This window comes from Lemur catta, chromosome 3, assembly GCF_020740605.2.
Source record: "Lemur catta isolate mLemCat1 chromosome 3, mLemCat1.pri, whole genome shotgun sequence".
Classification (NCBI taxonomy): Eukaryota; Metazoa; Chordata; class Mammalia; order Primates; family Lemuridae; genus Lemur; species Lemur catta.
This window is the reverse complement of record NC_059130.1, coordinates 33951396-34087069: the sequence shown is the minus strand read 5'-3', so window position 1 is coordinate 34087069 and position 135674 is coordinate 33951396. Positions and strand designations below refer to the sequence as shown.

At 46.6% G+C, this 135674-nt stretch overlaps 9 protein-coding genes and 1 long non-coding RNA gene across 29 annotated transcripts; 7 read left to right on the top strand and 3 right to left on the bottom strand.

The window, feature by feature from the left end:
- Positions 1 to 12214: 12214 nt before the first annotated feature.
- On the top strand, positions 12215 to 22996 carry DEDD (death effector domain containing). Of its 5 annotated transcripts, XM_045547145.1 has the most exons (6): positions 12526 to 12627; positions 14212 to 14244; positions 20074 to 20462; positions 20668 to 20775; positions 21094 to 21240; positions 21796 to 22996. In XM_045547145.1, the coding sequence occupies exons 3-6, from the start codon at positions 20138 to 20140 to the stop codon at positions 22170 to 22172; spliced, it is 957 nt and encodes a 318-aa protein (XP_045403101.1). In that variant the 5' UTR covers positions 12526 to 12627; positions 14212 to 14244; positions 20074 to 20137; the 3' UTR covers positions 22173 to 22996. The 5 variants fall into 5 exon arrangements, with proteins under 5 accessions (XP_045403102.1, XP_045403101.1, XP_045403103.1 ...); XM_045547146.1 differs by lacking the exons at positions 12526 to 12627; positions 14212 to 14244 and adding an exon at positions 12215 to 12467; XM_045547147.1 differs by lacking the exon at positions 14212 to 14244 and having other exon boundaries at positions 12550 to 12627.
- Positions 22997 to 23270: 274 nt separating this feature from the next.
- On the bottom strand, positions 23271 to 26684 carry NIT1 (nitrilase 1). 7 transcript variants are annotated; one of them, XM_045547133.1, is made up of 7 exons: positions 26406 to 26684; positions 25455 to 25553; positions 24934 to 25221; positions 24720 to 24823; positions 24364 to 24497; positions 24073 to 24198; positions 23271 to 23814 (listed from the first exon to the last, which is right to left on the bottom strand). In XM_045547133.1, exons 1-7 carry the CDS (start codon positions 26477 to 26479, stop codon positions 23548 to 23550), a joined length of 1092 nt encoding a protein of 363 aa, XP_045403089.1. In that variant the 5' UTR covers positions 26480 to 26684; the 3' UTR covers positions 23271 to 23547. The 7 variants fall into 7 exon arrangements, with proteins under 7 accessions (XP_045403089.1, XP_045403091.1, XP_045403094.1 ...); XM_045547135.1 differs by having other exon boundaries at positions 24934 to 25188; positions 26406 to 26683; XM_045547138.1 differs by lacking the exon at positions 26406 to 26684 and adding an exon at positions 26151 to 26256 and having other exon boundaries at positions 24934 to 25188.
- PFDN2 (prefoldin subunit 2) lies at positions 26225 to 38310 on the top strand. The gene is made up of 4 exons (XM_045547150.1): positions 26225 to 26375; positions 36735 to 36823; positions 36936 to 37059; positions 38006 to 38310. The coding sequence occupies exons 1-4, from the start codon at positions 26301 to 26303 to the stop codon at positions 38180 to 38182; spliced, it is 465 nt and encodes a 154-aa protein (XP_045403106.1). The 5' UTR covers positions 26225 to 26300; the 3' UTR covers positions 38183 to 38310.
- A 203-nt stretch (positions 38311 to 38513) lies between these two features.
- Positions 38514 to 40802, bottom strand: KLHDC9 (kelch domain containing 9). 3 transcript variants are annotated; one of them, XM_045547141.1, is made up of 4 exons: positions 40085 to 40802; positions 39334 to 39493; positions 39044 to 39266; positions 38514 to 38797 (listed from the first exon to the last, which is right to left on the bottom strand). In XM_045547141.1, exons 1-4 carry the CDS (start codon positions 40609 to 40611, stop codon positions 38631 to 38633), a joined length of 1077 nt encoding a protein of 358 aa, XP_045403097.1. In that variant the 5' UTR covers positions 40612 to 40802; the 3' UTR covers positions 38514 to 38630. The 3 variants fall into 3 exon arrangements, with proteins under 3 accessions (XP_045403097.1, XP_045403099.1, XP_045403098.1); XM_045547143.1 differs by having other exon boundaries at positions 38514 to 38758; XM_045547142.1 differs by having other exon boundaries at positions 39044 to 39242.
- Positions 40803 to 51874: 11072 nt separating this feature from the next.
- NECTIN4 (nectin cell adhesion molecule 4) lies at positions 51875 to 69665 on the top strand. Of its 4 annotated transcripts, none has more exons than XM_045547130.1 (9): positions 51875 to 52451; positions 61416 to 61775; positions 63371 to 63661; positions 64698 to 64818; positions 66109 to 66257; positions 66505 to 66661; positions 67092 to 67167; positions 67567 to 67641; positions 67981 to 69665. In XM_045547130.1, the coding sequence occupies exons 1-9, from the start codon at positions 52373 to 52375 to the stop codon at positions 68203 to 68205; spliced, it is 1533 nt and encodes a 510-aa protein (XP_045403086.1). In that variant the 5' UTR covers positions 51875 to 52372; the 3' UTR covers positions 68206 to 69665. The 4 variants fall into 4 exon arrangements, with proteins under 4 accessions (XP_045403086.1, XP_045403085.1, XP_045403088.1 ...); XM_045547129.1 differs by having other exon boundaries at positions 66502 to 66661; XM_045547132.1 differs by lacking the exon at positions 67567 to 67641.
- Positions 69666 to 70350: 685 nt separating this feature from the next.
- On the top strand, positions 70351 to 85444 carry ARHGAP30 (Rho GTPase activating protein 30). 3 transcript variants are annotated; one of them, XM_045547126.1, is made up of 12 exons: positions 70351 to 70798; positions 75434 to 75536; positions 77673 to 77817; positions 78728 to 78810; positions 78967 to 79074; positions 79674 to 79801; positions 80296 to 80467; positions 80548 to 80651; positions 80728 to 80805; positions 81314 to 81709; positions 82689 to 82954; positions 83047 to 85444. In XM_045547126.1, the coding sequence occupies exons 1-12, from the start codon at positions 70702 to 70704 to the stop codon at positions 84673 to 84675; spliced, it is 3309 nt and encodes a 1102-aa protein (XP_045403082.1). In that variant the 5' UTR covers positions 70351 to 70701; the 3' UTR covers positions 84676 to 85444. The 3 variants fall into 3 exon arrangements, with proteins under 3 accessions (XP_045403082.1, XP_045403083.1, XP_045403084.1); XM_045547127.1 differs by having other exon boundaries at positions 70365 to 70798; positions 82689 to 82783; positions 83047 to 85309; XM_045547128.1 differs by lacking the exon at positions 70351 to 70798 and having other exon boundaries at positions 75487 to 75536; positions 77677 to 77817.
- Positions 85445 to 86737: 1293 nt separating this feature from the next.
- On the top strand, positions 86738 to 93091 carry USF1 (upstream transcription factor 1). 2 transcript variants are annotated; one of them, XM_045547123.1, is made up of 11 exons: positions 86738 to 86866; positions 88756 to 88848; positions 89601 to 89650; positions 89808 to 89923; positions 90267 to 90368; positions 90605 to 90800; positions 91241 to 91328; positions 91461 to 91519; positions 91669 to 91763; positions 92010 to 92138; positions 92331 to 93091. In XM_045547123.1, the coding sequence occupies exons 2-11, from the start codon at positions 88841 to 88843 to the stop codon at positions 92418 to 92420; spliced, it is 933 nt and encodes a 310-aa protein (XP_045403079.1). In that variant the 5' UTR covers positions 86738 to 86866; positions 88756 to 88840; the 3' UTR covers positions 92421 to 93091. The 2 variants fall into 2 exon arrangements, with proteins under 2 accessions (XP_045403079.1, XP_045403080.1); XM_045547124.1 differs by lacking the exons at positions 86738 to 86866; positions 88756 to 88848; positions 89601 to 89650 and having other exon boundaries at positions 89806 to 89892.
- Positions 93092 to 93256: 165 nt separating this feature from the next.
- Positions 93257 to 94758, top strand: TSTD1 (thiosulfate sulfurtransferase like domain containing 1). The gene is made up of 4 exons (XM_045546532.1): positions 93257 to 93367; positions 93492 to 93762; positions 94319 to 94481; positions 94570 to 94758. The coding sequence occupies exons 1-4, from the start codon at positions 93257 to 93259 to the stop codon at positions 94619 to 94621; spliced, it is 597 nt and encodes a 198-aa protein (XP_045402488.1). The 3' UTR covers positions 94622 to 94758.
- A 10541-nt stretch (positions 94759 to 105299) lies between these two features.
- Positions 105300 to 107187, bottom strand: LOC123635204. Of its 2 annotated transcripts, none has more exons than XR_006734077.1 (2): positions 106978 to 107187; positions 105300 to 106430 (listed from the first exon to the last, which is right to left on the bottom strand). It is a non-coding gene; the product is annotated as an uncharacterized LOC123635204 (long non-coding RNA). The 2 variants fall into 2 exon arrangements; XR_006734076.1 differs by having other exon boundaries at positions 106905 to 106992.
- F11R (F11 receptor) lies at positions 106285 to 125994 on the top strand. Its single transcript, XM_045547122.1, has 10 exons — positions 106285 to 106472; positions 121475 to 121537; positions 121706 to 121813; positions 121992 to 122138; positions 122411 to 122613; positions 122782 to 122884; positions 122987 to 123094; positions 123307 to 123319; positions 123623 to 123671; positions 123806 to 125994. The coding sequence occupies exons 1-10, from the start codon at positions 106412 to 106414 to the stop codon at positions 123839 to 123841; spliced, it is 891 nt and encodes a 296-aa protein (XP_045403078.1). The 5' UTR covers positions 106285 to 106411; the 3' UTR covers positions 123842 to 125994.
- The last annotated feature ends 9680 nt before the right edge of the window (positions 125995 to 135674 follow it).

Genomic DNA, 135674 nt, shown 5'->3' with positions numbered 1-135674 from the left:
GGGTTAGTTTGGTTTTATACATTTCAGGGAGACAGGAATTACAGTAAAGTCATAAATCAATACATGGAAGGCATACATTGGTTTGGCCCAAAAAGGTGGGCCATCTCAAAGTGGGAGCTTACAAGTTTAGGGATTCTTAGTTGACAGTTGGCTGAAAGAGTAAAGCTTTGCCTAAAAGACCAGGAGTCAGCTGAAAGGAATGCTTGAGTTAAGATAAGGGCCTTCTATCTTTCCTGTGATGCTATACCAGAATCAGGTTGGGAAGTAAACCACACTATATTAGGTTAACAAAACCTGTTAAGTGAGATTTTTATCATTTGTAGGCTTGACTCACCAGGTCCCCTTAGAAAGGAATTTGGGCAAAAGAAAAAGATCAGAGTTTAGTCTTCAGAATCATGTCTCTCTGTCCCCAGTGGATGGCACATAGTAGGTGTAAGGCTGGTGGCGGGCACCCCTCCCCTCCCTAATGGAAAAAGAAGCCCCTCCTACTCCTCCATACCCGCCCTAAAGCTGAAACAAAGAAATTCCTCACTCTTCCCGCCGAAACCTTCCCTCCAGAGAAACTCCCATCCCCCACCCCTAAAAAGGTATATAAGCCCACCCAGACTTCTGGGCGGGGCGGCTTGTCTGGTTCCACTCGTGGGACCATGAGGCTCGCCGGGGCCCCTCTCTTGGGACCCGTTACCCCCACCCGGGAGCACCCCAATAAGCCTCTTTACTTATCCCTTTTAACTCTGCTAGTCTTTCTTTCTCTGGCGCCGGCCACTCCATTCTTAAAACCTTATAGTAGGTACCCAGTAATCCTTTTGCAAAATTTTGTATCTTCCTGTTGGCTTTAAAACCTAAACACATTGGCTGGGCGCGGTGGCTCACGCCTGTAATCCTAGCACTCTGGGAGGCTGAGGCGGGTGGATCACTCGAGGTCAGGAGTTCAAGGCCAGCCTGGGCAAGAGCGAGACCCCCGTCTCTACTAAAAATATAAAGAAATGACTTGGACAGCTTAAAAATATATATAGAAAAAATTAGCTGGGCATGGTGGTGCATGCCTGTAGTCCCAGCTACTTGGGAGGCTGAGGCAGAAGGATTGCTTAAGCCTAGGAGTTTGAGGTTGCTGTGAGCTAGGCTGATGCCATGGCACTCTAGCCAGGGCAACAGAGCGAGACTCTGTCTCAAAAAAAAAAAAAAAAAAACCAAAAAACAAAACAACAACAACAAAAAAAACCTAAGCACATTAATTTTGGCTTTAATTTAAATATCTTGTTTATTCAGTGAATCATTGTAGTCTGTGGCAGTAATTTTGGATCTGGTTCTAGCAATCATTAAATTCTACGGTCCATCTACAAATTTGATAAGCATGCTATATCTTGTCTAATTGCCCTGGCTGAAATTTCCAGTACAGTATTGAGTAAAAGTGTTGCAAGCAGACATCCTTGTCTTGTTCTCATTTTAGGGGGAAAATCAGTCAGTCTTTCTCCATTAAGTATGATGTAGGTTTTTCATAAATGCACTTTATCAGGTTGAAGAAGTTCTCTTCTATTCCTAGTGTGTTGAGGATTTTTCTCATAAATGGATGTTGGAATTTTTTTTCAAATGCTTTTTCTGTGTTGATTGAGATGATAGTGTGGTTTTTGTCTTTTATTGGCATGTTATCGATTTATTTTATTAAAATATTGGACATTGGATAAGACTAAGCCAAAGCTTGCTGTATTTTTTTTCTTTTTTTTTTTTTGAGACAGAGTCTTGCTCTATTGCCCAGGCTAGAGTGCTGTGACATCATCCTAGCTCACAGCAACCTCAAACTCCTGTGCTTAAGCAATCCTACTGCCTCAGCCTCCCGAGTAGCTGGGACTACAGGCATGTGCCCCCATGCCTGGCTAATTTTTTCTATGTATATTTTTAGTTGTCCAGATAATTTCTTTCTATTTTTAGTAGAGACAGGGTCTCACTCTTGCTCAGGCTGGTCTCGAACTCCTGACCTTGAGCGATCCTCCTGCCTTGGCCTCCCAGAGTGCTAGGATTACAGGCATGAGCCACTGGTGCCACTTTGCTGTATTTCTCAGTAGAGATTTCTCTCTTAAGGGAAATAGAGATTTATTCCATTTTGTGTGTAGGCACGGTGATGTGGTACAGAGAGCAGAGATTTGGAATGAGGCTCTAAAATTTAATTGTCTTAAGACTTTAGAGAGTTAGGTTAACTCTGTGAACTGCATTTCTCACCTATAAAAAGAGGATAATAATGCTTATATAGTTGGTTTAACTATATATGCAATGTCCCTTCATTCATTCATATAATAGGCTTTCAGGATGAAAGTCAGGTAAATTAGATAAAGGGCAGTAGTTTTCAAACTTTTATGTAGCAGTGAAGCTAGGTTTACAAATAAAATCTTACTTGGAGTCTTAAAATGCAAAAGTGATCAAATTCAGAGCTGCTCTTGTTCAAGTGCAGGCAGAAGACCTCTATCCCTGATAATACTTCCCCTATGATAATCACTCATCACATTTTATTGTTTAATTGTCTTGATAGCCTGGAAGCTCAATGAAGGTAGGGATTGTGTATCTATCTTGTTCAATGCTGTATTTCGAAAACAGTACCTGGCACAGATTAAGTGTTCAATCAATATTTTTAAAATAAATGAATATCTTAATACATAAGGTAAGCACCAGAAAAGCTGTCTTTTTAAAGCTGCATGTTGTTTTGTTTCATTGTTTTGGAAAATCACTTTATTAAACCACTTAGTAAAGCAGAGCTCATAGTATGTATGATTATACAAACGGCTTTCTCTATTGTGAACATAGGGCTGTCTCTACTATAGGTGGTATAGTTGCTTCTCTGTAGAATATATCTTTCAGAGAAATGTTTATTTTTAAATTATGGACTTAGCTTATTCTTGCTTAAATAATTCTCATAAGAGGCCGGCCGCGGTGGCTCACGCCTGTAATCCTAGCACTCTGGGAGGCCGAGGCAGGCAGATTGTTTGAGCTCAGGAGTTTGAGACCAGCCTGAGCAAGAGCGAGATCCTGTCTCTACTAAGAATAGAAAGAAATTATATGGGCAGCTAAAGATATATATAGAAAAATTAGCCAGGCATAGTGGCGCATGCCTGTAGTCCCAGCTACTCAGGAGGCTGAGGCAGGAGGATTGCTTGAGCCCAGGAGTTTGAGGTTGCTGTGAGCTAGGTGACTGACGCCATGGCACTCTAGCCTGGGCAACAGAGTGAGACTCTGTCTCAAGAAAAATAAAATAAAATAAACAATTCTCATAAGAGATCAGAAATTAAAATTGAGGAGACTGAGGAATAGTATGTAGGCCTGAGCCTCACCTTTTTTCAGAGGAAAACTCATTCATGAGCAAATGTTCATGGAGTTCCTAATTTGTTCCAGGCATTGGAAATCCAATAGTGCATGAGATAGGCAGAGTCCCTGTCCTCATGGAAATTATCCTAAAACAGCTATAAAAAGAAGTTGGAGGCCGGGCGTGGTGGCTCACGCCTGTAATCCTAGCACTCTGGGAGGCCGAGGCAGGAGGATCGCTCGAGGTCAGGGGTTCGAGACCAGCCTGAGCAAGAGCGAGACCCCCGTCTCTACTAAAAATAGAAAGAAATTATCTGGACAACTAAAAATATATATAGAAAAAATTAGCCGGGCATGGTGGTGGATGCCTGTAGTCCCAGCTACTCAGGAGGCTGAGGCAGAAGGATTGCTTAAGTCCAGGAGTTTGAGGTTGCTGTGAGCTAGGCTGACGCCACAGCACTCTAGCCAGGGCAAAAGAGTGAGACTCTTTCTCCAAAAAAAAAAAATTGGACAGGATTGATTGAATAGCTCAATTATAGGAAATGCACTGATGGCAGACTATTGTTTTGGTGGGATAGTACAGTTTAGGTACATTGCATACATGGGAGAACCCTTGAAAGTAGCTGAAAGTCCCATTGTCAGTCATCATGGGAAAAGGCAGATCCTGGGACAGAAGGAGAAACAAATATTGAATTAGAGAAAAAAACTTTGGATTAGGGGGAGAAAAAAGAGAAACTTTTCCTCTCTCTGGTATTTAAGGCATTGGTCTGGACTCTAATATGCTGGAAGATACCCCAGAATGGTGAAAGGAATGCTGGCTCTACTTATAGGGAGGAAGCTACCCTATAGAGGATCAGTGTAGATGAGTAGCCAGTTTTGGAATTTTTTCTCTCTTGTTATTGTCTTTAATTATCCTGGAGACTTCAACAAAGAATCATTGTAAATTATAGTTTGGTCTCTGTTATGCTATGGAAAATTGGGTTCACATTTAAAATCATTTGGTAAAGAGAATGATAACATTAAACTAATATTTATACAGTGTTTCTTACGTGCTAGGCACTGTCCTAACCATTTTAGAAACATTAGCTCCTTTAATTTGGCAACAACCCTTGGGTGGGAACTCTCACTATTATTTACATCTGAAGAAACTGAAGCAGTGAGTTTCCATGAAAGAAAGCCCTATCATGCAGCAGTTAAAAGGTAGACCTGGAATTCAACCCAAAACACAGTCTGGCTCTAGAAGTCACATACTTAACCAGTTGATATGCCTTTCTGCCATCTCTAGGCCAATGTGAAATTAGCAGCAGGGATCTGAGGGGTTTGAGGCAGGACCAGGAGACTACTGATAGCCCGAAAATGGCAGATAGTGATCAGTAATGAACCTGTTTCTAAAAATACAAAGAGAGTCTGGTGGTTCTGAATTAAGCAGAGTAGAACTGCAGGAACACATATGAGACAACCACCCCTTCCCTGAATGGGCTGAGGTGTGCACAGGACCCTCTGAGATATTGTTATCTCTCATAGGGACACTGGAACTATGGATTTTGAGTTTAACTATTAATGTGACTTCATCTCTAACTACTAGTTAGTAAGATCTGGACAAGAATTGGGGGTGCCAAAGGATTTGGTTAACAAAGATAGAACGACTTAGTTTTGGGGGAGGAGAAACTAATATACAGACAATTACCATAACATAAGAAATTCCTATTCTGGAGGTATACAAAGTACTGTCCGAGTAACTATGCCTGAGAGAATCAGATAAGGCTAGCATTTGAACTGGAACTCTTAGGATGAGTACATTAAATATGCTGGTAATAATTTTTAAGTTGATTCTCATGAATTATCTATGTAAACAAGCTACCACCTGCCACAATGATAATTACATTATTTGATTATGTAAAAACATGTGTAAGTAGCTAAGGCTTGCATGAAAACACAAAGAAATGAGATAATATGAAGATTTTGAAAAATCCATTCTGCTTAAGTACATTAATGATTAAAATTACAGGATTCTTGGCATTTTAAATGAGTTCAAGATCCTGGGTCTGGACACATAGTATTCCAGAAATCAGAAATATTATATAAGTGAACTTGTGTCCCCTTTAAGTAATCTGAGAACTCACAATATTGCAAATATCCACATTTTCAAACAGGAAAATTCTAGATGGTGAACTCTGGAAACCAAAAAAGCTAAGATTATTAATTCTTACAAAATTTACAGACTAGTTAGTAAAGAATGATTTATGAACAATGAGATTAAAAAGCAGTGATTCCCCAGAAGCCTGCAATGGTTCATCAGGTAATTGATTCCCCCAAGTTGTCAGCTCTTCCTTGCCTCCAGGCCTTTTGCAGGTATCCTTTTCTCAGCCTAGGACATTCCTACCCATTCTCTACAACATGGCTGGTTCTTTCATGTCTTTTGGGTTGTAGCTTCCAGCTTACCTCCTTAAAGAGAGGCTTTCCCTGGTCATTCATTTTTCTATCACAACATTCTCTTCTTTTCCTTTATAGACTCTATATCTATTTAGAATTATATATTTATTTCCTAAGTGTTTGTCTACCCATGTAAATGGTGAGCTCCATGAAGACATGGACCCTGTCTGTTTTGTTCACCATGTGTATCTAATCCTATATGTCTATCACAGTACCTGACATTAGTAAATGCTTAAGATATATTTATAAAATAAATGACTGAATGACTTTCCTTTCTTGCCAGTGTTAATAGATTAACAGATTAGGAGAACATCGTAGAGGCAGTGTATCTTGTTTTTGGAAAAATTTTAAGTTTCCTGATATGTTATTTGAAAAAGAGAAGAATGGGCTAGAATATAAGAGCATTTTTATTTAATTGAACAACCAACAAAAGAAAAATTGTTAATTCTCTAATTAATTGTCCAGGTTGGTGAGACAGCTGTTTTTTGCCACGGCTTTCAGAATAACCAATGACTTGGAAAAAGTCATCCCCATGGGGGCAGCAGAGAGTCACTGAAAAAGAGCCTGTTTAAACTTATGCATACAATACAATAATAAATATTTGGTAACATTTAGCACTAGACCCTGTGCTGACACTTTATGTGTATATATATATTACTTAATACAATCATTACAACAATGACCTATGAGGTGGATGTTATATTTCCCTCTTTTACAGATAAGAAAACAAGCTTACAGAGGTTAAGGAACTTGCTTGGTCATATTGGTGAGGGTCAGAGCTGGGGAATGAAGAAAAGGGAACAGGTCCAGGGGACTTTTGGACAGCAGCTCATTAGGATTCAGCAAGTGATTGTGGTCCCTACTCTTCTATATTTAGGAGCCAAGAGATACCAGAATTCTAGCTAAGGGCTTACAGCTAGTTTGAAGCTTAACTGAAATTAGGAGCCAGTAGTATAATGCTTGGGTGAAAATGAGTACCTGGAGTTAATGGGGAACCAAGAACGAGAACAGATTATCAGGTCAGCAAGTCCCTGCTGGATAAAGTTCAAGCCCAGGCAGAGACACAGGGATCAGAGTGGTCCTGGAAGAGTCAAGAAGATACTTGTGACTTGGGCTGCTAAAAGGATATAGATTTCTTTAAAGGAATGTTTGGTATGAAAAGATTAGTTCTGGGCCAGGCGTGGTGGTTCATGCCTGTAATCCTAGCACTCTGGGAGGCCGAGGAGGGAGGATCATTCTAGGTCAGGAGTTCGAGACCAGCCTGAGCAAGATCGAGACCCCGTCTCTACTAAAAATAGAAAGAAATGATGTGGACAGCTGAAAAAAATAAATAAATAATATAAATTAGCCGGGCATGGTGGCACATGCCTGTAGTCCCAGCTACTCAGGAGGCTGAGGCAGAAGGATTGCTTAAGCCCAGGACTTTGAGGTTGCTGTGAGCTAGGCTGACGCCACAGCACTCTAGCTCAGGGCAACAGAGCAAGACTCTGTTCAAAAAAAAAAAAAAAAAAAAGAAAGAAAAGAAAAGAGAAGGCATGGACTGGGAAGAACAGCCTTAATAGTACTCAGAGATCAAGAAAAATAAGAGGCCAGGCACAGTGGCTCATGCCTGTAATCCTAGCACTTTGGGAGGCAGAGGCAGGAGGATCGCTTGAGGTCAGGAGTTCAAGACCAGCCTGAGCAAGAGCGAGACCCATCTCTATGAAAAATAGAAAACATTAGGGGCCAGGCGTGGTGGCTCACGCCTGTAATCCTAGCACTCTGGGAGGCCGAGGCGGGTGGATCATTCGAGGTCAGGAGTTCGAGACCAGCCTGAGCAAGAGCAAGACCCCTTCTCTACTAAAAATAGAAAGAAATAATTTGGACAGCTAAAAATATACATTGAAAAAAAATTAGCCGGGCATAGTGGCACATGCCTGTAGTCCCAGCTACTCGAGAGGCTGAGGCAGAAGGATTGCTTAAACCTAGGAGTCTGAGGTTGCTGTGAGATAGGCTGATGCCACAACACTCTAGCCAGGGCAAAAGAGCGAGACACTGTCTCAAAAAAAAAAAAATAGAAAAAATTAGCTGTGTGAGGTGGTGCATGTCTGTAGTCCCAGCTACTCAGGAGGCTGAGGCAGGAGGATCGCTTGAACCCAGGAATTTGAGGTTGCTGTGAGCTAGGCTGACTCCAAGGCACTTGCCCAGGCAACAGAGTAAGACTCTGTCTCAAAAAAAAAAAAAAGAGAGAGAGAGAGAGAGAGATCTACTGTATTCTGATTTGGTACTACCATTGACTTGTAAAAAAAATCTTTAGTGGGGACATGGTTAACTATTTGAAAAGCTGACATTCAGCTATGATGTGTTGATCCAGAGAGGAAAAAATAGGACCAATAAGTGGAATTTACAAAGAAAGAGGTTTTTCTAAGTATAGAAGAAGGCCTTTCTGATCATTGAGAATTACAAGGGAGTTGAGAGGTATACTGCAGGACATAGCAGAAATGGGAGCATGTAGACAGGTAGCTTAAGGGTGCCAGGTTAAAGACTCTGGTGAAGGAAGAAATAACTGTGGGAATAGGTGTTGAGAAGCAGAAAAGGATAGGCATCAGGGTAGAGCTAAAGGGGCTAGTCTTTGAAAGCTGGAGGGATGTTTTCTCAGCTGAGGAAGGGATATGAACTGATGTAAAGGAAGAGATATAACAAGTAGAGAACCTGCACAAGAGAATACCACACAGGGTTCTCAATCTTCTCTGGAGAGTTTCCCCAAGTTTCTGGTTGAAGCAAGGAGAGGATGGAAAAAGAACATAAGGCAAGAGATGAAGTTTTAACTGTATAAATGATACAGTTTAAGCCAAAGAGGGACAGGTGTCTACCTATGGCTAACAAAAAATCCTAAACTGTTTGAAATATTTATATTTTTTTCTGAGACAGGGTCTTGCTCTGTCACCCAGGCTAGAGTACAGTGGCATCATCATAGTTCACTGCAACCTCAAACTCCTAGGCTCAAGCAATCCTCCTGCCTCAGCCTCCCTAGTAGCTGGGACTACAGGTACGTGCCACCATGCCCAGCTATTTTTTCTTTTTTGTGGAGATAGGGTCTCTTTCTCTTGCTCAGGCTGGTCTCAAACTCCTGGCCTCAAGCAATCCTCCCACCTTGGCCTCCCAAAGTGCTAGGATTACAGGTATGAGCCATCACACCCAACCTGAATTTCTTTTTTTTTTTAATTAGTGATAGGCATGAGAATGCCCGTCTCTACACAGGTCCCTTTGGTTTAGCTAGTATTTTACTCCATTCCAACTCAGGAAATCTGCTTAGCTGTCTTTATTGGCATTAGGATCTCAAGGCTTCATATTGAAAGAGTGAACTTCCAGGGCTCCCCAAACAGAAAACATCCCTCCAAATGGACTGACAAGCTTATAAACAGCTGGCCAGGCAACTGTCCCAATGTTTGGAATTTGAAAATTTGGTTGTTAAAGTCTGGCCTCATGGAAGAGGATTGAGTTTATGAGTCTTGTAGAGGAAAAGGGATTAACTTGGAAGGCCTAATGAAGACAAATCCCAGCTCTTCCTTCAGCTTTCCATTCTCAGTGAAGAAAGCAATATTTTTTTTCCATAGGCTAGGCTGCAATAAGCAGAATGGATACCATACTATGACTAGAGAAGGCAGTCCTTAGCATGGACTCTCTTCTCTAATCCTCTAAATGGTATTGGGTTAGGTTTGGAGAGGAGAGGTGGGCTAGTGGAAAGGAATTACCACCATAGTGCCAAAACTGCTAGGTGTCAAACCACTTCAGGGTATGGATATGGAGGGAAAACATTATTCTACTTTAAGTAGTGCCTGTGTCTGCCTCTTTTGTGGACTTATGTGGGGAACATCCCCATTCCATACATCACAGCTACTTCTGTCCTGATGACTATTCCTCTAGGAAAAGCTAAGGAGCAATCTGGGAAGAAAATGAGGATATAGTGGAGGTTGTCTACAATGGAACAGGGTTCCAGGGAGTATAGAGGAAGAAAATGGTCAGAGGTGGGGTAGAAATTTTTGGCTTTTTCTGATCAATACTTCTTCCCTTCAACCTTCTAAAATAGAGGCTGTTTACTCTTCCACTGCTGCAAAAAGGGACAGCAAGGTGTACTTAGCCTTCTCTTTGCTACAATGCTAGTTCCAGACCATTGCACTTCCATGCTCTTGCAAAAATGCCTCCCCCTTTGAAGCTCATGCCATCTGGCTCCGCTACCTTTTAGCTCTTATACTTATTGAGGTCTTCAGCACCTATCAAATAACCTCTCTTTGTGCCAACTCTTACTATCATCCTTTGAGGTTTTAAGAAAACCCATGAAATATAGTTAGTTCTTGACCTTCTCAACTTTAACTTTACTCCTACTTTCAATTCCTTAATGTTACCATTTCTAGAAAAAAAAAAAAGCTTTCTTGATGGCAGCTTCACGGTCATAGTAAGGACTGCAGAGGGTAGCATTCTTGAGTGTGGTAAGATTGGTGGTGCCAGAGCCAGCTGGTGTGGACTTCAAGACCCTCTGAAAGACTGGGTCTGGCAGCCATGATGCATGAAGAAAGAATAGCATGGGGACTGGAGTGCCCCAGTGATACTTGGGGGGAAGGTTCACAATCTGGATTTGACTCTTGTGCTAAGCTTCCAAGAAACCTGGGTCTGGAGCTAAAAGCACCTTTCCTATTAGTTGCCTCTCTAGGGATATCTGACACTTTTGACAACTTCCACTCCCTTGAAACATTCTTCTTTCCGATTCTGTGACAAATATCTCATAGTTTTTGTTCTTCCTCACTTGCTGTCCCTTTTCAAAGATTCTCCAAGGACTCTTCTTCCTCTTATGCTTAAATGTTGTAATTACCCAGAGCACTCTTCTTAGCCCTCTGCTCTTTTCTAGGGAGCAAAGCCAAATCTATGGCTTCAACTACCCCTGGTATGTTGATGTTTCAGAATTTCTGGCCTGTACATCACAAGAGTTTTTAAAAAGTTGTCTTCGATATAAGTAATATATGTACACAATAAAACAAATTCAAGCAGTAAATGTGGGTTTAAAATGAAAAATATAAGTCTCATCCTTCCCAGGCCCACTCTTCAGAGTTAATTTTTTAACGTGTGTATAACTGTCATATTTATTCTTCTGCACTTGCTTTTTTCTCATTTAATATATTTTCTTACTAAGTTTTAGATCTGTATATTAACTGTCATTAGGACATATCCATCTACCTATCCCACAGGTACCTAAATCGCTTTCCTTTTCTTTGGGATTCTCCCTCATGGAACATCCTACTGCTAGCCTCCTTTTTACAGTCAGGACTATGAAAAAAATTGTCTTTATACGTTGTGCTTTTCCAGTTCAATCTGGTTTCTATCCACCATATCTACGAAACAGTTTTCTCCAAACTACATGTTCTCCTTGTTGCAAAATCTAAGGGAAACATTTTAGTCCACATCTTACCTGACCTCTCTTCTCCAAACTACTGCATGTTCTTTTTGTTGCAAAATCTAAGAGAGACATTTTAGTCCACATCTTACCTGACCTCTGTTACATTTAACACTTTTACCAGTTTCCTTGATACTTCTCTCCTGGTCTTCGTCTTTCCTTTCTCTTTGGCCCTTCTCAGTATCCTCTTTTCAGCTTCTTTCCCTCATCCCATACCTCAAATGCAGGTATCCCTCCTCTAGGACACCTTAGCCACTTTATGGCTTCTATCTATTCCTCTCTGCATTCCAGGACAGACCATCATCTCTTGCCTGGATATGAGCTTCCCAGTTGTTCTCCTTACTTCTGTGTCCCTTCAGTCCATTCTTCACTTCGTAAGCAGTGATCTTTCTAAAATGCAAATATAGTTGTTCATACTTCTGCTAAGGCCCTTCAAAACCTCTTCATTGCCCTTAGGATAAAAACCAATTAATTAATTCACAAGGCCTTGAGTGATCTGGTCCCTCCCTATTACCTCTTTCTTAAACCATACTAGGCTGTTGGCAGCTCCAGAACCCCACACCTCAACGCTCGTCCCAATTCCCAACAGTCCTTCACGATTCAGCTGAGGCGACACTTCCTAGGGATAACGGGCGCTCAAAAAGCAGACGCTGAAAGAATGAATTCCGAGAGAGTATCTGAACAGCCCTTTCAGCTCCGGCTCCGGGTTTACAGAACGTCCGGGTTAGCAGGAAGCTCAGAGCAAAGGTCAAATCCAGCTCTTGACCTTTCACCCAAGTTCGCGAGGCAATCCAACCCCCGTGCTATTCCGCCCTTATGCGTCATGGCTGCCAGGCCCAGTGATTCAATGGGTCTTGAAGTTGCCACAAGCCAGCTCTGGCGCCATCAGTATTTCCACATTCAAGAACGCTATCCTCTCCCAGCCCTTAGTACCACCCTGAGACGAGCCTGCGTTGCCAGCCTGCCCCAAAGCAAGATGGCTGCCAATCTGTATTCTGTCCTCCCAGATTGAAGCTATTCCCTCCTTGCTTAATACCGCTGCCAGGCTGCCCTCACCTAGTATGGCTACCTCGGCTCATGCCTCACTATGGTCTCGAAGCCGCCGCTAACCGGCCAGGTTCCGGGAGGCGCTGTTCAGGACGCAGCCACCCCCGTCCGCCTCTCCCCTCCCCCACGCCCGCGGCGGCGGCGGCGGCGGCGGCGGCGGCGGCGGCGGCGGCGGCGGCGGCGGCGGGCCCGGATGCGGCGCGGTGAGACTGGGCCGGGAGAGCGGCGCGGATGGATCCAACATGGCGGCGCCGAGCCTGAGCCGAGAGTGAGGCGGCGGGGCGGCCGGAGTGGGGAGGGGGAGTCGAGCGGGACGGGGCGGGGCCGGGCGGGGCCGCAAAGGGCTTGGGGAAGGAAAGTGGAGGGGGAGGCAGTGGCGACGTCCAGCCTGAGAACCTCAAGACAGGGAGGTGACGGGACGCTGCGAGGTGGGGGAGGGGAGCAGCCGAGGGGGGCGTGCAGGGGTGATGGCAACTGTGGGAGAGGGCAGGGGTCGAGGCGGAGGAGTGTGAGCATTGGGAGAGGCGTAAACAAGGGCTGAGACTGGGCCAGGCCAGGGGTATTAGAGAGGCCGAGGAGAGGAGTGGGGCTGCGATCCGGCCGTATTGTAGGGGGTAGGAGCAGGAAGGAGAGACTAGGGGTGTGAAGGGGAAGGGGGCTTGTGGCATGTGGTTGGAGGGAGGATCGGACTCTTGTAAGGGGTGTTGTGAGGCAGTGGGAAAAGGTGAGATTGGACTTAAGACGTTTTGGGGGGGAGTTGAAAGTGTTAAATTGGAGGTGGGAGGGGGAAGGGCCCAGGGGAGAATTTGGGTGGAAAAGGAGAGAACGGAGGTTTGGGGAATGGAGAGTGTCGGTGTGACGAGGTAATAGAGAAAGTGAGAGACTAGGAGGAAAGTTTGGGAGGAAGGGGAATGGGATGGAAGATAGGACAGTGGAGCTGCATGGGTTATAGAGGTTCGGGGGTTTCCCTTTCCCTGTGGAAAGGAAGAGAGCAGAGTTAAGCAGCATCAGTTGCAGCTAATTCTAATTGCCAGGTCCTTAGCTTTTAATAGGGTGGGAAGGGCAGAAGGGAATGGTCATGTGGGTTTGGAGAATTGGGGTTGGATGAGGATTCGACTGGATTTGCTTTCCAAAAAGCTCCTTAGCTTACAGCTCCCTTGTTTTTCCTGGTTACGAAAAGACGGGAAAATGGGGAAGCTGGTGTTGCCCAAGTGTGGAGGAGCAAAGGACTTTTGTAGTTTTTAGAAATTAGCAATACAGGAGTAGGGAAACAGACATGACTATATGGGAACCCTATATGCTAAGGTGAAGGATCTGGAAGTCTGATGAGGGAAACAGAAAAGACAGGATGGCATCTAGGCAGCCAGGCTAATTAAATGAGTGCTTTAGTTTCTAGACCCTTCTTTTGCTGTTGAAGTGCTTGGAGGGAGGGGGTCAGTATGCAATATTGTATATAGAAAAACTTTCCCTGGTGAAACATAGATGTATTAGTGGATGCTGCCCCAGTGGATATTTTGTTCTTATTGTGTGCTAGTTAAGGGAGAGGGCTGAAAATAGAATTTGGAGGATAGTTGTGGTCTGATAAGTGAAGTGATGGGAAGAAAATGCCATTTTTGTCTGTAACCACTTTCCTCCCAGTTCTCTCTAAATATGAAAGTTAATATTGTAAGAAAATAGGTGGAATAAGGAATTAAGTTTTCCCAGAAGTTGTGGAATTTGGGACCTTTCTTACTATGAGCCACTGAGACTGGAAATTCTTGGAGTTGTTATTGGTTTGTGAATTGACTAGCAGAGAGTTAGGGAAGCCTGGAGACTGTTGGGGGTGAGTTCTCGCCTTCAACTTTTGAGTGGATCGCCTCAATCAAAATGGCTTTAGACTCATTTGTGTATTTTTGCAACTGAAATTGACTAACTCTATGGGCCTTTGAGGTTCAAAATAAAGCTTGAAAATTGACCACACCCCCCTCCCCCATTTGTTTTTGTTTTGCTGCTGGCTTTGAAACTTGTGCTAGGAAGAGACCTGGGAAATTAAGTTTCTTGCAGAGGTAAGTCCATAACTTTTTACTGTTTTCAAACAGTGGAAGGGAATGGAAATGGCATGAGAAGTATACTGGGGCTGGCCCAGTAATAGGTTAGATGCCAGGGAAAATGAGTTTTTACTCAACTGGGTGCATGAGATCTGTTGCAATCACTATCTCTTTAGTTAACTGGAGCTGGGAGAAGAGGGGAAATTAAATATCTTGAGACAAGCCCTCAGCTTTGGTTTGTTGCCTGGTTGTCTTGTCTTGGTCAGCTCTGAGAGAAACATTTTTTAATATGTAGAATGCTGTACTAGTCTCACCAGCAAGAAAGTGCTTTATATACTCTTAGCCATCTTTAACATTTTCCATTTTCATTTCAAGACATCACTCTTTTTTGGTTTTTTTCCATGACTTTCTTCTAAGGACTTCTGAGAGAATCAAATATCTCTAGTTCTCCTGTGAAAATACAGATATCATTCTGTTGTGAAAAGACTAGACTGTTGTTTTCATTTCAGTCTTGAGTGACTTCAAGACATCACTTTTTTTAATTTATTCTACATGGCTTTCCCCTAAGGGCTTTTGGGAGAGTGAGGTATCTCAAAAAGTACAAATACCATCTCTGGTTGGGATGAGACTGTATCTTGCTTGGAAGGGAAACCCAATAGAGAATGACCTCTCAGGAGGAAATCCTATAGATACATAGAGACTGTCAGTTGGCCCTTGACTGACTTGGGCTTCCCTAAAGAAAAAACAAAAAAAAAAACTAGAACTCCAGGAAATACAGCAGTTCATCAGAATCAAGAATTATTCTTGGAAAATTGTATGGGGGAAACTCATATGCTACTATCTCAAATGGAGCTAAACCAGTCCAATGGGATGAGGACTCTGTTTACTGGAGTGTTTGTCTTTGGGTATCTGGCAGTGTTTCAGATTCAAAGACTCGAGTTCTTTCTAATTTTCTGTTTAGTGGGGTATATTCACCTCACCACTCTGATACCTTTCATCTAGAACTGCTGTATATTTTAAGCTGAGCTCCCTTGCTTCACTGCCACAGAAAGCTGAATATAGTTTAAGAGGAAATTGGTCACGTTCTTTTAATGCTGAAGTTAGATTGATGCCTAGAACCCCCATATGGGTTGCACAGTGAGTGAACTCACCATCCTAGATAATAATTAAGGGGGGAGCGCTGCCTATTAGCCTGCATGTCAGTCTCCTGACATTTTCCCCAAGGACATAGCTTTGGGAAACTTATATACTACTTCTATGTTTTGCTTCATTGAATAAGCAATATAAATCTGACCAGTGACCTAACAAGAAGAGTCTGCTACTGGTCTAGTTCAGGACTTTAAAAGATGGCCCTGAGGCTTAAGAGCATGATTCTTTGTGTCTGTCTTGTAGAGGATTGCATTTCTCTTATTCCCACAGAACTCCAGATTGAACTAGGTCAAAGTAGACCTCCTGGGATGGGACAGAAGGGAGTGTAGCCCTACCACTTGCTGTACACCTGAATGACAACAGCAGGTGATAGAGGGGCCAAGGTTGGAGTGAGATGAAACACCTTAGTGCTAGTTGGACTTAAAAGTTAAATAAGCCATATGTCTGACAAGACGTTCTTCTAGAATATTGTTTGATGGGTTTGGGTTTGAGGAACCAAATGACTTCTTTCTCCAGATCTAGTGTGGAAAGTGACATGCATTCTTTTGACCCTTCATCATGGTCCACCTAGAATAGGGTTTCTCATCCTCAGCATTATTGACATTTTGGGCCAGGTAATTCTTTGTTGTGGGGGACTGTCATGTGCATTATAGGATGTTTTAAAGCATCCCTGGCTTCTGCTCATTCCATGCTGGTAGCAACCCCACTTCCCCATCAGGCATGACAATCAAAAATGTCTCCAGACATTGCCAAATGTCCCCTGGGGAGCAAATTTGCCCCTGGTTGAGAACCACTGATCTAGAAGCTGTGAAGTGATAATTCCTAGTACCTTGGATGATCCAGTCTGGAGTCCAGGACTTAAAGGTGACTGGGGTCTTTTTTTTTTCCCCTCCTTCTCAGATGTAGGGAGGTAACCCTCTGGGTATTGAGGCCTATTATAGAATTGCATCCATTGATGCATAATTAGGATCACAGTGCTTTCCCATATTTTGCCTCATTTTCCAGTGGCCGGGTACGCGGGAGCAATATTTCTTCATTTTCTGGGGCTTAAGGATGCTTTGAGGGGTAGGGGGGATTACAACAACGGTTTCTAGCCTTGGTCTGAGTGGACTGTCCCACAGAGACTCCAAGTGAGGAACTTGATAATAGAAGTTTAGAAGAGATTTTGAAAAGCATTCCTGCTCCCCCCCTAAAAAAAAAAAAAAACTACAAAAAAAAAAAAAAGGATGCTTTGAATTTGAAGCTGTGGAGCAACCTGCTCTTTTGATTGGTTGAATATGAAACCTGCCCATTTGCTTTCTCTGAGGTCCTCATAATCAACAGCTGGTCGAAGGCAACAGGTGGGATAGGCAACAAGGAGAAGTTGCACGGGCTCTAAGGAAGCTCAGTTTTCTCGTGTTGCCTGCTGTGAGTAAGAACTTATTTTCCTGGCCAGGCATGGTGGCTCATGCCTGTAGTCCCAGCTACTCAGGAGGCTGAGGTAGGAGGATTGCTTGAACCCAGGAGTTCTGTGCTGCATGAGCTATGATCATGCCACTGCACTCAAGCTTGGGATAAAAAAAAACAAAAAAAAAACCTTATTTTCTTTTAGCTCCTTCATTCATACCCAGTGACAGCAGCAGGTGAAACGAGAGGGAGAGATAAGGAAAACCAGTCTATAGTTGAATAACTGTTTTCCCAGCTGTTTCCCATGCTTTGGGTCGAGCATCTGGGCTCTCAAAACTATATATTGTTTTTATTTCCTTTCCTCGTATTAGAACCCATGGTATGGGGTTAAGTGATTCCAGGGTTTACCTTCTCTTTCTCTTTCTTTCCTTTCTTTTTTGAGGTAGGATTTCACTCGGTTGCCTAGGATAGAGTACATCATCATAGCTCACTGCAGCCTCAAACTCCTGGCCTCAAGCAATCCTCCTGCCTCAGCCTCCTGAGTAGCTGGGGCTACAGGCACATGCCACCACATCCAGCTAATTTTTCTATTTTTTGTAGAGATGGCATCTTGCTATGTTGCTCAGGCTGCTCTCCAACTCTGGCCTCAAGTGATCCTCCTGTCTCAGCCTCCCAAAGTGTTGAGATTACAGGTGTGAGCCACTGTACCCAGGCTACTTCACCTTTTCTTAAGAGGCTGAGTTTCTCTGTGCTTCTGTCTCAGGTTTACTGAGGAAGAGAGGACCAGGTCCTACTTGGCTGTCTTCAGCTTTCTGAGTCCCCATCTTCTGAAGTAGCCTATTTATTCTCTTTCCTAATCTAGCCTCAGTTTCCTGGTGTATAAAATGGACAGAACAACCTATCTTATTGTGGAGTAGGTTGGTGTGGTGTGAGTAGTTCTGCACAGTGTCAAGGAGGCTATTGCTAGCCAGAACATATGCATGGTAACTGAATTACCTTTGTTCTTAATGGGATCCTCATTCTTGGACTTTGGTGAGTTTATTTCTTAATTAGTATTGCTTGTGGTGATCTCTTGGAGATTAAGTTCAACAACAGGTTGCTCCTACTCTATGCCAGGCTCTGTCTGTTACTAGGTGCTAGGGATATAAAGATAAATATGACTTAGTCCTTCTCCATGAGTTGAGTAGGATCTAATGGGATAATAAATACACAAATAATTTTAGTACATGGTGATAAATGGTATAAGGGAAATATGCATAGTGTTCCATAAGAGCACAGAAGAGGACTACTTATCCCAGCATGGGGGTGTAGAGAATGCATTTTGAAGATGGCATCTGAGCTGACTCTTAAAGGATGAGTAGGAGTTAACCATCTGAAAAAGGGTGGTGATGGGGGTGTGTGGAATAGAGAAGGGAGAGGGGCATTCAGGCAAAGGGAACAGCCTAAAGAACAGTATAGAGAAATGAATTGCATGATGTACATGAACTATAAACAAACTGATTAGAGAATAACAAACTGTTAGAGAATAAAAAGTGGGACATGGTGGGAGATGAGGCTGGAAAGGTGATAGGCCTGATCTTAGAAGGCTTGATGTGCTCTGTAAGGAATTTTGAGTGTTCTTATAGATAAGGAGGGGGCTACTGATGGATCTTAAGCAGGAAAGTGATATGGTCAGTTGTGCATTTTATTTTATAATGAGGCAGGGTCTCACTGTTGCTCAGGCTGGTCTCCGAACTCCTGAGCTCAGGCGATCCTCGTGTCTCAGCCTCCCAGAGTGCTAGGATTACAGGCGTTGAGCCACTGTGCCTGGCTTGTGCATTTTAGATAGCTAACTCAACTAGATGTGGGGGATGGATTTAGTTGGGTTAAGATTGGTGATGGGGAGAACCCTTAAAGAGAGGCAGTTGCAGTAGTCCATGTGAGAGATTATAGGGATCTGAACTGGGGCAGTGGCAGTGGAGGTAGAAAAGGTGGGGCAGATTTAAGAAATATTTAGAAGTATCATCAACAAGAATTTAGAATTGAGTGATTGGAGGTTGTGGTCAGAGGGAGGAACAGTACTGGATGGTACTGTCTGGTGGGGCAGTAAATATGAGTGACTAGAGAGGAGTGAAAGTTGTTGGACTTGAGGATTGGCTGGGTTATTGTTAACCAGGATGATGGAGGAATTTTGTGAATCAAATGCCAAACTATATCATGAATGTAGGGCAGTCATTGGGCATTGACAGGGGACTGGCAAATGGCATCCATGAGGAAAGGTTAGAAGTTGGTATTTCTAAACGGTGTGAAGATCAAGGGAATACAAAGGAACATAGAAGAATTACAAGAATGCTCATTGTAGGAACTTCATAAATATTTGTTAATTTAAATCCGCACGTTTTGGTGACTATAATTGATTAACCTTCTGAACAGTTATGCATCTGGACTTGGTAAGATTGTAGGAAAAGTGGGGATGGGTTTGAAGAGAGATGAGTCTGGGCTGCAGAGGTCAAGGATGCTTATGTCTTTGAAATTTCTTTCATGACCATTTATATAAGGGTTACAAAGTGATTTCACATGTATTTCTCATTGGATTCTTAAAAACTTGAGGAATAGGTTCTTTTATCCCCATTTGATAGATGAGGGTACTAAGACTTTAAGTGACTTGCTTAAGGTCACACAGCTATACAGCTTGTTAATGATACAGTCAGAATTTAAACTAGTTCTAACTCTAAAGATTTTCAGTTTCCCTATTGTCAGTCCCTAAGTTCATGTGGTGCAGCTTCCATATTAGAGTTAAGAATGAATTCTTGGCTGGTCTAAGTGCAGTGGTGTTTACAACTAATTGATCACAACCAGTTATGGATTTCTTTGTTCTTTCTCCACTCCCACTGTTTCACTTGACTAGCCTTAAAAAAAAAAGTGAATCCTCTACTTCTTCCCAATTTTGTCTATATTTAAGAGGTGAACTGGTTAGGGGGTGAAGGGAGCAGTTTTCAAGGGACCAAAAGCAGTGTTTTGGAAACAAGAGGAACAATCACAGGATAATATCTAAAAGCAACCTTTGCCAAATATGTAGCACTAAAATTATATACAAGATTCTCATTTAGAGGAAGTGACTGTATTTCTCCAGTAGGGTCTAGACTTAGGGCAGCATCTGTTAAGGATGGATAACTCTAGAGTTTACTTTTTAACAAATAACTTTAAAAAATTTAATAAACATGTATTAAGCACTATACTGTGCCAGGCATTGTGTTAGGCACTAGGAATGTAGGAATGAATGACTAGTTCCTGCCGTTGAGTGGCTCACAGGTTCTTTCCCTCTCCTTACAGTACAGTGGGAATTGCAGCTGCTGAACAGGGATTCTGGAAAGTATTGCGTACCTGAGCCCCCAGCATGGCGGGCCTAAAGCGGCGGGCAAGCCAGGTGTGGCCAGAAGAACACGGTGAGCAGGAGCATGGGCTGTACAGCTTGCACCGCATGTTTGATATCGTGGGCACCCATCTGACACACAGAGATGTGCGCGTGCTTTCCTTCCTCTTTGTTGATGTCATTGATGACCACGAGCGTGGACTCATCCGAAATGGACGTGACTTCTTACTGGCATTGGAGCGCCAGGGCCGCTGTGATGAGAGTAACTTTCGCCAGGTGCTGCAGCTGCTGCGCATCATCACTCGCCATGACCTGCTGCCCTACGTCACCCTCAAGAGGAGACGGGCTGGTGAGGGTGTATTGAGGGCTGGGGACACTGGAATCTGAGAAGAGTCGTGGGAAGCCAGGGATGAACAGCATAGGGGTCCAAGGGGGAGAGGAGGCATTGACCCTGACAAGTACCTAGGAGAATAAGTTATAAGGCCCATTGGAGGTTTGGAGTGGGAGAAGGGAGGGGTATGTCTTTTCCTGAATGACTTATTCTCCCCCTACAGTGTGCCCTGATCTTGTAGACAAATATCTGGAGGAGACATCAATTCGCTATGTGACCCCCAGAGCCCTCAGTGATCCAGAACCGAGGCCTCCCCAGCCCCCTAAAACAGGTGAGAAGATACTAACTCCCCTTAATTTCCATTATCAAGTAAGAGGACACAGATCCCATCACATTCCAGCTTTGCCAGATTAAATGAAAGGATGCTGTCTCCCCACATCTAGCACCGTAAAAAAAAAAAAAATCAGGTGAGGTGTTAATGCTTCACCTAGGTCCCGTATTTGCTCTCATGTTGTGTCTTCCTTTCAGGTCACGTTATTGATGCTGCTTTTAGTGCTAAGTCTAAATGATTCCTTCTTCATTCCAAGAGAAGTGTTTGAATTTCTGCTTTTACCCTACTGTGTTTTCTTCCCTTTTACCTTCTTGTCAGTGCCTCCTCACTATCCTGTGGTGTGCTGCCCCACTTCGGGTCCTCAGATGTGTAGCAAGCGGCCAGCCCGAGGGAGAGCCACACTTGGGAGCCAGCGAAAACGCCGGAAGTCAGTGACCCCAGATCCCAAGGAAAAGCAGACATGCGGTGAGGAAGTTCAAGGGTTCCAGAGGTGGAGCAGACTTGAGGGAAAACATAAAGAACTGCTAGGATACTGGGCAGTTTGTTGTTCAGTGCAAGGCTCAGTTTGATTGCCATTGCAAAGTGAGGCTGAATGGTTTAGTCTCTGGCAGGTGAACTCTTTATGTTTGTGGCAGGGTACATTTCAACTCTCTTTAGTTAATATGAGAGCAAAGGGATGCCATTATGACATCCTTATTGTAGGATGAGCCAAATCAAGATGGAGTATTAAAGTGAACTTCTGTGCCTATTAATTAAGAAAGTATCTCCTATAAGCAAGGTGCTGCTTATGAGTTGGGAACAGTGTTGACATGGTTATGTCCCATTTAAGAGAACCCTCCTGCATTCAGGCAAGGATTTCAGAAAACATAGAAAGAACTAGTCCTAGGGAAGAGGTAGAGAAGTTGTCAGGTGATCTTCCCTACTTTTCTGTTCTGCTGTTCTTTTCAGCTTTTCAGACTTGAGTTGTAAACTCCATCCCTCACTGTAACCTCTTCTTTTTGTATCTTCTCTTTCCCACAGACATCAGACTGCGAGTTCGGGCTGAATACTGCCAGCACGAGACTGCTCTGCAGGGCAATGTCTTCTCTAACAAGCAGGACCCACTTGAGCGCCAGTTTGAGCGCTTTAACCAGGCCAACACCATCCTCAAGTCCCGGGACCTGGGCTCCATCATCTGTGACATCAAGTTCTCTGAGCTCACCTACCTCGACGCATTCTGGCGCGACTACATCAATGGGTCATTACTAGAGGCACTTAAAGGTGTCTTTATCACAGACTCCCTCAAGCAAGCTGTGGGCCATGAAGCCATCAAACTGCTGGTGAATGTGGATGAGGAGGACTATGAGCTGGGCCGACAGAAACTCCTGAGGAACTTGATGCTGCAAGCGTTGCCCTGACCTCTTTCCCTTCTCATTTCTCTGGGGACTGTTCCCACCACCCACCTCTGGAGCTTACATACTGTTCTGGGGTTTGTTCTCTACCCTTCCAACCAATCACACCCCTGCCTTTTTTTTTTTTTTTAAAGAAAAGACAAAGGAAAGTGGAAGTGGTGTTCCCTACCCCTCCCTGCACCCATGTGCCTGGGCTTCCCCTTTGTTTCCCTTTTCCACTTACCCCCTAATGTGTGTCTCTACAGCCACCTTACCACTGAGCCGTAAGACAAATGTATAGGGAGAAGCAAAGTCTATAGAACATACTCTTTGTAAGGGATTGAAGTGAACACTGCTTTTGGGTGCATTGAGGGGTTATCAATGCTTCTGGCTTTATGAGGGCTCTTAAATTTTGTCTAAAAAACCAAAGGGCTGTGAGTAAGGGAGCTATGTGGAAGGTGGGACTCTGAAGTGTACTTTGGAAATTAATCAACACCCTCTTCCAAATTATAGAATTTTTACAAAACAAAGAAGCTGTGGCCCTTTCCACTCTCTCCTGGCATCTGGTGCTGCTCCTCTCTGCCTTCTTTCCTCCATTCCATGGCTTGAAACCTCTGCCTGATTTGGCTCCTTCCTTTTACCCATTTGTCAAACCCTCTTCAAGGGAATAGTAGATAAAAGGACTGAGTCAGCCTATTCCCCCCTCCCAACTGTGGTGTGTGTGCATACACACATACACAGGGTGGATGCAGAAGAGGTTGCTGATTAAAAAACACTCCCCCTATAAAGGGGAAGCGGGAGTGTGACATTTTCCTTCCCTGTTAAAGTGAAAATAAATAATGTACCCTGCAGCCCTTTCCCCCTTTGCTTTCTTCTGGCTTGGGCAAAGGGCATCATCATAGGTGAAAGTGAAGTAATTCAGTATCAACTCCTTTTCCTTCTCCCTCCTCTTACCCCTATTCCCACTCCCATGCTTGGGAGAGTGGGGCTGGAACATGCACTGAGTGTTGCACTTTTATTTAGGTAGGGAGGCATGTTGAATGAGCCAGGGGGCCTAGAAGTGGAACCTAGTCCAACTGGTACAATACCACCTCCCCTTCCAGCTCCCAAAGATGTCCAGGCACAGACTTTATGATTATTGTATTTTTTCCAATGCCAGTGCTGCTCAGCCCTCAGCATAACTTCAGTTTTCATGAAATAAACAATGACTATATAAAATTCCACCTTTCTGAAACTGAAATCTGAGCTCAGGTGAAAGTTTCTTCTTTCCCAGTAAGCTGAGCCTATGTTCCATCAAAAGAGTCAAGGTTCTCCAAGTGAGGGGAGCTGTGCCTGGGTCCTGCCTACAGGTCACAGCAGCACCAGCTCACAATGGGTGTCTCAACTCACAGAAGTCAAAGTCTTAAGACAGCGGGTGACTCAGATTGCCATAGAGGTCAGGTCTGCGGTGCTGGAATACAGGCAGGTGTTGGCGCAACTGTCGCAGATAGCTGAGGTCGATCCGGGCAAGGCAGAGACCTGGCCCCTCAGAGCAGCGGGCCACCACTGTTCCCCAGGGGTCTACTACCATGCTGTGGCCATAACTTGCTCTCTTCTCATGGTGCCGTCCACACTGTGCTGCTGCTACTACATAGCACTGGGTTTCAATGGCACGGGCCCGCAACAATACCTGGAGATGAGATGTGTGTGGCAGCTAGTGGGGAAGTGACAGTAGATGGACATTTCAGGCCAGGCTACCCACTGTGACCATGCTAATAATTGCCTAGGAATGATTTACTGTGTTAACTATTCTGTATCATATGAGAGACAACTATCTGGGGAATGAATTTTCCCAGCAGGTGGGAAGGAGAAGAAAATCTTTTAACTAGTAGGGCCAAGGGAGGAGAATGAGGTGAAGAGGCCCTTACATTCTGAAGAGGTATCTTACCTCCCAGTGGGCTGGGCCTGTAACAGATCCAAAAGCTGAAGGGTAGGTAAGTATTTCTGCTCCAGCTTGAGCCAATGCCAGAGAGAGTTCAGGGAACCGCATGTCATAGCAGACAGCTAGACCAATCTGGAATGAAAAACAGCCTACTTAGCCTCCCTGTCCTGTTTGTCACACCATCTAGTCACACCCCCATTATCCCACTCCTTAGGGCTTTCCATACTACCACTTCAAAGTATTCTTATTTCCTTCCCTCATATTTCTCTCCCACCCTCATCCTCTCACAACTCCTACCTTGCCTGCTGGTGTGTCAACAGGTGACTCCAGACTGGGCCCAGGCATGGTAGAGTTGCTTTCACGCATAGGCCCCTGCCCTGGAATCTCTACATCACACAGATGTGTCTTCCTGTAAGTGGCCACTACTGATCCTAGAGTAAGAGGGAGAAGAAATATTCAGTGCTGGTGCTCTAGAATCCCAGCTTAGTTCCTCTCCTCCCAAGGAGGAGACAGTTTATAAGCTAGAAACAAAAGTACAAACTCCCCTAAAACCTTGGGCCAAGGAAGTAGAGTTGAAAAACAAAATTCTAGAGAATCTAAGTTTAGGTAGAAGAACCTGGGAAGAGGCAGGCTAAAGGGTTATGAAGTCTTACCCTTGCTGTTCAGAAGCACATGACAATTGTAGATTTTCTGAGTGTGCTCCCAGTCTTGGCCACGCTCATGGAAACCACCCAAGGACAGCCAGAGTCCACATTCCCTGGGGGGAGGGGACACTGACAACTCTTTTCAAGGCTCTACCCTCATATCTGACAATCCAGGGCACTGCCCAACAAAGATTCTACCTCTCCCTCCCTCTTTCCCTGATACCTGGCAAGCTGGGTATATTCTCCCAAAAGGTTCCCACCCAGTGGCTCAGACAGGCGCAGCGTCTCCGCAGGGTCCCGTGCAATGAAGTCAAATGCCTCAGGCAGGAAAGCCAGGCAAGCACCCAGTCTGGCAGCTTCTTGAACCAGCTCAGCACAAGTTTTAAAGTTCTGTTGCTTGTCTGGTGTCGATGTTACCTGGCACACAGCCACCAGGGGCAGTTCCCAGGAGGAAGAGGAGCTAGCCATGGCTCTGGGCCTGTGAATGGCACAGGCAGGATTCTCAGATTTCCTAGCATGGGGAAACCCAAGTTTAAAGATCAGGGGCTCAAATGGGTAGGCAGGAAGGTGGAGCTTCCTTTTGATTCTGCTCTTACAGGGCACACTGACCTAGGGTTAATGGGGCTCATTAATCAAATGTTCTACGGATGGTTGATGTCCATGTGTCTCCTGCTATCCATTTAACAAACATTTATTGAGCATCTACTATGTGCCTGGCACTGAGGACACAACGAAACATGTTACCTGGGCTGAGCACAATGTACTGACAGTCGAAGTATCCGGAGTCCGGGACACAGAAGAAGGGACAGGAGTTGGTGAGGAGGCCTGGTGATGAAGCCCAGCCTGAGGAAGGTGAGAAATCAGGACACGAACTCTCTCCCTCAAGCAATAAATTTCTAGGATTCTCTCTACATACTGTGAGGCTGAATCTGGGCTCTGCCAGTAAAAACCCCCAAGTCTTCAAAAACGCTCTTTATTATAATCATGGGCAACAGGAAGAGATCATAAAGTGGGAAGATGGAGGAAGGGGGTCTGCTTGGCGCCTGAATACCTCAACTTCCAGCGATCTCACATTAAACCGAAGCCCTTTTCCTCTGCCAAACGTCTCCGCAGTTCAAAAGTCATCTCCCGGAAACTTCCTTGTTTTTTCCAAGCCTCTCTTTTTAACTATGCACTTGCACAGCTTTACTGACTCAAAGCAAATTTCCCCTCTTACACCAGAACCTCTGAGGGAAAGTTCACCCTCCCTCGTCTCCCACCACCCCAACCAAGGTGAGCAGGAAGCACAGGAACCCAGATCCCAACCCGCGCTCCCACCCTCCAGTTAGCCCGTCCTTCCCAGCCTCTCCCAGGGGCAGCATTTCTGTTGCACAAGTTAAAGCAGTTAAAGCACCGCAAGTGAAATTCACCGCGGCCGACGGAATAGGGGGTAGGTCCTACATGAAGATACAGCCAACACCACTCGCAGCATCCGAACCGAACAGCAGCCTGGAGCCAGGGCCGCCGGGGCGAGTGGGCGGTAACTCCCAGACAGGACGTGACGCAAGGCGGGGCTGAGCTGCGCGGCCGGAAACCCGGCAGGCGGCAAAGATGGCGGAGAACAGCGGTCGCGCCGGCAAGAGCAGCGGGAGCAGTGCGGGGAAGGGGGCGGTGTCGGCAGAGCAGGTGAGAAGCCGAGAGCGCGAAGGAGGGTACCTGGCTCTGGGTCCGGAGTCCATGCGAGAAGTGGGAGCCCATGGCTTCTGCAGACCTTTTGGCCAGTCCCACATTTGCGTGGCTGCCTAGAGAAGAGAGGGCCCCTGGAGAAGCTAGCCCAGCCCCCAGGGAGAGAGTAGGTGGTTGGGTAGGTGAGAGCCACGCCTCCCTGGGGTATTGAGTGAGCCTGGCGAAAGGGAAAGCCCTGAGATTCAGGGTGTGGGAGTATGGGAGATGGTGGTCGCTTTCCCTGTCTCTCCTCAACACTTCCCAAACAGGACATGGCCGCGCAAGGCAGCTCGAAATGAATCCCAGAGGATGAGTCAATGGGGTGGTGTGTAGTCTGTTACCTGACCCTGAACCCACGTTGACAGTCGCCGTCACGCTGCAGAGCCACGTGACTCACAAACTCAGTCTAGTTGTATACTGTTTTGACTTGGGAGTTCATTATTAGGTTGAATTTTTTAGAGACCAGAAACCCTTTTCAAATCCGACTTTGTGTTTTCCCCAGTGGCTAGCATTGGGACACGTTTGATAAATTAATCAGGAATCCCTTTGTGGTTTGGGAACCGTGGTTTGCTAACAGTGGGGCTAGTGTCTAATCGGAGTAGGAACAAATCTACACAGTAGAATTGAAAGCAGTTAAACAACGGCTATTTTAATTGTAGGTTCATTTATCAGTTATTTTTGAACAATAAATGCAGGCAAAGGTATCTGCATAAAGATTTTTTAAGACCATCCTCTGCCGTCAAAGAGCATAGTCTGGTGGGGTAAAAAAGATATGCAAAATGCTAATAATAGGCAGAATATGTGTCCTAAGGGAGGTATAAAGTGCCATAGGATAGAGATAATTTCCGACATGGGGGAAAAGGCAGAAAGAAGGGACCTAATACTTTTTTATGGTCTACCATGTGCTAGGCATTCTGCTGGGTACAGGGAAACAGGTACAATAGTTCCCCCCTTATCCGTGGGCGATACATTCCAAGACGCCCAGTGGGTGCCTGAAACCACTGGATAGAACTGAACCCTAAATACACTGTGTCTTTTCCTATACATACATACATACCTATGACAAAGTTTAACCTATAAATTAGGCACAGTTAAAAGATTAACAATAACTAATTATAAAACAGGTGAATTATAACAATATACTGTAATAAAAGTTATGTAAATGTGGTTTCTCTCTCTCTCAAAATATCTTACTGTACTGCACTCACCTTTCTTGTGATGATGTGAGATGATAAAATGATGAGATGTCAAAGGTTGGAAGTCAGGAGCGGATGATGTCAGTGACTAATGGTGGTTGGCAGTGTATACAGCATGGATACGATGGACAAAGGGATGATTCATGTCCTTGGCAGAATGGAGCGGGATGGAATGAGATTTAATCACGATACTCAGAATGGTGTGCAATTTAAAACTTATGCATTCTTTATTTTGAAATTTTCCATTTAATATTTTCAGACCACAGGTAACTAAAACTTGGAAAGTAAAACTAAGGATAAGGGGGGACTACTGTAGATGGAATAGACTTTGTCTTCAGGTTGCTGATAGACTCATTTGAGAAAAGACAAACCAAACAATAAAGATTTATGTGTTGCACAGTCCCTTCTTTATGACAGCTAGAGGAAAGATCCCTTACTAATCAAGAGTTATAGGATTTGGGGGATGGGTGGAAAAGGGAAGCTGTGTTATAGAAGGAAGGCTAAGAGCATTCTTATACACTGGGGTCAGGCAAACCTGGGTTTGAATTCCATTCCTGCTATTTACTATTTATATATGAACTCCTATGAGTTACTTCTCAGCCTTCTCCATCTGTAAAAATATAATAGTACCTATCTCTTCACTGTATTTAGCGTATTAGGCAGGACAGTGCATGCAAAGCATTTTGCACATGTGTTTAGTAAATGCTAGTTAGCTTTTGTTTTCTAAAGGAGAAAATGTTTCAGTTCAATTCTAAAGGATAAGAGAAGTTAGTCAAGGGAAGAAGGAAGTAGAAGATTTTCTAGGTAGAGGGAATAATGTGTTCCAAAGCACTAAGGGATGAGATTGCCTGGCATTGTTTGGGATGTGGGTAGACATAAAGTTTGAGATAGATTGCAAGGCTTGAATATGGAGAAAAAGGAATAAAAAAAGGAATATGATGTCTTGGGTTTCTTTCTTTGGTAGGTAATGGTGCCATAGGGAATGTAGGAAGACTGACAAGTTTAGCAGGAAAGATAAATTTATTTTAGGATTTTGAGTTTGGATTTCTTGTGGGACATCCAGTTAGACATTTAGCAGGCAGTTTGATTTATAAATCTTGACATACAGAAAGAATTCTGAGATATGGATTAGAGAATTGAGTTTATGGATGGTAGAAAAAGCCATGATTGTGGATGAAAGTTATCACTTTTTGTAGTTTGTACAGAAAGTGAAAAAAGTGGAACAAGGGTGGTAGAGGAGAAAGAGAAGCCCTCAAAGGAGACTGAGGAGGTGTGATAATTGAGTTCTGAGGCTGTTCCTTGATTAACACTCTCTATTTGGCCTTTGTTTGTATTCTCAGAATACTGGGTAAAAAATATAATATTTATCATTGCTGCAAATTTGAGTCACATATGTCCCTTACAAACAAGATGGAAACCAGTAACACGTGGTAGGCACCTTACTTGTTTTATCTTCTGTTATTTAATTACTGCCATTTGAAGTAGGTGTATTATAGATGAGGACATTTGAATTTCAGAGGCTTTAGTTAACCTGCCCAAAGTCAGTAACTAGAAGATCCAGGGCTTTTAATTGAAGGACTTGAGAATCAGACCCATTTTTTTCCACTTATACCATGATTATATTAGACATATTTAAGCTGAGCCCTGAAGGATTGGATGGATTTAAATAGGTGGCAATGGGAATAGAAAATAGGGAATATGTCTACGGCCATACCACCCTGAACGCGCCCAGTCTCATCTGATCTTGGAAGCTAAGCAGGGTTGGGCCTGGTTAGTACTTGGGAGAAAATATGGAATAGAATAAGAAGAGGAGAGTTGGGGAGCATGGATTCACATGAAGTGTGGCTGGTTAGTTTACCTAAACCATGAGTTAGAAAGATGTGGTCCTTAAAGCAAGAAAGTTGAGTAAGGCCATAGGGGTCTTTGAGTGGATGGCAAGGAATTTGGGACTTTTTAACATAAGCAGTGAAGGAATCATAGAAGGATATATGTTATATTATTATTTTCCTATTATATAAAATAATACATGTTTATTGTAGGAAATGTAGAAAACAGGAAAAAGTTCAAACCAGGAAATAAATTACCCATACTTCTACTATCCAGAGATAACTATTCTTACCATTTTGGAGTATATTCTTTGAGAGGGTTTTTTCCCCACCTCCTTTATATTTTTGTGTATATACGTGTGGACACAAAGGGAGGGCATGTGTTTTATATTTACACATTTTATTTTCCAAAATTAGGATTATACAGTATATACTGTTTTGTAATCTGCTCTTGAAGCCTAATAATACATCATGAACACTTTTCTGTGTCATCCAAGTGTTAGGACAATTAAATTAGCAATAGTGTGTAGGATGGATTTGGAGAGTCCAAAAATAGGGAGATCATTTAGAAGACTATTGCAGTAGTTTAGACGAGAGGGTAATGAAGGCCTGAACTAGGGGTCAGTGAGCCTAAGAGAAATTGGCTGAGGTAAGTACAGAAAGTTTGGCAGTTGATGGGATTACAGTGTGTTCAAAGATGAAACCAGAGTTTCCTACTTCGAGGGCTAGAGTGATGTCATTAGCAGAAATAGGGGAAACAAGAAGATTAGTTCAGCCTTGAATGATCTGAGTTTAAGGTATCCATGAGACATTTAGGCAGAGGATGATCTGTAATAATAGCAGCTACTATTTATTGACAAGTTGTAGAGTAAAGGCAATTGTTGAAACTATAGAAGTTGCTAAGAATGACAATTGAAACAGTATACGTAGGGCTGGCCATGGCACACACCTGTAATCCTAGCATTTTAGGAGGCTAAAGCAGGAGAATGATCGAGGCCAGCCTGGGCAACATAGCGAGACCTCCATCCCTACCCCCACCACCAAAAAGAATTTTTAAAAAATTAGCCAGGCCTGGTCATTCACATCTGTGGTCCTAGCTACTTGGAAGGCTGAGGCAGGAGAATCCCTTGAACCTAGGAGTTTGAGATTAAAATGAGCTATGATTGCACCACTGAACTCTAGCTTGGGTGACAGAGGGAGAGCATCTCAAAAAAAAAAAAAAAGTGTAAGGAATAAAGGGAGAAGTACTGTGAACAGAATCTTAGAGCCTGTCTCCATTGTAGGAGTGAGAGAGGAAGAACTTTGAAAAAGGAGAAAGAAGAGGGTTGAAATAGGAAAGAGAACCAGAGAACTGAAGGGTCCTAGAAACCAAAGGGGAGTAGAGGACCTACACTGTATCAGGCCCTTAAAATATTATCGCAGTTGGCCGGGCTGGGTGGCACACGCCTATAATCTTAGCACTCTGGGAGGCCAAGGTGGGAAGATTACTTGAGGTCAGCAGTTCAAGACCAGCCAGAGCAAGAGCGAGACCCTGTCTCTACTAAAAATAGAAAAAATTATTGGGGCACAGTGGTGGATGACTGCAGTCCCATCTACTTGGGACACTGAGGCAGGAGGATTGCTTGAGCCCAGGAGTTTGAGGTTGCTGTGAGCTAGGTTGATGCCATGGCACTCTAGCCCGGGCAACAGAGTATGAGACTCTGTCTCAAAAGGAAAAAATAAATAAAACATATTATCTCAGTTTAGTTCTCATTGTTACCTTATGGTGGTGGTTCTCAACCTGTGTGATTTCCCCTAGGAGACATTTAGCAGTGCTTGGAGAAATTTTTGGCTTTTAATGGGTAAAGCCCAGGGATGTTGCTAAACATCCTACAATGCATAAGACAGCCTCCACAACAACAAATTATCTGGCCAGTGTTGAGAAACCCTGCCCTATGGTAAATTAGCTCCATTTTATAAATGAATAAACAGGAGAAGTTAAGTAATTCAGCCACGTAGCAAGTAAATGGCAAAATTAGGATTTGGACCCAGCTCAGACTCTACTTTGGGCTTTTTCCACTATACCATGTTGCTGCTCAAAGGAAGAGAGTTTTAAGAAGCAGATTGAAAACTGAGAATAGGTGGTTGGAATGTTCAATTAGGTAGAAGGCCATTCAAGGTCTTTGAGAAGATAGTTTGACAACTAATAATAGTTTAATAACTGGTATAGATAGAAGACAATTAGAAGGCAATTTAAAGTGAGTTGGGAGTGAATGGGAGGTGAGGAAGTGGAGGCAGTGAGTGTAGACTAGTCCTAAAAAATTCGATGAAGAGAAGGGATGAATACCATTATTTGATGAAGTAGTAAGGTCAAAAACGTTTTCTTTGATAGAGAGTTTAGTATGTTTGTCAAAAAAGGGGGCACTGAACTGAACAGACAGTAATTAGTGGAGCAGTAGCCCAGAAAATTCTTTTCCAGATGCATCCATTCATAATTCTTTACCTCTTCTATTGTTCCATTGAATCCAGTAAGAGTAAAAGTCGGCTGGGTGCAGTGGCTCACGCCTGTAATCCTAGCATTCTGGGAGGCCAAAGTGAGAGGATCGCTTGAGCTCAGGAATTCAAGACCAGCCTAAGTAAGAGTGGGATCCTGTCTTTACCAAAAATAGAAAAATTGGCATAGCATGGTGGCATGTGCCTGTAGTCCCAGCTACTCAGGGGACTGAGACAGGAGGATTGCTTGAGCCCAGGAGTTCGAGGTTGCAGTGAGCTATGATGATGCCACTGCACTCTAGCCAGGGCAACAGAACAAGACCCTGTCTCAAAAAAAAAAAAAATTAAGTAACTGACGTGCATTTATGTGTGAGCACATAAAAGGGGTTAATATATGGGAGTGCGGGATGGCCAGGACTGCTTACTGGAAGAATCTAAATTGAAACCTAAAGAAAGAATTAGAGGTAGGCAGAGAAAAATGGAATGAGAGGTTTGGGAAAGTATACTAGGTAAGGTGAAGATTCTGTGAAAATACCTAAAGGCAAATGATTAGAGAAACTACCAGTGGCTTAAGACAGTGAGAGTACTGAGTTAAGATGTGGAGGGAAGGATTGATTGGGAGAGGTAAGCAAGGCCCAGGTCTTTATAGGACTTTTTTCACTGTGTTGAGTAGCTTGGATTTTATCCTGTGAACATTGGGAACTGTTGAAAGTTTTAGGCATGTGAATAATGTGGTTAGGTTTATATTTTAGGTCACTTGTGCCACAGTGTGGGGAATAGATTGAAGGGGGCAAATCTGGAGGCAGTGTAGAACTGAGGAGGCTACAATAGTACAGGTGTGGTAGAAGTGGATGGATTTGAGGAATTTAGCAGAAAGATGTGACTTAGAGATTAACTGGATGTGGGTAGTGAATCAAGGATGATTACAAGTTTTCTGGAATTAGGATCTCAACTCTAAAAAATTATTAAATTAACAAAAATAGTAAAAGCTATACCTAGGGCTTTGGGGAAACAGGCACAATCATGACATCGCTGATAAGAATATAAATTCCTCTGGTCATCTTGGAGGGTTTTCTAGCAACATGTAATAGAAACTATAATAATGTTCATACCCTTTTGACTCATTAATGTCACTTTTGGGAATATGATTCAAGAAAGATGGCCATAAAACTTTTGTACTCCTTGTCCAAAGATATTTAACATCAGTGCTGTTATGGAAAAATTGGAAACAACCTAAATGTTCCAACAACAGAGGACTAGTTAACCAGTTTTTAAAAATATATCAGTAGGCTGCGCATGGTGGCATGCGGCTGTAGTGCCAGCTACCTAAGAGACTGAGACAGTAGGATTGCTTGAGCCCAGGAGTTCAGGTCCACCCTGGGCAACATGTAACGAGACCCTGTCTCTTAAAAAAAAAAAATCAATAGGGCATACATGCTATATAGCCCTTAAAAATTAGAAAACTATGTCCTATATAAAATGGTTTGTACGTGCCAATCATGAGAATGTAAAGAGTTCTGTGGAGTCGTAAGAATTGAAGTTACTTTAGAAAAGGATATATATTAGTAGTTAGTATTTTAATTTAATTGATTCTTTTCCAGTAGGGATGTTTGTAGAATGCTGATGCCAGACGAGGAGAATAGAGAATAAGGAAAAGAAGGAAAATTAGGTCTAGCCATAGGGAAGAAGACCATTGGAAAAGTTGTAGTTTAGAGGCTGGGCTTGTTGGCTCACACCTGTAATGCTAGCACTTTGGAAGGTTGAAGTGGGAGGGAGGATCACTTGAGTTTAGGAGTTTGAGACCAGCCTGAGCAAGAGCGAGACCCTGTCTCTACAAAAAATAGAAAAATTAGCCAGGCATGATGACAATGCCTGTAGTCCCAGCTACTCAGGAAGGTGAGGCAGGAGGATCGCTTGAGCTCAGGCGTTTGAGGTTGCAGTGAGCTGTGATGATGCCACTGTACTCTAGTTGGGGCAACAGCGCAAGGGACTCTGTCTCAAAAAAAAAAAAGAAAGAAAGAAAGAAAAAGAGAAAAAGAAACAGAAAAAAGAAAAGTTGTAGTTTAAGAGGAAGAATGTGGGAGTAATGTGGAAGTAGAGGACAGCCTTTCTGTTTTTATTACCTGGCAGACTCCAGAGATGGCAGGCTAATATTGGCTTATTTTGCATTTGTCTTACAGTTAGGTTGCAATTAGCTGTTAAGAGATTTCATTTCCTTTAAATACACTCATGGCTGAAATTTTCCATAATAACTGTGGATAACTCACACATTTAAATAGATTTGAGTTTGGTATTTGATTAAGTTCATAAAATGTAACAAGAGAAAATAGGTTGTTATTAGTAAGAATGTTGAAGAAAAGTTGGAATTTAAAAAAACCTCTTTGCCTTTAGTTGTGTTAAATTGGTGGTTGAAAAGTAGATTCCTATTAATTATTAAGGAAAATAAGTTCAGGCCTCAAATTCTGGGCACTTAAGCTAATTTAATTGGTATATATTTAACAACATACAAGCTTAGTGGCTCATGCCTGTAATCCCAGCACTTTGGGCGCCCAACATGGGAAGATCCCTTGACCCTGGGACTTTGAGACCAGCCTGAACAACATAGCAGGATCCCATCTTTACAAAAAAGTAGAAAAATTAGCTAGACGTGATGGTAGGCTCCTGTAGTCCCAGCTACTTGGGAGGCTAAAGTAGGAGGATTGTTTGAGCCCAGGAGTTTGAGGTTGCAGTGAGCTACAATGATGCCTTTGCACTCTAGCCAAGGCAACAGAGTGAGACCCTGTCTCAAAAAGAAAAAAAAAAAATCCAAAAGAGTAGATCATTTGGGTATTAGGAGAACATCTAGAATCATGTAGTTTTCTTAGATGAAATTATTTTGATCTGGAACATTCACAGTGGAGAGAAAGCTAACTATAAATGGAATGCTTTTGGTATAGCCAACAAAGATGAAAAACAGCCTGTAAATGAGTTAGATTTCCAAGGCATTTGTTGAAATGAATGGATGAAGTAGATTGAGATGAAGGGGTGATGGATGGGAGAAGGGAATGAACTGCTGGATTGACAAGTTATTGGTCAAATATTATTCCTTGGTTTATTGGCATTAGAAGGGATCTGTGGGGGTGGTGCAGTCCAGCCATTTGGATATTAGCTGAATATAAACCGTGCAGAGAAATAGCTAGAGATAAGGGGCCCTAGTAAAGATGAAGTGGTTAATCATCAATACCAGGGCAAGGTTTCTGGCAGTGTGACTACAGTTCATGTAAATGGGAGTGAGAGATTTGGCAGTGGTTTGAATGGACTGGGTCCACTGCTTTCACATGACCAGGGGGGCCCAAGGGGGCACTTCTGGATTTGGAGAGAAGGCCATGATAGTAATTAACACCCTTTACTGTTTACAAAGCTGTTTCACATTTATTGGTTCACATGATACAGCAACCTTATGAAGTAGATACCATTATTATCTGCATTTTGCAGGTAAGAAAACTAAGGCTCAAAGAGGTAACCCAGTCGTTCTCAGTTCTGGCTTCATGTTAGAATTATGTGGGAGATCTTTTTAAAAATAGTGAGGGCTAGGCCTTATCCTCAGTGATTTGGTAGTTGTTCTGAGGCTCCACTGTTCAGGTTTTTAAAATGCTCCCCAGATGATCCTAACATGTCGCCATGCTTGAGAACTGTAGGGGTAAGTGTTAAATGTCCCAGGCCGTAGAGCCAGTAGGTAGCAGAGGCAGAACTTGAAACCTTGTCTTTTGTCTCTGAGCCTCATGTTTTTCATTTTTTTCCAAATACTACCCATTCTACCCATTTACTTTATTCATTACATCTCTAATCAGAGCCCCATACCGGAAGTGATGGTGGGGATAGTATTAGTACCCAGTCTGGTTTTCACAGTTTTTATTCTCTGCTTAGTTTCTGGGCATCTAGGAGGTGGTAGTAATCACTTCTTTGGGCCTTTACATATGTTATTTCTTGTGCTGCTTTTGAGCCCATTCCCCCCTGCCTGCCTCCCTGATTTCTCAGGCTTCGGTTAAGACATTAACAGTTAGGGTTTATAGGCTATAGAAACTGACTCTGGCCAACTTACGATTTTTTTTAAAAGGAGTATTTTTGAAGAACAGTGGGTAGTTCACAGAATTTAACACAATGAAAAGAAAGGCCAAATAACTAGACTGAACAAAGTTCAATAACTAGGGCAGCTTTGGGGAACTCAGGAATAGGAATGGAGGGTCATCGCTACAGAACCACTAGGTGTCTTAGCTCCAACTGCCTTCTCTATCTGTTTATCTCTACCCCAAATTAAATCCCTATAGAGAGACTTTGGCCTAGAATAGGTCAGTTGCCCTGGGTAAGGGGTCCTGTGATCAGTGGCCCCACAAGAACCCTACCAAGTTAAGGAGGAGCAGTTCCCCAATGGATGGCATACTAGGCAGACCCAAACAAGAGTCACTTGTTACAAAGCTCTTCCTGACAGCCCTCTTTAACCTGCAAGTCTAGGCTCCCCTGTAGATACTCCAGTAGCTCTCCACCCCTGTCCCTATATTATAAATGCCTATTTCCCACCAAACTATAAACTACAAGAAGCCAGAGGCCAAATCTGTTCCGTTATATCCCCCAGATCTTAGCATATATCTTGCATATAGTAGGCTCTCGGTGTTTGGTGAATGAAATTCCAGACAGATTTAAATTAGAAATAGCAAACTTGTGTTGTCTTTTTCCAAAGTAGGTATACACTGTTGCCCCTTGGTAAAGCCTGTACCCTATGTGCTATCTTGACCCTCTGCCATTTCCACTGTCCCCTCTCTCGTCTGTTCTCCCTCTCACCTTCTTAGGTAATTGCTGGCTTCAACCGCCTCAGGCAGGAACAGCGGGGCCTGGCATCCAAAGCAGCTGAGCTGGAGATGGAGTTGAATGAGCACAGGTGAGAAAGTCAGGGAGAAGCAAACAATAGGACAGTTGCGTGGGCCATTTTGTAAGAGAGGGTTGCAGTAGAGTGGGATTGAATTCTCAGGTCCTGCCTTGTTCTACCCCAGCCTAGTGATTGATACACTGAAGGAGGTAGATGAAACCCGGAAGTGCTACCGCATGGTCGGAGGAGTGCTGGTGGAACGGACTGTCAAAGAGGTGCTGCCTGCTTTGGAGAACAACAAGGAGCAGGTGAGCAAGAATCCCTGCGTATAAACTTTAGGCAACAAAGGGGTAAGGCAAACGGGGAGGCCATAGATTTAGGAAATATGGTGGAGGAAAATCTGGATAGAAATTCGTGTTGAAGACAGCATACATAGCCTATTAGCCTATGCTTTTCTTTTTGTTTGTTTTTTTGAGACAGAGTCTCTTGCTCTGTTGCCCAGGTTGGAGTGCTGTGGCGTCAGCCTAGCTCACAGCAACCTCAAACTCCTGGGCTCAAGCAATCCTTCTGCCTCAGCCTCCCAAGTAACTGGGACTACAGGCATGTGCCACTATGCCCGGCTAATTTTTTTCTATGTATATTTTTAGCTGTCCAAATCATTTCTTTCTATTTTTAGTAGAGAAGGGGTCTCGCACTTGCTCAGGCTGGTCTCAAACTCCTGACCTCGAGTGATCCACCCGCCTCAGCCTCCCAGAGTGCTAGGATTACAGGCGTGAACCACCGCGCCCAGCCTAGCCTATGCTCTTTATGCTATGCTAAGTCTGGCTCCTTAGACAGGAGGAGTTGCTGACTGTATGCCCTTTGCATGGGCTCCGTGACCTGGCTAAATTGGGTCGGGGGTTAGAGCAGTGCTTCTCACAGTTTAGTCCATGTATAACTGCATCAGAGACACCTGAAGGACTAATGTAGCTTCCTGGACCCACTGGATCAGAACCTTTGGGAATGCCATGAAGTGACATTTTAAAAATCAGCAGACCAGGCAATTCTTACATACATTAAGGTTTATAGACCACTGTGTTTGAGAAAGGAATAATTTTAGTGCCTGGGCACTAAAGGACTAGAGGACTATTAATACTTGGTTAACAGTAAAGTTAGAAGTATCATCTCTCCTTCACTTTCCCCAATCATAGTCCATTCCAGGTGGGGGAAAGCAGTCCTGAAATCCTTATATAATCTCTGTTGCTTGCCCTCTAGATACAGAAGATCATTGAGACATTGACACAGCAGCTTCAGGCAAAGGGAAAAGAACTAAATGAATTCCGGGAAAAGCACAACATTCGTCTCATGGGGGAAGATGAGAAGCCAGCAGCCAAGGAAAACTCAGAAGGGGCTGGGGCTAAGGCCAGCTCAGCTGGAGTGTTGGTCTCCTAGAGACCAAGACCTTTGCATTTTTTTCTACCCTGACTCCCACTTCTTCTAATTTCTCTTTATTGTTATTATTATTTTCTCTGCTATTGTAATATTTTTTTGTTAATTAAATGTTTTGGTCAGAATGCTTAGCTGTATCCTGAAGCTTTCTCCCAATTAGGGGTGGAAATTGTATGGGGCAGGAGACAGCATATGATTTGTGGTTTTTGTTTCCATCAGGTTAATGCTTACAATATCAGAGTAGGACCCATATTTTATCCCTTCCCTTGCAAATAAAGGCATCTACTTATTTACTGCCTCCCCCCCCCCAAAAAAAAAGATTCAGAAACAAATGTTGACTCTCAGATTGAAATTTAATAAGCATTTGAAGTAAAGTAGATAGCTCTGGTGATAATGCTTTATGGGTTTGCAAGAAAATGGAGGTTTGGTGGGTGTGTCTTGGCACTATTCTTTAGACAAAGAGGTCCAGGATGCATACCTGTGGACTAGCTGTCCTGCCATCCTCACCAAAACCCCCAACCAGGTAAAGCTGATCATTCCAAAGGCAGGTACGATGGCCCACACGTTTCAGCCCACGGTCTGCACAGGGAAAGTGGAACCACAGAGAAGGAGACTTGCCTGTTGGGTAGGGGCAGAGGGTGGTTATTGAGGCAGAAGCACTTTGTCACCCACGGAATTCTTAACCAAAGTCTTGCCCATTATTTTCCTCTTCACTTGATTTGTGGGGTTCTTCAAATGTTTGATATTCCGTGTACTTTAACTTTTGTCAACTAATTCTTCCTCCTCCCTCCTCCATCCTCTGTAGTCTTTAGGTTCTCCTGTCTTCCCACCTTTTCCCCCTTCAACCATTAGTGTGGCTCTCACGGGTATCATAGATGTAGAGGTCATTGCAGATGGTGTCTCTAGCTCTGATTAGAGTTTCTCCACCAAACAGCACAGCAAAGGGCCCCACCACAGAACACGACTGATGCCGTAGTCCATGGGGCCCCTTCAGGGACCCCTGCCCACTGCTCACAAGCCTTGCAAGCTGTTCCATCAAATGAGGGGTAACAGGTGGTTCATCCTTAGGGGAGAAAGAAGGGACTGTCTGAAGGGATTTGGGCATCACAATTTTAGCCCCCTTCTACCCTAAGCAAGATATGAGGAGATAATACCTTAATCTTCCCATGACTCCAATGCCCAGCTACTTCTGGTTCACCTGAGTTGCAACCCCCAAAGAGCAATAGCTGATGACCTGGGTGGGGCCCAGGAGTTTGGAGCAGGGCAGCACAGTGACCTGAGCGTGAGGCTGTGTGGCAACCTTCTTCCTTGTAGCTGTGGATATGCAGAAATTCAGGCCTGAGTGAGGTTTTCTGGAAAATTTAAGTGCCACTGCCCTTGCCAAGAATAGAAAGGAGGCATGGTGCAGTGCTGTAGGTCTGATGAGAGGGAGGGTAATGCTGTAGAGCAGCATTTTCAACCTTTTTTGGCACCAGGGACCATTTCATGGAAGACACTTTTCCCATGGATGGGGAGGCAAGGGGGCAGAGCTCAGGCAGTGATGTGAGCAGTGGGGAGCAGCTGTAAATGCAACTGAAGCTTCCCTTGCTTGCCTGCAGCTTACCTCCTACTGTGTGCCCCTCCCTCAGTTCCTAAGTTTCGTGGAAGACAATTTTTCCACGGAAGGGGGCGGGGCACAGCAGCAGAGCTCTGCGTCCTGGTCCCTAACAGGCCACTGACCTGTACCGGGTCCGCAGCCTGGGATTGGGGACCGCAGCTATAGAGAGTTCGGAGGTCTTAGGGTAGGTTCCAATGGAATGAAGGTGCTAGGGTGAGCCTGTGGATAAATTGCCTGAGAAATTTAGCTTTTGTTTTTCCCGAGTAGATGAAAGGAGAGTGAAAGGTTTTGGATAAGGGGTGCCATACCAATAGGTGCGAGCGCGGGGGTCCAGCCTTAACGTGTAGATGCTTCCATATCGTCGCTGAGTGCGGATGCCTCCCTCTCGGCCAGCCACCCGCAGCTCTCCATCGGAGAGGCGGGTGCAGGTGTGGCTACTGAGGCCGGCAGGGGGGCGATCGCCAGGGGTCGCTGTCCACGCCTCCCATACGCCACGCTCTGTGTCCAGCGCAGTCACGGTGGCCAGGCGGCGCGACCCGTCCCAGCCGCCAACCACGCAGAGCCAACGCCCGCCCACCGGTGCAGCGTCGTGGTGACTGCGCTGGAGGCTGCCCCCGGCTCCCAGTCGCACGGCGTGGCCCCCAGCCGGGTCGAAGACCACTGTATCACTGCTGGGCTCTCTCGCTCCTCCTGCTAGGAGACCTCCCACCAGATAGAACCGTCCCCGCAGTTCAGTGCATGAATGGAAGGCCCGAGCCAAAAGCGCATCTCGCGCCACCGGCCGCCAGGCCCAGCCCGAGCTCCCCGCCCGATCCGGGGGCATAGCCACCGCCATGGGCCCGAGGGAGGGAACGGGCAGCAGGGTCTGCGGCTCGGAGCGCGCACCTACATGTGAGGGACAGGCACCTCGCTTTCCGTGGGCTCCCCGGGAACGTCCCCCTACCAGACATCGGTCCCGGTTCCCACCTCAAGCCTCTGCCTTCTCTCCGTTGTCGCCCAGCAACCACTGCACCGGCTGCAGTGCGACCGCTGCAAACTGAAGGTCGCAAAGCACCGGTTACCGTGGAGACAAGAGCTACCGGGGTGGTGTCACCAAGGCGACAGGTGCTGTACCAGGTCAATAAAAATCCTGTGGGATTGTTAATCTCAGAAAGTCGGGGAGCAGCCAGTTCCTCGGAGGAACCCCTGTTACCTGCGAACTGACTTGCAGTTATGACATTTGAGGTTCAGATGTTGCTTCACTGGGGTGGGGAGGGACCGTGTCCTTTTGGCTTGGGGGTTTAACTGGGACTGACCTCTCCTGGGATAAGCTAGGAAGGGGAAACAAAAGTCAGAGGGCGAGGAAGTGAAAATAGACTGAGCACTGGCCTGGGAATCATGAGACTTGGATTCTAGTCCCAGCTATGCCCCTGACTGTCAAGGGGCCTATTTCTCTCTAGGCCTCCTCAGCTTTCTCATTAGTAAAATGAGCTGTTGATTTATTCCTTACAACATTCTGTGGTAAAGCCTTGAAGATTCTGATTGATTGGGTGGGAGAGTCCTTTCAGCTCTGGCCGCTAGAGGGCAGCAGAACCCAGTCTCTCAGGACACACTGTTAAGAGAGTCCGTGTGTGTACGCACGCGTGTGCATGCACACTTGGTTGGGGTAAGGGAAGGAAAATACCTTAGACATACTTGAGCCTTAGACAATTTTCACTTCTGAGTCCTAGGAAGAGTAATTCTTTTTTTTTTTTGAGACAGAGTCTCGCTTTGTTGCCCGGGCTAGAGTGAGTGCCGTGGCGTCAACCTAGCTCACAGCAACCTCAAACTCCTGGGCTTCAGCGATTCGTCTCAGCCTCCCGAGTAGCTGGGACTACAGGCATGCCCGGCTAATTTTTTCTATATATATTTTAGTTGGTCAGATAATTTCTTTCTACTTTTTTAGTAGAGACGGGGTCTCGCTCTTGCTCAGGCTGGTCTCGAACTCCTGACCTTGAGCGATCCACCCGCCTCGGCCTCCCAGAGTGAGCCACCGCGCCCCGCCAAGAGTAATTCTTTATTTCATCTTGCCTCATTGGGCTCATACAACACAAGGAAACTGAAGCGCTGTGGCATCTGGAACTCAGGATTAAGGACGAGGAGTTTCTCCTGATGAGATCCCGGGCAGAAGCTGCCCAGCCTTGGAAGCTGGATGGGGGTTAAGTGGGACAGGGGGGAGAAAAACAGAGGCTTATCTCTCCCTGATCTCTTCCTTTTATTTAAGCCAGGTTCCTGGTCTTTTTTGTTGTTCTTGTTTTAATTTTTTAAAATTTTGAAACTTATTTTGCTCCCTTGTATTTTATTTTTTGCGCCATAAAGTTGCATCACATAGGAAGATGTCGAATGGGAGACTGTCAGTTAGTGCAGAAGAGGCCTAAGCCACTCACTCTCCCGCAGGTTCTTGATCTTAACTCTGTCCCCCTAGGACCCAGTGAAGAATGAAGAGGCCCAAATCCAAGCAGACTAGTTTCAGCTGCAGCAAGAGGAAATGCAGATACATTTCTACTCTCAGCACAGCTGGGGTGGGATGGAAACAGGATCTGTGTCCTTTGGGGCTGGGCTGAAAGTGGGAATGGTGACTGCTGCTTTTTGCCTTTGGTTTCTCACATCAACTTGCTCCCCATCATACTCAAGAAATTGAGGCCGTAGAGAGTGGCCAGGGCTGCAGTGGGGGTGTGTGATAGCATAGCAGGGCTTTCCAGTCTTGATCCCAACTCTTGGTCCTCAGAGAAAACAGCAGGGGAGGGCATGAGCAGAAAGGTACAGCTAGGGAGACTGGAAGGTTACCATGACCCGTTCCCCACCTGTACCTTAAAGCTGAGATTCAACAATAGCTTTGAAAGTCTCCGCCCTCCCAACTATAGCATTCCCTGAGTATGTCAAGCAGGATCCAAGATCATGGTAAAAATCTTTAAAAAATGACAAACTTCTACCATCCTTGGCTGAAATCTGAAAGTTAGTCTCCTCCCTAAGGCTCATCGCTGGCTAACCTCCCAACAGCTGGATTCAGATCTGTCACACTCCTAGGATTAGGCAAGGGCCTACCTTGGGGGTGGGGCGGTTTTGCTTGTTGGCCTATATGTCCATTTTAGGCTCTTGCTTTTGCCCAAGTCTTTGCTGCTCTGTCAGACTCTTATTTTCTGCCTCTCCTGGATAGAAATGGGAACTCCCCACCCCAGGGGCCTTTTCAGCTTCTCTCTCCCAGGTTTGTTTTCTTTTTTCTCCCAGCTTCCACTCTGATTCTGAGTCCTTAGCAGTAGGCATCTCACTTAGACATTTCACATACTCCTTGGCTGTACCCCCTCCAGTTCTGTGCCTCCTCCGGTTTTGCCTAGTAGCTAGAAGCAGCTACCCATTGCTGAGCCAACCCTGGACCCCAGGAGAGGAACTGCCCAGGACTTTTACCTCCTTTGGTTAGTTTGGACTAAGCCCATATTTTGGAGGAGGCAGAAAAACCAGAGAAAGGGAGAGAGAGAGAAGAAAGAAAACTAGCCAATTTACATTTGTATGGCACATACTTTACACCCCAGGACAGCATCTGAAATGGTCTATAATGATCCTGTCAATGATACACAAACTGAAAGGGCATTAAGATAAAGTGAAGGGGTCAGGTGTGGTGGCTCGTGCCTGTAATCCTAGCACTCTGGGAGGCCAAGGCAAGAGGATCACTTAAGGTCAGAAGTTCAAGACCAACCTGAGCAAGACCAAGACCCCATCTCTACAAAAAATAGAAAAATTAGTCAGGTGTGGTGGCATACCCGTAGTCCCAGCTACTTGGGAGGCTGAAGCAGAAGGATTGCTTGAGCCTAGGAGTTTGAGGTTGGAGTGAGCTATGATGATGCCACTACATTCTATCCCAGGCAACAGAATGAGACCTAGTCTCAAAAAAAAAAAAAGGGTAAAGTGAAAGTAGGCCTGAGGGAAAATTGTGAGAGGTAGGGAGAAGGGCAGAGCCAGGGCTCCTTGTTTTCTGGACCTGCTTTCACCTGCTAATGATATCCAGGGACAACCTCTGTCCAGGAGCAGGGGTAGGGGCAGAACATCTTGAAAGTCTCATAATCCTGATGTGATCCTATGATTTTGGTTTGTCTCAGTTAGCCAAGATCTCTAGCAAGCAAGGGTCCCTAGAGCCCAGCTTCCCAGCCTTAGATGTCTGTCCTAGCCCCAAATCCATGCCTCCTTGTCTCAAACCTTCACAAAACTCTTACTCTATCTTCTCCCTCCCTTAACCCCATTTTCTGACCCTGAAGTCATCTGGTTCTAGGCATTGTTCAGTACATACACAAATCCAACAATTGCACCATGGGGTCTTAGTCACATGCTCAAGACTCCCACATTTCCCTCTGCCTTTGCCTCTCAGGCTGTCCCATCCTTCTGGTTCTTTCTCTACTATCCTCTGACCCTTCTATATCTCTCACACAGCTCATTCTGGCCACTTGACTTCCTGGCCCCAAGCTATCCTGGCCCCAATTCTGGTTCTTTGCTCTCAGCTCAGCCAGAATAAGGACATGGACAAACAAAAGGACAGAGGAATGACTAAGAGAAGAGATTGCAGGAGGCCAGATCTTTTTTTTTTGAGACAGAGTCTTGCTCTGTCACCTGGGCTAGAGTGCCATGGCAGCAGCCTAGCTAACAGCAACCTCAAGCTCCTGGGCTCAAGCAAGCCTCCTGCCTCAGCCTCCTGAGTAGCTGGGACTGCAGGCATGTGCCACCATGCCCGGCTAATTTTTTCTATTTTTTAGTAGAGATGGGGGTCTCACTCTTGCTCAGGCTGGTTTCAAACTCCTGACCTCAAATGATGCTCCCACCTCCGCCTCCCAGAGTGCTAGGATTACAGGCGTGAGCCACTGTGCCCGGCCAGGAGGCCAGACCTTGAGAGTTCCTTTGATTGGATGTGAGCTAGAAGGAGTTTGAGAGAAAGGTGGAATCATAAGCAGACTTGGAGTGGAGAGGAGTGGGAACCAGCCAAGTTAGAGAATGATGGAGAGATGGGATAAGGATGGGGAGGAACTTGTGTTGTTGAGGGACTAGGCAGTGGTGAGTAGGAAAGTATCACTGAGTTATTGTTGAGTGGTGGGAATTGAGGGCAGAAGAAGGAAGTACCTGAGTGATCCTAGCAGTGAACAAGTAGGCATCCAGAAATTTATTTGGTCTTTCTGTCTGTTTCAGATTTTGTTTCAGCTGCTTTGTCTCTTTGAATTCCCCCCTTCAATAACACTGTGTGTGTGTGTGTGTGTGTGTGTGTGTTTCTCCCTCTCTCTTTTAATACAGATGGTCCCCAACTTATGATGGTTCACCTGTTTGACTTTACAATGGTGGGAAAAGGGTACACATTCAGTAGAAACCATACTTCAAATTTTGAATTTTTTTTTTTTTTTTGAGACAGAGTCTCACTCTGTTACCTGGGCTAGAGTGCTGTGGCATCAGCCTAGCTCACAGCAACCTCAAACTCCTGGGCTCAAGCCATCCTCCTGCCTCGGCTTCCCAGTCACTGGGACTACAGGCATGCGCCACCATGCCTGGCTAATTTTTTCTATATATATTTTTAGTTGTCCAGCTAATTTCTTTCTATTTTTAGTAGAGACAGGGTCTCATTCTTGCTCAGGCTGGTCTCAAACAACTCCTGAGCTCAAACAATCCACCTGCCTTAGCCTCCCAGAGTGCTAGGATTACAGGTGTGAGCTACCGCACCCGGCCAAATTTTGAATTTTAATCTTTTCCTGGGCTAGTGATAGGTGTACTAAATGCATTTTTGACTTAAGATATTTTCAATTTGTGATGGGTGTATTGGGACATAACTCCATCATAAGCCAAGAAGCGTCTGTCTATTTTTTTGTCCCTAAGTTTTTGTCTGTCTCTTTGTTCCTTGAAATCTGTCTCTTACTGTTTCCACTTTTGTGTTTCTCTCTCTGGGTTGCTGCCCCTTTTTTCCTGCTGAATGGAGCCAGCCATCTGACTTTCCTGCAGGGAGCTTTGGAACTTTCCAAAAGTGGCCAGACTTCTTTCCTTTGGCTGCATTCTAGAACTGTGGCACCAGTTTGGGGTCCCCAGGCACAGTTATAAGATCTTGATTATCAATGAGGACCTGAATGAGTTTCAATATGTATGGCCTTTTCAGGGAGTGGGATTTCCCCCAGAAGACCTTAGTGGGGAAAGTGCCTGAACCCTTGGTAGAAAGCAGACTGGCAAGGGAGATTAGATTCCAGTCTAACCAGCACACCTGGAGTCCTCACTAGAACCCATTCTCCCTTTCCTTATAGCTCATGGGCCAGTGTTTCTGACCTTGCTAATTATCACTGGCAAGGGACTTGCCCTGTTTCTTGATTCCTAGCCCTTCCTTTATGTCACTTATGGAACTGAAGGAGAAGTTGAGGTTCAAGAAGGCTTCAAGGTGAGGCTGAGGGTCAGTTACTTGGGGTTCCTGCAAGGAAGGCATGAATTATATCTTGAGGGGTGTGGTGGCAGATGTTCAGAGGGGAGCCAGGGGCATGCCTGCTTGGCTTCCACCCCCAGCTTCTCCCACAGACTGGGACTCACATCCTCCATCCTCAGCTCAAAGGCTCTCAACCTTGCTGACTCTGGGACTGAAAACTGGTGCAGGACAGGGTCCAAGTCTCCATATGCCATGGGAGCAAGGCCAAGAACTAGTCTTGCTACACCAGGGCCTTGAGAGTGCCTTGGAACTGGGAGATCTGGCCCCTGCCTTCCAGGACCAGGAAGAGACGGAGCCTCGGGCACCTGGGACGAGGGCTCCTCTATAGCTGCACCACATCCTGGCCTCTAACCAAGACAACTACATCTGCCTGCTGAGCCCCGAGCACTGCCAATGGAAACAGGGTGGAGCTGTAGGTCTGGGTGACTTTGGGGTCCCAGTGGGAAGAGCAAAGAGGGCATTAGGGCTTACAAGATGGAGAGATGGATATGCCTGGGACATATAGAAGGAAGATTATGCTAACAAACTAAAAAAGAAATTTTACCTTCAAATCACAGGAATCTCTAGTTCCTACTCCATCCCCCCCCACTTCCCACCTCCTCCTTGTGTCCTCTCAGCTTCTGCCCCTCTCTTCTCATGCCTTGCAGCTCCTTCTTCTCTGCCTCCAGGCTCCTTGGAATACCTGCCTTCTGTTCTCAGGGTCTTCCCCCACCCTTCCCTAAGTGCCTATCCCTTCCAGTCTCCTCACAGCCCCTGGGTCTCATGGTCTCTTTCCTGACCCACAGCCCCATATGCTGCTCCACAGCTGTCCTGTTGTCCCAGTGCCCGGTCTGAGGGTGAAGTTTTTTTTTTTTTTTGAGACAGAGTCTCACTTTGTTGCCCGGGCTAGAGTGAGTGCCGTGGCGTCAGCCTAGCTCACAGCAACCTCAAACTCCTGGGCTTAAGCGATCCTACTGCCTCAGCCTCCCGAGTAGCTGGGACTACAGGCATGCGCCACCATGCCCGGCTAATTTTTTCTATATATATATTTTAGTTGGCCAGATAATTTCTTTTCTATTTTTAGCAGAGACGGGGTCTCGCTCTTGCTGAGGCTGGTCTCGAACTCTTGACCTCGAGTAATCCACCCGCCTCGGCCTCCCAGAGTGCTAGGATTACAGGCGTGAGCCACCGCGCCCGGCCGAGGGTGAGGTTTGATTGTAGGGCCTCGGGAGGCTTTCCCCTGGGGAAGCTGAGTTGCATGGTAGCAGGAGCTCAGGCAGTCTTTGGTTTGGAGACAAACCACACCTTCAGCATCCAAGCTGGATGCTTGCAGACTGGAGTGTGAGAAGCTACAGAGGCCTGGTGTCACCTACACCTGCCCCAGGTAGTGTAGACTCTGCAGGCCAGGCTGGCCCTAGGGGTGCTTCCATGTTCCCCAACAGGAAGCTCCCTGGGAGGAGCCTAGCTCTTTCTTGGGTGTGGGAACAAGGGGAGAATGCAGGGAGCACACCTGGGGTCCTCACTAGAACCCATTTTCTCACCAAATTCTCAGGACCCTTCTAACCTTTTGCTCTTACCTCCCTCTCTCTGCTATATCTTTTGCTGCTATTTTCACCACTTGGACGACTCTGATTTCCATGAGGGCTCCTACTCTCATCTGTGGCAGCCAGGACGTATTCCAAGAGCTTTCTAAAAGTGCCAGCTCATTCAGAGTCACAGGGTCAAAGAACAAAAGTGTTTGTCTCTTAACCCATACTCTGGTCCCTGATTTTGTGGTAGTGTGTTTATAGAAGCTTGGGAAGTTCATGGGGTGAGAGCAAGGAGGAAGGGGCTCTGCACACAACTGGACCTACTGAGAAACAGGGCCCAAACGTGCCTTGTGTTCAGCTACCTCCTCCCCTGGGTGGCACACTCCAGCTTTAGGGCCCTTGAAGAACAAGCAAATCCAGCCCCCTGAGTTCTAAGGGATGTTGTTAGGCAACCAGGAAATGCTGTCATTAAAGGATGGGGCTGGGTATTGGGGAATCAATGGGCCTGCAGGATAGGCAGATAAGAACAACACAGCACATGGCAACACTTAGATGGAATCTCCTGGAAAACAGGATGCCACCATCCTAATATGGGGCAGAGTGAAGCTCCAGCTGGAGGGGAACAAATATGTTTTCCAATGGATGACAGGCTGCTGGAGCCCCTGTGTTCTGTATGGGGATCCCTCCTTAGACCTCCCTGGGGGGTGGGGGACATCCTAGAGAGAAGCAGGAGTGACATTGAAGCCTCTGTCCTGGGGGATGGGATCAAGTCCCACATTGGTAATCTTCCACCACATTAATCAACTCCCCAACACCTTTCTGTACAAAGTGTGCAGAAGCTAAGGCAATGAGCAGATTAGGGGTAGCTTATCACACTGAGAGACAAAGCTGTACAGAAATGATCGAAAACATTTTATCCACACCCAAGCTTCCAACTGGTTCCACTCTGATTTATTATTCACCAGGTTCTCTCCTAAAGTCCAGGGGTCTGCCCCTGCCAGCCTCTGACTCTTCTCTGACCTGGGATCACACTGCAGACAGACAGGATATTACTCACTAAGGAGCTCTCTCATCTATCCCCACCCCCAACCCATCTTCCTGCCACCCCACCCCCAGCCCTTCCCACATTAGCCCACTCCCTCCCTCCCCCACTCCCTCAATCTGACCCTCACTCTCACTCTTTTTCTCCTACACACCACTCCACCCATCCTTGTCCCTCCCTGACTCACCTCAAGTCCCATTGACACAAACAAAAATTTCAGCACAACCCACTCCAACCGGTTTGGCTTAGGCGTGCAGCCTGTCATGAGGGCAGAGATGGATATAAGTGGATGCCTGGACACATGCAGATCATGAACATTCACTGTTACACACACAGAGGCAGCCCCACATGTGTGCATGGCATGTACACATACAGAGACACATAGGGAATGCACCATGGTGGGATATAGGGTGTTATCGTTGTTTATGTGTCTGTCTCCTGATTAGGGGCTGCTTGAGGGCGGGGACTGTGTGTTATGTGTCTCTGTCTCCTCCCTCGAGTCTGGCACAAAGTGGTGCTCACTCTGTGTCTGTTGAATGAATGTGTGTGCGCAGGCATGCAGGCAGTGATGCCACTCATGCAGGCACAAATACACATTATAAAGATGCTACCATGGCTTGAATTGTTCCCATTCTTAGGACCCAGAATGTGGGTGGGAGGAGGATAGGTAGTGAGACATGAGGAGAATGGGATTCAATGTGGAAGAAAGAACCAAACCCAGGATACGAGGCACTAGTCTTGAAATTTTTCCCCAACCAATATTTTCTTCCAGCCCCAAGCTCAGTATAATCCTTCCCCAGGTCTCATCCCAGAAGAGAGTGAGAAAGGCCTAAAGATGAGGGCATATTTCCAAGAGCATGGCCCTTGTGAGACATATAGGATTGAGGGAAGGAGGAGACAGAGGGACTGGGAGATAGATATTTTTGAAATGAGGGAAGAGAGATCCCTGCCTCCATCAAAGGCCTGGAGTGGCTGCCTGACTCTAGCACTCCCTCTCAGGCCCTGTGGTGCCCTCAGCCCTCTTCAAGGCTGCATCTGGTGCTTATTAGGGCCTGAACAGACCCATGAAGAAATGGGTATGGCCATACCTTAACAGCACCTCTGGAAAGTTCTACCTTCTTTCAGTGCTCCATATGGTTAGAATTGACGGTGAGTGAGGGTCCTAACCACGGGCTCAGAGCCATCCTGACTGGTAGCACTTTGGAGGGAAGGGTATGTTGTGAATGGAAAGGCTGAAGGAAAGTGGATACCCACCTGTGATCTAACCGCTTTCCCACCCCCATGCCTCAGTTTCCCCTGTGGTTTCCTGTACCTGGAGGGGTGAATCCGTGGGAAGGAAAGGAGCTCCTCTTAAAGCGTGCGATAGGATCCGAGGTGTGATAATTATAACACAGGATGCTCTCTCCTCCTATTCCCCCGGCCCTACCCCACCCCTGCCACAATGGATCTCAAAGCAACATCTGGGTGGGGCTGCTCCCCTGGCACAGGTGGGGACCTGAGTCCTGAAGAGGGGAAGGGGTTTGCCACGGTGGAGGTGGAGAGAAACTGGGGAGTTTTGGCATCCAGCCTGGCCCTTGAGGCTACTTATGACCTGCAGGAAATAGTCCTTGAAGAAGAGGTCTCTGCCATGGTCACTGCTGAGAGCTGGGATCTAGAGCCAGAGTTGGAACTCTAGGGTTAAAGTCCAGGTCACAGGCCAGATTCAGGGTGGTAACTCATGGTCAGTCAGGAACTCGGCTTTTCTGACCCTGCCTCGCCCCTTTCCCATCCTGACCTATCATTGGATGACTGAGACAAGATTATAGAACAAGCCCAACCTTCAAGGGGTTCACAGACTACAGCTCTCATTCTGTCCCTCAATTTTACACATTTCCTGAATCCCTGACACACAACAGGCCTCAACTAATGTTTCTTGACTTGAAGCTTACAATTTAGTTAAGGAGATAAGATGTGCACAAATTATGAGCACGTAAACTATAATAAAAGGACAAGCAAGGGCTGAGGAAGAATAGAGGTAAGATTAATTTGGGGTGGGAGGAGCTGAGAAGGCTTCATGGGAGATGTGGCATTTGAGGTCAGCTTTCAAAGATGAATAAGATCTTGACAGGTAGAATTGGTGGGGACAGGGGCGTGTGTATGAAAAATATTCTACGTGAAATGGCCCTCCCTTATTGCTTCTAGAGTCCTCCTTCCTGCCCCCTCCAGACAGAAGGGCCCTGCTGCAAGATTTTAACCTATTGCTTTTTCCTTCCCCCAGGTCTATCTCCATGTTTACCTGTTGTTTTGGCCCTTGTCTGTGAGCGACCTGCCCCTCTCCTTCCCTAAATGTTCAGGGGCCTCAGAATATACCCCCTTCCTCTGGCCATCCTAGCTAGGCCAGTGAGGTTTTGTGTAACTTGGCGGTCACATTTTATGCTTCCCAAATGGAAACACGTGCTCTGACAAGTATGAGTATATTATAGGAATACAGGGACAGAGTGCTGGAAATCAAGATTGTCCTTGCAAAGTCTAGACATGTGGTCTTGTCCAGCGACCATGGGATGAAATGGATAAAATGACCATGGAGACGGTAAAAAGGAACCTCTTTCCACTCAAGTTGTGCTGATGCCCTTTCAGGACTCCTGGCCAAGAAACAAGGTGCTGAAGCTGAGAGAGGGCCCTGCCAGGGAAGCCAGGCATCTGTAGGGCTCATTCCTTCGCCAGTCCCCTGACTTCTCCTATGGGGTCAGGGCAGTCACTTAAGCTCTTTCTCAGGGGTCTTTGACCTACCTCCCTGCCTCAAGGATAGAGGTGACTGAGCATATTGTGATACTAAGTCGTTTGTCCTCTGTCTCTTCTTTTGGCTGGGCGTCAGTTTTCTCATCTGAAGAATGAAGTATACAGGCCAGCACTGACAGAATCCTGCTCTGCTCTGGCCTTCTCTGCTTCTGCGAAGCTGAGCCCCTCCGGGAGACTGGGGAACTGGTCAAAGCCCCCAGGAGGCAGCAAGGCTAGCTGAGGGTGGGATGCTTCGGTTCCTTTCCACGCACAGGGCCTTGCTCCTGTTGTCCTGGCCTGGCCTGGTTGCTTCCCTCTTTGAGGCACCCTGGGCCTTCCGTCCGCCACCCTCATCTCTCCCCTCACAGCCCCTTCCACACACGTGCAGGTAAAGTCTGCAGCTGAGGATGGGACCCCACTGCCCGCACCCAGGCCCTTCCCTCCCTCCCTCCCTCCCTGGCGCCCATTAGCTAGCCCAGGCCTTGGGGGCGGTGGCTGCTGAGTCTTCGTGCCAGGCCCGCCCCCAGAGACGCACCTGTTCTGACCTGCTGAGCAGGTTCCCAGGTTTCTGCCGTCGTTGTTGGCCACGGCGTGGGAAGCAGCTCTGGGGGAGCTCCGAGCTCCCCATCACGGCTTTTTGTGGGTAGCTACAGCTGGGTGGGTAGAACGGGGTCGGGTCCCCGAGTGGAGACCCAGCTGGGATAGGCAGGTGTGTCAGTGCCTTGGGACTCCACGGCTTCCTGCCTTCTGGGTCTGTGCCTTATCCAGCTCTAGAGCCGGCTCCCAGGGAGAAGTCGGTGGAACTTCAGAAACGCCGGGCAGATCTGCCCTCCAACCAATGCCCCTGTCCCTGGGAGCCGAGATGTGGGGGCCTGAGGCCTGGTTGCTGCTGCTGCTGCTGCTGGCATCATTTCCAGGTAGGATTTGCCTGAACCATCAGGACCCTTGCTTCTGAGCCCAGCCTGGCACAGACACCCATACACAAACACACAGACACACATGCATGCATGAACACAAATATTCTCTTTCCTTTGACTCTGAACTGAGGAACTAATCTCTCTCTCCCACACCCAGCTGCCAGCAGTGCCCCCAGAAGAGCCAGTGTAGCTATTTCCCTTCATGTCCCCTCCCACCCCCAGGCCAGGTCACTATGTCTGGGATCCTGACAACCTCTGCCAAAGCCTTGCCTAGGCCTGAGCTGTCTCAGAGGAAATAGATATGGTGACTCAGTGCAGGTGGGCAGGGAGGTGGAATTTGTAAGGACCCTGTTCACCCCAGGGGTTCCCTGAGGCTCCTTGGCCTATCCCCCAGGCTCCAGGACTGCTGCCTGGAACTAGGGCCGACTCAAGGCTGTGCTGGTCTCAGTAGTCATCAGGGTACAGGAAGCCTGATGCCCAGAGAGTGGACAGGGCATTTCTGTCCCCTTCTCTTCTGTCCATGATGTTCTAGAGTGCCAGGGCTGGGGCACCTGTTGGGGCCTATAGGAGAGCCAGAAACTCCTCTCCCTCTGGCCCTCTCTTTCCCTGGGCGCAGCCATAGGTGCCAGGGTGGTAAAAAGGGGATTCAGATGAGTAGGGTCTAGGGTAGGGTACCTTCTAGATAGGGTGTGGTCCCCTTTTGTTCACCTCCTGTCCCCCCATTTTCTCAACTAGATACTTTGTATTACTCTTCACCTCCTGCCTGTCTAATGTATGCAGAGCAGATACAAATTATAGGAGTTTATAATCTTCAGAGTGAGAAAGAGAGAGAGAGAGTGGCAGAGAGAGAGAGAGAGAGAGAGAGAGAGAAAGAAAGTGTGCACGCACAGTGAGACTGTGATGGGATTCCATAGGCTGTTCCCAGGGTAATGAGTAACTGAGAAACCTTTCTCTTTGGAAAGATGGGGCCCTATTCAGATAGGATAGTTTGATTCTCAGCCCCAGGAGCAGTAGCAAGGGAGCCTCAGTTGTCCAGCAGGATGTGGCAGTGATTCCCCCACCCCATCTCCAGCTGAAGCTCTAAGGAGGAGAACAAGGCCTAGCTGTGTAGATTGGTGAGGGTGGGGGCTGCTCTCACTCTGATATTGTCATGGGAAGGTCATTGGCCCAGCTGCCAGTCACAGGACACTGAGCTCCTACCCCTGCCATCCCCCTACCTCCAGCCCCATGTCTTAATTCCCATCTTCCAGAAAACCCTTCTCACTTGCTTAGGCCAAGGGTGGTGCCTGGTCGCTGGGGTCAGGAAACCCCGAAGTCACTTTACTGTAGGATCTACCCACACCTAAAGAGTGGAGCCATACGGTCTCAGGACTTGGAAGGGATCAAAGAAGGCACCACTCCACCTTTCTCATTTTACAGATGGGAAACAGAGAAACAGATAGGCAAGTGAGATCTGCAAGATTACTCAGTGTTAGAAGCATAACCAGGGTTAGTGTCTCGGTCTCCTGACTCCTAGTTCATTACAGAATAGTACATTTGAGTGCACACTGGGTACAGCCAGAGTACTAGATGCTGGAGATGTAATGGTAAGACATGGTTCCTGCCTTCCTTTTCCATGAGGCAAAACTGTTCTTTCTAAGAGAAGCCCAGGGAAGGGGAATGGAGACTCCCTTCTAGTTAGGAAACTACCCCCCGGCCTCACCCAGCGCCTGATTAGGAGGTACTGCGGTAAGGGAGCAAGCCTGGCTCCCAGATTGCTAGGAGGAGACCACTCCGCCGCCGCCACAAGCCTCCACACAGCTGGAGGTTGTTCTGAAGGCCGGACACTCAGGCCCCAGGTTCCTAGCCTGAGGATTAGATGGTCCCGCCAACACTGCCACCCCCATTCTACTCCTCTGTGTGTAGGTATCTCCTTAATGGCCCTCCCAAAACTGGACTGTTTCATGTTTCTGAAGAATCCTTGCACTGGGAGGTCAGGAGCCTTGGGTCCAGATCCCGTTTCTGCTATTAATTTGTTAGATGGCCTTGGGCAACTAAGAAACTAGACTTCAGTGGGCCAAAGCTAGGACAGGATGATCTCCATGGACCATCCAGCTCTGAAATACTACGACTCTGTGATTGTCCAGGCCCTAGCTGAAGGGAGATGCTGGGGTGTTGGAAGAGTCACTCAGTCTGAGTGCAGAGATAGAAGGGGAAGGGTCCTGGCCCCATCTCTCAGAGGGGACCAGAGTACCTTTTCCCAGGATACTGCCTTCCTGGCCCCACTGCGAATTCAACCCCCCACCCCAAACTCCTGGGCCATTAGAGCGCTGAGCCCCAGGGCCCTGCCCCACCCCTGACAGGGAGAGGAGCCCAGGCTTGGGAGGCGCCTGACACCACAGCTCTTTGTTTCTCCTTAATGGGATGAGTTTCCGGGTGAGGTCCTTTCCCTTCTCCCTCCCCCGTCTCCTGCCCTGAGGCTCAGGGGCCCAAATCTACAAGAGCCCCCCCACACACACACACCAGGATCCCAGCCCCTAGCTCTTTGGGCCCAGCAGGCCCTGCAAGACCAGAGGGTGAGTGGTTCTCTGAATTCCAGGTCTGTCTTCTGAGGGCTAGGATCAGCTTCTGTCTGAGGTCAGTTTCCTAGAAAGGGAGGGGCCCATCCCTGCTTTTCTACTCCTATTTACAGAGGGGGGCAGGCCCTTTCCTGTAGGACCAATCCAAGCCCAGGGAAGCCAGCAAAGGAGGTTAGCTTCCCCACCCAATGTGGCTGTGAGAGACTAGGAGAATCCCAGGGAAGCCCTGTGGCCCCGGTGACCTAGGTCCCACCCTAGTGTTTAAGGGGCTGGGCTAAGGAGACCCCAGCCACAGAGATGGAGGTAAGGAGCTTAGAGGTCACAATCCCGTAGTGCAGACCACAGCCTGAGGACCCTGGGGTCCTCCAGGCACAGTGAAAGTGGCTCAGCACCGAGGGGAGGAGTCTGGTGAGGAGAGAACACCTGGGTCTCCAGCCTCCAAAACTTGCCCTGGCACTGACCAAAGTCTAGGCAGAGAGAAGTGATGGAGGTGATCTGGGGTCAGGAGGGAAGGGAGTGGAGAAACCTGGGGTCTGGATCTGGGAGCAGGATCTAAAATGAGGAGGTGAGGTTCAGAGCCGGGAGTCGTCCACCATGCCTCCTGGGGGGCGGCTGTGAAGAGGGCAGCTGGGATCCCTCTTTTGCTGGAACCAAGAACCTCTGGTCTCCAGGAGCTTTTCCCATGGTTTTCTGGTCACCCCCTCCCCACCCCCTTCCCTCTAAAGCTGTTATGTCTTGAGAGGTGGGGTTGAGACTGTGATTTGGGGTGGAGCAGAGCTGGCCATAGTGGGTGGAGGGGCAGTATGGGGCAGGTAGGAACACAGGAGTTTGGGAGAAGGCAAATTCTGGGCCTCCCACCCACAGTGTGGCTGTTGTGGTGACTCAGCCGGGCTCAGACTCTGGCTCCGGGGGGTTTAGGGGACTTATCTGTGCTGGGATCTGTGTCTGGGCCAGAGCTGGGGCTGCCTCAAGGCCTGTCCTCCCCCATTGTTCTCATCTCCCTTTGTGATTGGGGTGGCCCCCCTCCCCAGACACTAATCTGCAGGTGGGCACTTTGCCCGGGTTGGGGAAGCTCTCACTAAGCTGGGGGGCTTAGGATGATGGGGGGCAAGTGAAGGAGGTGGATGAAGGTGGAGGGAGAATCTTCTTTCTGGTTTTTAAAATTCCTTAGTGCTCCTAGGCCAAGGTTATGGGGGAAAGAGTGGATGAAAAGGGGTTCGCTGGGTTGTTCATGTCACCTGTCCTGGATGGGGAACTTCGCTGCTCTCCTCCCAGGTCCTTTCTTCTCCCAGACTTGCCCACAGACTCCCCCTCTGCCTGGTGAGGGCTGTTGCAAGGGGAGGCAAGAGTTAACAAAGGAGAATGAGACCCTAGACAACCTGGACCCCTCCCCCTAGCCCCAGGTGGAATCGCCCCCTTTCCCACCAAACCCACACCAGACAACCTTACCCCAGGCCTGAGCCAGAGCTGGTTTTTCTGGTGGTGGCAGCAGCAGAGCCCTGACAGAGATTCCCAGGGAGAGGCCTTCCTGGGGGGCCAGAGGTACTGGGGGGCCCAGGGGAGTGGGGGTGGTGGTGGTGAGAAGGGCAGGAGTCCCTTTAGTGGGAACCTGAGGAGCAAGGGCAGAGGGAGGTTTTGTTTTGTTCTGTTGGGGAGCCCTTGATGGCAATTTCCCATCACCTGGAGGGACAGTGACCTCATCTCTGGGTACCTCCACCTTGAGCCTGAGATGAATCTGCCCTCAAGTGTTGGGGTGAGGTGGGGAGAGATGCCGGGGGTGACATTCCAGAAAGGATCCAGAGGCGAAGGCTCAGAGCCACACACCACTGACCAAGGGCAGCTGAGACAAATAGAGATGTGGAAGCCAAGATAAACCGACATCAAAATATTTACTATGTGTGCAGAGTTCCGAGAGACAAGAATGCACGTCATGCACACAGAGGGTGAGAGACGCACATGGAATGGTGTGCGCATGTTCACGCACACCAACACATAGCTCTTCCCTCTGGACACAGACAATTAGTGCTTATACTCCCCCAAAGATAAGACATGAACTCACATATGTGCCAAACACCCCCAAATTCATGCAAGGAGATAGCCTTGCACGCATGTGAACCAGCACTAAGATGGGTAGCCCCTCACCCAGAGATCCTCAGACATTTAAACACAAATGACTCATGCTTATTCCCTTCCCCCTTCTCACAGACCCACCTCTAGGACCCCCACATGGACCCCCATAAGTACCGGCAGGGATGCTGGTGGAAAAAGGCCCCTCATAAATAAAAGATGCTTCCTCAAAGATGCTGTAAATGGCTGGCTATCTGTAGGTGCCACCTCAGTTTCTCACCAAGATCAGAGGCCAGCCCTCACACAGAAAGGAAAGCTGGGACCCAGGCACAGGGTGGGGAGCAGCCAGCCAGCCCAAGCCAGGAATGGAGGGCCTGTCTGAGAGCGGGCGTACACAAAGGGCTGGGCTCCAAAGAGGCCCTTGGGGGCCTGGCCATGGGTGGGGGAGGCCAAGGGCAGGGATCTCGTCTGGCCAGTTGGGCCTGTTCTCTCCCTTGCGCAAGGTGGTGGCAGCTGTGGCTAGGCTTGCTGCTGTGTAGCAGCTTCTGAGTCACCAAGGCTCCTGACCAGTGTCCTGGTGCTCCCTGGAGGAGGGGTGGGAGGGTCTGAGGGAGGAGTGCCCAACTAGCCAGAGTCCACCAGCTTCAGCAAACAATTTGCAGCAGAAGGGTCTGTGGGCTTGGCCTGGCCTGGCTACCACATGCCCACAGGGTGACCTCACCAGGGAGGCAGTGTGTCTCCTTCAGTCTGGTGACATCATCATGCTGATGCCAGGCTGGCACTGGGTGGGGGAGAGAAGGAGGAGACAGTCCTGGCCTGTCCTGGCCTGGCAGCCTGGGCTCCCAGGTCTGTTTATCCAAGGACAGGGATTCCAGGGCCCCAGTTCTATTTTCTCTTCTCTTGCAGCCTAGAGCGCTGTGGGGAGGTACACAACTAGAGGAGGGTGTTGCCCCAGGCTGAGATGCTCCTACTAAATTGCATAATGGGGGGCCATGGGGGACATCCAGAAGGGATATTCCTATTTTACTGGGTTCCTCATTCTGCAAAACTTGGGCTTGTCCCTTGGGAGTGGGGATCTTGGACTCACAGGTAGAAAGGAACATGGAGGATTGGGATTCTGTACCCAATGCCCGCTGTGTCCTAAAGAGGTATTTTTTGAGGGAAATATGGCTGACTGGTGGTGGGAAGGGGGCAGGTAGTTGGCAAGTATAGGAATAGAGATGGGAATTATGCCATCTGACATTGCCCGTAATCCTAGCACTCTGGAAGGCTGAGGCAGAAGGATTGCTTGAGCTCAGGAGTTCAAGACCAGCCTGAGCAAGAGTGAGACCCCCATCTCTACAAAAAGTAGAAAAATTAGCCAGGTGTGGTGGCACGTAACTTTAGTCCCAGCTACTTGGGAAGCTGAGGCAGGAGGATCCCTTGAGCCCAGGAGTTGGAGGTTGCAAAGAGCTATGGTGATGCCACTGCACTCTACCTGGGGTGACAGAGTGAGACTCTGTCTCAGAAAAAAAAAAAAAAAAGAAAGAAAGAAAGAGTCTTTAGAAGGGTTTGAGTGTCCCAGTAGGGCAGGGCTTGGGATCCCTATGACCTGCACAGATGCTAATGTTTGAAGCAGAGGATGTGCTGGGGCTCCCCTACCCCAAGCCCACTCCTAGTCCTTCCTTGGCAGGTCTGCTCTCTCCAGTGCCAGGAGGAGGTGCCTGGGAGGGGTGCGAGTGTTTAGCTGGACTCCTAGGTTGGGCTGGGTGGGACTAACATCAGCTTAGGCAGGTCAGAGCCCTGGTATCTGGCCCTGCAGGTCTGTCCTGTCCCATCCAGGCCCTCCCAGCTCTCAATAGCATCCCCCATCCTTCTACCCCTGCCAGCAGGGCCACAGGATCCCCTTCCTCTGCCCCATGCTCTCCCTCATTGGAACCTTCTGGTCAACTCCAGTGAAACTTCACTTCTGCTCTCCATACCTCCCTCCCCTCCATCCTGCCTTCCTTCCTCTGTCCAGTCTGGAGGTGTCCCCTTTGGCAGTGAACCCAACCAGCCAGCGGATCCTGCCTCCACCCCAAGATTGCCATGTCAACGCCCTCCCTGCCTAGCCCAACCAAGGACTGCTTGCTCCTCCTCATTCTACTCTTTCCTTCTTCTGCCTGATTCTCTCATTCATTCACCCATTCATTCATTCATTCAGTCAATAAATGTTAATTGAGCACCAACTATGTGCCAGGAATGGAGACCACATACCACTGAGTACTAAATCAGAAACCACAGTTACTGAGACTCAGTTTCTATTCTTGAGCTCAGTCTGGTAATGGAAGCAGACAAGGAAATAGCAAATACAAACTGTGGGGTAAAGTGCTATGGTAGGGGCAAAGGCAGGGTGCTGGCAAGTACAGAGGAAGGGCACCTAATGCCGCCTGAAGTTGTGGTGGGGAGGGAGGGCTCCGGGAGGAAGCGATGCCTAAGCAGAGTCTTATACGGTGAGTAGGAGTTACCCAGACAGTGATGAGTAGGAGCTCCAGACACAGGGAGGAGGGCATTCCAGGCAGAGAGTATGGTATGAGCAAAGGTGAAGAACACCACCAGGGTGTGTGAAGTGCTGGGCAGAGGCAGGGACTGCACACTGTTGAGAGTTGCTGGGGTACACATTCCAAGGCAAGGAGCTCTTGCCATCCCAGAGTGCCCTTCCACTCTGCCCCAGGCCCCAATCCCTGTATTTCACTTTTTATTCCATGACTCTAAATTTATTTCTACCCAATCGTGAGTTTCCCCAGGCCCTGCCTCCCTCATAAATTACTCATTCTGGAAATTTAGGAGCTGAGTTTGAGTCTTTTCTCTCCTTCATCTCTCCTTCTGGTCAGTGAGCAAATCCCTGTCAAATTTCCCCCAGGAACTGTCTTCTCCTCTCCACTGGGGCACCGCTGTGCCAGGGCTGCAGCCATAGCCTCCTAGGGAATGTTGGTCTTCAGTCTCCCCACTTTCTAGTCAGACTGCGTATCACCACTTGCCTCACGACACTCCCTGGCTAAGGAAGCTTCTGTGACTCCCCGTTTCCTCTTGACCAAGTCTGACCAGGTTCCTTTGCCTGGCATGGAAGGTCCTGGGTGATCTGGCCCCACCCTACCCCAACCATACTTTCCAGTCCTGCTCAATGCACACACCCTGCCTCAGGTCAGTCCTCTCCTCTCTGTTTCCTGAACCAGCCAGCCTCTCCACCTCCTCACTGTTTGCTCACCTTGGTCCCTTACCTGGAATGCCTTTCTAGATCCTTCTCCCTCCTATTTCCTACCCAACTCATGTATGAGGCCCTCCCACATGACTTGATCCCACAGAGACCACCCCGTCCCACAACTGGCCTGCCACACACCACTGAGCACTAAATCAGAAACCATCATCACATATTTCCCTGTGTGTCTCCATACACATACGTATCTTGCTCCTGAACAGACCTCAGGTTCCATGAGGGCAGGGAACAGATCCTTATCTACAAATAAGGTTATGTGATGGATAGCTCTAAATCCAGAATCCCCGAGTTTGCCTCATCAATACTGAAAACACTAGTCCCTTGTCCCTGGTCCTTTGATTCTGGCTCAGTATTCTAATCCTGTCACTGTGTGTCTGCCCTGACCTCATCTCTCTGAGCCTCTGACCTGGGCCCTTTCTGTCTTCAGTGACTTGCTCATTCCTGCCTTCGAGCCTCGGTTCACGCCATTCCTCCCACAAGGAATACCTCCTGTTCTCTGGGAATCCAGGTCTCTCATCTTTAAGCCATGAAAAGAATGTTCCAAAGGACCTACTGGATGGACCCTTCCCACCCTACATGTCTCATCCCAGCCACCAATGGATTCTGGACCCTCATGGTGGTTCCGGCTGCACTTCCTGAAAGCATTCACTTTTGCCCCGTTGGTAGATTGAGCCTCTTGTGAAAGCTTGTTCATGGCTTTCCCTGTTTCTGTGTGCATAAAAATTCCATTTCCCTGATGACTGTGAACTCCCTGAGGGCAGGGGGCTGTGTCTCTGGTCCTCTTATAGCCTCTCATTTTGCAATTGCTCAGGATACAATCTTAGTCTGCAAGAAGGTGTGAGTCTTCCATAAATCATCTGTATGGCCTTAGGCAAACCACTTCCTCTCTCTGGGTCTCAGTTTCCTCATCTGTTAAATGGTGATAATAACGCCTACCTCTTAGGAATGTTTTGTGGTTCTAATGAGGTAATGAACTGAACGCGCTTTGCAAGCACAAAAGGCTGCAGGAGTTCGGGCTGCCTTTGCTGTCATTATCGTTATGACTGTGTTCCCCCGGCTCTGGCAGCGCCCCTAATCTTGGCTGCTCCTGTCTGTCCCCTGCAGGTCGGTGCCCCGCGGGTGAGCTGGAGACCTCGGAGGTGGTGACCGTGGTGCTGGGCCAGGATGCAAAGCTGCCCTGCTTCTACCGAGGGAACCCCGACGAGCAGGTGGGGCAGGTGGCATGGGCTCGGGTGGACGCGGGCGAGGGCGCCCAGGAGCTGGCGCTGCTGCACTCCAAATACGGGCTACATGTGAGCTCTGCCTACGAGGGCCGCGTGGAACAGCCGCCGCCCCCCCGGAACCCCCTGGACGGCTCGGTGCTCCTGCGCAACGCTGTGCAGGCGGATGAGGGAGAGTACGAGTGCCATGTCAGCACCTTTCCCGCCGGCAGCTTCCAGGTGCGGCTGCGGCTCCGAGTGCTGGGTAAGTGGGGCTGGCTGGGCATGGTCAGAGGTCCCCAAGCCAGGTGTCTCGGAGGGGAGAAGCTGGAGGCAGGGGGAAGCAGAGATGGATAGGGCAGGGGCAGAACAGGAATAAAAGGTGGGGTGTTCTTATAGGGGTGAAGGTCTTCATCTAGCCGGTCCTTCCCTGCACTCAACCCAGAAATTCTCTCCAAGTAACCCCCAAAGCTGGGGAAGAATCATTTATTAGGAAGTTCTTCCTTCCGATGACTTGAAATCTCCTCCTCTGTTACTTTTGCCCTGTGGAGCAATATGGCAAGGGCTTATTCTCTTTTCTGCACAACTGCTTCTCAGAGAGCTGAGATCCTTTGTCATGCCCCACCTAAATCTACTCTTCTCCAAGCTAAACTTACTGGTTCCTGCCACAGTGCCACCAAAAACACTGACTCAAAGTTTCCCTCGACATCCTGGGGTCCATGATTTTTAAAACATGGGCCTGGGTGAGGACCCACAGACCCAGCTTTGTGGCCATACCTGACCAGTGGGGCTAATAGTGTCCTTGATCTGTATATTCGGTGAATGTGGTCTAAGATCACAATCACCTTTTAAACCACCACTTTGCACTGTGGGTGCTTGGGGTCAACCCCGGACCTATGGTCAAGTTAAGTCTTTTCCATTCTGTGCTTGGGCTGTTAATATTTTGAAGATGAAAATAAAAGCCTTTATAGTAAGTAGTTTCCCTTTTTTCACATGGAAGTTAGTAACATCAGCCTTGGAGTAGAAAAACCTTAGTGTGAATCTAGGCTTTGTCACCTAATAACTGGAACAAGTCATTTAACCTCCCTGAGCTTCAGTTTCCTCACCTATAAAATAAGGATAATAAGGCCGGGCGTGGTGGCTCACGCCTGTAATCCTAGCTCTGGGAGGCCGAGGCGGGTGGATCGCTCGAGGTCAGGAGTTCGAGACCAGCCTGAGCAAGAGTGAGACCCCGTCTCTACTAAAAATAGAAAGAAATTATCTGGCCAACTAAAAATATATACAAAAAATTAGCTGGGCATGGTGGCTCATGCCTGTAGTCCCAGCTACTTGGGGGGCTGAGGCAGTAGGATTGCTTAAGCCGAGGAGTCTGAGGTTGCTGTGAACTAGGCTGACGCCACGGCACTCACTCTATCCCGGGCAACAGAGCGAGACTCTGTCTCAAAAAATAAATAAATAAATAATTAAAAAAATAAAAATAAAATAAGGATAATAATACCTACCTCACTGGCTGGTTGACAGAATTAAATGAGATAATGTTTAAAAGTGTTTAGCATAATAGTTGGCATATAGTAAGGGCTTACTAAATGGTGGCTATTATTATTATAATTATTCTATACATGATATCTGGTTAGTTTTTAAATTACTCCATTAGTTTTATTTAAACAAATGACCCATGTTCACTGTAAAAAATTCAAACAATGAAGAAAGATACAAAGTCACCTGAAATTCTACTACTCATCTGGCGTCTTGGTGAAATGAGAGAATAGTTTGCACTTGTGCAAGATTGAACCGGGATGGGGTGGGGCCTTCAGAGAGGGGTTGTGCAGACCTGTGACTCCTGCCTTCCCCCATCTGCAGTGCCTCCCCTGCCTTCACTGAATCCTGGTCCAGCGCTAGAAGAGGGCCAGGGCCTGACGCTAGCAGCCTCCTGCACAGCCGAGGGCAGCCCAGCCCCAAGTGTGACCTGGGACACAGAGGTCAAAGGCACAACCTCCAGCCGCTCCTTCAAGTATTCTCGCTCTGCTGCTGTGACTTCAGAGTTCCACCTGGTGCCTAGCCGCAGTATGAACGGACAGCCACTTACTTGCGTGGTGTCCCACCCTGGCCTGCTCCAGGACCAAAGGATCACCCACATCCTCCATGTGGCCTGTAAGTACTTGGATGATTGAGTAGGGAGGCCCTCTGGGTTCTGAGAGGATTGTGAGACACTTTGAGGCCCCAAGCCACACCAGGCTGGCCAGCCTGGGTCCTGTAGCCTACAGTGTGTGAGAGAGCACTAGTCCAAAGGTAGACAACCTGAAGACCGATCTCAGATGAGCTTGGCAAATCACTTAGACCTCTCTGAGCTTTGGTGCCCTTATCTTTACAAAAGAGATTGCCCTGGTTCCCAGGGTTGTTGGGAGAATCAATTATAAACATGCAGTTCAAAGCACTTTGTAAAATTATAGTTTGAGGTTTGGAGACAGATAGACTTAAGAGAAGCCCTAGTTCTATTTACCAGCTGTTATTTAATCTTGTTGGGCTTCACTTCCTTCATCAGCAAAATAAGTCTAATTATACCAAATTTACAGGGTTTTGATGAGAATTAGAAATCATGAATGCAAAGCAACTCGCACAGTGCTTAATGTATAGTGCATTGAAGGCTCTCGGTAAATGATAGATATTGTTTTCCCAGAATCAGATTTCGAGCCTCTGGGGGGGATAAGATTATTCTCAGCATTTTGTACAAAGTAGGTTAGTTGTCAAGCGCGTTGGTGGTATAGCGGTGAATATAGCTGCCTTCTAAAGCAGGTTGTCAACAAATGTTTGTTAAAGAAATGAATGAACTAGTAGGATTATTAAGCCTTTGAAGAATCAAGCAGCACTTATGGAGCACCTGTTCTGTGACTAGCACTATGCTAGGCACCACAGGACATCCAGAAAAAGTGTGACACGTCACTACCCTGAGGGGCTTAAGGGCTCACGGCACAGGTAAACCAACGCAGGCTCTGAGCTTAGGGAGGGGAGGGGACTCTGTGGCCAGGAGCAAGGTGGGGTTGAGCTAGGTCTGGCAGCAGATGAGTAGGACGGAGGAAGGCAGGGGGAGGCTATTCCAGGCAGGGTGGAGCAGGGGTGGTGTCCCTTCGAGGTACCACACAATCAAAGGCATCATTCCCATTCTTTCTCCTCCCACCTCCCATTCCAGTCCTTGCTGAGGCCTCTGTGAGGGGTCTTGAAGACCAAAAGCTGTGGCAAGTTGGCAGAGAAGGAGCGACGCTCAAGTGCCTGAGTGAAGGGCAGCCCCCTCCCTCGTACAACTGGACACGGTGAGGGCCTGGGCCTGAGGGAGGGTCCAGTGTGGGACTCAGTTCCTTCCTTCTCAAGGCCAGGATGTGCTAATTAGGGGCTGGAACAATATATTCTGAACCCCAGATAAATCAGGGTACTTGTTCAGAGCAATACATGAATATGCACAGTCACCAAACATTATTATTGGCTTTCCCAGGGAATCTAGGACACGTGGTCATTGGTAGGGAGTAAATTGATAAGCCTTTAGATTATTTTTGTGACTTTTCTTGGATGGGGGGAGAGAGTCTCACTCTATCACCCTGGGTAGAGTCCAGTGGTGTCATCATAGCTCACTGAAACCTCAAACTCCTGGGCTCAATGATACTCCTGCCTCAGCCTCCTGAGTAGCTGGGACTACAGGCGTGTACCACCACGCCCAGCTAATTTTTTCTACTTTTTTTTTTTTGGTAGAGACAGGGTCTTGCTCTTGCTCAGGCTGGTCTTGAACTCCTGACCTCAAGCGACTCTCCTGCCTCAGCCTCCTAGAGTGCTAGAATTACAGGCATGAGCCACCACGCCCAGCTTTTTTCTAGCTTTTAAATTGTGGAATGTAACACAGCATTTCAATATTAATATTTTATATATTTATGTGAGTGCATAAAGAGCCAAAGACAAAAAGACACAGCTGAATCTTTTTGTAACTGTTATTAAACCAACACTACTGTAGACACCACAATGTTGCCTGCACCTTGAAAATATCCACCTACCTCCACCAGTTCCCTCAAGGACTCTTTGGCTTTTTTCCCAGGGTTTGAGATGTCCAGAGAATTGGGGAGGGGTCAGGTACACATGTATGTGAGCGCATGACAAGCATGTTCTCACTCATGAGCATATGAGCGATGCATGTGGCCTTGTGCCTGGAGCTATGTTCATGTACCCGGCCATGCAACATCACAGGTGTTGGAGCATGCAGTCACATTTTCCAATTACCTCTGAGCCTGGCTAGAAGTGGAGTGTCCTACTGTGTGGACTTTATAACATGTGTACCTGGTACCCAGTGCTGGATGACGTGATGCCTGTGGGAGCATGTGGGGTGGCACACATGTGGATCTTCCCGAATGTGTGTGTGGGGTTCCTGGGTCAGGCTGGGCAGCAGGGAGAAGGGACCTCTGCCTGGACCTGCCTAGGGGAGGGAGGGGCACCGTGGGAACAGCCGGCGGCTCTGGGTGACGTCATGGGGGAGAGGGGTGGAGAGCTGCCCGGGCATGTTGGGTAGTGGCAGCCTCAGCCCTCCCCAGCCAGCACCCTTAAGCTTCTCTGTCCTCCAGGCTGGACGGGCCTCTGCCCAGTGGGGTACGAGTGGAAGGGGACACTCTGGGCTTTCCCCGGCTGACCACTGAGCACAGTGGCATCTACGTTTGCCATGTCAGCAATGAGCTCTCCTCGAGGGATTCTCAGGTCACCGTGGATGTTCTTGGTAAGCACAGGGGGCAGAGGCAAGGGACCTGGGCTGAGGGCCTGGTGAGGGGCACCAGGAAGCAAGACAAAGAGAGTGAATTGGGAAAGTATGTATTTGGAGGAGGCTGGACTGTGTGTATTTTGCAGGGGGTCAAGCTGTGGGGGTGGTTTTGGATATGTTTTGTGAGCAGTGGCGGGGGGCTGTGTGTTCTGGGGTGGGTCAAGAGTCTGGGCATCCCCCTCAGTCAGTGGCCTGTCTCCAGCAGACCCTCAGGAGGACACAGGGAAGCAGGTGGACCTAGTGTCGGCCTCGGTGGTGGTGGTGGGTGTGATCGCCGCACTCTTGTTCTGCCTTCTGGTGGTGGTGGTGGTGCTCATGTCCCGATATCATCGGCGCAAAGCCCAGCAGATGACCCAGAAATAGTGAGTATTGGCCGCTCCCGGGCGGGTAGAACTAAGCTGGGCACAAAGAGGAGGCAAGCAGGAGGTGGGCCAGGTTGGAAGAGAGGAGACTGGGTGGCCTGACAGCTGGGGGGCTTGTGGACTAGAGGTGGGCGGGGTCTCTTGGGAAGTGAGAGGAACTTGGGGTCTGGAGCACAGCTGGATGAGGGGAGTCCTGCTGCCTGAGTGAGGATCAGATCCACATGCCAGGGTATCGCCAAGTATGTGCACATGTGCACGGCACACATACGCTCTTCAGCCACACTGCCACCTGCAGCCACACACTCATGCTTGCAGGGCTGGCACGGCACCCACACCCTCCAGCCCTGTCTCACATAGGCTCAGCCAGGGTAGGCTCACCCTGGGAGGCTGCCACTACCCTCAGCTCCTGACAAGGGGGTGTCTTTTCCAGTGAGGAGGAGCTGACCCTGACCAGGGAGAACTCTATCCGGAGGCTGCATTCCCATCACACGGACCCCAGGAGCCAAGTATGTGCTAATGCTGGGTGCACACATGGGGTGTGGCTACACTGGGGTCTGCTTGTGCCTGGCCCCTCTGCAGAGCGGGAGCACAGCCCTCCGCCGGGTCTGACCCTGACTCGGAGCTGGGCTGGGGGCAGAGTTGAGGGGTCGTAGCTGCTGTGGGTCTGCTAGGGCTGCTCCAGAAGGCCCATCAGCACTGGCCTAGGGGCTGCTCTGGGAAGCCCCCATCAGCACTGGTTCCAGGTGGGTGTGGGTTGGCGGCAGGGGAATGAGGATGTTTGTGTCAAGGAGAAAATGGACCTGTGCGGGAACAGCGGTTAGGGCAGAGGCTGGTGGAGGACAAGAGGGGAAGACTGAGGAGGCTGAGCTCTGTTCTAACTCCTCCCCCATGTCTGGGCCCCGCAGCCGGAGGAGAGTGTAGGGCTGAGAGCCGAGGGCCACCCTGATAGTCTCAAGGACAACAGTAGCTGCTCTGTGATGGTGAGGCCCCCGGCCCCACCGGTGTCCCCACCACTCTCCTCAGGCCCCTCTCCTGGTCCCAGACGTGATGCGTCAGCAGCCCCCTTACCAGTCCCTTTGGCCGCAGGCCCTGGCTCACCTGGCCCAAGACTGCATCTCTGCTATGCCTTTGTTCTCCCGCCTTCCCCTCCCCATGCCTGACACTTGGTCCTGGCCCCTGATCTCTGAGCCCCTACGCCTCAGAGAAAACCATTACCCTGGCTTGTGCCTGACCTCTGAGCCCACCGTGACCCAACCATAGCCCACTATGTCTGGCTGTCCCGGCCCGCTTCCTGACGTGCCCTCTGCCCTTGCCTGCAGAGTGAAGAGCCAGAGGGCCGCAGCTACTCCACGCTGACCACAGTGAGGGAGATCGAAACACAGACTGAACTGCTGTCACCAGGCTCTGGGCGGGCAGAGGAGGAGGAAGATCGGGATGAAGGCATCAAGCAGGCCATGAACCATTTTGTCCAGGAGAATGGGACCCTGCGGGCCAAGCCCACGGGCAATGGCATCTACATCAATGGGCGGGGGCACCTGGTCTGACCCAGGCCTGCCTCCCTCTCTTAGGCCTGGCTCCTTCTGCTGACACGGGGGATTTCAGCTCATCTTGGGGACCCCTTAAAACACCCCATTTCTTGAGGAAGATGCTCCCCACTCTACTGACTGCTCGACCTTTTCCTCCAACCCTTCTGTTCATCGGGAGGGCTCCACTGATTGAGTCCCTCCCACCGTGTGTGCTGGTCACTGTGTGTGTGTGTTTGTGCTTGTGTGAGTTTCATCGACTGTGTGTGCATGGAAGGACGGCTGTGTCTGTGGTGTGTGCCATGCTGTCATGTCAGAGTCCAAGTGAAACACGGTGTGTGTGCCGTGGGTTTGGTTTGCATGTTGCGTGGCCGTGTGTGACCTCTGCCTGTAAAGGCAGGCATTTTCCTCAGACCCCAGAGCAGTATTAATGATGCAGAGGTTGGAGGTGAGAGGTGGAGACTGTGGGTCAGATCCAGATATGCGGGCATAGCTGGAGCTGGAATCTGGCCTCTGGAGGGGGGGCAGCACGTCCCCTGCCACTGGGAGCCTTCAGGACGAGGATGAGTGTGAAGCAGCCCGCCCAGGGGTCTGCCAGAGGCTTGAACTGTTACAGAAGAGGCCCTCTGCCCTCTGGTGGCCCTTGGGCCTGCTGCATGTACATATTTTCTGTAAATAAACCTGCACAGGGGAATGTCTTTCAGAAATACTGCTCTGAATCCTTTAATAAGAGGAAAAACTTTTAAAATAGCTTTTGACTTATGCAATGCTTGTCCCTGGGATTGCTTAAAGTGAGGCTAGACCTCACTCAGACCCCACCCAGGGGGTTAATTCCTGTGGTTCTGAAAGGTGCTCCTTCGAAGGCATCTTCATCTAGTCAGCCCCTTGGGAGGGAGCCTGAGAACTGGTGGAGTCTGGTCACTGGCTACGGAGGACAAGGGAGGGTCCTTGACCCTAGTGGCCCCTCAACTCTCCCCTAGCCTTGTCTCTTTTTTCAGTTGTTTGTGGTCCCTTGGGGAGTTGCGGAGACTTGGTGGTAAGGGCTCCTGGTTCAATGGTGGTGTAGGGGAGAGAGAGTAGTGATTATAGACCGAGGGAGGGTGGGAGTTCAGGTGAGGTGAAGGAGGTACTGAGGGTGAGAATGTGGCCTTTTCCCGCAGGGGTTTCTGGGTCACTAATTCAAGGCTCCTCCAGCAGTTTCTCTGGGTGGGGGCTGGGGTTAGATGAGGTTTATTTTTACCTAGCCCACCCAACACACTCAGCCAGAATACCTAGATTTAGTACCTAAACCCTTCTTGCCCTGAAATCTGCTGGATTTCCGCATTAAAGGAGAGCCTCCCGACCCCCGTTCCTCAGCCAGCCCAGGACTTTGAAAGTGGAGTCTCAAGATCTAAGATCCTAATATGTACATTTTGTGTAAATATGTGCATATTTGTACATAAAATGATATTCTGTTTTTAAATAAACAGGAAAACTTGTTCTGTGTGGTTCCTGTCTTGTCCCTGGAACTGTGTGAGCCCTGAATTCCATAATTGCTGTCTCAGTACCATCCTTCTTACAGTCCTGAGTAGGGGAGGAGTTAGGATGCCTGTTGCTGGGAGAGAAAGGTGAAAGAACTGGCCTCCACAAGACCTTCAGCCATCTCCGAGAGTCCCCAGGTAGGACAGTGGAGCTAAGAACTCATTCTAGGATAGCCAATGCTTTAGTTTGCAAAGTATTTTAGATTGTTTATTTTACTGGAGAGTCACAATAACAGCTGTGTGAAATACCCTTTTTACAGAAAAAGCAACTGAAACTCAAGTTAAATGAGTTTTATAGACTGTTAGAGGATTTAAAGATCACCTTCATTTTCATATGTATGGAAAATGAGGCTCAGTGAAGTAATACGACTTGACTGAGGTGACAGGCCCCTCAAGGGTGGAGCCGGGACATCCTCTCTCCTGGGTGTGCTTTGCACAGCCCTGTGTCGCCTTGCTCCCAGGCAAGCCTCATGTCTTCACCTCAGACTCAAGAATTCTGGTCTCTGAGGATGTCAGTCACCTGCTCACACCCCAGGCGCCATCACCCCACCCCAGGGCTTTGACATCACCTCCCCTTGACCAATAAGCGAAGTCCCAGCAATGGGTGAGGATGCGAATGTCAGCTACCTCCCCCACCCCAGGCCCTGTGGTTGCAAAGATGCTCTATCAGGAAGTGGGTTTGAGGAGCTGCACAGCTTCCTGCCCCCCCACCCAGAGCTGAGTAGGGTGAGAAAGGCAAGTGCCAGTCTGGGCCACGAGACACAGCTTCTTGCCGGGGTCCTGGCAGCTTCCTCCTCCCCAGCCACTTCCGTGTGGCCGGGGCCCCAGTGGCAGGAGCCGCTGCCCGTTGCCCAGGCCACCCTCCACCCCCAGTTTGGAGCCCGGCCCCTCTGGGGCTGGGCCAAGCCCAGTGGCCGGCTGGGATCCCATGGGGGACTGGTAGGGCAAAGGTCTTGGGGGACAGAGGTGGCTGGGCCAGAGTCCTGGGGCTCCGGCCATGAAGTCTCGGCAGAAAGGAAAGAAGAAGGGCAGCTCGAAGGAGCGGGTATTTGGGTGTGACCTGCAGGAGCACCTGCAGCACTCAGGCCAGGAGGGTAAGGAGGCCAACTGAGAGCTGCTGTGGGGTGGGTGGGGAGGCACACTTCGTCCCCAGCCTGATCTGGTCTGAGGGTCAGAAGCAGCTTCCAGTGCTCCTGGGGAAGGGGCAGTGGCCTGGGGTCACCATTCAACAGACCTATGAGCAGATAAGACAGGAAACGTGGCTCAGCGAAGAAGGCAGTGTGGCTCCCTTGTGTAACTTTCTGGAAATGGTGGCTGAGGGGATGCGAATGTGAGTACCGGGGAGGATGGAGAGATTGGAAACCCAGGAGAGGTGGAGGAAACAGAGGTGAAGGGCCAATGACCAAGGACAGGAGAGGGAGGCTGAGCAGACAGGGTCAAGAAAGGAGTGGCTTGAAGGGGTAATGATTGTCCTTGGGTCTGAGTGAAAGGACAGGAGAAGGGCTCCAGGAGAGTCTGAGGATGGCGCTTGTGGAGGAAGGGGGTTTCCTGGCTGGAGGAGCGCACCGGGGCGAGGAGGTTGTGGGCTCTGGCCCCGCGGCAGCCTTGCTGGGCCGCAGGTGAGGATGTGGGGTGGGGATGGCCTCCTCCCACAGTCTCTGTGACTCTCCCACTCTCCCTGTGCAAAGGAGAAACAGGTCTGAAGTGAGGGCCGAGGGGAGAACTGCTGAAATGGGGAAGAGTGAAAGACATGGCGATGGTGTGAGGCCTGTTTGAAGCTGGAGGGGAGGGTGCAAAGGAGGGTGGGTGTGGGGGCTGTCCATGGAGCTCGCCCAGCTCCACCCCTGGGTTACCTTGGAGTGGGCTTTGAAGCCAGCAGGACCAGGGACAACACTGGGCTCACAACCGGGCCTGGCATGGAGTGTCCACTCAAAACCACTTCTTGATTTGATTTGAAATTGAACCCAGGTATCCTGGCTGCCCAGCCCAGCTTGTTTTTGGCACTTCAAGCTCCTCCCAGTGAAGGGCACAATTCTTTTCCCCCTATCGTACCCCACCCCAATCTGTCATTTCCTCTTTGTACCCTCCTCTGCTCTGAGCTGTGGTGCCTGCAGTGGAGGAAGGGTGATGGTGGTTCCCAGCTCATTTCCTGCTTTCAGCCCCGCCCCTGCATCCCCAGACACCTCCTTCCCCTTTTCTCCTCCCCCAGAGGCCCCCATCCCCACTGGCCTCTGTTAAGGGAAAGCCCAGGCCCCAAGAAAGAGTGTTAAACAGCTGAAGTGAGCTTCTCTGGGCCTTCCTCTTCTCACTGGGTGGAGTGGATTCGGCGCAGCTGTCGGCACAGGGCTTACTCCTTTACAAGAGATTCCTCTCAAGAGTGATGATTCTTGGCCAAGGACCACACGATTTAATTGGGGATGATCTTCTTCTCCCAGCTCTCTGCAAACCTTCAGTTCAATCTTTCCTGGTGCTGCCCTTTCCTGTGGCTCACAAACCAACCCTATCTTGAAACACTGAACCCACAGCCAGCCCAGACCCTGCTCCTGTAACCCTCCTGGCTTCCATCTACATTCCCAGCAGGTGAGAGGTGTGCTCTCCAGAGAGGATAGACATCTGGTTGCTGGATCCCGATCCTGGGTGAATCCCAGAGCAGGAGAGAAGCACCTCATGCCCCTCACCAGCACCTGCCTCCTTGTCTGAGCTCAAAGGTGGAGTGATCTTGGGCATCAGAGTAGCAGTGGTGGCCCCTCACCTATCCCCAGCTCTTCCCCGGATAGAGTGGTGGAAAGTGGAAGGACAGAGAGAGGCTGGTGATGGCTCCTCTCTTTAACCCAAGACCCAGCAAAAAAACAAAGCCCAAGCCAGAAAGATCTGTGTTTCTGGTTAATTATCCTCCCTGATCATTCTGGTTTCCCCCACCCTCACAGCCTTGCTCCATCTCAGCCCTCTCTCCCAGCTCTTTGCCCCCTTGTATGTTTCTTCCCTCCAAACCCTCTATGTATTGAATTCTTCCTTTCCCTAATTTTTATTTCTTGGGTATCCTGTTCAGGTTTGTGATTCTTCTGGGTCCCTAAGCTTCAGGCCCTCCATCCTGATTCTACCCCCATTTCCTTCAGATATCCTTCCCTTTGACACCATCATTCTGATGCTGTCTCTAGCTTTTATCTCTGACCTTGTCTCTCTGATCTTTATTTCCCTGATTCTCCCATCTCTCTGACGCTGCTGTCTCTTCCATCATCTCCTTGACCCATTTCCTCTATGGCTCTGACTCCTTAGGCCCTTGAATGTCCTCTTTTAAGGCTTTCTCTGGAGGTTCAAAATCAACAGAGAAGGACAGGATGGAGAAGACCTGTTTTGGTCGCTGTTCACATGACAGCAGACTACCATGAGTCAACAGAGTAATGTGGTGGCCAAAAAAGTTGACAAAGCATGAGGCACCCAAGAGTAGAATGGCAGCTTGAACGAGGGCCTGCCCCATCTCTGCATTCGGTGCTGGGAACCTGAGGTCATTGGGAGCAGGTACTGAAGGGACAGACAGTGAATGGCTCGGGTGAGGCAAGAGAGATGGCTAGGGTGCAAAATTTAAGGAACAACTCACTCTCAGGGTCGTGCAAGTGCCCTAGGTGCCTCATCCTTCAGGAGGTACTCACTCTCAAGACTGTGCAAGAGAACTGTTGGCACTTGCACAGCCCTGGGAGTAAGTGCTTCCTTAAATTTTCACCCTAGATGCCTCCCTTGTCCCACCCAAGTCCTAGCTGTGGTGTGCAGGAGGGCAAAGGTCTGGAAACCAGGTAACCAGGTTATATGACAACAGTGGAAAGATTGTGGTTGATGGATTTATCGATTGCTTCTTTCATTCTATACTTTTATCATACTTTATTCTACAAAAAGCTTGGGATACAAAACTTCACAAAAATATAAAATAAATGACAGAAGGAATTGGGTTGAAAAGAAAACAAGAGGAAAAGGAAGATCAACACCCAGAAATGCAAATCAGATGGTTCTATATGGTTCCTAAAGGTGGGCTCTGAGCTTCCTAGTGGTTAAAGAGATAAATACAATCAGGTACAAAACTCATAAGGCCCATAAGAAAAGAAATATAGGTGGCTTAGGAGAAATACAGCTTTTTCTGACACTGGCACAAGAGAGATTTCTCTGGTGAGTCCTAGTTAATAGGACTCATTGCTTTGTCATAGGCAATATTCTCTATTAAATCTCCTAGGGATGTCACCAATTTTCATAACTGAGGCATTTAACAAATATCTATTGAGTACTTGCCCTGTTTCTACATCGTGGTAGATGCTGGGAGGGTGTTACTATTTGTCAGGAGGCATAAATACAAAACAAACTAATGATAACAAAGTACAATAAGTACTACTATACAGATATGAACAAAGGACTGCAGGAACTATACTATAGATATAAGCAAAAGGTACAGAACTGGAAGTGATGTTTGAGATGTATTTTGAGGAATACATAGGAGTTTACCAGGCAGAGTCAGAGGGTCGGGTATTTCCAGACAAAGGAATAACATGAGTGATGGCACCAAGCAAGGCTTGTTCACAGACTAGCAAAGGGCTGGATCATTGGATTTCTAAGGGAATTGGCTGGAGCTCAGGATGGAATGGTGGCTGGACCTGGTTTGTGAAGGGTCTTATACACCATGCTGAGGAGTTTATATTTTATTCTGTACCTGTAAGGTAAGCAATGGGGATTAAGGTGGGGTGGAGCAGGGTGTAGGTGTAGAAAAAGATCTAAAGTAGGGAAGTGCTTTGAAAAGATAACTGTGTGACATTGAGGAGATGGGATTCAACACATGATTTTTAAGGCTCTATCACATCTGAGACACCGTGTCAGGTAATATGAGAAATATGAGGAATACCAAGATGGATCACAATTAGATCCTGTCCTTAAGGAGCTTACAGTCTAGTAACAGGAGAGGACCCAGGGTTGAGAAAGATAATATATTAATAGCTTTTTGCACTCTTTGATTTGAATCCTGCCTCTAGCTGGGTGTTGCTGGGGACTTGTTACTTCTTTGATCCTCAGTTTTCTTATCTGTAAAATGGGAACTAAAATACCTAATTTATAAGACTTAATGGCAGAACATATATAAAGCAGTCAGTGCAGTGCGTGGCACATAGGCGCTTCTCTCCTGAATTGGCCTATTTGACGGTCTGTCACTAATTTTTGTACTTTCCTATGGCAGAACTAATAGCCATGAGTTTTCTTACCAGAAAGTGTGCTTCAAAATAATCCCCATCAGCCCTGTTCCATTTTGGTTGGGACAACTAATGATCCTTTATCTTTTGTTGAGTGTTATGTAAACTCACTCTAAAGATTAGTTCTTGACTCTGCCTCCCCTACCAACCAGATTGCTGCCCCTATAAAAATTCTGGCATAGCAACTAGTAATTACAGAGAGACAAATTTCAGGTCAACAAAGGCAGAACTTTCTAGCAAAGGACTGATTGGGTAGTCTGGAGAGACAGTTAGCTCTGCACCCCCAACCCAAAACTTTATGCCCAGGCTCTAGGATCCAGTGGAAAGAAATACGTAGAGGGGTTGGAGCTGATGACCTGTAAGAATCTTTCTGACAAAATTTTACTCCATGAGCTTTACCCTCAATCTCCTCACCCCCTCTTCCCTGGTGCTTCCATTTGTCAAACCCTCTGAAGTCTCTGACCTCTCAGACCTGATTTCTCCTTCTCTGTCCCATCTGTGTCCCAGTGCCCCAGGTACTAAGGAGCTGTGCAGAGTTTGTAGAGGAGTATGGAGTGGTGGACGGGATCTACCGTCTCTCAGGGGTCTCCTCCAACATCCAGAAGCTCCGGTGAGTCAGACAGAGTGGGAGGGCTCTGCGGCCAGGAGGCCAGGGAGCCAGAGGACCATGTTGACAGTTGCTGTGGAGAATGTGGGGAGAAGAAAGCATAGATGCTAGGTACTGATTTACGGAGGAGCTCTAAAGTCTCCTCAGGAAGGTGGAGACCACGGGCCCACTCCACCAGCCTCGCAGGTATACACGTGTGTGCACGCACACACACATACACATTTCCACTCCCACATACACCATCCCCACATACAAACACCCAGGTTTTTAAAAAAATTAGATATTCACATACCATAAAATTCACCATTTAAAAATGTACAATTCAGAGGTTTTTAGTATATTCACAAGGTTGTCCAATCATTGTCACCATTTAATTCCAGAACATTTCATCATCCCCCAAAGAGGCTCTGTACCCATTAGCAGTCACTCCACAGTTCCCCTTCACCCAGCCCCTGGCAACCACTAATATACTTTCTGTCTCTATGGATTTGCCTATTTTGGACATTTCATATAAATAGAATCATGCAATGTGTGACTTTGTGTGTCTGGCTCTTTTCACTTAAAATGTTTTCAAGGTTCATGCAAGTTGTAGCATGTACCAGTACTTCATTCCTTTCTATGGAATAATATTCCTTTGTATGGAATTTCCATGGAATAATATTCCATTGTATGGTTATATCACATTTTGTTTATCCATTCATCAGCTGATGGCTATTTGGGTTGTTTCTACCTTCTGGCTATTATAAATAATTCTGCTGTAAACATTCATGTACAAGTTTTTGTATGGACATATATTTTCAATTCTTTTGAGTAAATATCTAAGAGGGAACTGCTGGGTCATATGGTAACTCTATGTTGAACTTTTTAAGGAAATGCCAAATTGTTTTTCATAGCAGCTGTATCATTTTACATTCCCACCAGCAATGTATGAGCTTTCCAATTTCTACACATCCTTGCCAACAATTGTTGCTGTGTGTCTTTTTGATTATAGACATCGTGGTGACTGTGAACTGATATTTCATTGTGATTTATATTTGCATTTCTCTAATAGCTAATGATGTTGAACATCTTTTCATGTGCTGATTGGCCATTTGCATATCTTCTGTGGAGAAATGTCTAATAAAATCCTTTGCTAATTAAAAAAATTGATTAATTAATTAACTAGAAAATTTTTTTAGAGATGAGGGTCTTGCTATGTTGCCCAGGCTGGCCTCAAACTCCTGGGCTCAAGTGATCCTCCTGTCTCAGCCTCGTGAGTAGCTGAGACTACAGGCATGTGCCACCACTCCCAGCTGCCTGTTTTTTAATTGGGTTATTTGTTTTTTTATCATTGATTTATAAGAGTTCTTTATATGTTCTGAATACTAGACCCTTATCAGATATATGATTTGAAAATATTATCTCCCATTCTGTGAATTGTCCTCACTTTTTTGATAGTGTCCTTTGGCATACAAAAATTTTAGATTTTGGCCTAGGCACGGTGGCTCATGCCTGTAATCCTAGCACTCTGGAAGGTTGAGGTGGGAGGGTCACTTGAGGTCAGGAGTTCAAGACCAGCCTAAGCAAGAGTGAGACCCTATCTCTACTAAAAATAGAAAAATTAGCCAGGTGCAGTGGCATGTATCTGTAGTCCCAGCTACTCAGGAGGCTGAGGCAAGAGGATCACTTGAGCCCAGGAGTTCAAGGTTGCACTGAGCTACGATGATGCCACTGCACTCTAGCCTGGGTGACAGAGCAAGACTCTGTCTCAAAAAAAAAAAAAAAAAAAAAAAAACCAAAAAACTTAGGGTTACGCTTATTCATTTTTATTATTACAGGTATCCAGAGGCAGGCTCTGGGTCCATTCCCTTCTGCTACTCACTCCTACATACCCCTGCATTGCTACTCAAATCTACAGCTACATCCCTAACATACCCCCATTTGTGCATAGATCCACTTATCCTCACATCCACATCTACACATCAACACATACAACACCTTATACTTGTTGCCTCATATATACATACACGCCCCAATATTCTCCTTCCAAGTCCCACACATATTGACCCATGACCCTGCCTGGAGCCCATCTCCATAGCTCCTACCTTTCCCCACATTACCCCAACCCCTACCACTCCTGACCACTCTGCACCTCCCCAGGCAGGAGTTTGAGGCAGAACGGAAGCCAGACCTGCGGCGGGATGTTTACCTCCAGGACATTCACTGCGTCTCCTCCCTGTGCAAGGCCTATTTCAGAGAACTGCCAGATCCCCTCCTCACTTACCGGCTCTATGACAAGTTTGCTGTGAGTTGAGGGGTAGGGATGTGGAACACAGGGCTCATGGGTGGCTGTTCTGGTTGTGACATCCCAGGTGTGTCACATGCCAGCCAGGGTCCTAGTGACCCAGAATGGCAGAGGCCACAGTAAAGCATTACTGGGGAAAAACCCGCTCTTCTCTAAATATCCCAGCCCCTGCTACCTCTGCCCTCCCTTGCCCCCCTTCTCTTCAGTCTCCCTCCACTGTGTCCTGCACACTGCACACAGCACGTGGCGAGACTTGGGAAGGAGAGGCCAGACTGTCAGAGCTGGCAGGCCCTCGGAAAGCATCTCAATCAGTGCATCCCTAAACTTAAGAGAATGAGAACACCTTTTAGAAGTCAAAAATTTTTTCAGCGTGCTCTTCCATTAACTGTAATTGATGTTGAACATGTTTTAAATGAGAAAACACATGACAAAAATGCTATCCTGAATTAAGTAACACTTTAAAAATAAGTTGCATTTTATGGAGCACACCAGCATTGAGAGATCCTCAACAGTAGTGGCACCGCACTCAGTCCACACAGGCTACACGGGGTGGGTGTAGGCACACTGAAGTGACTCCACAGTCCCTGGGGCATCCACTGGGTGGGACCACTAATATATCCCAGTTCCAGAACTTTACCAATGAAGATGCTAAGGCAGGAGTGGCAGTGAGTCGCTCAAGTTCACAAAAACTATAAAGTGGCATAACCAAGACTCAGCTGCCATCTTTTGTGGGCCCCAGATTCTGAGCTCTCTCTACTATGTTAGTGTGTCTCAGAAGATCCGAGGTGAGGGCAGCACGGGGACAGTGCAGATCATTACTGGGGGTTTGGTTCGAAGCTCTGGGGAGTAAGCAGGGGCATTTCTGGGTCACTGACTCCTGTTTCTTGTACCCTTCTTCTTCCTCCATCAGGAGGCTGTGGCAGTGCAGTTGGAGCCTGAGCGCTTGGTCAAGATCCTAGAAGTGCTTCGAGAACTCCCTGTCCCAAACTACAGGTGTGTGGGACTCCCCCTCACAGCCCCATTCTCAAGAGTCCTGGCTCTGTCTCGCTCTCCACCTAGAGCCTTGACTTGTCGCTCCTGACTCCTAGGCCCTGGCCCTACCTGTGCCCTGGGTATTCCCTGTGTGATCCCTTCCCCCACTTTCTGCAGGACCCTGGAGTTCCTCATGCGGCACTTGGTGCACATGGCTTCTTTCAGTGCCCAGACCAACATGCACGCCCGCAACCTGGCCATTGTATGGGCACCCAACCTGCTGAGGTGGGTGCATGTGTGACATCGTGTGGGGATCCTGGGAGAGACTAGCCTCTGAGAGGCTGCTCCCAGGATGGGGTGCAGCTGTGTGGGTGCACTGGAGAGGGGTGTAGTGTCTCATGAAGCCCAATGAGAAGGAAATGTTCAGGATTGTGTTGAGTGTGATGGGGCCCACCTATTTGAGCCCCTTCTCTGAAATCAAATAAAGTCCCCTAAGGGCAGGGCCTTTGTGTTTTCCTACACTGTGTCACTGAGCTCAGGGACTGGAACGTAAGTCCTTGCCAAATGTTTTTTCAGCAAATATCTTGCAGTCTATTGGAGAACTGGCCTACTATGGTAGTAGGCAGACTATGAGAAGTCCTCTAATTCATTATAAACAAAGCCCCTTGGTATGCAAAGGAAATAGAGATTAATCCCGAAGAGAGTGTCCAAGAAGGCTTCCCAGAGGAAGTAGCATTTGACACTTGAAGGAATCACACATACTGCTTAAGAGGTGGAGATGGTGTTAAGGGCATGGAAGGAAGAGAGTATAAGGTATTTTCAGGGAGAGTTTGGACAGGAAAGTGTGGTAGGGCTAAGGGGAGAATAACTCCACATCTCCACAGATCTAAGGACATAGAGGCCTCGGGCTTCAATGGGACAGCGGCCTTCATGGAGGTGCGTGTGCAGTCCATCGTCGTTGAGTTCATCCTCACGCATGTGGACCAGCTCTTTGGCGGTGCTGCCCTTTCTGGTCAGTGTCCTTCCTGCCCTCCACATATCACCACTGTCTGTCTGGGAAGTCATGTCAGTTATAGAGGGCCTCAAAGATCAACTAGTTCAGGTTCCCCATTTTGCAGATAGGAAAACTGAGCCTCATAGAGAGATATTGGTGACTCACCAATATCTCTCGAGAACCCTGGAAAGACAATGGTGGGTACAGTCAGGACTACAGCAGGCCTCTTCTGCTGTCCAGGACATAGTTTGACCTCTGAATCACCATCCTGGTTCCCAAGGCTAGTGATGGCTCATACCTACCTCCTATCTCACCAGTCAAAGTCCTGGGATGTCCTGGCCCTCTTTGTCCATGAGGATACTCTCTTGAGGAGCTGGACATGGAGGCATTATCTCCAGTGGCCTCTGAACGTATCCCTAGCCTGGCAGTTGGTGAGGGTGATGAAGGGCTGGGTACCTGAGGTCCCTCTCTCAGCTCTGTTCTTGGCTGGCCAATTCCTTTTCTTTTCCCAGGTTGTCAGGTGGACAGTGGATGGCGACCACTTCCAGGGGCCCGGGCATCAGGTAGCTCTGAGGACCCTATGCCCAGGTCCCTGCCTTACCACCTGCCTAGCATCCTGCAGGCTGGCGATGGGCCCCCACAAATCCGGCCCTACCATACTATCATTGAGATTGCAGAGCACAAGTAAGGCCTCCTTCCTGGGCCCTCCTCCCTTACACTGAACACCAGGCCCCAACCCCCAATTACTTCTCCATTCCTTGCAGGAGGAAGGGGTCTTTGAAGGTCAGGAAGTGGAGATCTATTTTCAATCTAGGTCGTTCTGGCCATGAGACAAAGCGTAAACTTCCACGGGGAGCTGATGACAGAGGTAAGTCTGGGGAAGTAGGGGGACCTCTGCTGAGGGTGCACAAGGCCCTCGCTCTACACACATCCCTGTCTTGCAGAGGACAAATCCAATAAGGGGACACTGCGGCCAGCCAAGAGTATGGACTCACTGAGTGCTGCAGCTGGGGCCACAGATGGTGAGTATACGTGTGCACTCCTTCATGTGTATGTGTGTGCTGTGTGACCAACAGCATGGGCCCATGAGTATGTGTCCATGTGGCCAACTGTGTTAAAAAATATTTAAAGAGAGCCTATTATATATCAGCCACAGTGCTGGATGCTAAGTTTACAGATGCTAAATTTAGGCTTGTCGTCTAACGTATGGGTGTGTTGATGAATGTTTGTACATGAAGGGACAGCATGGGGTGTGTGTGTGTGTGTGTGTGTGTGTGTGTGTGTGTATTGGTGATGTCCAGTGACTGCATCTGCAGGGAAGGAAAGGGATTCCCTAGGTATACGTAGGTGGGGTAAACTTTAACCTACTGGGTCCTTGGAGAGTTTGTAGTAAAGGCCCAAAGAAGCTAGGCCTGGTGCCTTCCAGGCCATCCTGACTCTCAGACCTGAGAAAGCAGAGAACATTCTCCAGAGCCTTCCTGAGGTATTTGTTTAGGCTATTGCCTACCTGGCCCTCTCTCTCCTCCACAGAGCCAGAGGGATTGGTGGGGTCCAGCAGTGCCCGGCCATGCCCACTGCTGCCCGAGAACTTGGAGAACGATTCTATGGAGGCAGCAGAGGGTGAACAGGAGCCCGAGGCAGAAGCACTGGGTGGCACAAACTCCGAACCAGGCACACCACGAGCTGGACGGTCAGCCATCCGGGCTGGGGGCAGCAGCCGTGCAGAGCGCTGTGCTGGCGTACACATCTCAGACCCCTACAATGTCAACCTCCCACTACATATCACCTCTATCCTCAGTGTGCCCCCAAACATCATCTCTAACGTTTCCTTGGCCAGGCTCACTCGTGGCCTTGAGTGCCCTGCTCTACAGCACCGGCCAAACCCTGCCTCTGGCCCTGGCCCTGGCCCTGGCCCTGGCCCCCCAGGTAAGGACTCAGAGATTGTCCAGGACTGGCAAAGGGGACTAGGACTCTAGGCGGAAGTTCTGATGCTGGAAGATCCACCCTAGGAAGGGCAGAAGGCTCAGCCCTTGGGCTCTGAGGTGGTTACCTTCAGCTGCCTCCCTGGATTCAGAGCGGGGAAATCCAGTAATATTATCAGGTTGTATGAAATCTATGGAGAAGGGATCTCTGGTAGCCTTCGGATCACTGATGTACCCAACAACGGGGGTCTGTGTTAGACACATACTGCAGGGATTACTAAGTACAAATGTGAGACCATATTATAAATGATCATAATAATAATAGGAATATCAATACTAAGAGCTAACATTCATCAAGGGCTTATTATGTGCCAAGGGCTGTCTGTGTTTGCAGGCCTTAGCTTGTTTCATTTTCTTATAACCTTATGACATAGGTGTTGTTATCCTTAACTTACACTAGTGGAAACTGAGACTTAGGTTAAGCAATTTGCTATTGATTTAGGTAGAAAGTGGCAGAGCTGGGATCTGATCCTTGCTCGGACTCCAGTTCCTGAAGTGTCACTGGTGAGAAGTCCTAAGGCAGCATAGGATAGCGGGTAAGAACATGGGCTATAGAGTTAATTAGACTTGGGTTCAAATTTTGGCTGTGCTGCTTATTGGCTGGGTGACCTTGGACAAATTGCTTAATCTCTCTGAGCCTCAGTTTCTCTTGGACTGTACCCCCACATAATAGTTCGTTTTGCAGAGAAAATAAGACCATGCATTATAAAATGTATGGCACAGTGCTTGGCCCTGGTAGGGGTTCAATAAACGTAGCTATAAGCCAAACATTAGGGATATTGGTCTGAGAGGATCAGCTATGTGGAGTATCTATGCAGAAAGTGTTGGACCCCCTACTATATCAATGCTAGGGAGACCTACATTGAAAAGTGTCAGGGCTGGCCTTGATCTTTGTATTCCTGGAACTACTTCTACCCCAACAGATGAGAAGTCGGAGGAAAGTCCAGTCCCAGGTTCCCCGGCTGACTCAGGCTCAGAAGACATGGCTCCTGCCCTGGAGGATTCCCTGTCCCAGGAGGTGCAGGATTCCTTCTCCTTCCTAGAGGACTCAAGCAGCTCAGAGCCTGAGTGGGTGGGGGCGGAGGATGGGGAGGTGGCCAAGGCAGAAGCAGCAGGAGCCACCTTCTCCCCTGGGGAGGACGACCCTGGGATGGGCTACCTGGAGGAGCTCCTGGGAGTTGGGCCTCAGGTAAGGAGAAACTGTGCTGGGTTTGAGGGTGGCATGGAGTCCAGAGGGTGAACAGGGCCTCCTGGTCCTTAGCCACAATGCTGTGCCTACAGGTGGAGGAGTTCTCTGTGGAGCCACCCCTGGATGATCTATCTCTGGATGAGGCGCAGTTTGTCCTGGCTCCTAGCTGCTGTTCCCTGGACTTGGCTGGCCCCAGGCCTGAAGTAGAGGAGGAAAATGGGGAAGAAGTCTTCCTGAGTGCCTACGATGACCTATGTCCCCTTCTCAAACCCCAAACCCCAACCTGGGAGGCTGCAGAGAGTCTGGAGGAAGAGGCAGCAGGGTGCGGAAGGCAGGCTCCAGGACAGGCTGAGGAAGAACAGGCCTGCGGGGCAGTGGGAGAGGACAAGGAGGCTGGGCCTGGAAGGAGATGGGATATCAGGGAAGAGGCTGAAGGGAGTCCAGAGACTGAAGTGGAGGCTGGGAAGGGTGGTGAGGACAGAGGTGAGGCTGTAAGAAGCCAAGAGACAATGGCCAGTTTGAGAGAAGAGAGTGCGGAAGAGACAGAGGCCAAGGAAGAAAAGTCCAAAGATCAGAAAGAGGCTGAAAGTACAGAGGAGACTAAGGGTGTGGAGGAACCAGGAGGAGAGCAGGATAAAGACAAGGAGAAGGAAAGAAAAATTGAGAGAGAAGAGGCTGAGCACGGAGAGAAAGCCCAGGTAGAAGATGGAAGGGACCCAGAGCACAGGGCCCAGGAACACCAAGTTGCTGAGGAAAACTGGGAAGTTGTACACAAAGAAGAAGCTGAGGGAGGCAGAGAGGATGAAGTCAAAGAACAGAGGGGGAATAGGGACCCTGAGTCAAGAGAAGACCAAGGAGATGGTGAAGACAGCAGAAGCCCAGAAGCAGCTGAAGGAGGAGCAGGGGGGGTCAGCAAAGAAGGGGAGAGTGGGGATGGAGAGGCTGAGGGAGACCAGAGGGCTGGAGGTGACCATTTAGAAGAGGGTGCCCTCTCTGAAGGTTCAGGCATAGAGTCTTTGGAGGTTGACTGTGCCAAAGATGGCAATGCCCAGTCTTCTGACATGGAGCAGGTAGCCCCACAGCCACCTCGGCCAGAGGAGATGGAGCCTGAGGGGCAGCCCAGTCCAGAGAGCTGTAATCTGTGCCCCTGTCCCCTTGGCTCCACTGGTGGTGTGGGCATGCGCCTGGCTTCCACCCTGGTTCAGATCCAACAGGTCCGCTCTGTGCCTGTGGTGCCCCCCAAACCACAGTTTGCCAAGATGCCCAATGCAATGTGTAGCAAGATCCACGTAGCACCTGCAAACCCATGCCCAAGACCCGGCCGGCTTGATGGGACTCCTGGGGAAAGGGCTTGGGGGTCCCGAGCTTCTCGATCTTCTTGGAGGAACGGGGGCAGTCTTTCCTTTGATGCTGCTGTGGCCCTGGCCCGGGACCGCCAAAGGACTGAGGCTCAGGGAGTTCGGCGGACCCAGACCTGTACTGGGGGTGGGGACTATAACCTTATCCCCAGAACCCTCCCCTGTAGCATGATGCCTGCCCATTCTCCTTGGCCCCTTAGCTGCATGGAGCTCCCATCTGAAGGCACAGAAGAGTCTGGACGCCGAAGTCGGCTTAGTCTGCCCCCCAGGGAGCCTCAGCTTCCTGATCCTCTTTTGCCCCCCCAGCGCCGATCATATGCATTTGAAACACAGGCTAACCCTGGGAAAGGTGAGGGACTGTGATTAAGACCAGAGCCCTGGGCAAAGGGGACCAATATATTGTCTTGAATCTCCAGGGTCCCTGACTAAGCTGTCTCTTCTGCCACCTGAGCAGTTGTAGTGCCCAACGCTATAGGCTCTGGCTCTCCCAGCTTCTCTTTTGACTGTGGGAGGCACTGCTTGGTTGGTTTACCTGAGGTTGTCTCAGACACAAAGTACTTATCTCTTAGGAGATTCCCAAGAAAGTCACCAAAATCCTGTTCCCAGGGAGTGGGGTCATTGGCCAAAGGGAACATACGGTAAGCAGAAAACTTGGGTTTCTCAAAGTGAAGACCAGAGGGAGAATTCCAGCCAAATTCCTGCCCTCCTCTGAGGCTGTGAATTTCTTTTCACTGGAGCCCAGGGTAGAGATGGGGAGGAGAGTTCCAGGTCAGAGTCTTCCATATACTTCTAGAGTTGCTCATCCTTGTTCTATTCCTGAACTCTTGGATACCTCCTGATTCTTTTAGCTCCAGGTTAGGAGGAACATATCCAGGAAGCTCTTTGAAGCCCTTAGTGTTTGTTGGAGGGACTGGACCCCTCTCCAGCTCCCCTACCTTCCACCTCCAGGGACCATGTGGAAGAGAGGTCCTGTATAGATCTCTCCGACCTCTCCTTTTCCCTTTGGAATAACTTCCACCTATTTCAGGAAAAGGGGAATTGTGTCACTCAGGCCCTGGGACTGCATCCCCAGAAAGCTGGGGCCACATACTCTAGTAAGGATCAATGTCTCAGAATAAAAGATGTATTTTTACATTTAGTGTGGAGTCTCATTATTCTTATTAAAGTCTTGGGTGACAGATGTCGTATTTTCATATATTCGTACACACACTGTCTTTTTTTTCTTGCTGTTTAGGTGTTCTTCCTCAGTTGTTGTCATGGAGACCAGCAGCTAGAAACTAGAGCTGGGTTCATGGTGGTCAGGAAATAGGGAAGAGAAACTTATATTTACATAATGCTCATTATGTGCCTGGAACTCCGCTAAGAATGCTATGCACCCTTGGGTGGGTGTGGTGGCTTATGCCTATAATCCCAGCACTTTGAGAGCAGAGGTGTAAGGCACTTGAGGCCAGGAGTTCGAGACCAGCCTAGGCAACATAGTAAGACCTCATATCTACAAAAAAATAAAAAATAAATTAGCTGGAGATGGTGGCCTGAGCCTGTGGTTCCAGCTTCTTGGAAGGCTGAGGTATGAGGATTGCTTGAGCCCAGGAGTTTGTGGCTGCTGCAAGCTGTGATCATACCACTGCATTCCAGCCTGGGCTACACATCATGACCCCAACTCTTAGAGATAAAAAAAAAAAATCGACGCATCAATGCCCTTGATTTTACTTAATCTACATAACAATTCTGTAAGGTTTGTATTGGTATCTCATTTTATAGATGAGGAAACTAATTCAGTCAAAATGCTCGCAAAGATCAAAGATCTCAGGTAAGAAGTGGCAGAGGCAGGTTTGAGATCTGGATTTGTGTGGCCCCACAGTTTGAATTCTTCTCATTATGCCACACTACTCCAAATCCATTAAGGGTAGGTCCTGACTGAGAAGAATGGGAGTCAAGATTCCTGTCACAGAAAGTGTGAACCTCTGAAAAACCAGAAGCCTTGGGGTGTTTGGGTGAGTGACTGCTGACGCTAATACCAAGGAGTATGCCAAGATCTGTGTATGCCCTAACATGTACTAATCTCTAGTAGTAAACGCTTCAAAAATATACCCTGATCCAAGATGGCCTCCCAAATAGCCCTTGTTAAAGATGGCGCCTCCATTAGTTGTCCCTCCCTTGGTCTCAGCTGGCCTCACTCTCTCCTTTTTCCTGGAACCAAAAAGGTCCTTCTTAGAACAAAGATGGTAGTACAAGTTAGTCGTCCTTCTCCCGTGCTTGCAGAAAGTGGTTAGCACTTCAAGTATATTTCCAGGACATCGCTTCTTTTGGGCCCCAGAGAGAGCCCAACCCCCCTCATTCTTCAGCCCAACCCCCCTTCATCAAGGTGGAGCAAACGGAAATCGGGCGGCTCAGAATCTATGAGTAGACAGGGCGGGTCGAGAGCGACACTTCCGCCCCTCACCAACATGGCCACAGGCTGGAAGTGCGCATGAGCAGCTGTCTATGGCGATACCCAGGTCGGGAGAGGGAGAACGCTGTCGGAGAAAATCCGCGGCTGAGGCGGCCTTAGCCGGTGAGTACAGACCGGATGGGAGTCTGGAGGCTCGGTGGACCGTCAAGGCAGGGCAGCTTTGATTTTTGTTTCGGTTTTTAAGGTTAAGGAACTCCTGGGAAAGAAGCCTTTGTTTCGGGGGAGGGGGCCCTGCCTGGTTCTTTTATCTCCTACCGGGCTTTGTGGGCCGAACTCGCTCCCAGTCCCCCAGCGCGCGCGTCTCCGCCCTCCTTTGCTGTCCAGCCCCAGGCCGCAGCTGCGGACGCCGGCCCCCCGAGCCCCGGACTCCCTTCCTGCCTCCTCCGGGGAGCAGCTGAGGCGCGGGGTGAGCGCGGCGAGGCCGGCCGGGTCACGGCGCGGGCTCTCGAGCTCGCGCCTGGCGGGCGCTCAGCTCCGTCAGCGCATACTGGTTGGTGGGCCTGCAGGGAGACGCCGCATTCTCCCGCAAGGTGTAGGCGCCTGACTTCTTTCGGTGCTTCATTTTTCCCCCTTTGTGTCCAGCCTTAGCAAGAGCTCTTACTGGGCCCTCCTTGCCTGAGCGTGCACGCTACAACATCCCATCCTGGTTTCCTTGTCACATATCCTCAGTGCTCATGAAATGCTTCCGGATGTCCAACTAAGATTTGAATAAGTAGCCCGACCCCGTTGCTTGATGTCCTGAGAAGCTACCCCTGGCTGACAGCTGTGGCCAATAGAGACGCCTCCTGTGCCCTGCCTTCTCTTCCATTGCCTCCTGCAGTCAGCGAAGCAAGCCTTGGAGGGGCACTTCCTCCTCAGGTTTGAGGATGGAGACGTAGGTGGTCCCAAAACACTAGTGCTACTTCCTCTTTTGGACTGGGATCTCCTTACGGCGATGCTTCCTCGAAACAGTTTCACTTTCAGTTCCCCCCTTTTTTTCTTTTTGATTAACATGTTCCTTGGATGTGGGCTGTACCAGGCTTATCCGCCGAAGATTTTCCTTGTATAGGAAAGGTTTGGAAAATCTTACCGGTAGAAAATTTACAAAAATCTTGCCCCTTTCGTGTTGGGATTATCTTATTGCTTAGTACTTACTGTGTAGCTGTTTCTTTCTGGAGGCATCTGTCGGCTCAGCCCTTTGTTTTTCCTGTCCTCTGGCTGGATTTCAGGATCCTAAGGCAGGCACCTTGTAGATGGATTCCTCCCCTATTGTCTCTTCAAATCCTTGGGCCTGGAGCTTTTTCCCTTCTTGCTGAGGCTCAGTTGATTTGGAGTTGTCATAGCAACATTTTAGCAACTGTGTTATTCTACAGGAAGGCTTGGTGAACAAAACAGAAGGGGCTTGAAGATGATGCACTCGGGCTTTAGGGTCTCTAACAAATTACATAAATCTAGACACCCCAAAACAAGAGCCCTGTCAGTGTAATGGGGTATAAGGGCCAAGTCTAGTCTTTGTGGTTAGGCAAGTTTTTCCAGTGGCAATGGGCTTCAGATTTCCCCTTTCTAGATTTGAGAACAGAAATTTCTTGGTGTACAGTATGTAGCTGAGAAGCTGAAAGAAGCATCAGTGTCCCTGATCTTATGTTTTTTGATAGTAGTGGTCTATACATGGCGCTTCCTAATTCCCATGAAGCTGCCATCATAGCAGGTCATAATAGCTTTAATAATAATCCATCCAGAAATATGTTGTTTCTGTCTTCCAGTATAATTATCTCCTCTCTACCAGGAGTTGGAGTGATAATGGAGGGGCAAGGAACACTATTTATACTATTTATAGAGTTGCGTTTTCAATCACTGTAGGCCAGTCTTCAGCATCAGAATGGGGGAAGCTGATTGTCCCCTGCAGATGATTGGGTTATTTTCCTGGCTGTGTCTTCATGGAGCCTAAGTTCTAGAACCAGAGAGGCTGTTCTATTTCCTAGACTCACTGCAAACTCTGTGATTTCTACCAGGACTTAGCACTCAGGCCTGTGAATCAGGAGATACCAAGACTTCCAAAAAAGACCCAGTTCCTCGGATGTGCCCCCTCACAGAGAGATGAAGGGGTAAGTGAAGAAGAGGCGGGGTCTGGAATGAAAGATGAGTGGCCTGGGAGAATGCAAAATGGCTAAGAGCACTGGCTCTGGAGTCAGGCAGACCTGGATTCAGGCCCCACTCCATCCATCACTTATTAGCTGTGTGATTTGGTTTCCCCATCTATAAAATGGAAGCAGTGCTACCTACCTCATAGTGCTATTCTTAGTATTAAATAAGATAGTACATGTTATATGCTTAGCTTAGTGCCTATATACATAGTAAACACTCAGTAAGTACTAGTTACTGTTATTTTAAGCTAACCCAGCATCTGTTGGGAATGCCAACAAGTTTGGGAGCCATATGTTACTGGGCCAGTGAGCTTCTCATACATTTCTTCCCTTATTCTTTTTTTTTTTTTTTTTTGAGACAGAGTGTCACTTTGTTGCCCGGGCTAGAGTGAGTGCCGTGGCATCAGCCTAGCTCACAGCAACCTCAGACTCCTGGGCTTAAGCGATCCTACTGCCTCAGCCTCCCTAGTAGCTGGGACTACAGGCATGAGCCACCATGCCCGGCTAATTTTTTTGTATATATATTTTTAGTTGGCCAGATAATTTCTTTCTATTTTTAGTAGAGACGGGGTCTCACTCTTGCTCAGGCTGGTCTCGAACTCCTGACCTCGAGCGATCCACCCGCCTCGGCCTCCCAGAGCTAGGATTACAGGCGTGAGCCACCGCGCCCGGCCTTTCCCTTATTCTTTCTTCTGTCCTTTCACCACAAACAGGCAGCAGAAAACAGCTGAAACTGAAGAGGGGACAGTGCAGATTCAGGAAGGTAAGTGTTAGGAACAGAACCAAGACCAAGCCATCATGGCCCTCCTTCCTCCCCCACTCGGCCATCTCCTGTGTGTCCTTTCTTCAATGACATGCAAGTGGAAGAGAAGGAGAAAGGCAGTTAACTCATGGACCTTTCCTTTGCTCCCTTAATTCAGGTGCAGTGGCTACTGGGGAGGACCCAACCAGTGTGGCTATTGCCAGCATCCAGTCAGCTGCCACCTTCCCTGATCCCAACGTCAAGTACGTCTTCCGAACTGAGAATGGGGGCCAGGTAAGGGAGGGGGCCAGGTGGCTGCAGGTGTTACATGGGGTTGGGATTGAGGGAGGTAATTGAACATATTTTGGGGAGACCTGGCTTGGAAGATGAAGTGAAAATGTGGACTACAGTGTGTGGGGGGTACATTACTATAAGGTTTGGAGAAGAGATTGGTGTCAAGTAGGAGTATGCTGAATCCTCTGTATGGGGAAAGAAGGGAGAATGGCTGAATTTGTGTCACTGAAGGACTCTTGTTTTGGGGCTGTATTCAAAGGGCTCAAAGCTTTATGACTGGGATTCCTAGCACTTATTCTTTTCTTCTTTCTTTCCTTCCCTCCCCCTTTCTGTCTGCTTCTAGGTGATGTACAGGGTGATCCAGGTGTCCGAGGGACAGCTGGATGGCCAGACTGAGGGTACTGGCGCCATCAGTGGCTACCCTGCTACTCAATCCATGACCCAGGTACAGGGGTATGAGCTGGGGAGGAGACTAGAGCTCTGAGAAGTAAGATGAAGAAGGAAACCAATAGGATGGGGGTGAAGCTAGGAATGGTGAGGCATCTAGGGCTGCCTTGTCTTAAGGCCCTAGGCTCTCCCTTTCTGGATGTTTCTCTTCTCCCAAGGATAGAAGCTGCAGAGTGGTACAGTGGGAAGAAGTATCTGATGTCATGGACTCTGTTCTCTTGCTCCCCTTCCCAGGCAGTGATCCAGGGTGCTTTCACCAGCGATGATGCAGTTGACACAGAGGGCACAGCTGCTGAGACACACTATACTTACTTCCCCAGCACTGCAGTGGGAGATGGGGCAGGGGGTACCACGTCGGGGAGTACAGCTGCTGTTGTTACTACCCAGGGCTCAGAGGCACTACTGGGGCAGGCGACCCCTCCTGGCACTGGTGAGATAATTGTGTGAGGATGCTGGCTGGAGGGGCTAGGATAGGCTGTGGGACATGACTGCTGGGCAGTGGGCCTTCACTCATGACCCTTAGTAATTATTAAGACCTGAGCAGATAGTGAATCTGGGGCTGTCTTTCTAGCAGGAGGAAACATGTTCTTTTTATTTTATTTTATTTTATTATTTTTATTTTGAGATAGAGTCTCACACTGTTGCCCTGAGTAGAGTACAGTGGTGTCAGCCTAGTTCAACAGCAACCTCAAACTCCTGGGCTCAAGCAATCCTCCCACCTCAGCCTCCCAGATTGCCAGGATTACAGGCGTGAGCCACTGTGCCCGGCAAACATGTTCTTTTTAGAGGAGGGGCCCAAGGTCTTTGCCTCAGGGCTTGGTGAGGTTCCTAGTCGCATGTCCTGACTGAACCTACCCTGTATCTTCACAGGTCAATTTTTTGTTATGATGTCACCACAAGAAGTATTGCAGGGAGGAAGCCAGCGCTCGATTGCCCCTAGGACCCACCCTTATTCCCCGTGAGTGACCCTTGTTTCTTAATTTCCATGAGTGATCTTTATACCTGCTAAATCTTGTGTAATTCCTTACCCTAAATTTGAATCTTATTTTTTGTCCTTCCTCACTCTGGCTATCCTGGGCTCTGTTGTCAGGAAGTCAGAAGCTCCCAGGACAACTCGGGATGAGAAACGCAGGGCTCAGCATAATGAAGGTAGGCATGATCCAGATGTGAAGCTAGGAGCTGTCTGGTGGGATTGGGGTCAGCAGTGATGTCCGAGGGGAGGAGGGGTTAGGTAATTTTACCCTGGGGCTTGTGGTGAGTTTTCCCTGAGTTACCTTGACCTTCACTTTGCTCCACAGTGGAGCGCCGCCGCAGGGACAAGATCAACAACTGGATTGTACAGCTGTCCAAGATCATCCCAGACTGCTCTATGGAGAGCACCAAGTCTGGCCAGGTCATGGAAAGACCCTGGTAGTGGGCAGGATGCCTGAATTCTGTCTCCTGGTATTGTTTCCAGAAATGGTAGCGAGTGGGGCGTACACAGTAGTCGTCTTTTCTTATCTTTCTGAGGTTCCTGTGTCCCTGGGAGAGCTTTATCACCATTCTTAGGGGAAAATGAAGTCCAAAGTGTGAACTGCTTTTGGAAAGCAAGCTAGTTATCTGAAATCCTAGTCCTCATTTTGTTGGCCCTGTCTTGCAGAGCAAAGGTGGGATTCTGTCCAAAGCTTGTGATTATATCCAGGAGCTTCGGCAGAGTAATCACCGCTTGTCTGAAGAACTGCAAGGACTTGACCAACTGCAGCTGGACAATGATGTGCTTCGACAGCAGGTCAGACTCATACCCCCAGTATACGCCTCCTCAACTCCTATGGCCACTGACCCAGTTTAGGACTCCCTACTTTGTTCTCCATAAAGAGGGCTTCACCTTTTTCTCCTCACCTGTGGATGTCTAAATAAGTTCAGGGGCTTGGTAATGCCAACTTTTCTACTCCTTCCTCTTACTCTCTCCTTCCCATGTCAGGTGGAAGATCTTAAAAACAAGAATCTGCTGCTACGAGCTCAGTTGCGGCACCACGGATTAGAGGTCGTCATCAAGAATGACAACAACTAACTATGAGGATTCGAGGGCTTTGGGCCCAAGAACTGCAGATAGCCCAGGAGTAACAGGCTAATCCCATGCCCCTTTGCTTCACTGCCCACTTCTGGCATGGGAGTGGGGGGAGTTCAGAAGGCGTGTCTTTGAACTGAGGCCCTGTGATATGGCATCCTGCAGTGGTGTGAAACACACAATGTGGACGTGCACTGACAGCCTCGCCCACCCCCACCGTGCAGCCCCTGGGCCCTTGTGCTCCTCTTGCATAACGCATGTGCTGTCTCCATGCTGGACAGTGGACACTCTAAACTGGGGGGCTTGCCCTGTGCTTGCTTAGAGTGCCCAGGAGAGGGTCTGCTGACAGGTTATACTCTGGCTTGCCCCAGACCTCTGGCACTGCCATGGGTTCTTCCTTTCCCTGGAGCTGAGGTTTAGATGTGCACTTGGTGACTCAGGAGCAGGCTTAAGCAAGAAGTTGGGGGAAGGATGCTTAGCAGTGGCTGCTGCCCCCTGAAGAGGAGATTGGCCAGCCAGCTGCTAAGGCTTATACAGAAGTCTTTGGAGCCCTGGAGAACAGGCAGGGGCCGGCCCACTTGGGGCCTTCCCCCTTGTGGGTTTTTTTTTTTTTTTTCCTTCCTTTCTTTCCTTTCCTTTTTTTTTTTTTTTAAAGATAAAATCGTTCAGAGCCACAATTGTCTATTTTTCCTCCTTTTGTGGGCCCCAGGGCAGAACGGATGGGGCTCACGGCTCTTTGACCAGTAAGGGCTGGGCCAAGTTTAGGGTGGGGCGCTGCTCCTGTACTCATTACCCTGAGTCCTGGTACCTGGGCCTGACCAGTGTGTCGTTTCCGGACCATGCTGGGCAATCATAAGGATGTCTCCAATCGGCTGTTGTTAGAGGCACCCCAACCAGGTGCTGTAGGGGCGGTGCGGGAGGCCATGCCTTCGCTTCCGTTTCCGGTCTCGGTTGGGGGCGGGAGCGAAGGGTAGATGCTGCGTTCCTGCGACTCGATGCACGCACCCTGGCTGGAGGTACCTGGCCGGGAGACGTGGCCCTCGCCCTGCCCTACACATGGCCCGCTGAATTGAGGTGTTTGTGGCGGGAGCAGCGAAGGGGCGTGGCGGAGAGGTCCCCGTGCACGCCCCCACCGGGTTGGGGCGCTGCCAGGTGAGGGAGCGCCGTGGCAGCGGTGCCTTGGACTCCACCTCACCTGCCGGCTCTCATGCCCTTTCCTCGGCGCCCACGGTCTCCCTCTCTGAACTCCATTCGCTCCTATCCTCGGGCTCGGGACGGCTCTTCGACGTGCGATCTCGGGAGGAGGCGGCAGCTGGGACCATCCCAGTGGCGCTCAACATCCCGGGTATGGGACTGAGAGGGGACGCCCCGGTGGTGGAGTAGAGCCAGTCCAGGAGGGTCTTAGCTAATGGGACCTCACGTAGGATGGCGTGGGAAAGGCACCGGTTACGGGGGTCCTGCGTTAGCGTAAGCCAGCCCTCAGCTTCCCTAGAGAAGGGCTGATTGGAGGCAGATCCTGGCAGCGTAACTGGCTCATCCAGTTTGCGGGGATAGCAGGCGGTGAGAGGGGCAGGCCAGCTTCTCCGCGCTTGACCTCCCCGAGGCTGGATGCCTGAGGCTGCCCGCGCGCCTCTGCCTCCGCCTTCGCCTCCGCTTTCACCTCCACCTCACGACTGACTCGGGAGATGGCTCACATTCAAGGGTTGTTTGGCTGACTCCCTGAGGGAGTAGGCTGTTTCTTGTCCTGGAGATTGGGGTGGGGGAGTGGCCACCATATGTTGTTTGGGGTCCCCCGTAGTTTTGTTCGACCACCAGGATCCAGCCCTTCCAGGGCCAGTTTGCGAACCTGAGGGTGCCGAACCGCCAGCTCTCCATTCTGTCCTCTCAACTCCTCCTCCCAGTGTCGGAGTTGGAAAGTGCCCTGCAGATGGAGCCAGCTGCTTTCCGGGCTTTGTACTCCGCTGAGAAGCCAAAGCCGGAAGATGAGAATCTCGTTTGCTTCTGTCAGATGGGCAAGTGGGGCTTTCAGGCCACGCAGCTGGCCCGGGGCCTCGGATACACAGGGTACGGGAAGGTGTGGCTTGCTAGCTGGGAAATGACTGGGGACTGCCTACCGGGCCTGTCCTTCCCTCACCCCTCTTTGTCTCCACAGGGCTCGAAACTACGCTGGGGCCTATAGAGAATGGTTGGAAAAAGAGAGTTAGGTAGAAGGTGGCTTATTGGTCCCGTCCCCGCCCCCAGTGGCCACCTTAACCAAGGGTGATGAAGGGGCTGACTTGCTGGGTTGGGCAACTCCTTATAGTGCTGTGCACACAAAAGCATCAAATAAAGAGCAGTTAATTAAAATATTGGAAGCACTTAATTTTTCAGGTGGTTCAAAAATGTTATGATTTTAATCTAGACCTTAATTCAGCCCTGTGTCTTTCTCCTAATATTCATCTACCTCTCCCCACCTCAAATTCTAGCAGTTTCCTTAGAGGCTACAATGTATAATTTTTCCGCCAGGCGCTCGGTGGCTCACGCCTGTAATCCTAGCACTCTGGAAGGCCAAGGCAGGTGGATTGCTTGAGCTCAGGAGTTGGAGACCAGCCTGAGCACTGAAAATAGAAAAATTAACTGGGTATGGTGGTAGGTACCTGTAGTCCCAGCTACTGGAGAGGCTGAGGCAGGAGGATCGCTTGAGCCCAGGGGTTTGAGGTTGCTGTGAGCTACGATGATGCCACTGCACTGGGCGACAGAGTGAGACTGTATCCAAAAAAATAGAAAAAAATGTTAAAAATGTACAACTCTTCTAAAATAGTTGTTTTCAGTCAAGATGCACATGAGAATCACCTAGTAGCTTAAAAAAATCTTGATTTTTTTTTCTTCAGATTTAGGAGATGGGATTTGAGCATTAGTGGTTTTATGGGTCCCTCAGGTGATTTCTATATGCAGCCAGAAGCAAGTACAACTGCTCTAGATCAGAGGTCAGCAAACTATGGCCCCAACTGGCTATGCTGCTGTGACCATTTGTTTATGTATTATCTATGGCTGCTTTTGTGCAAAAGTGGCATAATAGTTGCACTATGTCCTTCAAAGCCTAATGTTTTTACTAACTGGCCCTTTACAGAAAAAGCTTGCCTAACATAATAGACCTTCAACTCCTTTAGCCTCGACCTCACCTCCTTCAGACTTTGTAACTGGGTTAGGGAAATGGAAGGGCAATCCCAGGCCTTTGGGTGAGGGAATGGAAGGCGCCCTTCATCCCTACTGATGTGTCAAACACAGATTACAGGAGCCCTTCCTGTGCCACCAAATCCAGGTCCCTGTTTTTATCATCACTGTTATTTTACACTGGATTTAACAGCATTTAATTGGTTAAAAAAAATGAAATAGCACATGCTTACTGAAACAAAATTCAACACTACATAGTAAGTGTATAACTTCCCTCTAGTAAAATGCATAGTTTGATGCACATCCTTCAAGACATTTTAAATATTTTGGTGGCAGAGTTTTCACTTCATAGTCGGATTTTTAAAAAATTTATTCCTTTATCAAGGCCGGGCACGGTGGCTCACGCCTGTAATCCTAGCACTCTGGGAGGCCGAGGCGGGTGGATCGCTCGAGGTCAGGAGTTCGAGACCCTGTCTCTACTAAAAATAGAAAGAAATTATCTGAACAACTAAAATATATATAGAAAAAAAAAATTAGCTGGGCATGGTGGCACATGCCTGTAGTCCCAGCTACTCGGGAGGCTGAGGCAGTAGGATCGCTTGAGCCCAGGAGTTTGAGGTTGCTGTGAGCAAGGCTGATGCCACGGCACTCACTCTAGCCTGGGCAACAAAGCGAGACTCTGTCTCAAAAAAAAAAAAAAAAAAAATTTATTCCTTTATCTGTGGAATAGAAGGTTGGGTCAAAGACGAACCCAATTTTCTGATTCTTCAAGTCTCTGAAGAAATTCTTTTAGACATTTCCTGCATTCCTTGACTTTTTCTTACCTCCTTTTCTTCTTCCCTTCTGCCTTCTCAACTACCCATCTGTCCTACATTTTTATCTCACAGGATACACACCACGTGGTTTAAAATCAGCCATTCTTGTGGGCTCTCCAGCTTCTCCGTAATAGAGCTATCCACTTTCTCCCTGGGCTATTCACACTACATTACTGTCTGAGTTTAGCCAGACATTGTTGGATCTGGAGATAAAGTTGAAATATGTGAGTCTAGCCCAGGGTCTGGCAAATAGTAGGTGTCAGTTATCCTTTCACCAAATACCCAAATCCCTTTGATTCTCAGGTTGGGAAGGTTTTCCTGGGGTCTAATTTCCCTTGGGTCTAATTTCTCTCTTTGTTTTGAGTCTTAACTGTTCCCCTCCCCAGGTCTTTATTATAATTTTGTTATAGTATTTATTATTATTATTGAGGCATAATTTACCTACAATAAAGTGCCCAGTTCTTAAGTGTTCAAATTCATTGAGTTCTCAGTATGCTAACTTGTAACCAATACCCTGAACAAGATCTAGAATGCTGAAATCTCCACAATTTCTCTAGATTCCACTTTCCAGTCAATTCTACCCCTACTCCCTTTCTAGGCAACCACTTTTATCTTCTATAACCATAAATTAGTTTTCTAGCCCCCTTCCTGGCCTGCCAACTTATATGTTTGCTTTCTTCAGCTTTATAGCTGATGAGGGTTCAAGAGAATCTTGGAAGTAACCTGACCTGGCCTACTATATAACCATGCCCTCTGGCTTGATCATTGTTGAGAGAACATTCCTATTCCTCTTTCTCCATCGGTAACTGTTGGGTTCATAACCCTGACAGGCTATTCCAACCCATTATCTTGCCCTTAAGTTCTCTTTCCCTCTCCTCAGAGCTAACTGTTTCAAGCAGCTATTTCAGGCACTAGGGTTTACCAGCTATATACACTTCTCTTGCCTTCTTCTGCCCTCCTTTTCATACTAAATTAAACTTCCCCCTTTCAACCTACTTTGTCTGTCCCAGGTTTGTGTTTACCACATACCTGTGCTATATCTATTACACCACACTTTTGTTCATTTGTCTCTTCCAATTGATTGTGAACTTCTTATTTTTTTTTTTTTTTGAGACAGAGTCTCACTTTTGTTGCCCGGGCTAGAGTGAGTGCCGTGGCATCAGCCTAGCTCATAGCAACCTCAGACTCCTGGGCTTAAGCGATCCTACTGCCTCAGCCTCCCGAGTAGCTGGGACTACAGGCATGAGCCACCATGCCCAGCTAATTTTTTTGTATATATATTTTTAGTTGGCCAGATAATTTCTTTCTATTTTTAGTAGAGACGGGGTCTCACTCTTGCTCAGGCTGGTCTCGAACTCCTGACCTCGAGCGATCCACCCGCCTCGGCCTCCCAGAGCTAGGATTACAGGCGTGAGCCACCGCGCCCGGCCTGTGAACTTCTTAAAGCCAGAAACTGGCTTTCATTTTCTTACCCCCATTTCTCCAATGCGAGTTCTCAGTGTTTGTTGAGCCTCATTAGCCTTCCGACCTTCAGAATATTCTAATTTCAGCCTTTAGGAAGCATCACTGCCTGCCCAACTTTCAAATAACATTTTTATCTTACCAGTCAGAGTTGATAATTTACAATAGGTCCTTATTGCCTAGTGGCTCAAGCACTTGTCTCAGCCTGGCCTTTTAAGCAATCTGTAGTCTAGATCTGGTGTTACCTTGCCTTTCCAAACTTATCTTCCAGTTAGGAAAGGCAACTTTCCCATCAAGCTGTTTTCCTTAGTATCCTAAGTAGACCCTACTCCTTCCTGACCCTGGCCTTTACTCACTATTTTCCCTGTTTGGGAAGCTTCCAGTCTCCTTTGTACCACACTGAATTTCATAAGAATTAGAAGAATGTATTTGGCAGGAGACTTGTTCTTATCAAGAGGGCTTTTAAACTGAAGGAGAAGGGAGAAAAATAACCAGATAAAGTTATATAACTGAATTCCATGAAGGACACAAGCCACAGGATAAAGCTCACACCTCTATTGTAGCGCTTATCACACTATATTTAACTTGCATGGTTCTTCCCTTTTTGAGTGAGCTCTTTAAGGGGAGGGGCTGGTTATTATTGCATGGCCAGTAATGAAACCAGAACCTGGCATGTGGGAAGTACTCAGTAGAGGTTGAATTTTTATTGAGGTATTTACCAATTCCCAGGGGAAAAAATTTGAGGAAGAACATGGATGGTAGCACGTTATGGTGGAAAGAGCAAAGGTTATGAGTCAGAGTTCTGAGTTCCAGTTCTGGCTTAGTGCAACTAAGTGGTCACCACAAGTTACTTTTTAACTATTCTAACTCTCACTTTCCTTATTTGTAAGATGGGAGTTATAAGACTTATCTCCTTGGATTGTTGTGAGAGTTTAATGGGATAACATAAGTAAAGTTCCCCTATTATATAGGACATATAGATTTAGAGATGTATATACAATGATACATAATAAACACGAGAAGGTAAATATAATAGCATAGATATAATTGAACTTTGGTGGAAGGGAACCTGTGACTGGCAGTGGAAAAGAATGTCATATTAAAAAGTAAATATTTGGCTGGGCGCGGTGGCTCACGCCTGTAATCCTAGCACTCTGGGAGGCCGAGGTGGGAGGATCGCTCGAGGTCAGGAGTTTGAGACCAGCCTGAGCAAAAGTGAGACCCCATCTCTACTAAAAATAGAAATAAATTATCCAGCCAACTGAAAATATATATAGAAAAAAATTAGCTGGGCATGGTGGTGCATGCCTGTAGTCCCAGCTACTCGGGAGGCTGAGGCAGTAGGATCGCTTGAGCCCAGGAGTTTGAGGTTGCTGTGAGCAAGGCTGATGCCACGGCACTCACTCTAGCCCGGGCAACAGAGCAAGACTCTGTCTCAAAAAAAAAAAAAAAAAAAAAAAAACAACCCAAAAAACAGTAAATAATAAAAAAAAATATGTCGAGACTTGCTTTATGGCCAATTTTTGTAAATGTCCACAAACACTTGAAAAGAAGGTGTATTCTTTGCCGTTTTTGGTGCAGTGTTCTGTATATTAGTAAACTAGGTCTAGTTTACTAATTACACTGTTCAAACCTATATCTCTACTGGTTTTTTTTTTGTTGTTAGCTTCTTTTATCAGCTATTTTCAGAGGCATGTTTAAATCTCTAACTATGATTTGGATTTGTCCATTTCTCTTTTTAGTTCTGTCAGTTTTACTTTATATATTTGGAAGCTGTGCTATTAGATGTATAAAAATTTAGAATCGTTAGGCTTCCTCCTGGATGGATCCCTTTCTCACTATGTCCCTCATTATCTCTGGTGATGCTTCTATTTTGTCTGATATTAGTACAACTATAACAACTTCATTTTGATTAGTATTTACATGAGGGATAGTGGAACATGCCTCCTGGAATTCATATTAACCAAAGAAAAGAACACTAAGCACAGTTAGACATACAAGAAATGGACTATAGGAAAGCAGATTTTTTGTTATTTATTTATTTAGAGACAAGAGTCTTGCTCTGTTGCCTGGGCTAGAGTGCCATTGTGTCATCATAGCTCACAGCAACCTCAAACTCCTGACTCAGCCTCCCAAGAGTAGGTAGGACTACAGGTGTGAGCCACCACACTCTGGTAATTTTTTCTATTTGTAGTTGCTCAGCTAATTTCTTTCTATTTTTAGCAGAGATGGGGGTCTCACTCTTGCTGAGACTGGTCTCGAACTCTTGACCTCTAGTGATCCTCCCGCCTTGGCCTCCCAGAATAGGCGTGAGCCACCACACCCAGCCAAGAAAGCAGATTTTTTAAATTGAAAGAAAATGTAGGTTGAGCTCATGGGCAGAGACTTTAAAGAGAACATGAGTCAAGAAAATGGAAAGTCCTCAGAAACTAGACCTGATGGTATTTCCCAATGAGAAATCCTTTCAGCTCACACTATACCACTAGTATTTCCATTCTTAATCATATGGAAATGATTCTATATCATATTCCTCAACCTACCAAGTCCTCCAATTAATTGATCTTATCAACTTTTTACTATTTATTACTTTTCTCATGCCCTTATTTTCCTCCTAATCCAATCTGTATTCTATGCAAGATTCATAATTATCTTCATTCCTTTGCATAACTGAGAATACACTTATCAAGAAATTTCTACCTCTTGAGCCATTGTGGTGAAATAATGCAAAAAAAAAAAAAAAAAAGAAAAGAAAAGAAAAGAAAAAGAAAAAAGAAAAAAAAAGAAATTTCAAGACCTATTATATATGAAGAAAGTACTAAAACACAAAGAAAAGACCTTAAAAGAAGACTTGTACAAATGAAAAGACTTGAAATGTTCTTGGATAAGAAAATTCAACTTCATAAATTTATCAGTTTAGTTGAAAACAAGAATTGACACAAAAGCTTGAAAAAGAGCATCAATGAAGGGAAGCAAGACCTACCAGCTAGCAAAATATATAATAAATTAGGTTAGTGTAGTGGTGCATGCCTGTAGTCCCAGTTACTCGGGAGGCTGAGGCAGGAGGATCACCTGAGCCCAAGTGTTGGAGGTTGTAGTGAGCTATGACTGTGCACCACTGTACTCCAGCCAGGGAATATTCTGTCTCTAAAAACAAATCAAAAACAAACAACAATAAAAAAAAAAACAGGCACTTGAAAATAGACAAGAAAAAGACAATTATCCCGATAGAAAAATGAGCAAAGCATATGAAGAGACAGTTCACAGAATACAGATGGCTCTTAAACCCATGGAGATGCTCAGTTCACTCATAATAAGAGATATGCAAATTAAAATTAAACTGAGCTATCAATTTATATTTATCAGATTGGCAAAAATTCAAATGTTTGATAAAACAGTCTTTTGGCAAAACTGTGGGAAAACAGGCAGGCTAATAGATTATGTAAATATAAATTGGTACAACACCTATGGAGAGCAATTTGTTAATATGAATCAAAATAACCAAATATATATTTTGACCCACTATTCATATTTCTGGTGATTTATACCAAAAATAAACTTGCATTCATGTGCTATGATATAGATATATGTTTATCCATTACATTATTTATATTAGCAAAAGACTAGAAGTAATTCAAGTGTCCCTAAATTAAAACTGGTTAAATAAATAACATTACAAGCATATAATAGAATATTATGTGGCTACAAAACAGAATGAGGAAGCTCTTAGTGTACTCATAAAAGATCTCCAAGACACATTGTTGGGTGAAAAATATGTAGTATTCTACCTTTTGTGTAAAAAAAAAGCAAGCTAACATGGATGTATATTTATAATTGCTTATATTATCAAGAAAGAAGCTCTGGAAGGACATGCAAAATTAGTCAGAAGTCACTCCCTTGCAAACCTCTTTAGTATTCTTGCTGCTCTCTCTATCATGTGCTTAGGCAAACCCCAACTAACCACTTACTCTATCCCTGTGGTCAAACAGCAGGGGTAAACTTCATACCAATGTGACTGGTATCTGTTTAAATCTATGTCCAAGATACTTAGTAAGCATTTAACACTGTTCACCAGTCCCGACACACTTCCCTAGTGTGTTCTTCTTCAGTCTCCACTTCTCCCTACTTTTCAGATCTCTTAAAGTTCCTTTTTCCTCAGCACTCTCAGCTGATAACTTTACCTCATACTTCTCAAAGGAAATCAGACTGAACTGTCATCATCTTCCCACCAACAAATCTACCAACTGTACTGTGCATGCTTCCTTCTTGTTGTGGTGGATAGTTGTCTCTGCTCTATTTTAACCCTCACCTTGGGCTTAAGATCTCATCTCTAGCCCGGGCAATAATAGAATGAGACTCTATCTCCAAAAAAAAAAAAAAAAAAAAAGATCCCATCTCTTCTTTCCCCTAGGACTTGGTACCACAACTCTCTTCTCTTTTTCATACATCATTTCTTCTCTTTCTTTCTTTTTCTTCTCTTTTTTTTAAGGGGAGGGGAAGGAAGGCAATGGAGGAAAGAGGGAAGGGGGGAAGGAGTGGAGGAGAGGAAGAGCTAATCACTTCCTCAGCATGCATGCATTTCCATCCAAACAAAAATACCTACTCTGCCTTTATCTAACATCCCTTCCAGCTGCTGCTCCTTTTCTTTGCTGCCCTTCTCAGCAAAATCTCTATTGACCTGTCTATAGCCACAATCTTTATTTTTTTAATGGGGTGTTGAATAATCCCAACCAGAATTTTCTACTTTGCAGACAAACTCACCAGCCTGTAGTTTATAAAATCTGCTTTTTTTTTTTTGAAAGACTACAGAAAACAATTGTCAATGACAAGGAAATTTAAAAATGTATCATACATTTTAGCAACTGTCTGGGAAAAGGAACCCAATGAACATCAAATTATTTTCATGCTCTAAAATTACTTGCATGCTTTGTTAATATATGCACAGATGTTTTATATAGTAATAACTGAAGTGCATACTATTTGTAATAATTCTTTTCATTTACTATTAATTATTAACATTATTTTATGTATACTTGTCCATTAACAATATTTTATTTTATTTTATTTTTTTGAGACAGAGTCTCGCTCTGTTGCCTGGGTTAGAGTGCCATGGTGTCAGCCTAGCTCACAGCAACCTCACACTCCTGGGCTAAGGCAATCCTCCTGCCTCAGCCTCCCTAGTAGCTGGGACTACAGGCATGCACCACCATGCCCAGCTAATTTTTTCCATGTATTTTTAGTTGTCCAGCTAATTTCTTTCTATTTTTAGTGGAGACGGGGCCTCGCTCTTGCTCAGGCTAGTCTCGAACTCCTGATCTTGAGTGATCTTCCTGCCTCGGCCTCCCAGAGTGCTAGGATTACAGGCGTGAGCCACCGTGCCTAGCCTATTTTATTTTTAAAACAAAAAATATAAAACTGGTTAGGGATAAATGCAAAATGTACTTTTAGGCTAAGAAAGACTGCACATGGAGGCCAGGCACTGTGGCTCATGCTTGTAATCCTAGCACTCTGGGAGGCCAAGGCAGGAGGGATCCCTGGAGGTCAGGAGTTTGAGACCAGCCTGAGCAGGAGCGAGACCCCGTCTCTACTAAAAATACAAAGAAATTAGCTAGACAACTAAAAATATATAGAAAAAATTAGCTGGGCATGGTGGTGCATGCCTGTAGTCCCAGCTACTCGGGAGGCTGAGATAGAAGGATTTCTTGAGTCCAGGAGTTTGAGGTTGCTGTGAGCTAGGCTGATGCCATGGCACTCTGACCCAGGCAACAGAGTGAGACTGTGAGACTCTGTCTCCAAAAAAAGAAAGACTGCACAAGTATATGATATAGAAGACCACATTTAATAGTCCAAGTAAAAATAAAAAGCTTATGAATTTTAGTTTGCTATAAATTTAATATAACTCAATAATCTCAGTAGTGTAATATGACTACTATACTTGTGAATGCATTCTTAGATAGTAAATAAGAGTGATGAAAATAGCTACCATTTCAGTGCTAAAATGTGCCAGGCTCTGTGCTAAGCGTAGTACTTGTATTACATAATTTAATCCTTATTTTGCCACAAAGTAAGTGATTTTACTATCATCATAACTATCTTCTGGATGCAGTAAATTTCGGAGAGATGTGAGCTAGCCAAGAACAGAATGCTAGAAATTGGGGAACTAAGTTTGAAGTGTGAGCTGCCCATTCCATAGAGAGATGGCTTCTCCAGTGCCTGATTCAGTTCTTGCTCGTAAGTATTAATAACAAACAAGAGATTATCCAGAAGAGGGAGATTAATCTTGAAGGGAGGGGTCATAAAACTGTCACATGAAGACAATTTGAAGAATATAAAGATGTTTAGCTTGGAGAAGGAATGACTTAGGAGGCTCATGATAAGTATCTTAAAATATTTGAAGGAAGTGCTGTCAGTGGCAAAGAATAAGTAGACATTCTGTGTAACTCCAGAGAGTAACAGCTGAAAGTTACTAGCCAATTTGTTGAAAGGATATTTTAACAATTAAGAGTTGTTAGCTGAGCATAGTGGCTCATGCCTGTAATCCCAGCACTTTGCGAGGCCAAGGCAGGAGGATGGCTTGAGGCCAGGAGTTGGAGATTAGCCTGAACAACATAGCAAGACTGGTCTCTACCAAAAATGTTAAAAATTAGCTGGGTGTAGTGGTGCATGTCTGTAGTCCTAGCTACTCTGGAGGCTGAGGCAATAGGATGGCTTGAGCTCAGGAGTTCAAGGCTGCAGTGAGCTAGGATCCAGCAACTGCACTCCAGCCTGGGCAAAAAGAGAGAGACCCTGTCTCAAAAAAAAAAAAAAAAAAAGTATGGTCTGCCTTGAGAATTTTTAGGATTTTAAGCAGAGCATGTATAAACTGTTAGTAATTGTATGAACCTTCTTATACGGGGTGAGAGGTTGATCTAAATGACCTCTAAAATGACCCCCTTTTACCTAGCCACTATTATCAGTCTTAGAGTTCCTTTAAGCCCCTGCTCAAGCTATCCCATCTCCAAGTTTTCCCTGACAATAACAGCCCATAGTAAATGATCCCTCCTCCAAGCTTTTCTTTCCCCTACTCTTTACTATTATACTTAACTTCCTGTATATGTTCCTCTCTTCAACACTTTACATTTCTTTGAGGATAAAGAACAGAGCTTTGTACTTGGCAGGCACCCAAATACTTGTTTCAATTTAGTAATACAATGTTTCTCTTTCGGTTACATATTGTCATATTTCCTGTATTAGTCTTGGAAGCAGATTGTAAACCATTTGAAGTCAGGGATTGTGGTTTATATTGATTTGTAATCCCTGTGACACCCAGTAGGTGTTTGATAAATACTGTTTTGAATTGGGTGGAACCAGAAGTGGAGAGATGTGGGCAAAAGAATGAGAGCAACAGTGAAAGAGGCAAAAGGTCCAAGAATATCATTCTTTTGGATAAAAATGTAGGATTTTCACTTGCATTGAGTTAATGTTCAGGAAGTTTATTCCACAGGCAACAAGGATATATTTAGTACAGTTAAAATTAAGCCATCATAAAATAGAAACTACAAAGAGTAAAGGTGTTGAGTATGAGTTTCAATTAAAAATGATGTAACAATATAAACAGAAAACTTGGGTATCAACATAGTCTAGAGGAAAAAGAAGGCTTAGCACCCTACTATTAGTCACAGTGAGAAGATAAACAATTCTGAAATGTAGAGCCCTGTTGACAGATCAAACATGTGTAAAGGACATATCCACAGACACCCAGAGACGTTTTTAGGGCATCTGTAGGTCAGTTAGTATTATGTGGGTGTATTTTGTGTACATCTGTGTAAAGTTCTTGAGATGACGAGATTCTGCTTTTCCCACTTTTGAGATGAGCGCTCCCTTCTCCTTTCTGTTCTTTTTCCTCCTCTCCGCGCAGCTCATCTCTCAAAGCCTGTGAATACCGCCAGTGGGGTGGACAGAGGAAGATGGTTTGGAGGCGGTGTCAAGATATCACTCCACTTGTCTCCCGGTCCTCTCCTCCCAACCTCCCATATTAATATGTTTTTTACCTGCCAAGGAACAGGACCAACGTTCCTACAGCAATTTACATTCCAACAAACAAAAGAATCCCAAACCACGCCCGTCTCGGTAAGTTCCACAGCACGACTACTTTCCCTGCCCCCTCCTTAAAGGCACTCCTTTAGACCTGCAGCTCCAACTCAGAACCCAGCCGGTCAGAAAGTCCCTGCTTCAGGAACACCGCCCATTCCGGAGGCCCTCACCTGTCGAAGGTGAGGAATTCGTCTCCTTACACGACAGTCTCCTGGGCCAATCAGAGGCGGCTCGAGCTGGGAAAGGCGCCAATCCGCCCCAGTGGGGAGTAGTGGGCGGGGTTGCACCTGGCTACGGTACATCACTCAACGGAGCGGCGGCTCCTTTCACCAATCGGAATGTGCAGGGGCGGGGCGCTGGCCAATCGGGCGTGGAGGGAAGGGCCGGGCGGGGCTCAACCTGGCGGCCGGAGTTCAGTCCCTGCGCTGCAGTTCGCGGAGCTGCGTCTGTTGTCGGTGCTCCCGCGGCGGCTGGGGAATCGGGGTCCTGATCGTGATGGGGACAAAGGCGAAAGCTGGGAAGAAACAGTTGCGCCTCTTCATATTGGCTATCTTGTGTAAGTTCCCGCAGTTTCAGGAGAAATCGACGGGTCGGGTCAGAGGTTGGAGGAAGGCGCTCTCCACGCCCCTTGCCCTCGGGAGGGGAGGAGTTCGGAAACCTGCCTACCTCACCCTCTTAATTTTTTCCACCCCTGCTGGTCCCTATTTCCCCTCCCCCACACCTGGCGGAGTGGCTGGCTCCCCTCCCCGCCACTGGTGAGTTGTGACCCACTGGAAGGGAGCTGACCCTTCCGCACACACCCCAAAAATAACGGGGAGGGCAGATTCCACTCTCCCCTCTCTTCACATACTGGTGAGGGCCGGCGGGCGCGGGGACCCTTCCTGCACGCATCTACCCCGCCATCCCACGCCACACGCACCTGGGAAGGCCATTCTGCCCCCCAGCACGCACCCAACGCCCGCGGAGCCTCTCACCGTGAGCCTCTCACCTCCTGACTCCCTTGGCTCCTTAAGGGTCCTCAGAGAAAGTCTACTGGAGGTGGACTGGGATGGTCTCTTTACCTGGCTTTTGCTGAAGGGGTCTCTAGCCCCTCTGAGTCTTACGATTGCTGTGGTTGCGAAGTGTCTGCATATGGAGTTTGAAAAGGAAATTGAAATTTCTCAGAGCACAGCGTAGACTTTGGAAACTTGCGAAGTCCTTTTCTGGGGTAAATACCTCAGGAGTCCTTGACAAATGTTGTTGACCGAGTGACTATTCCCAGTGGGAGGATGTGTCTGTTGGTTGGCTAGATTCTCCTCAGAGCCAGAACTCTGCCCTCCCCCTGGTTGTGTATGAGAGTTTTTGTTTCCTTTGTAAACTCCCTTTCCTGGGGAACAATGAGGCTTGCTTGCTGGGGCCTGCCTCTGTCTCTGGATGGGTTTATGTGGGGCCGAGTGTGTAGTCGGTTGGTTTGTGTATTCGTCAACCTGTGTCAGCACCTATCTGATTCTTGTGCTTGTGTGGATAGTTCTGTCAGTGTGTATTCTGTAGGAGTCTCTTTTTCCCCTCAAGGTTCATGTTTTGGGAAAGTGTAAAAGAAATGAATTATTACAATCAGCATTGGTGTCTTATAAAGGCAATTTATTTTACTCAGTTTTTGAAGGGCAGAGATAGATTTCCCTGCCCTTAGATGTATTGACCACTCGTTTATTCCTTATCACAAAAACATAAACCTTGGGGTGGATTAGACCAGACACAAATCAAATCCTCTCTCTCTCTCTTTTTTTTTTTTTTTTTAACAATATCTGTTCTTAACTTTTAAAAATTTTCTTTTTTTCTCTTGTACTCTTGCTGCTTAGGAATCACATCTCCTTTCTATTGTACAGATAAGGAAACAGGTCCAAAGAGGGGAAATGACTTTTCCAGGTTGACAAGAGGGTCAGGGGTGGAACCTGGGAATAGAACCAAAGTCTCCTGACTCCTTTTCTACTCCTGGATCTAGCATATCAGGTACTTTATGCACAAGAACTGTTTGGGATACTGCTTCAGAATCTACTGTCTGTTTTACCTTTTAAATTTTTTCTTCCTCATTAGGTTCTTCTTTCTCTCACTTCTCCTTTTCTTTTGACTCTTCTATTTTCAGTTTTCTTCATTTTCCCTTCTTTTCCTACCCCTTCCCTATTCCACTTCTGCCTTTTTCTTAGAACTGCTAATGACACCCGTAGTCATTTTTGGGTTCTGTATGGTACTCAGTACTAAAGACTTTGCCAACCCTTGTACTGTACCAATACTTTCCCCCCTAAACCTAGAAGTTTCTTCTCAGACACTGACTGCATTTGTAACAGTTTTGTCAATGACAGTATTTATCAGACTATAAGCTTCCTGAAGCTGCTTTGTCCCCACCCCCACTCCTCCTTCCTTTCTTTTCTCTCCCCCTAATTTTCTATTTTATTTATGATACTCCCACAATGATCCCATACCGGCACTGGAAAGATTCTGAAAGCAGCATTCTGAGCTTGGGGGGTGTCTTAGGGAACCAATCAACAGTGGTTCAGAAGGAACTTGAGGTGGTGTTGCATTAGCCTGACAGGACAGTGGATTCTGGGAAGTAACATGTCCATGGGGTAGAGGAACTGACCTTGTAACTTTTAAAGCAGGTTTGACCTGGTGGGGAGTGATTTGGTTAATGCAAATGAGGACAGAAATGGGAGCCAGGCCACCCCATCTGGGTTCTAACTGGGCTCCCTCTCTGCCTTTTTTGTGATCTTAGGCTAGCAGCTCATGTCTTTTCATCTGGGGTAGGGGGAAACGGGGTCTAGTAATACTTGTCCTACCCTTGTCATGAAGATCTACCAGGATAATAGCTATACTACATGTACACGAAGGGATTATTGTTGGGCAGCTATTATCCCCTTCGGATTTTGTGAGGATTGAAGAATACCAGTCAGTTTTCTGTTTTTCAGTGGGTGAAACAAACAAAAAGGAAGAATGCCAGAATGCTGCCCCCAGTAGAGTAGGTCAAGGAAAGCAGAGAGATTCCAAATGGTAAGAGTCAAAAGGTAGGGGCTTTTTCTTGGGTGTCTAGTCTGTCCTCTGCCCCTGGGAGGCATGTATAGGTTGCCCATGTCTGCCCACTTCATAGGGCTGCTCCTCATTGTGGGTCCTGCCATCAGGGTAGAAGAAGAAAGGGCAGGATGCCATGGACAAGTCAAATGAAGGCCCAACCCCAGCCTAGGGAACCTAGTGGAGAGGAAGGGCTGACTCTGCTGGAGTGGGATCCAGAGGCTACACACTGGGAGAACTGGGCTTGGGAAAAGTAAAAGCAGTGACCCAGAGTACCAGCCTCTTTCTCTGGAGGACGTGTGCTTAGAGAAAAGGTTCAGCTGTCTCCCAGGTAGGGAGAGGTATTTCTGCTTAGCATGGTGGAGTGGAGTGTGGATAGGTCAACCTTTGGTGTAACTGCAGGAGAGGAAGGGAAGCCTGGTTTGGAAGGCTGGCTTTTGCTCCTCTCCCCTTTATTCGAGAGTAGTGTCACCACTAGAGTGTGGTATCACCTCTGAGGCATTTCTGGAAGGGTGAAACTGCTGCCCTGTGTCTGGCTCATTCTGAGTCCCATGTTTCCTACTGATGTTTCTGACTCAAGCCCTTCTAACTTTGAAGAGCTGTGCTCTTCAGGGGCACATTTACCTCAGAATTGTAGATTGGTGAGTCACTCCTCCTTTCCCCTCTGTCTACTCCCAGGAAACAACTGTTCCCTCTGAACTAGAAACTGGTGACTGGCAACAGCTGGAACTAGGAAATGAGTGGTAGTGGAATTCCAAGACCTTTTCTCCCGGTTTCAGAACACTTTCACTTCATGATGTTTCTCTTCAGTTCTTTGTGATCAGGGCTTCTCTGGAGTCTCTTGCTCAGTTCCGATTTGGGGTAGAGGTGCTGTGATGTAAAAAAGTTATTTATTTAGAATACATTAGTTGACATGGTTTGAGAAACAAAACGATATCAAAGGAGTGGAGTATCTCATTCTCACCTTGCTCCTGTTCACCCCATATCCCCCATGGTTTCTTATGTATCTTTCTAGTGTTTCATTATACAGATACAAATATATATAAATGTGTATTTGTGTCTTCTCCTTTTTCTTACACAAAAAGAATCATACATGTTCTACTGCATCTTGTTTGTATCTTGGGGATCTTTTCATATTGGTTTTATAAGGGTTGTGGCCTTGGCTGTTAGGATCCACCCTGCTCCCCACTCCAAGTCAACTGAGCTCAAGGGGCACCTATTCAATGGACACAGAAATGGCTGACACCCCCCCATCCCACCCCACCCAAAGATAGGTTTAAATGCAACACACATTGTATGTGATAGACTAGGAAATAATCGGGCTTGTTTTTTCACATCTGTTAGCTTAGAGGAGAGACCCTAGAGATCCCTAAACTCAAACCTGCTTCCTTTGAAGAGGTTCAGGAAAGACCTGGGTGACCATGCATCAAATGTAATTGAGGACGAGGTTTCAGCCCTGTGAGAGGGTTGTGGAAAGCAGTGGGAGTGTATACATAGTGGGGTTTTCCTAGCATGGAAAACCCAGAGTTCATCTGCCTGGACTCCCTGATAAGCAGGGTTTCTCTGTCTAAAGTCCAGCTGTGTCATTTGTTTCACAGTGTGGGGGTGGGACAGGAGGAAGCAGCTGGCAGGCAGGAAGTTTGATGCCAGGCCCCTGGAGTGAGTCCTGGGCCCCATGCCACTTTCCCTTGCAATGGGGAGATGGGTGGGGGAAGGGAGGGGAGGGGCTGAGCAGGTAGAACTGGAAATTCTACCGAGAGAGGGCAGGAGGGAGTGATAGAGTGAAAGCACTCCTGTCTGACGCTGCCATCACCACTTTCTGCCCTCCTCAGAGGGCCAGCCAGCTGATCGATGTCACTGAAAGTGCAGCCAAGGGTGGCTGTTTAGACATAGCCTGGCCTGTCTTTGGGCTCACAAATCCTTCCTCTTGCCCACGCATTCCTTATCTGATCCACCCCAACCTCCAGAAAGGGCTTGGCAGCTGTGGATCTCCCCAGGCCCAGTGCTGCTTCCTGGTCTTTAGTGGGAAGGCAACCCTTAAAGGAGTTAGTTCAGTCTCTACAGGGTGAGTGTTGGGGAAGAAAGGGCAAATTTGTTAATTTAACAAACATGGGTGCTTACCGTGTTCTGAGTACTGTGCTAGAGATTAGGGGGAAAAATGACTAATACCTGCTGTTAAGAAGCTCTGAGGTGAGCCCGGGTATTGGTAAAATTTGTATATATTAGGTAAACTAGGTAGCTGGTGGCTTTTGGAGGCCCTGATTCATTCCTCCCTATTCCAGGGCTCTAGCTCCCTTACAGCTGGAGGGTCCTATGAGGCTCATATGCCCAGAGGGGAAGTTTGGATGAATTTTTAGAGAAAACCACAGAGACTGGCTAGCTGGCTTCCCTCCTTTTCCTTCCTTTCTTAAAAAAAAAAAAAAAAAAGAATTCAAACAAATTCATGGCACAACAGCAACTTAAGGAAAATTCTAATAACTAAAAGGATATATAGAGAAAAAGGGTTCTTAGTAAAGCAGTGGAAGGAAGTAGCTTTTTTGTTGTGGGTTTGACCCTTCATGTACAAGAGATGATTGTTGGTGGGTTCTGTCAAGTGTCTGGAGGACCCTTAACACTCTCTGTGACCACCACCTCATCCCAGCAGTGCTTCTGTGTGGTTCATGGAGGCCGTCCTCTAGGCAAAGCGCAGTGCTAGGATACAGACGGAACCCAGGAAACACACAGACACATAATGACTAAGTAGGGTACAGCGCAGAGGGTGCCAGGGGCTGTCGTCAAAGTACAAAGTGTTTTGGGGATATAGGGGGGAAGAGAGTAACTTTTTAAAAAATAAGCTTTTTATTAAAAAGTTGATACATGCTCAATGTAGAAAAATGGGAAAATACAGAGGACTAGAGAGAAAATAAAGGATTTTCTCCTATTTAGAGAAAAACACTTATTACTGGTGTTTCTAGTTTCTCTTCTATGAATTAATGTGTGTGTTGTGTTTGTCGATATATGACAAAATATGCTTTAAATAAGTATATAGTATTCTAATGTATGGCTATGCCATAATTTACTCAGCTGTTCACCTACTGTTGGGCACTTAGATTTTCTGTTTTCTTTGCTATACTAAATAACATTAAATCGTCCTTTGTACATAAATCTTTAAATTTACCTTTGGTTATTTTTTTTTCTTTTGATTATTTTCTTAGGCTATGTTTCTAGAAATTGGGGAGAGATTAATTTTGACTGAGGAATGACATAATAGATCAAGGGACATTTGAACAGGACCTTGAAGGATGGATGGGATTTCCTTGCCTGTTCAATGAAGATGCAGTAGAGCATACAAGTTTTGGAGCCTCAGAATTAGGCAGACTTGGGTTAAAAAAGGATTAGTAGAGCGTTCATTTTTTTCTGAGCTGAAAAGTTTTAAAAAACCTTGTAGTATTGAAATTTTAAAAAGATTGGGGTTTGAAGTTTGTTTTTTCTTCATTTGGGCTTACCCCTTCTGCCAGTTTTAAAAATTTATATTTGTGGGTAAACCTTAACAAGTAGGTATCTTACTGAATGGTCTGCTATGACCTAATTTGTTGATGCTCAAATTTGTTTGGCCGGGCGCGGTGGCTCACGCCTGTAATCCTAGCTCTGGGAGGCCGAGGCGGGTGGATCGCTCGAGGTCAGGAGTTCGAGACCAGCCTGAGCAAGAGTGAGACCCCGTCTCTACTAAAAATAGAAAGAAATTATCTGGCCAACTAAAAATATATATACAAAAAAATTAGCCGGGCATGGTGGCTCATGCCTGTAGTCCCAGCTACTCGGGAGGCTGAGGCAGTAGGATCGCTTAAGCCCAGGAGTCTGAGGTTGCTGTGAGCTAGGCTGATGCCACGGCACTCACTCTAGCCCGGGCAACAAAGTGAGACTCTGTCTCAAAAAAAAAAAAAAAAAAAAAAAAAAAAAAAACAAATTTGTTCGGCAGACATTTATTGAATGTTAACTTGTACCAGGCATTATGCTAAGTGTTAGATACTGAGAATACTAAATAACACATGGTCCCTGCTCCTTGGGGATTTACCATGGGAGACATACTTGTGCACAGATGATGTCATTATAATGCAGAAAGTGGTTTGACAGTGTTTTGCATGGGATCATGAAAACCTAGGAAAGAGGCCTAGGTGAGGCTCTGGTGAGGTCATTTCACAGAAAATAATGTGGATGAATAGCTGCTGGCCAGATAAAGAGAGGAAAAGGGTGTTCCACATAGCAGAAATAGCACCTTGCTATTTGTAGCCACATGGTTTGGGGACACCGTTCTAAGCCTCAGTTTTCTCATCTATAAAATGGATGGTAACAACAGTACTTGCCTCATAGGGTTTTTGTGAAAATTTAGTGAGAAAATGCATATAAGGCCTGGCCTTAGTATGTCACTTGCACCATTACTCTTTTGGCAGCCACAGGACCCTGCCCAGATTCAAGGGGAGGAAATGTTAGACTCTACCTCAGTTACAATGTAAATAAAGCATGTGGGAGGAGATAAATAATATATAGATAGGTGTGGCCATTTTGGAAAATGCAATTTGCTACCATTTGTTGTTTTATTATTATTCAGATACATAGTGATTTTCAGATACATGCTCAGTGTTACAGATTTATACACTACTAACTGTCTGAAGTATGTGAACACATGTGAGGATTGATTTCACTACTAATTCCTTGTGGTAATTTTGACCACCTCCCCTTCTCTTTGCCTAACTCACCTTCTCTTCCACTGCCTACCCCTATGCCATTCTACCTACCTACTTTTCCTGTTCTCAGCCACCGTGTCTCCAGGTTACCTGTACTCTGGTTTTCTTTTGCCCTTTTTTTCTCCTCGAAATTTATCAGACTCACATATGCTCTCCAGAATCTTGATGGTGTAGTAATCTCATATTTCTCACTCGTTGTAAGATGGATACATAATATTTGTACATATTTATGGGTACATGTGATATTTTGATACATGTATAGAATGTGTAACGATCAAGTCACAGTATTTAGGATATTCATCACCTCTAACATTTATCATCTCTTTGTGTTAGAAACATTTCAAATCTTCTCTTCTGGCTGTTTTGAAATATACAATATATTGTCAGCTATAGTCACCTTACAGTGCTATTGAACACTAGAACTTATTCTTTCTACCTAACTGTATGTTTGTACCCATGTTAACCTACCTCTTTTCATCCACTCCTGACCCTTCTCCACCTCTGGTACCTATCCTACTCTCTACCTCCATGAGATCAACTTTTTTAGCTTCCACACATGAGTGAGAACATGACGTGTTTGTCTTTCTGTGCCTGCATTATTTCATTTAACATTATGAAATGATGTTAAATGACAGGATTTCATTCTTTTTATGGCCTTTGTTTTTCTTTTTTATTCCTCTGTCCCACTCACTTTTTCTCTAAATTATAATGCTTAATATATACTTGCTTATTACAGAAATGTAAAACATAGAAAGCAAAAGCTGCCTGTGTTCCCATCTCTCAAATAATATGCACTGTCTAGTGTTTAGAGTCTATTCTTTCATTTGTTTTGTTTTTTTGAGACAGTGTCTCACTCTGTTGCTCAGGCTGGAGTGCAGTGGTGCTATCATAGCTCACTGCAGCCTCGAACTGGACTCAAGTGATCCTCCTACCTCAGCTTCTGAGTAGCTGGGACTATAGGCGCGTGCCACCATGCCTGGCTAATTTTTGTATTTTTGGTAGAGAGGGGATCTCCCTATGTTGCTCAAGCTGATCTCAAACTCCTGGTCTCAAGTGATCCTCCTACATCAGCCTCCCAAAGTGCTAGATTACATGCATGAGCAACCATGCCCGGCTTATTCTTAGAGATTTTTTATGTATTTACTGGGGTTTATTATTAATAAAAGTAGGTTCATATTCTACATATTGTTTTTATATTTTGGGCATATTTCTATGCCAGTTCAAATCAATCTACCTTGACTTTTGAAATGGCAATATGTATTTTTACATAGTTGTGGTAGTTTATGCTGTGTCATGTACTGGAATCAGATTACCTGGGTTAAAACCTTATCTCTGCCACCTACTACCTCTGTGACCTTGAGCAAACTAATTAATTTCTGTGCCCCAATTATCTCATATGTAAGATGAGAAAAATAATATATTAATAGTGTCTATCTCATAGCATTATTGCAAGGATTAGTTAACCAGTAAAGGGCTTAGAAGAGTATCAGGCACCAGTAAGTGTAATATTTAATAAATGTTAGCTGCTATTATTTTATTTAGTGGTTTTGTCAAGCCTAGTAATTTATGTTTATTAATAGAATCCAGATATGATGAATTAAGAGTATAGGACAAACCTTGTAAAGGCTTTCAGGGTTATGCTGATTCTTTTATTGTGCAGAAATGTCACTGTGCCTTTTTAAGTCAAGGCTGTAGTCTCTGGGGACTCCATCAGGATTTCCACTGCTGATGCCCAGCATAGACCATTGAATTAGTTTGCTAGGGCTGTGATAACAAAACAGCACAGACTGGGTGGCTTAAACAATAGAAATTTATTTTCTCACAGTTCTGGAGGCTGTAAGTCCAACATCAAGGTACTAGTGTAGTTGGTTTCCTCTGAGGCCTCTCTCCTTGGCCTTGCCAATGGCCCCTCCTCTTGCTGTCTCTTCACCTGGTCAGCCTCTGTGTGTGTGTCCCTGGTGTGTGTCCTCTGTGTGTCGTAATCTCTTCTTAAAAGGATACCAGTCAGATTGGATTAGGGCATACCCCAATGGCCTCATTTTAGCTTAATTACCTCTTTAATGGCCCTAGCTCCAAATACAGTCACATTCTGAGGTACTGAGGATTAAGGCTTCAATATTTAAATTTTGGGGAAACAATTCAATCCATAACAACTGTAAGTCATTTTGAAGATTACTTCTGCAAAAAGAGCAGTGTTCTGGCTAGGGGTCTTCTCTTCAGCTGACTTGGACCTACTTGGAGTTTCTTGGTTGCTCTTGTGGTCATGAAGACAATGGAGGTGTTTTAAATGGATTCACATCTTGTCCTCACTTCCTGATGCTATTTTAGACCTTGCATTAGAAGACTTCCTGGCACTTCTTCTACTTTGGCTCTGCACACCAGCCTCTACCATTGTGCATGCAAACACCTGCAGACATACTGTGGCCTGGGTACAGAAATCAGTCCTTTTGCAAAACAAGTGGGAATTGCCCATGTACAGAGAATGTTAATTCTGTTTGGAAACGATGAAGCAAATTTAAAAACACTTTATTTTTAAGTTATAAAACTAATTTTTAAAAAAGGATTAATAGGGCTGGGTGCAGTGGCTCACGCCTGTAATCCCAGCACTCTGGGAGGCCGAGGCGGGAGGATCCTCTGAGCTCAGGAGTTCAAGACCAGCCTGAGCAAGACCGAGACCCCATCTCTACTAAAAATAGAAATTATATGGACAACTAAAAAAATATATATAAAAAATTAGCCAGGCATGGTGGCTCATGCCTGTAGTCCCAGCTACTCAGGAGGCTGAGGCAGTAGGATTGCTTGAGCCCAGGAGTTTGAGGTTGCTGTGAGCTAGGCTGACGCCACGGCACTCTAGCCTGTCTAGCCTGAGCAACAGAGTGAGACTCTGTCTCAAAAAAAAAAGAAAAAAAAAAAAAAAAAGGATTAGTAGAGCGTTCATTTTTTTCTGAGCTGAAAAGTTTTAAAAAACCTTGTAGTATTGAAATTTTAAAAAGATTGGGGTTTGAAGTTTGTTTTTTCTTCATTTGGGCTTACCCCTTCTGCCAGTTTTAAAAATTTATATTTGTGGATAAACCTTAACAAGTAGGTTTCTTACTGAATGGTCTGCTATGACCTAATTTGTTGATGCTCAAATTTGTTCGGCAGACATCTATTGAATGTTAACTTGTACCAGGCATTATGCTAAGTGTTAGATACTGAGAATACTAAATAACACATGGTCCCTGCTCCTTGGGGATTTACCATGGGAGACATACTTGTGCACAGATGATGTCATTATAATGCAGAAAGTGGTTTGACAGTGTTTTGCATGGGATCATGAAAACCTAGGAAAGAGGCCTAGGTGAGGCTCTGGTGAGGTCATTTCACAGAAAATAATGTGGATGAATAGCTGCTGGCCAGATAAAGAGAGGAAAAGGGTGTTCCACATAGCAGAAATAGCACGAGTAAAGGCAGCGATTGTGAAACAGCCCAGTCTTTGCTGGGAATTTTAGGTAGTTTTGTATTGCTAGGGGGTAAATTGCAACAGTAGAGTGGGTGATGAAGATGATAAGCTTATCTTGGGGTCATATAGTGCTGGAACTTTCTTAGCTTGCTGAAAAATTTGGATTTTATCAGATAAGCAATGTGGAATCATCAAAAGCTTGAAGCACATGGCAGATTTGCCTTTTTAGGAAGGCTGTGTAGTACGGTATAGCACAGCCCCTGCAATTGGACTGTGTTGGTTTGAATCTGCACCACTACTCACTGTGTGGCCTTGGGCAAGTTACTTAACTGATCTGGGTCTCAGTTTCCTCATGTAGAAAATAGTGATAATAACAAAATCACTCACCTCTGAAGGCTGTGGTAGGGATTAAATGATAGTACATGTAAAATGCTTACAGCAAGTTCCTGGCATATATTGAGTACTCAATAAATGCTAGCTTTTTGTCTGGCAGTGAGACAGAGGATGGATTTTCTGTACATGGGCCCAAAACCTGAGCAGGTAAAAAATCTGTTGATGCATTTAACTTTGTGGCTTTTCTTTTTGTGAACTTAGAGTAAACTTCACAGTGGAAGAGATGAAATTTCCTTGTATTTTGGTTTACCATGTGCATCAGTAGGTTGTTGTATGTGTGTGTATGGTATGGCAAATATAGGCCCAAGGGGGACTGTGAGGAGGGAAGAGAAAAGATATCATAGATGAGGAGAATGGGCTGACTGTCCTGATGTAGACAGGATTCGGTGAGAGAAAGCTCCTAGCTCTGCTGGCCTATATGTGAAGGTTCTAGAAAGGAATCAGCCTTTCTAAGGCAATTACAATGACAGGGGAAAGATGGTTTGGTGGGCTGGAGTGTAAGCACTTTTCAGTATTTGTACTTGTATTTATTTATATGTTTTGTTGAAAATGTTGAAGTCAGAAAGAGAAGTGTGTACAGAAGGACCTATGGGTGAATGATGATAATAATAAGATATAATACTTATTTGGTGCTTCCTGTTGGTCAGACACTGTTCTAGGCACTTAATTTGTACAGTATTACCTTGTTTACCCCTCACAACTGTTATCATCCCCTTTCAGAGATGGGTAAATTAAGGTTCAAAGAGGCTAAGTGGCTTGCCCAGGTCATATAGCCTAGTAAGTAACGAGCTGGGATCCGAATGAATGCAGGCAGTCTGTTTCCAGAGGCACATTCAGCAATGCGAAGGGGAATGTGGGCCAGGATGGCTGAGGTGTTCTGTGGTGAATGGGAAGGGCCTGTAGGTAAGGCTGGACTTGACCCGTGATGTGATATGCAGTCACAGTAGACTTCTGTCTCCTTTTCAAAACAAAATTTTTTTAAATAAAAAATTCTTTATTCTTAATTTCCTTTTTTCTCTTCTCCTCTCCCCTATCCCCAGTCACTTCAGGGGGAACACAGTAGGCTTTTGAGTACTGGCACAGTCAGGCCACAGGCAGACAGGCATTCCTGCAGTAGAGGGAGGAGGGAGGACATGAGGTGAAGTTACCTGTATTTTAAACAAAAGTAGAGAAGCAAAGACTAGGTAATGCCAGTCAGGAATAATGAGGAAAAGAGGAATATGCCTTTAGGCCAATGTGTCGGTGTCTATTTGTGGTACATTCCTGAATGTGTTTTAGATCTGATAATCTTAGAGAACTCAAAAAAGTCAGAGGTGATGGGGGAATAATCATCAAATTCATATATTGTGATTTGTGTGTGTGTGTGTGTGTGTGTATCTTTATTTCAAAGGCTTGTTTAGTTTAATTAGATGTTGGCCAGGCACGGTGGCTCATGCCTGTAATCCTAGCACTCTGGGAGGGCGAGGTGGGAAGATTGCTTGAGCTCAGGAGTTCCAGACCAGCCTGAGCAAGAGCGAGACCCCGTCTCTACTAAAAATAGAAAAAATTGTCATGGCATATGCCTGTAGTCCCAGCTACTTGGGAGACTGAGGCAGGAGGATCGCTTGAGCCCAGGAGTTTGAGGTTGCTGTGAGCTAGGCTGATACCATGGAACTCTCCAGAGCAAGACTCTGTCTCAAAAAAAAAAAAAAAAAAAAGAAAGGTAATTAGATGCTCTCTTCATTTGGGTGGTGTCACAGGTTGGGTTCTTCGGAAGCTGACTCTGAGATGTCAATTATTGTACAAAACATTTATTAGGGAGTGTGCTTGGGATCCACACCCATGGAAAGGACTGTAAAGAAGCAAGATTGGGCAGAGGGAGAGGCCAAAAGAGGCTGAGTTGCTGAGGCCTCAGCCTACCCCAGGGAGCTCTGGTGTAGGAGTGACTCTTCAGTGTTGTCCCTGGCTGGGGAGTTGGGTGATGGAGCTAGGGCTTTTTGCTTCCCCGTGACCCCACTGGTCAAACGATGCTCCTATTCCTGCATCTGGTGGGAGGCAGACCCCAGGGCAAGGCAGTTTCTGGGAATTTTCAAAGAGGGCTGAATAGCTAAGGACCTTCTGGCAGCGCTCCCAGCGGCTGGGGCAATAAGTCCTTCATTCCTGAAGACAGATCTGGTTTGAGCATCACAGGGCACTTCATGGGTGGCAAATTATAAAATTTAAGAATGTTATTTTCTTTCTTTCTTTCTGTTTTTGTTGCACCTGCTAGAAGGGGAAATTTAAGAATAGGGAAAAAAAGTTTCCATCATCAAAGCAGCAAAGGCTGACTTGAGCAAAAATTAAGGCATTTCATTACCAGCATTCTTAATGACAGTTGATTAAGAGACTTCCATATCCTCAGGAATAGTTTTCAATAAAAGCTATTTGATTTAATTTCCATGTCTGTTATTACATTTGAGTATAAATTTGACATTTAAAATGTTATGACAAATATACAGATATCAAGTAATATTAGAAATATTTTTTAGAACAAAAGGACCAGACTTTAAAAAGAATGACATTTTAGTGCATAGTTTGTCTTCATTAAACCAATAGCTTTTCTGAGAAACAGCCTGGTTTACAAAAAAGAAGGGTATAATAAGAGGAAAAAAGTGATATAGGAGTAACCTGTATGCTAATTGTGCACTGCCATTTCCTTTCTATGAAACCCTGGGCCAGTCAGTTAACCTTTTAGGCACCTAATTTTCTTATCTATAAAATGGGAGAGAATACTTACCTGGACTAATGGATAGTGTTCTTATATTAGATTGAAATTCATGTATTTAAATATACTCTCTAAACATTAATGCCAAAAGAAAAAAGGAACCTAAAGGACCTTACAGAACATCTAGTTCAAACCCCTCATATTTCAGATGAGGAAGAAGAGTCTCAGAGGTCAACAGACCATATTCAATTATGTGAGCGATTAAATAAAGGAAAAATTGAATTTAACAGATGTGCTTGCATTGCAGAAGTCTTTATGTATCTATCTAAGAAGGCAGGGCCCTGACTTGAAGCTATAAATAAAAGCATACTTGCATTTGAGCTTTGAAAACATGAATGAGAGCAATAGTGTAAGTGCAGGTTTGTAGATGCATCGTGCGATCCCAGAATCCTCCATAATTTGGCATATTTGGGCCTCTCTTGTGAACCCCGATGTGCCTCCTCCATATTATTAATTAGCCTCATTACTCTTCACTTCCTCTACCTCCACCACACCCCACCTTTTCTCTCTCCATTTGGCAAGGAGGAGATTCTAATGGGGTGACCTGAGCCCGATCCTAGTCCTTGCTCCATCTCAGAACCAGCTATGTGATCCTGAGCACGTTTCTTTACTTCTCGTAGTCTCAGTTCCTCATGTACAATTTGTATAATAATACTTGTCCTGCCGATCTGTCATGCTTGTTTCAAGGATCCAATGATGAAACGTGTCCTATAATGTATGTGAAAATGCATTAAAAGGCACCATATGCTCTACAAATGTCGTGTATTGTTATTATCCTCATTACTCCTCCTCCCTCCCTTGCCTCCAGCTTTTTGCTGGCTTCCCTTCAGGACCGTCTTGACAAGTGGCTGCAAACATTTATTGAGAAGCTTTCTCTGAACCGTGAAATGTCATTCTGGAAGCTGCCGTTGAGCTAGTAGGAATCTAATTCCATTATTGGGAGTCACAGAGGGAAAAATTAGAAATGAAAGAAATCGCACTTGGAAGATTCCATTGATTAAGTGTTGGCCTGCGAGATTGTAGCATAAAGTGATTAAAGAAGATACTTAGGATGATGGTGAGAAGGTGTGAGGGTTGGGAGGCGCTTGCATCTCTTGAATCCCTTCACCTTAGGATCACCATGGAGAAGCCCCCATTGGCTGGGTCTGCTCTAACCTCTCCACGGCCTTTTTCTGTTCACCCCTGATGAGGCCTATCTCTTTTCTCCTCCTCAGGCTCCTTGGGCAGGAGTAAAGTGTACATTCCTGAACCTGAAGTCAAAGTTGCTGAGAATAATCGTGAGTTGGGAGGGCCTGAGAGGGTGGACAGGGTGAGTGTGAGGGTGAGCAGTTGCCAGGCCCTGGGGAACTGGGCAGCATCTAGCCCAGCCTGTGCCTGGGGGCTGTTCCCCATCTTGTGCATTTGCTGCTGCTCCTTTCTTTGGTTCATTTTGATCTTGTCTGCAGCTGTCACGTTGTCCTGCTCCTACACGGGCTTTTCCTCTCCCCGTGTGGAGTGGAAGTTTGTCCGAGGTGACACCACCAGCCTCGTTTGCTATAACAACAAGATCACTGGTGAGTTGCTCCACCTCCTTCCCGACTGCCTGGATTCCAGGGGAGGGGCACGTGGGGGGGCTCGAGTGTCCATGGCCTTCCCATTCTCCTTTCTGGGGAAAGAAGAGGTGCCACCTTCGTAGGCCTGTCTTAGCTCTCCAGTTCACTCTGTCCCTACCCCCTTCCTCTCTCCCTGTAGCTTCCTATGAGGACCGAGTTACCTTCTTGCCGAGTGGCATCACCTTCAGTTCTGTGACCCGGAAAGACACTGGGACGTATACTTGTATGGTCTCTGAGGAAGGTGGCAACAACTATGGGGAGGGCAGCGTCCAGCTCATTGTGCTTGGTATGTGCCTCATGGCTTCTGGGTGGGCCTGGAGCCAATTGTTTCTCTAAACCCACAGCAGGCTCTGATGAGCTTTGGAGCTTGTAGATGGTGAGAATGCCCACAGGTTGGGGCTATTTAGGGTTACAGCACTGCCGGAGAGGGGATGAGCCTCTGGTTAGGTGGCAACTAAGGGAAGGAGAAGGGTGGAAGGCTCATCACCCTGGTCGGTTACTTAGACTCCAGCAGCCCCTGCCCTGTGTTCAGCACCTTCTCTCCTCCTCCCTCCACAGTGCCTCCATCCAAGCCTACAGTCAACATCCCCTCCTCTGCCACCATTGGGAACCGGGCAGTGCTGACTTGCTCAGAATCAGACGGTTCCCCACCTTCCGAATACTACTGGTTCAAAGACGGGGTGCAGATGCCTACGGATCCCAAGACTAGCCGTGCCTTCAGCAACTCTTCTTATGTCCTGGATTCCAAGTCAGGGGAGCTGGTATGAATGGAGTGGGGGTAAAAGATATGTTGGGGGCACAGTTATAGAACCCTTGAAGGTGGGGAGGAAGAATAAGCAACAGGGTGAACTTGGAGTTGGAGGCAGGAGACATAAAAGATAGGTTCTTGGCTTCTTTAAGCAGGAACCAAATTGTTTGCTTCCCTCCAGGTTTTTGAACCCGTTTCAGCCTCTGATACTGGGGAATACAGTTGTCAGGCACAGAATGAGGTTAAGATATCCGAGAGGTCAGATGCTGTGCGCATGGAAGCTGGTGAGTGAGTGTGACTCAGACCTGGGGTGGAGATCAGGGTCTGCTTTTCATGGTACCGTGAGTGAGCAACCAAGTGCTTGACCTCTCATTTGTATCTCACAGTGGAGCTGAATGTGGGGGGTATCGTGGCAGCTGTCCTTGTAACACTGATTCTCCTGGGAGCCTTGATTTTTGGCATCTGGTTTGCCTATAGCCGAGGCTACTTTGACAGTAAGTATCTGTCCTCAGACTCTTCTTTGTATTGTCCCCATGCCGTGGTCTGTTTATGGGTGTCATCTCAGTGCTGACTCTGATACTGTGCCCATGTGTGTGGGCGCCATCCGGGGGATGCACTGACTACCCATCTGACACATACCCTATCTTTCCATGCCAAACTGTCTTCTGTCCGGCTGACACTCATGATCCCATTTCTTCTCTTTCAGGAGCAAAGAAAGGGTGAGTGAGGTGCTGTCCTGGGGTTCTCTGAGGTTGAGGACATGGATGTATGTGGTCTGAAGCTGCGATGGGCCCAGGGGAATGGGTTGAAGGCAGAGGCAGCCAACCTGGAGGAAAGGCATCTGGATTTCTACCCCTGTTCACTGTGGCCCTGGGCTTGTCTTCTCCCCGCACGCCCCCCTCCCTCCCTACTGAGCACTCTGTGCTTCTGCAGAGTTTTCAGCTCTGGCCTCTAACGTTGGCAAGGGGAGGTTAATGAGTACCTAGGTGACTAAGCATCTCCGTCTTCTGGCTTGTCCACAGGACTTCAAGTAAAAAGGTGATTTACAGCCAGCCTAGTGCTCGGAGTGAAGTGAGTATGGCTGCCCAGGGGAGGGAAAGGCCTCTCGGCTGGAGTGAGGGGGTTTCTAGCCTATGTTTATGTGTTTGGGGGATTATCTGCTAAAGAAGACCATTGAGAGCCGACTGGATGTTTTATTTTCCCAGGGAGAATTCAAACAGACTTCGTCATTCCTGGTGTGACCCTGGTCTGGCTCATCTCCTGTCATCCGTACTTGCCTTACTCAGGTGCTACCAGACCCTGGCCCCTGATGTCTGTAGTTTCACAGGATGCCTTATTTGTCTTCCAGACCCCACAGGGCCCCCTACTTCTATCTTAGGATGTGTTTTTAATAATGTCAGCTATGTGTGCCTTCCTCCTTCATGCCTCCCCTCCTTTTCTTACCACTGCTGAGTGGCTTGGGACTTGTTTAAAGATTTCATTCCCCATCCCTATGAGAGATCAGGCAGGAATCCTGGGTATGTTATTGATTTCCCTTCTAAGTAGACAGAGTGGCAGGGCTCTGGGAATCTGCAGTCACTACCCACCTGGCCCTTAGTGACTTTTGAATAGGGATCCTGAGCCAAGTCCTAGGCTCTTCCAGTGCCGAGGACCGGTGCCAGCTGTTCCAGAATGGAGACTGGAGACTGGAGCAGTAATGACATCAAGTCTCTTCCATCTCTGGAGCTGACTCTCTTCTGTCTTCCCGCGGGAAGTGCCACTCGGATCCTCCTGCCCCATCCTCCTCTCTGAACACAAGCAGACTGAGGCTGACTGTGTCTATAGGAAAATGAGAACTCTTGTTGTGGAGAGCCTAGTAAAATTCCAGGGGATGTGGAGCCCAAAAGATTTAAAACCACAGATCTAAAGAAAAGAAAGCTGGAGCTGGCAGCTCAAGCCATCACCCTTCCCTTGGCTGGAGCAACTGGACTGACCCTTTCAAGATGTGTCTGTAGGACTGTGGGGATGAATGTAGTAGTCTTAGCTCTTTGTTGATCTTGTGTGTGTGCGTGCATGTGTGCGTGTAGTCTTAGCTATATGCTGAAATTGGGTGTGTGTTGGAGGGCTTCTTAGCTCTTTGGTGAGATTGTGTTTCTGTGTGTTTGTATTAGCTGGATGTTGCTGGAAATAAAAGCTTGGTTTGTCAAAGCTTCTTTTTGTGAGGAGTGCAGGAAATAAGGTCCTTGAGGGTCCTTGGGCCCCTTGTTTGTACAACAGGAAAATGCCTCAACGCCCTGTTTCTCAGCAACCTGGGGCTGGTTCCCAGTGCCCTGTCCTGCCCCTTCTTGGTTCTAATCTCAAGGCAGAGCTTCTGAGCTTTAGCCCCTCATTCCAGAACCCTCTTGTGGCCAGATCTTCTTCTGCTAGAGGAGGGTACCCAGAGTGGAGCTGATACTCTGCTTGGGGTTATACTTGGCCTGGCCTGTTCCAGCAAGTGAGATGAGAAAGTGCCCAACTCGCAATCACCACCCCCCCGCAGGCGCCGACTAGGAGCATTACTAGATTTCATGAAGGCTACAGGAACAACCGTTTCAGAGCTGAGGCAGGGAGATTTCTGAGGTCATTTGGAGAGGTACTTCTTTAGTAGTAGTTTAAAGTAGCAACTATTACTTTATTTAGTTGGGTGGAGTTCAGGAGAAGATATTTTGAAACCCCATCGTGCAGCAGCCTGCATGTGAGTGAACAGGAATAGGCAGGATAGGTCTGCCTGTTGCTGCTTTCCTCCTCCCTGTGTGGACCCCTCTCCACCCTTAATCTATTTCCCTGTCTACCATGATCCCCTGCTCTATTTATTAACTTAGCAAGAGGGCAAATAAGGGGTCTTCTAGGGTTGATTTTGCTTATTTCTTTCTGTGGAGAACACTAAGTGCCACTTTGCCAGATTCTGTCCCCTCATCTGGAAATTCCTAACAGAATTGAGTTTTCTATCAAGGATCCAAAAAGAAAAAACAAAATACAAATCAAGCCATCAGTTAAGGGTCATGTACCAATAAAAAATAAATTTTCTGGAGGAAATAAAATCCAACTAGACAATAAAAGTAGAGATTATGAAATGGTTCAGTAAGGATGAGAGTTTCAAAGCATGTTTCAGTTCTGTATCATGGTTGGGAGACAGGGTGGGAGGGAGGGGGGGAGAAAAGGCCATGGGAAGCAGAGGTGCTTCGTGTCCCCCGTAAGTGTGAGCTGCATGGTTCCTCCCTCTAGGCCACTTGTGATCAGTATGAGTCAGTTACTACCAGCCTTGGAATTTACCTCTAGCTTACAGCAGCTCTTTTGAGTTGGAAAACACCTTGTCTGCTTTCATTTTAGAATGTCAAAATTAACTTTTGTAATAAATGTTTATTTTTCACATTGACGTTGTTTAAATCCTGAAGTTCTACTTTAAGCGAGTTGGGACTCCCACTGTGACGTGGACATTCAAAATCTTCCTGATAGTCTCGTTAATGAAAAGAGGAGGGATATTTGCCAATCACCCTGATAGCTACATTTCAATTTGTCTTTTTTCATTGGCCTGTGCTTGAATGGGAGTGGCCCCAAAATTGACATTTCCTATGTTAAAGGGAGATTTGGGGGATGGAGAATGGAGTCAATTCCATGGATGTTGGTGTTTCCCAGGAGTTGTGAACTCAGCATGATTTGGGATGAAATGATTGTTAAGGATGTATTCGTTGTTCCTGTCTTTTTTTTTCCTTCAAAGTATACAACATGATGATCCGATATGTATATCCACTATGTAATGATTACCACAATCGTCAAATTAATTAAAACATTCTTCACCACCCATGTTCTACCTTAGATATCCAGAACTTGTTCCTTTTGTAACTGAAAGTTTGTACCCCTTGACCAGCATCATTCCTGTCTTTTTTTTTTTTTTTTTTTGAGACAGAGTCTCACTCTGTTGCCCAGGCTAGAGTGCCGTGGCATCAGCCTAGCTCACAGCAACCTCAAACTACTGGGCTTAAGTGATCCTCCTGCCTCAGCCTCCCCAGTATCTGGGACTACAGGCACTCGCCATCACTCCCGGCTAATTTTTTGTTTGTATTTTTAGTTGTCCAGCTAATTTCTTTCTATTTTTAATAGAGAGGGGGTCTCAAACTCCTGAGCTCAAGTGATCCTCCTGCCTCAGCCTCCCAGAGTGCTAGGATTATAGGCATGAGCCACCGCACCCTGCCTCATTGTTCCTGTCTTAACAGGATAGAAGATCAAGGACAGGGGAGGAGACAGTGGAGGAACATGGAGTTAGTCTATTTTTTAATCAAGGGACAATAAAGTCCATGGGGTATGGGAACGGCTTAATAGAGAGGAAAAATGAAGAAAAAGTACCATTTACATTAAAAAAAATCTCTAATTCTCTAGCTCTTCTAGTTTATTACTCCTTCTCTGGTACCAGTTGTAAAATCTAATATGGAACTTTTTTCCTTATTACTATGTTCCATTAACTTATTTACTAGATACTATTACTATCCCTACTTCACAGGCAGGGAAAAGAGGTACAGAAATGCTAAGGAACTTGCCCAAATTCACACAACCAGTACTAGGCAAGTGGTAGATGTGAGATTAAGACGCTGGGACAGGGAGGTTGGATAACATGTCCTGCTCACTGTGACCCTGAATGAAAAAGGCTGCAGAAGGAGGGGAGCTGAAAACAGAAGCTACCTTTTTCTGTAGAGGTGGGTATGTCATTGTTAGGAGAGAGGACATTAAAAGTAATGATGTGCACCTGGGGTTTCCTCCAAAATGTGACTAAATCTCACTTGAGTCTGCCATCCCAACAGGATCTACTAGACAGTGAGACATTAAGTGTGAGGCTCTTGATGAAATGGAGGGCCTGTGAGTGCCACCTTCTGGAATAAAGGATAAAACTCAACTCATTTTTGCTAGTGATCCAGATAAAAAACAGAAGACATGCATATCACATTAGTGAACGGCACAGAGTTAGCAGGGACAACAACTTCATCAACTTGCAGAATGAGGATTCAAAAAGTTCTCAATAGGCAGAAATGATAGACTCCATCCTACCAATTGAAATTCGATAGTAAGTAAGCCTGGGCAACAAAGTGAGACCCCCATCACTATAAAAAATTTTAAAAAATGAGTGGAGCATGGTGGCATGTGCCTGTAGTCACCTGTAGTCCCAGCTACTCAGAAGGCTGAGGCGGAAGGATCCCTTGGGCCCAGGAGCTTGAGGTTGCAGTGAGCTATGGTCACTGCGCTACAGCCGGGGCAACAGAGCAAGACCCTGTCTCTTAAAAAAGCTTTGGCCTTTAGGTTGAAAACGTCAACTCTTCATGTATAAAGGAGGAGAGATGCAGAATATCTAGAACTAGGAAGGTACTCTGTTGATGGATGGCATTATACTTCTGTATCAAGGTCTGCTTAGGTGCCAAACTTTAAAAGGATTATAGACAAACAAATAGGTTCATTGGAATGATCTGGATGGCAAAGGAACCTAAAACTGCCCTACTGAAATTTCTAAAAGAATCAGTTTGAAGCCCAGAGAATAAAAGACTCAGACAAGACAAAATTACAGTCTAGATATTTGAAGGTTACCGTGTAGATGTCCTCAGGATAAAATTAGGACCAATGGATGGATACCCAAAGGAGACCAGTTATAAATCCAAATGTAGCGCCCCTCAGAGATTTAAGGAGGGGATGTTGTACAGTGGAAAAGATACCAGTTTTGGAGTCAGGCAGACCTTGTTTGATTCCAGATTCTTCTGTCACCTTGGCAAAAGTTTTGTCTCTCAGCCTTAGTTTTCTCATCTAACAAATGGTGATAATACTTATTCTATGAAGTTTTGAAACATAAATGAAGCAACATGTGTAAATCACTTTGCAGTACCTCATATACCAGCTGTCTGTAGCCAATTTCAAACTGGATATTCTAGGACAGGGATTGGCAAACTTTATGTAAAGGGCCAGAGAATGAATTTTTTAGGCTCTGCAGGGCCACACAGTCTCTATTCAGCTATACAGCTCTGCCACTGGGAAAGGATCCATAGACAATGAATGAGTGTGGCTGTGTTCCAATAAAACTTCATGTATGGGCACTAAAATGTGAATTTCATATACTTTTCATGTGTCATGAAATAATTATCTTGATTTTTTTCAGTCATTTAAAAATGTAAAAGCCATATTTAGATCCCAGGCTGTATAAAAACAGGTGACAGACTGGCAGTTTCAACTTACCTAGTTGAAAGTAAGTTAAAAGAAAAAAAGCAGCTAACCCCATTTATTTGTTTTTGTTTTTTTTCTGAGACAGAGTCTCACTCTGTTGCCCGGGCTAGAGTGCCGTGGCGTCAGCCTCGCTCACAGCAACCTCTAACTCCTGGGCTCAAGCGATCCTCCTGCCTCAGCCTCCCGAGTAGCTGGGACTACAGGCATGTGCCACCATGCCTGGCTAATTTTTTCTATATATTTTTAGTTGTCCGGTTAATTTCTTTCTATTGTTTAGTAGAGATGGGGTCTCGCTCTTGCTCAAGCTGGTTTCCAACTCCTGACCTTGAGCGATCCTCCTGCCTCAGACTCCCAGAGTGCTAGACCACCAGTGTTTTGACAACATTCCCAATAGGATCATGACCTTTGATTTTGTTTACACCCAGGATACCTGAAGCCAATGTCCCTGTCTTTTTACAGGGAGGGGGAGTGGAGAGGTACCACGTGGAGGACAGGTTGAACTCCTTAAAGATGTCCAGGATGAGAAGGGATGGGATTAACATTGTATAAACCATCAGAGATGAAGGAGACATGAGAAAGATGGGCACTCTTCAGAGCTTGAATAAACAGATTTAGGTGAAAAATGGTTATATATTCCCTTGGGGAGCTACAAGTTTAGGAACCACAAAAGAGCTGATATAGCTGAAGGTGTTCCACAGGGGACAGCACTCTTGTTGGAAGGTGGGAGCTTGAAGCTGTGTTTGCATAGTGCTTGACATAATAATAGTTAACACTGAGTACTCATCATATGCTAGGCATTGTTCTAAAAGCTTTACAAGTACTAACTCCTTTGCTCTTTCAGATATATAAAGTAAGTTCTTTTATCTCCATTTTCAGATGAGGAACTGAGGCACAAAGAGGTCAAGTACCTGGCCCAAGGTTCTATAGCAGTGAGTGCTGGGAGCCAGAATGCCAACCCAGATAACAGGCCTGAATCCTAAAGACCACTCCTAAGCTGCCTCTAACAAGGTTACAGAAACATGATTGTGTATGTCAATAAGAGCTTTAGGAAATCTTCCCTAAACCATGCCCAGCACCTCACTCTACATAAAAGCTCCGGAAGGCTTTTTGGTAAATTTTTGAATAAGAGACTCCATGTTGGGAGGTATAGGCTGGAGGTCTGAGTCAATAAAGCATTTCTCTTGGAAGCAGGGGAAATTTCCATTTTAGCTGAAAACCTTTTTATTCACCTTTAGGTCTTTTAAGCATGTGGAAGAGCCAAGGAAAAAAGGCAAAAGACTTAGATGAACAATAGCAGAGCTGGGTGAGGCAGGCGAAGAGAAATTGTAGCCACCTGGTGGCGCCAAAGAGCAGAAGGCCGGGTTCGTGGCATAGGTGCAGCACTATGGAGCTATACTGGGATAAATGTGTGGAGAAGCCGGGGAATTGCCTGGATTCCTACACTGTAAATTGTCTCTCTATCTTGTGGACTGCTTCACTCACACTACTTTTGGTATCACCAGTCAGTTTGCCCACATAGTACAGAAAGGAGGGCAGTAGGCCACCCCCTGGGAGAATGACAGCAAGAGACTTGTTAGTAAGCTGACTGAAGGGCCAGTGGGGAGGCTTGTCAACTGATTGTCAGGTCAAGGTCAGGCTGTTACTAGTCCATTGGTGCTAAAATGTAACAGATCAAATCTTCGAAGAGTGAAATTTATTTATTTGAAATTCAGAAATTGCAGGTTCTATCACATCAGTTATCCAATAAATGTAAATTCTCTCAAAAAATTTTTTTTAAAGGGAAAAGGAAAGAAAGGGGGAACAGGATAAGGCAAAAGAATTGGGCTAGTGGTGGAAGCAGGTGCTGAGAAACTCTAGGCCTTAACCTCAGAATAGAGTCAAGTTCCAGCTGGGCCGGAGGTTGCCCTCCAAAACTTTAAAGTCTCAATGGGCAGAAGGACTAAACTGGTGAAACTGTGAAGTCAAGATGGTAAAAAGGTGAAGCCCAATGTCTGGCATGACAAAGGCCAATTCCCTTACCCTTCTCTGCCTGGAACTTAATGACTAGCAGGGTATTTATGAGTTTTTTGGTCCATTTAAGGTAGGTCTTTTAATGTGGGAGGAGACAGAGGGTGTTGGCTAGGATTGGGAATAATTTGTGGCATAATAATTTAGGATTGGTGGAAAACAGTGAGGGTTTCCACGCTACTCTTGTTTGATGAGCTATTTTATGCTCATGATGCATACTTAGTTGGGATCTCTAATTATGTGCAATTTCATCTTCTTGAGGAAGAGTTTCCTGGAATGGTAAGGTCTTAACGTAGACCTTCAAATAGTAAAGTCATGTTAATGTAGACAATAAATTGTGTGGGTGTGAATTGTTTTAGCACTCATCTCACTCAAAGTTTGGCATGTGGCATGTACTGCAACCCAAAGGAAAGGGGTTAGGATACCTGTATATTCGTTTAGGGCAGAAGGAACAGGTAATTTAGTAGGTAAGTAGAAAGTAAGTACAAATAGCTGTGAAGTAAAGTACTTTTCCAGCAGGTACATATGCTACCACCAGGTGGCGTTAGACCCTTCTGGAGTGACATGGACAGGAGTTTGAGGCTGCAGTGAGCTATGATTATGCCACTACACTCCAGCCTGGGCAACAGAGTGAGTGAGACCCTGTCTCCAGACAAACTTCTAAATTAGACATAATTACTTTAACAAAAACTACATTTCCATGTTTTAAAATAATCTTTCTTACCAAAAACATAACCTACTTTTCTTATACACTTTGTATACAAAATTGTTTCTCTTATATCTAGTAGTTTTAATTATATATATTAATTACAATGTTAACTCTTAGTAACCTTTGTTTTTAGTGAAAAACCTAGGAGGTAAGCAATTTGAATTGTGTATTAGATGTAGAGCCCAGGACAAAGGACGATGTCTGCAGCATCTAATCAACCCCATTATGGCCAAGAGGCATGGCTGGGCTAGGGTGGAGGGGCCTGGTGTCCCTAGGCCTCAGCATGGCCTAAAGGCTCAAATCTAGACACAAGCATCGATGCATGAGGCCCCTGTCAGTGGATTCAAGGGGCTCTTCAGATCTCACTGGGGCCACTTCTCAGGGAACTAGCTGAGGCATTGGGATGGAGACTTCATCTCTTCATCTGCTTCCACTGGGGCCAAGTGGGCCATAAGGGGAACCACTATGGCTGGGAAGCCTGTTTGTTGCCCTCAGACCCAGTTAGAAATGAATGAACAGCAGAATTCTAGCTGAGCCACGAGTTGCTTTGGATGGGCAAAGTGGGACATATAGTGGTTACTTGTCCTCTTGTTCTCTTTTCAGTGTGGAAGACCTAATCTTGGAGGGGATTTAAGTTACAGGCCTTGCTGATTCTAAGAAGATGGAGTTCCCCATCCTTGTGCAAAGAAAGGTGAAGCCCAGTGATGTCTTCAAGTCACTGGGAGGAGTTGTAGGCTGGGGGTAGAAAGGGTGACAGCAGGGAGTTCATGGGGATATTTGGCATCTCTGCTGATGCCATGGAGGACCCAAAGAGATGGAGGAGAGAGTGAGTGGGAGGACATAGCTGTGTTCACTCCTGCAGTCACCTGTTACAGAAAGTTCGGTACTTGTCCCCGAGGCCGAATCAGTGAGAACTAAGAACAAGGACAAGTGGTTTGAGAAAAAGGAAGGAGAAGTTAATTAATTTGCCAGCAAATGACAAGGGTGGCAGACTAGCATCTCAAAAGACCACCGTCCTGGCTTTAAGCAGAAAAACAGGGCTTTTTAAGGAGGGGAGGGTTTGATAGTTTGGTTCGGCTCTACATGACTGGTGTCACATGTCATGGTTTTGGGCTATTTTTGTTTACCTGTAATTGGTGGTTTTGGTGGACCTTATCTCTGGTGACAATGATCTTGTGACCCTTGTTTGGACAATTCTGTTGAGCCATCTTCTGTGGTTTTAGATGCTGGAAAACAAACAGCAAAGAACATTTTTCTGCCTCTTTGATTACTGGGCTTGGGAAGGCATGCGGGTTTTAATTCCCAAAAAGGGTGAGAGGTTTTAAAGAGACCACTCATAAAACATTTCATTGTCCTTTTTCAGACCTTTACCTCTGTTACATACCTAGTCTGCTGAGAGCCCAGTCTTCACCTCCCAATTTCCTCCTGTTTTCTCACACTTTACCTTGTCTCAATCCCACCTCCTATCTAGGGGACAGTAGATCCTGGCCAGACTGGTTCTGAATTTTTGTGATGCAGAATTATAGAGTGGGCTAAACTGAAAAGACTTTGGGAGTGGCAGGGAAGCTGATTAGTGTGCTCACTAGTTTTCTATGGGCTAGAGGAGTGGGATGGGAGAAAATAAAGGAGAAGAGAAAGGGGATTATAAAAAGTGGTACTGAGATTAGGGATTTATCCCCTTTCAATGTCTTTTGGGGGACAGCAAAAAGAAGGATTTTTTTCCCCTAAATATTTTGTGCTTATTTGGAATGTGATTTTCTGAATTGATCCCTCCAGGGCCCTTAATCGTCTCAGCTCTTATATCAGAAATTGTAACAAATATTATTGCTAACACTGTTGTTATGGGCTGAATTTTGTCCCCTCAAATTCCTATGTTGACATTCCAACCCCCAGTACCTTGGAATGTGACTGTATTTGCAGATAGGGCCTTTAAAGAGGTAACTGAGGTTAAATGAAGTCATTAGAGTGGGCTCTAATTCCACCTGACTGATGTCCTAATAAAAAGAGATTAGGATACAAATACAGACCAAGGGTGGACTATGTGAGGACACAGCGAGAGGGTGGCCATTTACAAGTCAAGGGGAGACCTTAGCAGAAACCCAAACTGACAACACTTTGATCTTGGACTTCCAGCCTCCAGAGCTGTGAGGGAATACATTTCTGTTATTTAAACTATTCAGTCTGTGGTATTTGTTATGGCAGTCCTTGCAAACTGATATAGCTGTACTTAAGGATGATGACTACTGTCGACCTAAAAGGAAGAGGCTGAGGCAAAATTAATAGAAACAGAGAGTTTATTTGGGTTAAGCTTGAGGATAGCAACCTGAGAACACAAACTGAAGTTGCCCTGAATATACACTCCAATTAGCAGCAGTTACAAATGAATTTTTAAAGGCAAAAAAGGGGGACAGGGAGTGGGCTGATACAAAGCTGTTTGTCAAGAATTTTTATTGGTTTACAGAAATAACAATGGTTAGTGATTGGCTACACATTGTTAAACTGTAGGGTGTGGGTTATAGTGACAAATGCTGCATTATTAGGTTAATTAAAGCAGTTTCAAGAGATGAATACATAGCTCAAGGGGGAAGTAGGATGTGATTGCTGTCTCATTTCAATGTCTCTCTAGGCCTGATACTTTAAAAGAACTCATACTCCTCAGATAAAAGTTATCTTCTTTTCTCACTATTGAGCATGCTTTTAATTTGTATAGGAAAAATAATCTAGGCATTACTCCATGTTTCCACTGGCCATTTTATTCATAACTCAGTCTTACTTTACCCACAGTCTCTGGATCTCTGTATCCTGTTTTGAAGTCAGATCCTGCTGGGGTTCATACTTTTCTCTAGGACTACAAGGTTTTTTGGGTTTTTTTTTTTTGTGCTGTGAAAGTCTACAGCTTGTATTTTCACTAGGTTGATCTCACATAGTTGAGGGCTATGTGGCAGTTCTGCTTTAGGAATTATTCTTGTGTTAGGTGTCCCAGAGTGCCTGTTTTTCTTTTGACAAAAAAGAAAATAAGAAATTACAAGCAGCATTTAAAATGAGAATCCATTAAATCTACACAGAAAAGTGACAAGGGCTAAAAAAAAAAAAAAAAAAAAAGAATAAAATGAGAATACATTTTACATCTATTAATTTATAGCAAAAAAACCCCTCCAAAGTGAAGCAAAAAACAACAAAACCACTCTATCACTGGGGCAAGAAGCTTTTGGGAAACTGTACATTAATGGTCTGCTGGTGGTGGTATAAATGGCCACAACCTTTTTTGGAGGGTGTCACAGCAGCATATTTCATGGCCATAAAATTGTCCATACCCTGAAGTTCAGTAATCCCTCTCATGGGAATAAGCCCTAAGGAAATAGTTATACAGAAGCAAAAGGTCATGTACATATACACGTGAAAGGTGTTCATTGTAGCATGATTTGTAAGAGTAAAAAATTTGAAAGAAACCAAATTCTCAACAATGAGCAAATCATTAAGTTAGAGCAGACAGGCCAATGGGATATTACATAGCTATTAAAATAATTATAAAGAACATGACAAATTTTTATGATTTTTTTGACATAAATATTAACAGAAAGCAAAATACAAAATAGCATACATTTTATGATTACATCTATGTGAAAATGTGCATTATGGGCAAAAATAGAGGATAAGAATAAATAAAAACAGTTTTCTTAGGGTGGCAAAGTTATAAACTAGTTTTCTTCTAGAAATTTTATTTAAAGTATATATTATGTTATAATTTTGATATTAAAAGAATAACTTATATAGGACCATGCTGGTGGGCTCTGTCAAAATAAAGTCTGAAAAACGTTAAAAACACGACTTTGATACAACTATAAAGTAAGTGTATGTCAGAGGTTTATTTAAGTCATTAATGAGGGAACTAGAAGATAGTAAAGCTGATTCAAAGAGAATTTGAGGTCAGGGGAGGAAAAATAGTTTTTCCTATATCAGTTTGAGCTCGTTTGTGGTTCCCAGAGAACCAGAGCCTGTTGGGAGATGTTGATTCTCTTGTCTCAGAGAATTTGGTTCGTGTTTGTCCCCTTTGGATTAGGAGATGCTGATTCTCAATTGAGAATATGGTTCTCATTCGTGGTTCCCATTTGTTAGGCAGTAGCATTTTGTGTTGGGGATTC

Excerpts from the sequence above, each read along its gene's own strand:
- DEDD (XM_045547146.1), top strand. The coding sequence starts at position 20,138 with ATGGCGGGCCTAAAGCGGCGGGCAAGCCAGGTGTGGCCAGAAGAACAC. Across the intron at positions 20,776-21,093 it reads TCCCCAGCCCCCTAAAACAG|TGCCTCCTCACTATCCTGTG; the intron begins GTGAGAAGATAC and ends CCTTCTTGTCAG. Across the intron at positions 21,241-21,795 it reads CAAGGAAAAGCAGACATGCG|ACATCAGACTGCGAGTTCGG; the intron begins GTGAGGAAGTTC and ends TCTTTCCCACAG.
- PFDN2 (XM_045547150.1), top strand. The coding sequence starts at position 26,301 with ATGGCGGAGAACAGCGGTCGCGCCGGCAAGAGCAGCGGGAGCAGTGCG. Across the intron at positions 26,376-36,734 it reads GGGCGGTGTCGGCAGAGCAG|GTAATTGCTGGCTTCAACCG; the intron begins GTGAGAAGCCGA and ends TCACCTTCTTAG. Across the intron at positions 36,824-36,935 it reads ATGGAGTTGAATGAGCACAG|CCTAGTGATTGATACACTGA; the intron begins GTGAGAAAGTCA and ends GTTCTACCCCAG.
- NIT1 (XM_045547133.1), bottom strand. The coding sequence starts at position 26,479 with ATGTGGGACTGGCCAAAAGGTCTGCAGAAGCCATGGGCTCCCACTTCT. Across the intron at positions 25,554-26,405 it reads GACTCCGGACCCAGAGCCAG|GCTGGGCTTCATCACCAGGC; the intron begins GTACCCTCCTTC and ends CACCTTCCTCAG. Across the intron at positions 24,498-24,719 it reads TGTGCTTCTGAACAGCAAGG|GATCAGTAGTGGCCACTTAC; the intron begins GTAAGACTTCAT and ends CTCTTACTCTAG.
- KLHDC9 (XM_045547141.1), bottom strand. The coding sequence starts at position 40,611 with ATGGCGGTGGCTATGCCCCCGGATCGGGCGGGGAGCTCGGGCTGGGCC. Across the intron at positions 39,494-40,084 it reads CCCCGCGCTCGCACCTATTG|CTACAAGGAAGAAGGTTGCC; the intron begins GTATGGCACCCC and ends GCATATCCACAG. Across the intron at positions 38,798-39,043 it reads CCTCTACATCTATGATACCC|GCAAGTCTCCTTCTCTGTGG; the intron begins GTGAGAGCCACA and ends CCTACCCAACAG.
- NECTIN4 (XM_045547129.1), top strand. The coding sequence starts at position 52,373 with ATGCCCCTGTCCCTGGGAGCCGAGATGTGGGGGCCTGAGGCCTGGTTG. Across the intron at positions 66,662-67,091 it reads CAGCAGATGACCCAGAAATA|TGAGGAGGAGCTGACCCTGA; the intron begins GTGAGTATTGGC and ends TGTCTTTTCCAG. Across the intron at positions 67,168-67,566 it reads ACACGGACCCCAGGAGCCAA|CCGGAGGAGAGTGTAGGGCT; the intron begins GTATGTGCTAAT and ends TGGGCCCCGCAG.
- ARHGAP30 (XM_045547126.1), top strand. The coding sequence starts at position 70,702 with ATGAAGTCTCGGCAGAAAGGAAAGAAGAAGGGCAGCTCGAAGGAGCGG. Across the intron at positions 80,652-80,727 it reads ACGGGGAGCTGATGACAGAG|AGGACAAATCCAATAAGGGG; the intron begins GTAAGTCTGGGG and ends CCTGTCTTGCAG. Across the intron at positions 81,710-82,688 it reads CCCTGGCCCTGGCCCCCCAG|ATGAGAAGTCGGAGGAAAGT; the intron begins GTAAGGACTCAG and ends CTACCCCAACAG.
- USF1 (XM_045547123.1), top strand. Across the intron at positions 89,651-89,807 it reads GACAGTGCAGATTCAGGAAG|GTGCAGTGGCTACTGGGGAG; the intron begins GTAAGTGTTAGG and ends CCCTTAATTCAG. Across the intron at positions 91,329-91,460 it reads AGGACCCACCCTTATTCCCC|GAAGTCAGAAGCTCCCAGGA; the intron begins GTGAGTGACCCT and ends CTCTGTTGTCAG.
- TSTD1 (XM_045546532.1), top strand. The coding sequence starts at position 93,257 with ATGCTGGGCAATCATAAGGATGTCTCCAATCGGCTGTTGTTAGAGGCA. Across the intron at positions 93,763-94,318 it reads AGTGGCGCTCAACATCCCGG|TGTCGGAGTTGGAAAGTGCC; the intron begins GTATGGGACTGA and ends TCCTCCTCCCAG. Across the intron at positions 94,482-94,569 it reads CGGGGCCTCGGATACACAGG|GGCTCGAAACTACGCTGGGG; the intron begins GTACGGGAAGGT and ends TTGTCTCCACAG.
- F11R (XM_045547122.1), top strand. The coding sequence starts at position 106,412 with ATGGGGACAAAGGCGAAAGCTGGGAAGAAACAGTTGCGCCTCTTCATA. Across the intron at positions 121,814-121,991 it reads CTATAACAACAAGATCACTG|CTTCCTATGAGGACCGAGTT; the intron begins GTGAGTTGCTCC and ends CTCTCCCTGTAG. Across the intron at positions 122,614-122,781 it reads ATTCCAAGTCAGGGGAGCTG|GTTTTTGAACCCGTTTCAGC; the intron begins GTATGAATGGAG and ends GCTTCCCTCCAG.